The sequence below is a fragment of the Triplophysa dalaica genome, chromosome 23 (assembly GCF_015846415.1).
Source record: "Triplophysa dalaica isolate WHDGS20190420 chromosome 23, ASM1584641v1, whole genome shotgun sequence".
In the NCBI taxonomy this organism is placed as follows: Eukaryota; Metazoa; Chordata; class Actinopteri; order Cypriniformes; family Nemacheilidae; genus Triplophysa; species Triplophysa dalaica.
This window is the reverse complement of record NC_079564.1, coordinates 12,801,355-12,923,250: the sequence shown is the minus strand read 5'-3', so window position 1 is coordinate 12,923,250 and position 121,896 is coordinate 12,801,355. Positions and strand designations below refer to the sequence as shown.

The window sequence follows — 121,896 nt, the reverse complement described above, 5'->3', positions numbered from 1 at the left end:
TAAAATAAAAATATTCTGTCATTTATTCGGTTGATTTCTGTCATTTATTCTGTTTCCATTAGTTTTCTGTATGCTTTAAAATGCATGATTTTATGTCTTTATGCTCAAGACATCAAATCAAATATTTTTGATCAGCAAACACGGACGTATTCCAAAGTTTATTGTAAAGTTATGTACTCATAAATAAACAATCTTTAATTATTATCCACTGACTGCCATGAATTCCTGTGTGTCCAAAGGTCTCAGACACAAATGTGTGGCCGGCTGAACTCTAGTAAATAAACTTTGACCTTTAAGATCTTTCCTTCTGCGTAAGAGCTTCTGACAACAGCTGTTTAAACAATCAAACGGCTGTCTATCTTTAAAAAAACTTCATGCAGCCACAAACAATGGTGACATTAGTCATAACACAACCTTCCCATAAGGATCCCTTTTATAAAGCCTCTTATGTACTGTCTGCAACCACAGGATTCGAGTCTGCATTTGAATCACTACATAGCATGATAAATTTAACTTGAGAGAAAGAGACTTGGGGAAAAACGGTTGGCAAGATTCCCAGACAAAATGCCCTTTTTTGTCCAGACTTTATAGCTCCTTATGTGTAACCTAGTATGTTGGAAAATGTCTAATGAATATGCAAAACAAATGATTAGAAGTGTCTAGACTGGTACAACACTGCACACCATAAGAAGAAGGGAAAATAAACATCAAAGGTGGAAACAGATGAGAGGAGGGGGAATGTAAGGGGTTAATCTCAGACTGGAGAAACCTGATGCTAATTAAGTCTTTGGAATGCCACATTCTGGCTGTGCTCTAAGACATAGTGAGCTGCCTAACTAGACTGTATTTTTAGGCATCAAAACATGTACTTTTGTAGATCATGCGTGCTGGCAAACAATTTTAGACACACAACGTTTTTGGGCAATATAGGTGCCTTCCGCATTTCTGGTCATCAAGGGCATGTGCGTAATTTTTCATGTTCATAAACATCATGTTACATAAAATTGTATGAGTTGTTACGGGTATTTTACACATCTGAAGAAATATTGCACACTGTGCTGTTGGAGTTTCTGGAGATGCCATCAGTACTTCTGGAAATCATAATCAAATATTTGGGATCATGCATATATTTTGTGGTATTGTAGGAGTATCCTTCATTTTTTGTCATAATTGGGGTATATGGACATTTTGGGGGTATTGTTTTGCGATTTGCAGCCATCATTCTATGCAAGTGCACATTTTTGGCGACAGAGACACACGTGCTTTTTGGGGCACTAAAATGTGTGTACTTTTAAGTAGGGTGCTCAATAGGTTTTGAGACACAGCCAATGACATCCTCCTTTAGAAGTGTTCTTTGGGTCTCACACTCACAGCAACACATGCTCCAGTGGAGTAGAGATGCTCACTTCCTGCTGTTTATATTCCATTGACATTCCTGAAGACAGCTGCAGGTAAAACAATCTCACAATTCATGTACATCAAAACGTTGTCATGTTTCATGTTTTGAGTGATAAGGACCAATTGATGATGGGCTTTCTATTACAAATAACGAGCGTTCTTTACAACTTTATACACTTTGTACTTTTGTAAAACCTGAAACGATTTTTATATATAAAATAGTAGGATGCGTAACTGTTTCCCCTCTTTATGTAGGTGAATAAATGAATAAACGATGCCATCACCAACAAGGACGCTGTTGCTGGTTTCTGTTTTCTGCGCGTTCAGCTCTGCGCGCTCAGTGGACACTGGAGACGCCAGACCCTGCTCTGGATCGCTCTGTCCTGCGGGCAGATCGTCCAGACCAGCGCGCCAATACAATCCGACGACACAGAGCAGATCAATAAATCAATATCATCCACACTCGAGCTCTCATTCTGAACAGCAGGCACCGCTTTCATCGCACCGCGGGCGGTCTGGAGAGCAGACGAGGGAAAACATCCAGACGCGCGTCGCTGGAGTTGTTGGTTCGGTGTGCGCCGATTGCGTCACCACTCAAAGACAGCAAGTTATTAACGACACCAGAGATTGTAAAGGAATTGAGTGCCGTCTACCTCTGAGGGTGCGACCGAAGCCACGCGTGTCCGGGACCAGCCAGCCTCCCCTCGTGCATGTGGCGGACAGAGCCGCACAGTTTCTGGGGGAATTTTCGGACATTGGATATCCTGCATCAGAGTTTGGAGCTCCTCTGGGAGTGCAGCTCACTTGTGACATCAAACCAGGTGAATTACAACAGTGGTTCCAGCTGTTCTGGACTTGAATCAGAGTATCTGGTTTCAAAACTGCTGTCACACTTCAGCAAACACTTAAGAGTAGGATATCATATTACCAGTAGTATTATTTATTTAAACATATAAAATAAAACCCTACAAAAATACAAGTTGTGTTTCTATTAATGATTCACACTAATTTCCCTGGTGTATGACATCACCACAATATTTTATTGGCATTTGTTTTACATCTGTAAATACAGTCTATCTGGAAGTATAAGCCAGATTGCACATTTTTCCTCATAAACAAGTAAAAGTGCTTGCATGAAACAACACAGGCGAAGTCTTTCCACAGCCCTTTAACACTCCAAGATGCACACCAAAGCGTGGGGAGTGTACACACACTATTATGCTTCATAAAACTCATAAGCCTACCTCATTTTCACATCAGTACTGGAATTTCCATACATCAAATAATAGAGAAACTTGACAGCTGGCCCGAGAACTATTATTGCAACAATGCACATCTGCTTTGGCTAGGGTTGTAGAGAACCGTTGGCAGTCAACTATCAAGACGATTCAGTTTACTTTGATCCATTTCCATACCACTGAAACAGTCCCACCATAGGAACTGAAGAAAATAACACTCGGTTTTAAAGATGAGATAAAATCACTTTTTGAGCATCACGTTTCAGACTGCTGTTTTGAATGTACAACTTCAAAGCATTAATGATTTAGATAATCATTTTTAAAGCTTACACAGCACACGCATGAGAGAAAAGATACCAAGTAATGTTCATTCAAAGGATTTTCCTAAATATCCATATTATTTTTAAAGTGGCCATGACTAAGACAGTTTCTGCATATCTCATGTTAATCTTGAGCACTTACAGAATAATATTGCACCCTTCAAATATCCGTAGAGTTTTTAGTTGGGTCACATTTATAAAAGACAGATACAGGTGTACGATTATTTCCCAAAACATACGACGCATACTGGGGGGGGGTGAACTAAAGAATGTGCACACACATTGCCAACAAAACACAGACATATGACTCAGTATCACTTACTGCACGCAGATCATGTCTGGCAGCTTTAAGTGCTTCAAACGATCTCCAAATCCAGCGTTATACACACTGTTAATGTAACATCCATCAATAAATTGCATTGAACAAACAAACACACCTCAACTTCTCTCACTATCGCAAGAGTAATGAAATGCAGGCCTACAGTGCATCCAATCTCGATGGTAAGCGGGTCTTCCTATTGCTAGTCGGTTGATGCATTGGTGGGCTATTTCTTTCGCCTTGCCGTGTTTTTCTGGGAGAGTTGCCCAATAAGGGACAAGGAAAAGTGTTTACGAGTTCCATGTTAAAATAAACTTTCCGAAACCTAGACGAACACTGAGTGAGTGTATTGAGCACAGAAATGCATGAAACACCGTTGCACATCCCCTTTAATGAGTATAATACTTATTATAATATTAACAAGATGTCAAAAATAAAATGTCCTAATCTGGAAGTGAAATCTATTTTCTATCTATTCTTTGGACATGTGATGTGTCACAATGAGGACCTGAAGGTTAACACCCACGGTTTTGATTGGCTACAGTTTTGCATATCAAAACGCTGCTGTGATGTACTTTGAAAAAATCTGTATACAATATGGCATACAATAATACTTAAAATCTATAGAATCAATATAAACTATTTAAAAATTCTTTTTAAAGCTAAAAATGATACAACCAACATACATGTTTCACATTTCTTTCTGATTACTGAACATTTTCCACACATCAGGCACATGTGCTCTGCTATCGGCACTTGAAACTTTAATTAAATGATAGCAACAGTCGTATTCAGTATTATCTGTAAGGTCTTACCGGCCCTATCTGAAACTAGAAACATGGTTGTATGAGTCTTGTACGCCTTGTTTCAGTACAGAACTTCTGTGTAATTCCTGTATAAATTGAGGCACTTTTGGAATGCTTCAAACCGCTTAGAAATTCCTTGCACACATTCTTGTCCAAAAAAACGATATTCTAATTATAAAAACGGAAATCTTAAGCTTAAATTTTCTTCTTTCTTCAACTGATTTTCTCTTTTACAGGAGAAAATGAGGTCCCGGCAGAGGATGCACTCATCTTACATCTACAGCTGACAAAGGGTCAAGAGAAGCTAGTGGAGACATTAAGAACTCAGCAGGTGGTTATCCGCGATCTGCAGAAGAGCCTGGTGGAACAGCAAGGGGCACTCCTCTCTCAACAGCGCGAGATTCTCGACCAGCAGCAGCGCATGTATGAACAGATGGATGTGGTGAAGGCTCAGTACGGTTTGCTTTCTGAAACCGTCAAACAAGTTTCTTTCCAAGGACTTCAGGGAGAACTCCAGAGCTATTTCGAAAGCCACCTGGCAGGGCTTCAAAACCAGGCACGGAGCCACCTGCAAAAACCCTACGCTGTGCATAAAAAGAATGTGGACGCTAAAGTGGTAAACGTGGTTGGTGATGCAGGAAACCCATTGCTGGGATGCCAAAATCCTTGTGGACCTGAGGAATATTGCGACTTTCAGAAGGATCCACCCCAGTGTGAAAGGTGCACCATGTGCCCCCCTGGGTTCTTCTTAGTGTCGCAGTGCTCCCCCACTGCTGACCAGATGTGCCAGGTGATGGGGCTTTAGTCGCATTATGCATGCAATACGTGATACATTTATAGATCAGGCAACATTATAGATGTTCTGTTTTTGCAATCAATTGAGTAACACATTTCTATCAACAGGACAGGGATGAATGCTTGGAATTACCAAGCCTTTGTGGAGAGCGGGTAAAATGTCTCAATACCCCAGGTAAGAAAAGTAAAAAAGATTTGATGCCACTCCAAAAGTTTGCTTCTTTCTGGATTTTTCAGGTTTCTCTTTCTTTTGTTGCTCAGGAGGGTTTCGTTGTTTGGGTGTGTCTGAGAGGGAGATTTCCGCAGGGTTGTGTGGTCATGACTACTTCTACAATCAGGAACTTCAGGAGTGCCAGGCTTGCTCGGACTGTGATGGAGAGCCTATTGCGAGTCCCTGCACTTTCATCAGGGATGCTGTTTGTGGGACCGTATCCGAAAACATGCTCTCACAGTCTTGGGCTGCTTCCATTGCCATTCCACCAACAAAATCAAAGGCTATGTCGATCTATCCAGGGATAGAACTTAATTTCCAAGGCAAAGAAGGAAACAACTTACTATACAACCATAATAATTATCTGAACTTCCAACAACATGGACTTCTCTGGACAGACTACAACTTTGCTCTGAAGCACAGTTGTAGGAACTTTCTCCAGGTTGGCATGCGGATGAACGGTAGTGAAGAGGAAGGCCATGATCTGAGCGGGGTTCGAATAGAGCAACCAGAGAGGAAGTTCTTCCAAGGTGTGGTTGTAAGTGCTGCCGTTGAAGTGGAGCCCAATCATACCCTGGCTCTTGTCTTGAAGAGTCCCAACCAGTATTGTAACCAGAGTAAAGATTTGCAAGTGTATGAGCTCGGAGGATCATCATTCAGTGTGCTCTGGCTGTCCCATGACACCGGTGCCGTTGCCATGACTGCTCAGATGTCCACGGCAGCCCACTATCACAGTAACTATCGCCCAACCTTTCGTATAGCCACTGTCTCTGACCCCTACATAGTGGCACTAACCTCTGACAACCGTGGGGTGCGTTTCATGGAGAGCGGGGTGGTAAAGTTTGTGCTCCAACAGGCCATCTATTCCATGGGTCACACCTGTGTTCGAGAGGGGTTCTCATTGATTGCTTACATCAACCAAAATGGAACCAATCAGGAGGTTATACGCTCTTTCAAGTCGGGTGTGAACTACAGAGACACCTCCATCACGCTTTCTGGGTGCACAATGGTACGCAATGGAGACTGGCTCAATTTTGAGATCTTGGCACCATCTCAGTGTAACGTCCGCTACTTTAGCGACAGCTCTGGGATTAGTATGCTGAGCTTGATGTGGATACCCTCTGCTGTCTCCTCTAGCCTAAGGGCCACTGTCTCCAGGACAGGCCTACCCTTGGGGGCAGTAAGAAATAAACCTCTTTTCTTCAGACAGATTAGTCCAAACACAGACCAGATGCAGCTTTCTGGTTCAAGTGAGCCATATGCCCAAAGAAACTTTGTGTTTTCTGAGGCGGGGGTGGCTAATGTGGCTATCAATCTGAAGCTGATCCACTCCTGTAGTGTAGTGAAGCTGACCCTTCACCGACAAGATAAAGGAGCTCAAGCCAAACCCTTGGCCCAGCAGGTTGGGGGACAAATGCCTGAAGGAAGTGAGTGGGCCAGCGTGGGGCTGAGAACTACCTTTGACGTTCAAAATGGCACTGCTGTCTATGTGTCGGTGGACTGTGTTCGTGGACGAATCAATCAAATCACCCATGAGGGCGACACCAACATATCTATTCTTTGGGTGGCATCGTAATACCAAATATGTCTTTAAAACAATCTAAGATCTAACTCTGCAAAGAGAAGAAACTGAATGTGTTAAAATAATGATCAAACAAACAAGAAAACAGAGGAGACAGATTCAGTTCATGGAATGCACAGGTCCTATTTAGATTGTGTTTATTGTTATACTGTATGAAGTAATGGGAATGGGTGTGTAATGTTTTGAAATGATCCAGTTACGATAAAAAATATAAATTTTCTTCTTGGCTGGAATAATGGAACTACAGCAATTTCATACAAGTACTTCTTGAGTACTTCAGCTGGTTGAGCAGTGACCAATATTACCCAGACGAGGGAATGTTTTCCATATCTGTTTGACTGTAAACAGTATTTACATGTTTGCGTGTACATGTGTGTGTTACATAAAAGAATGTGAGTTTTTCTGTATGTATTTTGGTGGCAATGTCATTTTTGTTTTTGCACTTTACTTAAGTAAAGTGTTGTACAGTAAATCAAATGTGTTTGTATCTTTTATATCAAAATTATTTGAATGATCTATGTGAAATACACAAGGGTAATTAATTAAACAGCATCTTTGCTTGTTTTATTAAAGGAAATTAAATAAAGAAATCCTTCTGTTAATCTTAATATTAAGTACAATTATGTATGAATACTGCTGACTGTAATATCCTCTTACTTAATAGTAACTTTCGTATAGTAATTTATACAGAAATTGCATATCCATAAGAAATGAAAATCACAGATCATATCTCTTTAATATCTCAATTATTCCTCCGTGACATCAATGAAATTAAATGGGGAGCAAATGAAAAGTCTTGCTTATGTCTCCTGTTTGTCAGATGTTTCTACTGCGAAAAAGAGCCAAGAACTCACTAATGTCTTCATTAGATTCAGAAGAGAGAGTCAATATTATTGAAGATCTCAACATGAACTAAAACATTTCTCATTCATTTTAGATTATTTAACCTCTACAATAATTTTCTCTTCATAGATTTGAACAATTTACTGAAACAACATAATGAAACAACTGAGAACTTCTGGGCTATAAAAGATCAACCACTGAGAATTAAAGTTTTGCTCTGGGATAGATCACATAAGCAACAATATTTGTCCATTAATGCTTAATATCTTTTCACCGTAAGTAGCATATGTCTTCTATTACTCTCAGTACAGTTGCCATGTGAACATACTGCCTTTGGATACCATGTGTAATTGTTTTTGTACGTGTCTGAACTAAACAAACATTAGACAACATTAATGTTACTCAGAATCTTCTGATTTGAACTCATGTATTTTGATGCATTGACTGGTAATTTACTTAACTAAATACTGTAGAAATTATGTAATTCTTTATAAAGCAAATAAAAGTTATCTATTTTGCCAGATAAGATAATAGTCTTTTGGTGATCCCTGTATGTGTAAAATCACATAATAATATATATGAAATCCAAATTATTGACGATCAACAGATGGACAAACAGACAGATTGACAGATGGCAAACAGCTCTTGACAACTTTCACACAAGATTAAAGATGTACATCTTTAATCAAAAAGTCTCACATTTACTGTATTTTTTTTATAAAGGTTTCAACATTCTGGAAAGTTTTTGATAGTGAATACAAATATGTGTCTGTCCAAACATGACTGATCGTGCTTAAATAACACTTGATGGATTGTCAGAAATAATATAATTTTTCGGTCTGCTCTGGAAATGAAATGTGTGGGGAGCTCTAGTCCAGATGTTTCATGTAATGAAGATCAAATGAGATCTCTGCTTTTAAGAAAATATCGATGGCTGAGGAAAAAGACAGAATGAGAAATGTTTTCATAAGCATAAGAACTATGATTTATAGTGAAATCACAGAAATATGATTTATAGTGAAATTCATTACAATAATTTTGTATCATATGGTTCATATCATATTGATTTTTGTAAAATATCAAATCTATGCCAACAGACTTTTAAAAGGAATCATAAAAAGAGACGTTGAAGAGCATGTTTTCTGTATAAAACTCTGTGGATTATAGATGCAAGCCAAAGAGGACCTTACCAGAAAACAAATCTCTTTTGACATCATGATGATTTTGAGATGTTTCATGTTTACACTGTGTTATCCTCTCCGTGCCAGTCAGCTAATTTTCTCAACAATTCACATAAACCAGAACAAACGAACCCTTCAAACAAATCATTTCTTTTACAAGAAATAAATGAAAGCTGACAGAGGCACTGCAGTAGGCTATAGCTCCAGCAAAAATCCAGAGTCATAAGTGTTTGGCACAAGTAAACATCATATTAAACTTCAAACACAGGATACAGTTTGTTTGGATGAGCTCACAAACAAACCTGCTGTGTCCAGGCTTGAAGTTTTTAGGAGATTAAGTCAAGTTGCTGTTTTATAATTATATATCGTCTGTGAAAGGAGTAGGACCAAAAAAATGTTTGCCCATCATTGCATTCGGTCCGAACGCAATGATAGGTCATGTGTACAGTATCATGCAGACATCATATTTCATCAGCACGGTCACATACAGTACGGTCACAGCGGGAAAATGACAGGTAAACAGCTGGAACCTAACTTTCCCCTTATTTATTGTGTGCAAAGGACTAACAAAAATAAAGACCATCTTAAAAATTGCCACGACTATAAACGTTTATCAGCAAAGAGGTGAAAGCAGAATTCCATTCTGGAACGCATCCCGGTCCCTGTCGGTTGGTTTTCTGGGGGTTTCCCGCTCGGTCTGCTCCCGATTGTGTTCCAGAGGTTTCACAGGAGATGGGTGTGAAGAACAGGAAAGTGTTGGTATGATTATAATAGGTGTTGCTTTTCCACGCTGGAAGCAGCTACAGGAGTCAAGATGATGCCATGGTAAGTTCTGGACCGTTAGGTTCATGTCATGATTCCATATTTATGGGTTTTGACTATGTTGCTTAGTTTGTGAACCTTATGTATTAGCTCAACGACATCGTTACAGAGCGTCTCATGGGAACTATGCTGCATCTTATCCCGTTTTAAAACTATTGTTTACGTTTCGATATTGTATTAACGTTATTTACTTTGTAATGTAACATGTTTTAACTAGTGAAAGAGACACGATTTTATTGGAGAGCTTCTGGTTTGAGCGTGTTCATGGGTTTTGCAGGAGGCATGGCTTTGGACGGTGATTGGCATGGTAGGTTGGATCACGATTTCAGTGTAAGCACGCTAAAGATTATGGTATAATGAAGAATACAAGAACAGGCGATGAACTAAACTGCGACATTGTCCAGCGCTGCATCACATTTTGCCTATTTATACTATGCACTAAAACTGTTTCTGTTATGGAAGAGTACATTTTAATGCATAGCAAAACAGTATGCACACAATGGACATATGTCTGGGACAGAATGTAAGAATATGTTTGGCCACCGCCACTCCGCTCCAGGCCACGCCCCCCCAGCGGTGACAAGACACCGACCAAGTCTATACTGTGATTTTGGACATACTAAGCCTAATTTGAATACTATTAAGGACAGATAGTATGCGAATTGGGACGCACCACAAGTTAAAAATGAGGTAATAAAAAGCTTTATATACCTGAGGAAAACCATTGTTATGGAGCACATTATCCAGCACATTGTTATAAAGACAAAGTGAGGATTCATGATCATAAGTGAGATTCTCATACAGTTATTGTACACGGTTTGCTTTGAATAACCTTCTGAGGCCTATTGTATGAAGCCAGATGAACAAACTCAGAGTTGAAGATTAAATTTTGAGTTGAGAAAACTATCCCAAGTTAATTTAGGTTACATGCAACGTGACACAACAAAAGACATAAGAGACGCATAAGGACCCGTTATCGTTTTCAATTTCGTCCACACTGGATGCAGCGCAGTGCGACGCAACAAACCCACTGAGAACAAGTAGATTTTCTCTCTCAAATCAATTTGAATCCTGAAACAATGATTATGAAACATAAAAGTGCTGATGCTTGCAGTGAACAGTGTTCAACATGAAAATGAGTAATCAACATAAACAAGCTGTTACGAATTCAAAACCATATATAGAAACCCAGCAATTGCTGTCTGTAAAAATATAACCCATTATTATAGACTCACAATAAATGAGAAAACTCGAATCCCTACAGATTTGCTGAATGTAAATGAGTTTTACATACTAGTATTAGAGTTTACAGTAATAAACAATATTTTTCCAGGAATAAAGGCGTCAAATATATAAGTCAAAGATAAAATAAAAATAGACTTGAATATATATTCATTTCTAATACTTAGATATTAACCCAATACTTCACAAGATCCTGACAGAAGATTTCACAAAGTAATTGCAATGTTGTCTTTATTGTCCCTGTGTGCAAACCGAGTTTACTCAGTCTAAAACCAAACTCACCTGGGTAGACACCGAAACTGGCTTCAGGCAACAGACCACTGGGCTGTGACTCAATAAGTTTGCACATGTGTTGTGAATAATGTTTTGCCAAGCCTTCTTACATTATTCTCAAAGCTGAGCTTCACTTTACACTCCAAGACTGTGCAACATGTATACAAAGTTTTATAATACGTCAATATCAATAAAAAAGTAAAGATGAATGCTGTTTGTAATGAACCCTAGATAGAGACAGTGAGAGAGAAACACAAACATAATGTCACTGTTCTCCCTCTCTGTCTCTCTCTCTCTCTTCATCTGTTTGTTCATTAGGCTGTTTACTGAGGCATGGTAATGAAGGCCAGCAGGTCAATACACACAAACAGAAAGAAATTCACAGTCTGTGGCTCATGAAAGCCTTTCAGTCTCACCACCAGAAAGCTTTTTTTCTCCCCGTCTGGCAGCGTTTTCTAATAAACTCCTGAAGATAAACTTACCATGTTTCCTATGAAGGACTATTAGGTGTCCAATCCCAACATTTCACCCTGTCTTTAGATTTTTATTAGAACACAGGCAAATGTCTGTGCAGTTCATTTAGTCTAAATTTAATAAGTTTGATATGCCAGTGCCACTGGGCATGACTCTGTGTTTCTTGGCATATCTCTGATGTCTTTCTCTCCGCTATCTCGGTTCTCTAGTTTGACATCAGTTGCTGTAATTTACATTGTAATAAGATTCAAGTATGGAAGGAAGGAGTCGGGAACCGGAAGACATTTAAACAAACATTTAATAAAGTAATAATAGCCGGCGGCCCCTCACGGACGACCGCCGGCGCAATAACATTAACATAAACATAAACATAAATACAAATACAAACACAAGTTCGGGCCCGGTCCTCTCTCTTCGACGGTCCGGTCGCTCGTTCCTTTTATGCTCCCATCTCCTACGTGATTCGAGCCCGGTGTGCGCACAGCTGGCGCTAATTCACAATTACTCACCGGACTCGAACCACGGTCTCGCCCCGCCTACTCTACTACATACCCCCATCACCCCTCACAGGCCGGGGGGTACCCCCGCGACTGTGCAAGCTCCCTCCCCCTCCCTCGGGGGGGGTGGGGGGTATGCAGCGACGAGACGAGACAACGGAGACGGGAGCCCTCGGAGCGACCGGAAAGAGAGAGGGGAGAGAGAAAAAAAAAAAAAATCCGGTTCCCCGACATGCTGCCGCTCGGTCCTCAACCAGCCGGAGTACTCTCCTTCGCGGTGCCTTGCGGTGGCCCTGGGGCTTCGGTGGACGGCTCGACCGTCCGCCCCCTGGCGGCCGGCGGTGGCTCCTCCTTTATCCGGGAGTCGGGGCGGGTTCCCCGTCCCCTGTTCCTCCCCCTTGGGCGGACGGACGCAGGCTCCGGCCTCTGGCAGGCGGTGGCTCACCCGGCACTTCCGCCCCCTGCTCCTCCCCCTCGGGGGACGGACACAGGCTCCGGCCTCTGGCGGACGGCGGCAACCCCCCGCTCCCACTTGGACGAAAGCCACCCCACCTCGACCCAGGGGCGCGGCAGCAAAGGTCGCCGTTCCACCGAAGTTTTGACGGTGGCCGCACTGTGCACTTCCGTTTCCCCAGAGCCACCGCTTCGGGCAGCCACTGGCGGACGCCCTTCGTCCGCGCTGCCCGAACTCTCCGGCACCGCGAGGCCACTCGGCGGCGAGGACTCTCCGACAGCATGTCTCTCCTTCCTCCCGGGTTCCGGCACCAATGTAATAAATCTCAATAAAAGGGAAGGAAGGAGTCGGGAACCGGAAGACATTTAAACAAACATTTAATAAAGTAATAATAGCCGGCGGCCCCTCACGGACGACCGCCGGCGCAATAACATTAACATAAACATAAATACAAATACAAACACAAGTTCGGGCCCGGTCCTCTCTCTTCGACGGTCCGGTCGCTCGTTCCTTTTATGCTCCCATCTCCTACGTGATTCGAGCCCGGTGTGCGCACAGCTGGCGCCAATTCACAATTACTCACCGGACTCGAACCACGGTCTCGCCCCGCCTACTCTACTACATACATGTATGTGATATCTGACCTCTTAAAAACACGGCCGGAGTTTTTACGTTTAAGAAGAACTCCAGGAGTGACAGGACATCAGATATACAGCTGAAGTGTGCAGTAGCTCCTCACTGCAGAACGCGACATCCAGGGGGAAAGATTGAATCCAGATCCAGTCTCCTCCCATTACATTGTGATTGGTCGAAAGATTACATGTTATTCTCGTTTTGTTGCTCTACCATTTATACATTGAGTCGCAACTTAAGTTATTCTTTTGACAGAAAACAAACTTACTGAAAACAAACGTTAGAGACCACGAGTTGAAACTTAGTTTTCAAATTGCGGCTACGTATATGAAGTGGATTTGAATCCAACCTCGCCCCCTGGATCTTGTGTTCTGCAGTGAGGACCGTCTTGAAGTGTGCAGTAGTCCATGGCGTTGAATCTTGTCTTGTGAAAAACCCAGCACAATACATCTGTTCTGAATTAACTGTCATGTACAACGCAACAAAACTGGTGTGTGACAGAAGCTTTAAAATAAAGTCAGTGATCTTCATTAGACCATTGTTCAACCCAATTCCCAAGTGTGTTGTTTTTGTCAGAAAGTCTAAAAAACCTGAGAGAATAGTTGCTGTTTGCATGCTTGTGAACTTTAATAATACCACATATAATGCTTCGTCTACTGGTCAAACAGACACACTTTGTTGTTTTGTAAAAGATCGAAACCAGAATTTACAGAATAACAATAATACATAAATGTATATTTATATATAAACAGGCTATAGACAGAAAGTCAGAAAAACTCTGTCACAAACATACACGACTGACGTGTTTTATCTGCAGTGACGATAAGAAATGGGTCTAAAAGATAAATGTGGTTTTCTATGTATAGCTGAGAGACAGATATCGTATGTCTATATAGGGAGCATTCGTGCCTTTGTAAAAACAGAGAACGTACTGAGACGTATAGGCTACTGGAGTCTTGTAAACATTGTGTCTGACAAGAAAGCAAGAAAGAGAAATTAATTCTATGTATGTAGAAACAGAGAGACAGGGTGGAATTATCTCATTGTTTTTAAAAGACAAAAGAGTATTTCTTTGAAGGTTTATTGACAATAATGCAAATCCAAGATATATGCTTATGCCGTCAAGATTCATTAGGGGTTACATTTACATTTAATCTACACTAGATGTGTTTTAAATAGTGATTTCAGAAAATCTGTGTTTTTATTCAATAACATGATTTCTGTCAAACACAGCTTAGCTTTAAAAGTACATTTGGTCAATACATATTTGTTACGTTCAAAGCTAAATGAGATATATTTGTTTATATTTTTTGCTATCATGTACATATTATTTTAATAAAAACAATTTTAATCTATAAAATGTAATTGTTTTCTGTCATTGTGAAAACTTTCCACAGTTATTTGTGTGCACTTTTAAGGGTACAGCGCCCCCTGTAGGCTCACATCAGTCACTGTTTTCTCATCCAGAGGAGGTTATCTCTGTCATTCCAGTGAGACTTCACAAGTCATTATCTGAAAAGTCTTACACTGTAAAGAAATACACAATTACATCTCCAATGACTCTGAAATCTAACTTGAGACATACATAGATGTAGATCTCGAAAGTAGATAGGATGGATTTTAAAATAACAACACTGCATTGAGCAGTTAAAACACTGTATGTAGCTAATAATAGTACAAAAGTGTTTCTGTGGAGACATGTGGAGTGCTTTAGAAACTGACAGCATTGACCTTCTGCCACTTCTGTTTGACTTTATGTAACTTTCCAACCTGATCTCATGGGAATTCGTGACAATTTTACAAGGTGGCTTATTCGTCACCTATATACGTTTTGAATCCTACAAAAACGCTTCTCTAGAAAAACGCCATACTGAAGCCCCGCCCCAAACCCTATCAAAGTAAATTGTACCAAAATGTATGAATGAGGTCGTTTAAATTCATACGAATATAGCCACATCGTAAACTTTTTATGTGTTGCCTAATTTCTTTAATTTTAATCTATCAACTGTAAGGCCTATAGAGAATCACATCTTTACATTTCTGACAATTTGGCTAAATTTTAATAACACTTTTACAGAAACACTTCCTGTTTAAATGTTTTAAACACACAAAAAAAAACTTGAAAAGAAAATACACACAACAGAAATGAGTTGAATCGAAATGTTAATTGAACATCTTCGTGACGTATCAGGAAGGGCTTCATTTTGTCAGATTTTACGTTTTACGGTAAATTTAGCACTCTTCTTTTGAGTTCAGCAGAAGAAAGAAAATCAAACAGGTTTGAAATGAGGGTAAGTAAGTGATGACAGACTTTTCATTTTTGGGTGAACAACCCCTTTAATAGTTTCCCACACAAACTATGTTTTGCCTCCGAAGATATTTATTATCTCACTGAAGTAATTTGAGTTGCTTTAATTATGAATGTAGCCTACTTTTAGAATGCACATAAAGAAATGGACAATAAACTTTCATCGTGTTCAGCTGAAGAAAGCAAGATATAACATAGACGATGCAGTGAAGAAACTTCTGAGAAACAGCTGAACGATTCTACAAAATCCAGACAGAAGTGATTGGCAGTAACATTTATTGTTATTTTCCCATGAAAGTAAAACACATTTCAAGAGAACATGATTTTTAAAGAGGTTCTGTTATTTGCCTCTCTCTCTCTCTATATATATATGTATAACTTTAACATACTAGTTTAAATATTTCATCTGAACGTCAGTTTCTCCGAGAATCACGTTTGTTATCGGGCGATAAAAACAACAAAATAATTCCACACAGTCGTGCTGTTACCCTGTTAAGTTGGGTTCATGAAATCACGTGAAGTGCTCATATGACAGACTGATGGATGTGGTCGGTAGTCGTGAAACAGCGGGAGCACACTGGCTTTAAACGTCTGAGAGCTGCTACAGGCCAAAGGTTCAGAGAAACGCAGAGAGAAAACAGCGCTATAGAGAGACGTCAAGACTTTAAATATATGCGTATACACGGGCATGCCAGAGTTCTACACGCGCTAATATTAGAAAGCTGCGGATAACAACGAAAGCGAAAGACAGAGAGAAAGATAGATAGAGAGATAGAGTCGCGAAAGCATACAACGTCTAGCCACACAGAACATGCTTGGCGGATAAATACGTCGGGTTATGCTAATACAGAGAGAGCAAGCTAGCAACAGAGTACTATATTTGAAGCTAAGCTATCCATATAGCCACTAGACAAACATCAGGTTACCCTAAATATATGTGGGATTGTATTTCACAAGCTTGAGAGGCAAGGCGTGCATGCACGTGCAAAGAGAGCGAATTGCTAGCAGCGGCGAAAAAGACGACACGATGGGCGTTTCAAGACTACCAAGTAGATGCAAATGCATTTGGCAGGAATATAACAGCTTAAAATACAAACAATTAGTGACGGAGCTTGCCGATTCTGAAGTGGGACAGAAATAAATCTCAAAGTGACCAAATCGGCATTGCTTTTCCGTTATGTACGTATACAGGTAGTAACGTAACGTCAGCACGTCTACAAAGAAATTACATTTCGACTCTCATCCTGAACGGATGTCAAAGCTGGGACACATTCGGACAACGCTCAGCCTCATAAAACACCTCACTAAGAACATCCATTGGACAGATTATCATACATAGAAGCTAAAGTGCACAAACTCCTCTTTCGGAGAACTAGACAATACTGGCAATTAATACTAAGGCAATACAGTTACAAACACACAAAAATACAAACTGGCACAGGATGTCAAGTTCGTCACTTGGGCACAAATACAACCAGCGTTGGTTCAGAAATGGCTTTGTAACCACCGAAACTGTGATAATAAGAATCATTTCTATATTAAAATGCATTTAAAGCCAGATCCATCATACGTGTATCATTGCAGTTACATAATCATCATATTCAACACTTACATCATGTATCTGACACACACGCACACACAAGCTAAATGTATATAGCTTTTAGGATTAAATATTTGTTTTTTTGAATAGAGAAAATAATATTATTTACCGCACAAATAGACTCTGCCTTATGTACAGTACATAAATGTATTCACATAGATATGTACTTGGTCAAAAACATCAAAAGTCTATTTACACACGATCAACAGGGCAGAACCCTAAATATGATAAATATGTGTATTTCTTCTTTGAATTTGTACTTGACGTTTTATTCAGATCTTAGCTCTGGTAATACCCTGAATACTCTATGATCTTTATAACAAAGCTAAATAAATTAATTGATAAATAGCTGAATGAATATAGTCAACACAACTATTTATGTAGGAAATTTTGGTGTATATATATATATATATTGTACATTTGCTGTTGCTTTAAGGGCAAAGTTTGAAAGTTGATTTATTTTTGGCATTTGACGTGATTATCAGCAAGCTGCAAGCACCGATATGGACATAAAAACCATTTGGACAATTAAAGACCCCATAAAATGGCATATGTTGACCTATTTCCTGTTGAAACAGGAAGTACATATTCGAAGGCTTGGACTAAAAGCCAATAGCCGTTGTTCCTATTCTAGAGACTAAAAATACTATACACCTCTCAAATCCACATAAACATATCCATATTTTCTTCAGTCAATGTTATCAATAAATAAATAGCATTCATTTTGATAAATTATCATTTTGTGTATGTACAAGCGAATTGTATGAACTTTTAGGAATATGATGGCCTGCGGTTGTTGTCCTCAAAGCTATGATGGTACATCCACACAGGGCGTCTGTTGACGTTACGTCACCGGCATTGCTATTGGCAGACGTTGAGAGTTTCTCAACTTTTCAAATACCAACACAGGTGTCAGCCAATCAGATCACCTTATGCCAAAAACCCTGTGAAGGCGCTAGCCAATTGCGTTCATGCAAGATCGGAGAACAACTCTTCAGACACACCGTGTGATTGCAGGGTAAGAGCCACAGAATACCAATTTTCTATAGGGTCTTTAATCTCTTCTCTAAATTTGATCATTTGACTTTTTTTCACATAGGGTTAAATATATTCTTAAATTGGATTTGTGCCATTAACATGTTTATATAAAATAAGTCTTCTCTAAAAGTGTTGGCCGTACTTCGTTTCTGAATTTTGTGTCTATTCTTTTTAAAGAATTAGTTTAATTTGTTTTAAACAATATGAGTTTGATAGAAACTTATTTTCATGATTTTGAATGTTGTCCACGCCAATAAAAAGTTCATGCATTGTCTGCGACTTCAAAAGTAAAAGTGCTTACGGTAAGATCTTTTTTCTCTTAAATACTATGTGAATATCATCATATATATCAATGTTATCTGGCACTTTGAATAACTAGAAATTTACAACCTGCACTGAATAGAAGCAAATACTCTTCATATACTCACTTAACACATATAAACAAAGTCATTTCAAAGACACTAAAATATACAGTAAAAGCTGACATAACACTTAAACAGGGCTTTGGACCGTGAAGCCCACAACAACACTACATTACGAATCTTTTCAACGTGTCATTTTTTTTATCATACTATCTTTGAGTGACTTTGTAGGAGAGGAATCAAATAGGTACCGTTACATTCACAACAAATCAAGATCCATCCAGGGACATGAGAATAAGGGGTTTTGGTTCCGTGAGTTTTTAAAGGTCCTGGCCCAGTCGCTCAATCTCTTCGATGAGGAAGTCAATATCTGCAAATGTAGCAGCTGGGTTGGAGATGACCATGCGGAAGAAGTTGACCTTGTCTCCTTGCGGCTGATAGCTCACCATGGTCGTTCCGTACTCCATCATTCTGGCTTTGATGACAGGGGCCACCTGCGTCAAAAAGAAATAAGTTTTTAGAATTGAGTTGTATGTTTTATAACAAAAAATCAACAATAAAAAATGAGGGATCATTTACGAAATCATTTGATTATTCATTCAATTAATATAGAGAAAATGTTTCCTTATGGGTGAAGTATAACTTCTTTCCAAGTGTGTGCGAGAGACAGCGTACAGTGCTTGTGACACAAATTTCGTCATCAGAATAATACGAGCGTTCTGTTCGCACACCACCGGATTTTTGTTGCCTCGCATTCAAGTCTGTGCAGGTGGCGCTTGCGCACCCCATTTCTTGCAGTAATTAGTATAACCACCAGGTGGTAACAGGTAGTAGTAGAAAACCTGACCTCTGTAAGCCCAGAGTGGTATTGCAATATGTCACAATGCGCATGCATCAATACCTGTGAGTATACATATGAGTCAAAAGCCATGGGTATACTTGACTTTCTGCGTCCGTTTCCGTTTCGCGCACAATCGCATCAGAATTCGACACATGCACAATTCAAATGACTACGTGTGCTCTACCAGACCGTCAGAATGCAGTGCTGAGTTTCGTCATTCACAGACCTACTGCAAATTAATGATAGAGGAAGTAATTCGCCATTGCAAACAATCCGAGCAAACAAGAAGAACAACATCCAAACAGTATGGAAAAAAGAATATGATTCCTAGCTTACTGTTCTTGGTTTCACAGTGTTGGTATCATTCTTCTACGACAACGGCACACTGCGCATATGTGTATTGACCCCTAGTGGACTAGTTTACTTTCTATACTTGCAGCTTTATACTTTGCAAGGCTGTGCGTTCAGCTGTACACATACTCTTGCGAACACAGAAGTATGCCACAGGCATTAGGCATGTCATCAAGAAAATATACAGCAAAAGCTATTTGTAGGATTTACTTATTTTTTTGTGTTATTTGTACTTTTTTGTTTTTTTTGTGTAAATTTTACCCCAAAAGAAGTTAAATTTACTTTAAAAAGGTGTAATTTCTTTACATAAAAATGTAAGTAAAACTTACTTAAAAAAACTGGTTGCAAAACTTGTGCAATCAAACACAAACAATTAAGTAAATCCTATAGTGTACTTTCTGTTGAGAACTTTGCTCCTAAATTTCTTTAAAAATACAATATTATGCTTACTAAAAATTAAAACGGATAGCATGCTGTGAGTAATATAAATATAAATAATATGTAATACAGTATAATTCTATATGTTAACCATAAATGCTGAATTTACTGCAGATGATTAATACTAAAAACCTCCAGGAAGAAAGTTTGTGAAACATGAATACAATTATCTCTCGTAAGAACAGTAACAAATGTGCCCTGAAGTCCTAAAACCTCAGGATCTGACCTTGGCTTACATTAAAGCAGAAGTAAACTGATTAGTTCGTAGTCAGTAGTAGTTTTTGGACCGAATGTGAGACTGTAATCCAAACAAAAGCCATACAGCCTCTCATCACAGGACAATTACATTCACTTCCCCCTGAAATCTATTGCAGGTGTCCAGCTATTATCAGCAGTGGACTGTATCCAGCACCTCCATAATCCATCCCATCTTTATTCAACAAGCCTTGATAAACTGGGACCCGTTCAGTGTTCATTCATGTACACAAAGACGAGCAAAACAGCTGCGGTGCTTTTTTCCCGACTGAACTGCACCATAAATGCTGAAAGCATGCGTGACTTTGCTAAGAGCCTTTGGAAAACACCATCAAACATCGTAAAGGAGAAATTAACATGGTATGCAGCTTTAGTTCCATGTAAATAATGACCGCTCTTATTTTAGGTACACGTGGAGCGAAGAACCGGTGGATAAATGCAATCGGTCTGGCCTAATTGCAGATTAGATTTTTGTTGGCATGAGTGTAACCTAATGACTGCCAGCCAATGAATGGACACCTGACAATGACAGACCCTCCCCCAACTCTGACAGGGGATGTAAATTTAATCACTATTATTAATATTTCAGAATAGTCCTTATTGTCCTTATTATATTTTTTTTCCTTATTGCACCTTTTATTATTTTTAACTTCGGTTGTTTATTAATGTTTTATTAATAAACTTTGATTGATTTAATGATTTAATAATTCAATCATTATTAGAGATGTTCCGATATATCGGCCAATAATCGGTCTCGGTCAATAAAAACAATGTTCAAAATATCAATCAAAAAGCTTTGTTGATAGAAAAAGTTAAGAAACATAATGTTTTGATGTTTATTACTAATATATGAATTAATAACATTCCGAAAGTGAAGAAATATGAATTAAATCTTCAGAATCGGTATGGGCAGATATCACTTTCGGCTATCGATATCTGTGGATCAATTTAGTATCGGTGCATATGTAGTAATAATGGAATCAACAGCCTAAAAAATATGTCCAAATATTTTTTTGTGAACACTGGAAGAACCATGTGACCTGATCAAATCCAATAAACATATTATCAAAGCTACAATTTCCCCTTTTTTGCTTATTATTACTTGTTTCAATATACATTGAGACAAAAATGTGTGTTTTCAATTAAAAAAAGGCAAAAGCTTAAAACAATGCCAACTGAATCAGCTGGGATCTTAGGAATGATACTTTCTTGAGTTCTCACCTTGTGCAGACGTTTCATTTTCTCCACTTTATCCTCCATGCAACGTACGCCTGGTGGAAGGTACCAGAAACACACGTTGGTATGCTGAGGCTGTGGAGACGAACAGAAGCTCAGAATAAATGAAGAATCGCTGCATGTCCGCACAATACACACATCTATCACTCAATTTAACGTATGCCTCACACAAGCATAAATAAAACACTCTGGGGAGTCCATTAAAGATGCGTGACGGGATATGTGATTAGGGGCCGTCTGGGGCCATAATGGGAATTTTTGTCGCTGTCAGTTTTGAAGCAGGCATGTAATCTATTCACTGAAAAGGCTTTGCTGTGAAGGGGTTCCAGAGGCTGAGCGAGAGGTTCATGCACACACTCTACAGTCCATTAGAAGCTCTCATCCTCATTGTGTGACTCCAGGGACCACGCTGGAGAAGAATGCCTCCGCACACCCGCACGCCCACCTGCCAAAGAGGCTTATTACACATTCAGCCTGTGGTACGAGCAGATGAAACACAGAGATCGCACCTCACTGTGTTCAACGTTAAAATCAAAAAGAGATTGCTGTACATAACATTGGGGCCTGAAATGTTAAATGTCATTCGATCGGACTGAAACGTTACAGGCTTCTGTGGCTCGAGCTGCACAAGGGTACATTGACAGTGGAGCCTCCAGCCAAATAATTTTGTCATCTTGGCACCAAGAACAATTTACATTTAAATGAGCCCCAGACGAGTGCTTAGTCATTTCAAGGGTGAAACATTTTGTGTAAGGTGGATCAGTCAATCGGCTTCTCCTTGGAAAAATTACTTTAACAATTATATCTTGACTAGGCCTACATTTAAATTCAGAAAGAAGGGTTTGTTTATAATGTACAGGACAGGACAAATGCAGGTTTGTTCTAAGACAAAATGGCTTCAAACTTAATCTTAACAAAAATATTTAATAGATACATTTAGAATAATTCCTCCAAAAAAATGTAATCCCAGTAATTGCATGTCTTTTCTGTGAATAATCACGATACATTGCTAAGTGTAAAATTCAATAATACATTCAAAAGAAGTGTATTGTGCACTTTTAATTTCACGTAGGCTACTGCTATCTGAACAAAAGTGCATTAAGATATGGTTTGCAAACGCTTTGAACAAATATGTGTTTTTTTTACAATAAAACATTTATTTTAGTAAAGTGTACTGTATTTAAAGCACATCTTTATCAACAAAATTATTGTATGTTACTTTTTTATTTATCTTAATAAGTAATAGGAGGAAAATACAATTTCTTTAATATGAGTGAGTGTTTTGAGCTCGTCCTTTGTTGTCATAAACAGAGATCTTTATTATGCTGCTGCCCCTTTAAGAGCGCTTCATGTAGAGATAAGGATATAACAATGGGTTCAGACCCAACATGAATTAGCGTTTTGCGCGAGTAAATTACATACAAAGTCAATGCTAAGACGCGTATAGACGCGAACTCGTATGACGCGAATCGGGCAGCGAGATTAACGCGTGTTCCGCGAAGGTTGAACATTTTGTCAGATCACGTCATTCGCGGGAAAATAAAGGACTTTTCCCGCGAGTAACAAAGAGCGTGGAACGCGATGGTTCGCGTCTGGTGTGAACCCGTCATAATATGCTGTGGACTTCCGTTTGGTTTTCCCAGCTGTTAACGTTAATAAAACGGCCTGCTTTTACATGGACGGTTGCTAATATGGGAATTTTTATGTAATATTGTGTCTATTTGTTTGTTTATGAGTAAGAAGACCTGAACTCCATTAAGTAGTGTGCGCTCTGACTCTATACTAAAGTTAGGCCTATGTTTAAATACAACAGACGGAAAACGATTTGTTATCGTTGCTGTTTTGCACCTTAACCGGGAATTTTTGGTATTCTGCAGACTATTGATTTCCTTCCGCTTTATTATCAATTGCATTAAATACGCATCTAACACCCACCCATATTACGTCTTTGTGGGGCGAAGGCACTGATAGATAAGCACATGGCTGATGGAGAGGGGGATTAAATGGAGTGGTTTGTTCTATCATCTCCCCCGTCTGGAAGAGATTTATATCGAAATGTCCATGTTCGGTACTTCTCCACATTAAATTCTGGTGTTTCTGGTACATGTGTGCTTCAGCAGTATAGGCCAAACCCAAATGCTCTCTTTGGTTGAAACGTGTGGTGACGCACATCCCAAGCCAGTACAGATCAACATCCCAGCCGTTCTGTGACCCATGGTTTGTCTGTACCTTTCACAGCCCGTGAGCTACGGATTTTCGACATAAAATAATAATATTAAACAGTAAAAAATAATTGTCGGTGTTAATTTATTATAGCGTTACCTTGCCCAGCCCTAAAATAAATATCTACAGAAACATCATTTTTTTATACATTTATATAATGCATTTAAATTGCAAACAAGCTACAACAAACCATTTAACTATGAAAACTTGCCTTTCCATCGAAGATCATCTGATATCCTTCTCTGTCCTTAATCTTGTTGTAGAGATATTCTGACAGCTCCAGGCATTTTTCAATCTGAGCTTCAAAACCAATAGTGCCCTTCAAAGAAGAAAGTCAAAGAAAAGCTGAGTTCCTTTAAACACGGGTTTATGTCCAGAGAGATACTTCATATACAGTATATAGTCAATGTAATTCCATAACCTCGGATGTCAAAATTGGTAATTTTCAGGAACTGGATGAAACACTGTACTTCTAAAGATAAACACTACGTTGTCAACGTTAACAAGCGCTTTTTAATATTTGCGAAATCCAGTCACAAATATAAAGGGTGAACATAATAATGACTCATGGCAAAACATTTAAATCAAGAAATATCGAGAGTAGCGATTTTATCTTTATTGTGTTTTTTTAAGGTCACCCTTTGAGACAAATAACAGAATGGATCCATATACTGTATAGAGTATATGAATGTATATCAAATATATGCAAATAAAATATAAAAAATTTCCCAAACTCTCCTTTTCAATGCACATTTTCTTTTCAAAAGCTTTTACTTGCTTATTTTATATCAATATAATCAATGGAGCCATAAAGAAATACGTTAAATACTCTTTAGTTAACAATAAAACTTAATTCAGATATTTCTCCTCATACCTTGGCTCTCCACATCAGCCAGAGTTTAAAGATGTCCACATGGCGTCCACACTGCAGGGCCTTGTCACCTGTGTCATAGGAGAGATCATAATGCTTGTCCTGCTGGAAGAGATAACAGGCCTGCATCTGGTTACAGCTCTGCATCAGACCCTAGAATAAAAAAACAAGAGCAAACCGAAGATTACAAAACAATCATTCCATAAATCAAGTACTGCTGCACTTTCGGATGATGGATGCCACGGACATCTGGAGAATTGACTTCATGCATCCCCTTAATCCCCCACTGAAATCATTTCAAAACCGGTTCAGTAAAGTGACATGAGCTCTGAAGAAGATGTTGTGAGTGTGTTGTGGCTTTTATGTTTGGACACACTTTGAGTCTTACCTCTTCTCGAACCAGCAGAGCAGAGCATTGCAAGGGCACAGCCATCATTTTATGAGGGTTCCAGGTCATGGAGTTAGCTCTTAAATGGACAACATGGATAACAAATCATTTAGAAACATTTCAACTTGCATTTGTTTTTTCTACACATGCATTTCTATCTTTGTTAAAACACTCAATATAAAAAAATATCAACAGTAAAAGCATAAATCAATAAATACTTAAATCTGTGGATTCCTACTTGATCCATACCTCTCAACTCCATTGAGCTTCCATCTGTGTTTACGGGACATCAGCAAACTTCCACCCCATGCTCCCTGTACAAACACAAAATTTTAAAGGGGTCATTAGGGGCGAATACGTCTTTGGTGTGTTATAAGGTGCCCATGCATATATTAGACCAACATTTATTTAAAAAGATGAAAGTGTAGGAACAAAATACGCATTCTTTCTAAAAGCGAATGCTCACCCAAACCTGCCTGAAATGCCTCGTGTAATCACACCCCAACAAATCTACATCAGTTTGTGGTATGATTTGACTATGAAAGCCCAAATGTATACGCAAGTAAGGTGGGCGTACCAGTCAGTACAATTGCTTTTGAACCTGATGTTCCAAATATGGTTCAGCTTTCCTGTTGCTCAGTGGTTAGAGCATTGCGTTAACAACGCAAGTTTGTGGGTTATTGCAAATACATATGTATAAATGTATAGGATAACGCAATGTAAGTCGCTTTGGATAAAAGCGTCTGCCAAATGCATAAATGTAAATGATAGGGGCGTTACATTTCCGTAACATGCTTGCTGTATTCGACCAATCACTGCGCACTGGTTAACTGGCCAATCATAGCACACCCTCACTTTTCCGAGCGATGAGTTTAGTAAATAATCTGCATGTTTCAGAGAGGCGGGGCAAAGAGGAGATACAAACATGCACGGTACATGGAAAATACAGTGTTTTCGAACCTTAAATCGTGTATAAACATTGAATTACATCTAAGACAAACAATAACATTCGTTTTAGCCGTTTAATATGACCCCTTAAACTTACATCATCTCACTCATTTTAAAAGCTAAATGTTTGTCATTGTCCAAGAAGTTTTAACCAGTCTTACTTTATATATATATATATATATATATATATATATATATATATATATATATATATATATATATTAATTAAGGGAATGAGGTAAAAGTTAAGAATGTTTTTTATTACATCAAAAAAATGATTTTAATCCAATACCAATTTGTAAGTGACTCTATGCCATAGAAAATACGCCATCTACAGTTTTGTAGGCACCTAACTCTGTATAATACCTACAGCATCTATACATTATGTCTTGTGCTGGAAAAATACTTGCTTTCTTTGCAGGCTATTTTTTGATACACTTCGTATTTCACAGAAAAAAGTGCAGGAGTTTGGATGATGTAGCTCTAGCTGCAGGTCATCTCATCTGTACCAGCGACGGATGGAAAATGTCTAAATGTGCTAGAGTGTTTCCAAACACAATACATTTGTTCGAGCTCCAGCATTCAGCCTTAATGTGTGTCTGTTGAAATGCTACAGGCTGTAAGTCACAGCGTATCCAGAAAAATGAGACAATAAGATATCGCTGTTCATTTTATGAACACAGTCTGACTAAAGGGAATTTTCTCTCATAGAAAACATTTATGACATGGGTGCTTATTTTAATATCCGTTTCATCCCAAACTGCAAATTAATAGATTTCTACCTTTGCTAAAAATGTGAAAAAAATCTATTTCAGTCAGACATAAATCATTTGAACTTTTCTGGACAGGCCCAATTCCTGTTTTCAGTGGTCACTGTCTTCATGTAGCAGGAAGTCATAAGACCCTCATTGAAAGGAATGAGATGATGTCACTGCCAGTTGTCGGTGGTGTGTAGGCTGTACACAACAAGGAGCTCTGGGTTGCTTCTGTGTGTTGCTATGCAGTTGTTGGGATGTTGTGACTGGTTGTCTGGTTGCGTTGCAAGCATGGCTGCCAAGTGGCGCAACTTCCTTTAACGGACCATGGTCTAAGTCAAATATATCAAGTCTATATATGACGTGGGTCAGTCCTTCTTCATAAATCTATTCTCATCTTCACCTGTTTATTCAGCTGACAGATAGAAACTGTAAGTTTGATCCCACACATCTCTTCTGAAAGCTACATGTTATCATTCACATCCGCAACATAAACGTTGTGGGATGAGTTCATATTAAATCCCTACACTCTCTGCCAACACTGACATCACTCTTTGATCACTCTTTGTCTGTGGTTCCCCCGGATGAGACATCCATGAAGTTCATTTAAGTCCAGAAGAACAGATCTACTCACATCCACATGCATCCAGATCTCATACTTCTTACAGATGTCTGCTATGGCGATGAGAGGATCAAAGGCACCATAAACCGTGGTGCCGGCTGTGGCGCTGACAAAGAACGGCACATCTCCCTGCGAGACAGAAATCAGCCGATCAGTCCCGTTTTACCACAGCGGCCAGAAATCAGAGGCTCAGATTATTCTTCAAGAGAAACACCTGGAGATACGGTCATTGACATTACCTTCTGCTTGGCTTCAACTATCCTCCTTTCAAGGTCAGACGGGATCATCTTACCCCTGCCAGAAAGAAGAGCAGTAAAGATGAAATCATATGGTTTAGTGATTATAACATGACTCAATGCTGCAGTGATGAAGCCATGCATCGGTAGTGATCATCCAGACTCACCTCTCATCAACTTTAATACAGATGACACTTTCTGTACCGATTCCAAGAGCGGCTGCTCCTTTCTTGATTGAGAAATGACTCTGAAAGATAATGACTCGTCAGTTGACACAACGCTTTAATTCATCTCTGCCACTGTCCATTACTTTTGTGTATGGCAAAGAATTATTTTAAATGTTTGGATGAAGCTCTTTCTGACTGTTGATCACAGACTTTTTAAAAATGTCTGAAATTTCCCTGTGAAGTGTTTTAACACTGAATGAATGTCAACACATTCATTGAAATGGGAGAAGTGTTGCACAGACATTTCAATATAGACTTCCAATAATCTTACACCCACACAACTTTATTTTAAGCAAAGTAGTATATCAGTAACTATACCAGTATTATTTATATTTCTATATAAAAAATCTGGGATTTTTTTGGACAAATGTAAAACTGGAAAATGTTATGATAGAATTTCTGGTAACACTTTCCTTGAAGCATGTATGTATAATGCATTATACATACATGCTTCATGGAAAGTGTTACCAAATTTCTTTATTCTTTGTAAAAGTAAAATTATTTTTATTTATTAAAGCAGTCAAGAAACATTCTAAAAACGATATTAAATCATGCTTGAATCATGAGATAAATCATGAGATTTTGCAAAAATGTTCTGAGGTCAAATCAGCTCGGGTATAAGCAGCAAAATCTGAATAAACAATAGTCTTTTTCGTGTTTTGCATTTTGTAATTTCAGTTCAATCAAATTTTAATAATGAAGGATTGTTTTCAATTTCTCAATACCCAGTGGTAATTTTCAACAATATTAGCAACACCTGTGATGTGAAGAGGTTAAATAGTCAAGGAGATTAACTTTTATGAAGAATGTTGATTTGGTGAAGTTTTAGCAGAACAGGTATAGACGGTTTCAGCGACAACAACATAAACAAATGTTATGTGGCCCAAACTTCACTTCCGGTAGACCTTTGCAAAGAGTCAATAACTGTTGAGTAGTTTAGAATTAATTCATAATAAAATATTAATATGAATTGAATAGAAAATAAATAGTCAAAACCAGACACAGGTTGGAAGCTAACTTCGGTCCAAAGTGTGCGTCGGATGAAACCTTCTACAACATTGCTCAACACCCAATGGAACAGTGCACTGTCTGTTTAAAGATATTTAAAACCATTTTTTTTGTTTGGAGAAATAACATTAGAAACAAATATAATTGTTGTCTTACAGTAAGGGTATAGAGCTATAAAATTAGTCTTGATATTTATGCATCACTATTTATTGATTTCTTATCGTGTTGGGAATCAAACTCATGACCTTGGCATTACTATCACTGCGCTCTACCAGTTGAGATACAGAAAGAGATAAAAGTGAGACGGATAAATAGACATACATGTTCAGATGTGAAGGCCACCAGCCTGGGAACAGATGACATTCCTTTCTCCTTCACCTCAGGAAACATCTTGTAGCGAGCCAGTAACATAGCATACATGTTGGAAATAGCACCACCTAGAGGATTATAAAGCAATTCAAGGCTGTGCACCAACCAGAACTGAGAATAGTGAAGCCCATTTAAATTCCAATGACATTCTGAAATTTGATGTGAAATACATTTTCAAATACTACTTAAATGTGAGATCAAATTTAAATGGGATCAAATAAAAAAGTAAGTCCGGACAATTCTTTCTGGTTTGTTGAACTAAACTGTGTGATTGCATTTTTTATTGCAAATGAATACATTTCCATTTCTAAATAAATTATATTTGCCCAACTCTGCTAAATGTAACACTCTTTATCTCTGTCCACCATGATTCAATGTGATATATGAATAAATTGTTATTGTCTCCATTTAAGCTGGTATTTAAAACATTATAGATCAAGCAATCAGAGCTTACAATTCGTGTGCTTGCATTTCTGCATCAGAACACAAGCCCATGGAGTACTGCAGAATAAGGAAGGTCATTGAGATTGACAGCTGCATACCTGGAGAGAATATTCCATCACCACGGCCATCCTGCCAGCCAATGATCTCTCTCATCTTCTTCAACGTAACATATTCCAACAGCACGAAGACTGGAGCCACCTCATAGGTGAACCTGTTTGCATGCCAGTCACATGACCCAGTTACACAAGCCAGAACAAAGTCACGACAACCTTTCGACAATTTTCACAAGTGACATTTCAGAGAATTTTGCAACAGTTTGCAGATTAAATGGTTGGTTTAAGACAATGGCAGAATTTTGTATATTAATATTTTAGGATAATAGATTAGAATGTATTAAACCAGGTCTGTAAACACTCCTTATTTGTAGCCTACGTTTTTTTTCCCAAAATAAGCATTTCAAAGATATAACATTGTTATTATCATTTAATCATTATGTAATACTATTAAACAGTCAAAATAAAATCCCAGAGTAAAATTACTTTTTGTTTTTGCCTGAATAAAGTAATTTTAAATTATTTTCTCTTTTTCTTTCTGTTAATGGCCCTGAGCACCATAAAAGAGGCTGTCAGGATAGATTGAATTTTATTTTATTCTTTTCGACATATAAGGTAAAGCCCTCATAGCAAAGATCAGGCCAAAACCATGTTAATCGAGGTAGAGTAAACGAAAATGATCACAATTTGCTTTGTGTTACCATATAAAGGGACAGACACTCACATATTGGTGTTGGCAGTGGATGTTAGCCAGTCTGCAGCCAGACCAACCATGTCTAATCCAGTGGAAAGCTGATTGAAATACCTGGGGTGCGCTAGACACAAAAATGAGAAATATATATATACACACGTTATTCATTCATGTGGAAAGACATTCATGCCCTCACTAATAGTCCGCTATTAATATACACACATTGCTTAATGTAAGACAGTTTAGGTCACGTAGATCCATCAATAAACGTGGATTTTTAAGGCAATGATCATAATTATTAATAGAACTGCATTAATATATAATTGCTTCTCAAGTTTATTCGGCGAAAAAACCCTGGAGATGTTAGCACGTCTTTTTTAACACATCATTTTCTGATTTGACTTGCCTTCAGGCACAAATAAACATTGACGCTTCTGTTTCTGTCCTCCATAGGGGGGAAGAGAACATCAAATGTCCTTCAATACAATTCAACACATCTTAAAAAATAAGCTATTTAACGTGAGACATATATTAAAATTTCAAACAGCAGACATAAATGCTTTACAGAAAAAAAATCATGTTCGCACATTCGTGATCATTTCAAAATGACACTTACCGGTTTTAATGGCGTATTTTAATGTAGCTCGACAGCTGATGAGAATATCATCTAAAGTCTCGGGTTCGTCCGAAAGCTCCCAATTATTCCTTTGAAGCAATTCATTTGGATAGTGAAAATCAATCACTTTCGTTGACCTGTCAAAAGATTCCACTACATAAGCCAGCAAAATATCCACAACCTCCTGCAGAAAATTCATAGTCTTCGCGTCTCCGTCCAATGCAGGTAAAAGATCTGTAAAAAATAATAACACCGTTATACCATTACAATAACAAAATGAGTGAACGCGTCATTTAACCTTGAAAACAACGAAGGACAATCTCAAGTAATTCTAGAAGACTACGCTTTTATGCATCACATTGGATATTTTGCAATAACAACATGAATTCGTATCCCATTGCTTACGAAATATTATCCAGAAATAGCTTAAAAAATACACATAATAAAAAAAAAAAGTAATAGTGTTATTTGACGCAAATGCATCTGTATTTCATTATATATATTTTAGAATATTTGTGTATATTTCTAACTGTCATTTAATAGTGAACTAAAAATCGATAAATATTTTTGTACGAATAACAGATCTGAATGATCGAATCAACATATTTTTTTAACTGTTATTAACCATGTAATATAAATGCATTTTAATGCTTTTAAGTGTGATTTCTGGCATAGATGAAGTGATATAGGTGATATGAGTTGTGGTGATTTACCTGTTGAATAGAGATCAGAGAAACATGCTGTGGCTTTTGGGCAGTTACATGGTTTATTACACCCACAGCTCTCGGCTGTAGACCCATCTTCAGATTTCACTGCTGCTTGAGCTGCCTTTTCAGCCTCGCCGACATTTAACAAAGCTTCCGAAAGAAATTATGAATACAGTTGAAATTGTCAAATTTGTTAAAATTTGTCCATTGTAAGAGTCTATTGTTTTGTTTCACATTTAATTCTTGCAATGTGCAGAGGCACAAGTAACCATCTTAAATTTAGGTTGCACGGTAAAAATAAACCTACCACATAATTTAGAGCCGATGCCTCCGGAGAATTTCGAGGCCGCCGCCTGACACCATGCTCTGGCTGAAATATTAAAGTAGGCTACGTGTGATTTTAATTCAACAAACTGCTCGATTCACCATTAAATAACTTCCAGTAATACGATCAATATTCTATCACGTGGCGTTGACATTAAAATGCTGACCTAAATTAGTAAAATAATATAATATGGCTTATAATAAAATATAATAGTATAAAAACAGCAAGTGCTCAACTCCTACAGCGCAGGTTAACGCTTTTCTGAAAAATACTGTTTCACTTACGGGTGTTGGGGCTTTGGCTGGGGCTTCCACCCGCATTTTCAGCACCAAACCAAAACCCTTGTGATGCCATCGCGAAGAGAGGGGATCAGAGGAGCGACAGAGCGACGCGAGCAGCAGCCATCCAGACGCGCGTCACGGGGGAACGGGAGCTGTCCGCAGCCGTGGTGCTGAATTCGGCACCCTGCGCTGAAAATCCAGCTGCGCAAACGATATTTTTACAATCACACCTCTCCAATTGCCTTTATCAATAAGATGTTCATCAAAGATACACGACAGCATACACAGAGAGTCTATAGGCAGTTTGTTCGCCGTGTGCGCAATGATTTGGAGCAGCCGGAGTCTGTCACTGACCTCACGGAGAAACACTGGCACTGATGGAGACACGGGCATCCAATGGTTCTCTGTCACATACCTCTGCCGCACATGCGAGTTGAGCGTGCGTAATACATCGCTAAGCAGTCACATTAAGCAATCCGTTGCGCATGCTTCTCCAACATGGAAACGTACAGCATTCATTAATATAAAAGCGTCTTTGGCGTAAGTACAATCCGTTTCACGTCACTAGAGAGATTCCGGCGTGATTCAGGTCATGACGAACTATTTTGCGTCGTTAATCGTGACTATACCCGCTAGTTTGTGCCCCTCCTGGCGCATCTCTCTGCTTTCTTTCTTTTTTTAAAGATTTTCTTAATTGCTTTACTCCAGCAGGAAACAGACTCCCTCCTCAGTAGGAGAGCAGCAGTCCAGGCTGGATGCTCCATGGACCATGACGTTCAGATCTGTGGTCCATATTTATTCCCCCATAATGCATCAAAACAGTTCTCATTGTTGAGGACATGTCTCCCGTTGTGACTTTAAAACTTGAAAGGAAATTCGAAATAAATACAAAAACAAAATTTCTGAATATATTTTTCTATTGCGAGGCGACCTTATAATCGCGCGCAACGGTACATACCTCACTCACTTTGGATATGGTTTATCATAAAGCGCAGGGAGGATATTTATTATTGTCGTAGGAGGCATGAAATTGTTTACACAAAAAATACCTTTTTAAATCAAGGCGTATTTGCAGGTCAAAATGACACCACATAAAGACTGACTAAAATGTTAACAAATAATAATAATACAAATAAAACACTCTTTTATTTTATGAATTGAAATAAAGGAGCAGTTTGGAAAATTGCTGACATTGTTTACAGTATATATATTCTGCTTCAATTTCCATATTCTAATCCTTGTTATCATTCTCGTAACACTTCAATGTTATAGTGCCACCGAAGCATAAACATTCAGAACAAAAATACCATGTACTAGTCTGTATCCACACCCAACACCAATCTATGACAAAGCAATAAATACAAAAACAATAAATTTAATGGCGTTTAAGTATATTGGAATTTAACAATAATAAATCATTATATTTCATAACCTTAATGTAGGTAGGATATAAGAACCACCATTATGTACAAGTATATTGTATCACAAATTGTCCAATTACATAATTTATCATAATATTTACAATAAAGAAAGACATAAACATATGATACATATATTTAAAGTGCAACTATGCAGGTAGTAAATTCAAAGTTAATATATTTATTTAAGTATAATTCACATCAGTGTACGCAATAAACATGCTCCTTTATGTGATTGAGAGTGTCAGACTGGGCAACTATTATGTTTCACATTTTTATGACATCATATTTTTGGTGTGCACAAATGACAGTTGATATATCAAAGCATGCAGGATTGTACAATTTAAAAAAGCTCAAACAAGACAGATGTTAAAGCATAAAATTAAGATTCACCAATTGATGTCTTTAAACACATAGACAGAATTTCATAAGCTATGATTTAATTAAGGACTACACATATGTCATGTTATAATATAATATATCTCTTTGGATCTATCCATTCAAACATCTACAATATTTAAAATTTTCATTCAGTCTTTGATTAATAAGTGTTAAGGTAAAAAAAGCTTTCATTGGTTTACTTATTCATACAAAGGCCAGTTTTTTTTGTAAACCATTCATATATCTTAAGAGGTAATGATAGACAAATATAAAATGTGTAATAAAATGCATGTTTTGCTCGGCCACCGGTAAAGTATGTACAGAATAGATAAGTTAAAAAGCACTGGGGGATTTCACATCTCTGTCCAGTGGTTTAGGTTTGTGTTAGGAGCTTTCGTCTTTGGGAGGTCTTCCTCAGTATCTTCCTGTAGTCATAGGGGTTGTCTTCACTTTGACTCTCTGTAGAGGGCATTCTAGAAAACGAGTGTCTGCAGAAAGAGAAAAAGCATGACATCACAAGGAAATGAAAACACAAGGACAAGCATATATTGTGCAGAAGACAAGAAAGGAGGAGTTTTATTTATTTCATCATATCTGGATCTGAAAAGTGTGGTCACATTTATCATGGCTGCCATATGGCGATATGAGGTCAGTGTTTTGAGGAGCACATTTGTTAAACATGTCGAATCTGATGTGATTTATTGTTTAACGTCGTCTTACCTCTTTGCTTTTGGATCCTTAGGTATATCAGGCACATCAGACAGTTGAATCTCAGAAGAACTCCTTTCCATGGATCCTCTCTGTTTGGTTGACCGGCGTCTGACACTGGGCAGAGAGCTTGGTGCTTTGCTGATGGACAAATCCTGATAGTACTGGTCATCATTGTCCAGCCTTTTGGGGCTGATGGTGAAAGAGAAAACAGAAATTTGTTACAGAGCTTTCCAAAGAAGTATACTTAAAGGAATAGCTTACTCAAAAATGAAAATGGCATCATTACACAGAACTGTCCCTCTAACAAATTAGTTGTAATGATTCTTTGTTCCAAACCCTGCTTGCCTTCAGCCAATGTTTATTTCTAATAATCATACATTTATTTTTTCACAACAGGCTGCTATTGAATGAGTCCATTATAGAGAGTTAAGTGATGCACATGGCTGTTCTGTTGGATGTAAGCATCGACCCGCAGGCTCCTCTCTAGTGATGGACTTGAATGGAAATTTGTTTTCAGTGGACTTTATTCACTGTCTCAGGGCCTATCGGCAGAGTTACACAATGAAAACAGCGATCTATGAAACCAATGATTTCAAAGGGCCTGCGGTCTGTCAATTATATCCCTCCACCCTGCTGGCTTACTGATGCACGATGCTTCTGTCTGTCTATCCGTCTGTTTTACTTTCCCTCTCTCTCTCTCTCTCTCTCTTTTTCTCTCTACAAGTCTGGATCGTATTTCACACCAAAAACTCAAATAAATGAGACACAAGACTTTGTTTCAATAACAACGTTTCCTCTTCAATTTCTCATCACTATAATGTGAAAAAAAGGTATAATCTTTAAATCTATGTATATATAATATGTACATTTGTATTGTAGGTGTATAAAGACCTCACATAAAGAAGTGTTATGTTTTTATTACCTTAGAATGAGCTATTTCTATCTACATACACCGCGGGTCCCCTTGCATGGAATTTGTCATGTTGTTTCTAGTGGCCCTAAATGGACAAACTGCTCTACAGAGCAATTCGTAAATATGTTATCTCCTTCGGCCAAGAATCGAAAACATGATGACATCTTTGTTCTGTGTCGGCCACCGCAGTGCTTCGAAACGAAGGACTGGATTGAGCCTAGGTGCCGCTAAATTACACACACTGGACCTTTAAGGACTATTTTGGTGACCAGGGCATGTTGTTGTTAGATTGAATCATGTGACAAATAGACAGCCCTGAGAAAGAAACACATGCTGCGTCCCAATTTGCCTATACACTATGCACTTAAAGTATGTACTGTTTTCGATATGGAAAAGTATACAATTTAGTGTGAAACAAAACATATGCACACACCGGAAACGGAAGTGGCCGTTATTGCCTAGACAACATTGTGGCCATTAATTGTCACACACATCAAAATACAGCTCTTCTTTCCATTTGTGTATTTACATGTACTTGTTTATTGTTTCATATGTAATGTTCACTCTATAGCTTTATTTATTAATTTAGTCACGCATCAGTTATTTGCCCCTTCCTCATGAGACCTCACTCTCTTCTCTAACAGTGTGGAGCCCAGAGATGTGTGTCCCACTGACCTTCTCAACATGAAACAACAAATATCTGCTGTATTTTTAAACCAACCTGAATATTCGGTACGTCACACATTCCCACACAATGTTGAGTTGTTTCAAACTATGGTTGGGTAACAACAATCCAGCATAGGTTAATCTATCATCCAGTGGTTGGTTTGTCCATATTTTACCCAGTTGAAACAACCTATCATTTATTTTGCAGTATAACTATTGACAAGATTTCAGTGAGGCAATCTTAGCAACAGTAGCCTGAAATACTAAAACTGCATTTTTGTTCAAATGAATAGATTTGAACATTATTGAGCAGTGATTGTTACAAACATTTCTTTTATCTGGAAAAGTGTACATTGAAATATCACACACAATGAGACCAGAAGTGTTTGATTGATTCTCTCTCTCTCTCTCTCTCTCTCTCCCTCATCTGTAATAAAGTATTGCTGCACTTCTGAGTGTCTCACAGCGGTTTGTCACTGATGTGCTGATGTCATCATCTGTCAGCTGCGCTCACGGCGGTCCAGATTCATGTTCACAGACATACACATGCTGTGAAACTGCTCATCTCTTATACTTACCCTAAACTCATGTTACAGTAATCGCTTATAATATGCTAGTGTCAGCATACACATATCTTTTAATATTATTTATAAATGTAATTCTAATATCTTATGCTTTCACTATATAATGCTCCAGACTACACATTATTTAACCTGTATAATTTAATTGGCTATTGGCTAGATGGATTTGATAGTGGCAGTTCAATTAACATTAAGCCATTAAACTTGTGCCTGGAGATAAGATTACCATTTTTCTACCTCACATAATTATGATCAGTCTGATGATCCTTAAACATTTGTCATATTTGTGGAAAATAAAACTTCAAGATTTGGCAGTGTTTGCCTTCATCTTTCCAATAGTGACGCCTTAGAGGACAGTTGCAGAAACTTTCATCAAAGTGTAAGTACTTCATTCCTCTCTGAAATGAGTTTCCCTTTTACTCCACGCAACCCTATTATTTTCTTCTTTAAACTGCTTGTAATGGACCGACCACTTATTTTCAATCAATTTCGATGCTTGAAATAAAAGTATCACGTTACATTATTTCTGTTAAAGATATACACTCACCTAAAGGATTATTAGGAACACCTGTTTGATTTCTCATTAATGCAATTATGTTAGTTGTGTAATGGTGTGGGGGATGTTTTCTTGGCACACTTTAGGCCCCTTAGTGCCAATTGGGCATCGTTTTAATGCCACGGCCTACCTGAGCATTGTTTCTGACCATGTCCATCCCTTTATGACCACCATGTACCCATCCTCTGATGGCTACTTCCAGCAGGATAATGCACCATGTCACAAAGCTCCAATCATTTCAAATTGGTTTCTTGAACATGACAATGAGTTCACTGTACTAAAATGGCCCCCACAGTCACCAGATCTCAACCCAATAGAGCATCTTTGGGATGTGGTGGAAAGGGAGCTTTGTGCATCCCACAAATCTCCATCAACTGCAAGATGCTATCCTATCAATATGGGCCAACATTTCTAAAGAATGCTTTCAGCATCTTGTTGAATCAATGCCACGTAGAATTAAGGCAGTTCTGAAGAGGAAAGGGGGTCAATCACAGTTTTAGTATGGTGTTCCTAATAATCCTTTAGGTGAGTGTACATCAGACACTTAATGGTTGCAAAAACCATTTCATGCTGACTTTAATGTGAATGTTTAGTATTCAAAAGTAATTTTGTTGTCAATCCAGCATAAAATGCTTATTCCTCATAAGGCTGAGTGAGCATTGTTGATGTGTATTTTCCATTTCTTATTCAAGATTTCCATACTGTATGTATTGCTTTGAGCATGCTTGGAATAGCATACTACTTGCAAAAAACATCTGTATTAAAAATATGATAATTGGAAAATGTAAAAGCAATTGCTGAATTAGACATTGTACTCAGGTTGAAGTCTGATAGAAACTACTGTGTACTATGGTATTTCATACTCCAGCAGTATACTGTGCAGCATGCGCTAAGATATTAGTCTATTGTAAGCAGTCATGTCTCTTTGACATAGAAAAAGACTAAATATTAATAATATCCTATAGTTCTGTTATTAAGATATGGGTCAGAGTTATTATAGTTTTGATTTTTGTTTTATTTAGTTTTATAAATATTTAAAATAAGCTTTCATTTTTAGATTGTATGCTATATGTTCATTTTAATTAAAGTTTTAGCAATGTTTTTATATGATTTAGTCTTTTTTTATTTATTTAAAAACATGTATGTTGCCATATACAATTGATTCATTTTAATTGTAGTTTTATTTAAATTTTGTTCATTATTATAATTTTAGTCCTTTTAACCATTATTTTTGAGGCAACATTTCAATATTTCCATTATTTTTCAGGTCAATATTGGATTTGATTTCAATGAACAGAAACATTTTCAAAGTTTAATTATAGTTAACTAAAATCACATTGATATGGGTAAGTGCAACGCTCAATATGGCAGCTCTAACAAAAGAAGTCCCGCCTCAACAAGAGCCAATCATCGGACTAATGATTACCTGGGGGAGGGGCTTTGTACTGAGTGTTGTACCAGATTAAATGCTCTTGCACAATTTTAACAACATTTTAATTGATATCTTAATTGTTGGTCGCATATATACTGTATATATATATGTACAGTACATATTTTGTACATTTGTACAAAATAAAATTTATTTTGAGAAATATGACCTTGACTGCTTTGATTTTCAGTAAAGAGACAGTTGGTCATTGAGCAACACTGCAGTGTTTGTTAAAAGGAAGCATTCTTTCCAAAGTCAATAGTGTGCTCACCTCTGTTTTCTTGGTCTCATCTTATCGTCCTGAACAGACCTCTAGAAAAGAGCCAGAATAAGAAAAGATCATTAGTGCTGAAGCTTGGATCACATTCAGAGAATGTGTGTGTCACAGATGAGCATGTGTGATGTGAACTCACGTGAATGAGTGTGTAGTATGTGGAGTCTTCTAATGTATTCAGGGTCTTGGGTTGCTGGCTTCTGCGAGACGTTCGTGGTTGTTTGGCATCTACTGGCGCTGTAAAACACACCCCACATATTAAAGGCAAAAATATCAGTGGTGAATTCTTACGCAAAATTCTTCCCTTCAGGGAAGCAAAAAGCTGCTTTGTGATTTCTGACCTTGAAACCGAACACTTATGAACCCTATAGAGATATTGTGTTAGATCTAGCACAAAGGTCCCCTGTGTAAAAGTAGAAAGAAAGAAAATATAACAAATAATCCCCAGGTGGGAGGACCATTGCTATAAACAGACGGACGGATTTCTTAATAGGATTAGCAGGACAAAACATCCAGCTGACCTCTGACCTATGTTCTTATCGAACAGACCGTGCCGCATGGTATAGCCCTGGGGCCTCTCTATTTGTAATTATCTGCTAACAATCAATCAGAATTGCCCTGTCAGTCACAGTATGTTCTGTAAACGTACATGGAAGTTAAAAAAAGTACAAAAGGCGTTAATCAGTTCGTTGCAATACGCTTGAGATTAGCATGCTGCTATGCTAACAACAAATTACTCAAATAAGCATATACAGGGCATTTTACAATCGGAAGTGAGCATCCCTATGCCCTATTCCCTTCTTAGGGCTGAGCCCTTAAAGTAACTCTTTGAAGGGTGTAGGACATTACTGTCTCTCGTGTATGCGTTTGAAACTCCTTTCACAAAGGAAATATCTGGCCAAATGTAACCTGACAATGCAGCATGTGCACTCTGAATCCAGCGCACGTTTTTTGTAAATAAACAACATTTTTTATATTTCATGTTAAATATATTGCAATTATGTTTTTTTTCACTCCACTTGGTATTAATAAAGGGAATATAAGATAAAGGAAACCAATAAACAAGTAGCTATTTTAACCATATTAAACATACTTTCCTATAAACTAAAGAATATCTTTTTACAATATTTAAACTATGTTAAATCATATGTATCACTGACAAAAATAGTATTAAACAAATACAAACTAAATTATTGTACATACATTTTTAGGTAACTTCAAAAACCATTGTGAGAACTTGTAATCCAAGATTATGTGATCACAAACGGAACTCACTTCCTTGAAGTGAGCATGGCATGTGCCCTTGGCTAATGGACTTCTGAAAGGGCCCTTCGCGAAGGATTTCAGGTGTTCACTTTCATTTGGAACGCCCCTACAAACAAGAAGGACCCTTCAAGGGCGCATGAATGCAGTTTGGAAAATGCCCATAGACTATTTTAATTAAATAAATAAAAATCTGTTGTTCGATCTTTATATCAATACTCTATTTGGGAACACTTTCCTTGAAGCATGTATGTATAATGCATATGTGTGTTGTGATGCATCATACAAATTTTTTAGCATGAATTTTGCTCTTGTATGCATTGTCTGTTTTGTTTTATTGTGATCAGTTGTTGAATGTCATGGTTTTAGGGTTTCATATATATTTATTTTTGTATTTTTGTTTTAATTGTGCTTTAGAAAAAAAAAAACTTGAAACTTGAAAACTATAAGTAGTTGTAAAGAATCATAACCAATTTAAAATATGTAGTGTAACAATGAATTGCTATGTGTTAGACTGTATTATCTGTTATAACAATTATCTATAAGACATTACAAAAAAAGTCAAAGTAAAAGCAGTAAAACTAAAATGCATTAAAAGGTGCATTACAATGCTTTTAAACTACTTTTATAATGCATTATACATACAGGCTGCAAGGAAAGTGTTCCTCTTTATTTTAATCCTAGAGTTTGTCCAAATGCATTCTGGGATTGCCTTTTCAGGAAAGGATACATTCAATGTTGGACCCACAACCAATACCTCTTAAAACTGAATACCTTTATTACCAAAGATGATTTTCTTAAATCTTAAGATCTAAAAGTACAAAAATTAGCTGTCTAAATAGCATCTGCTATTTGAGCAGTATTCAGCCTGTAAAACAGCCATTCATCAATGTCCAGCAGTAGCAGCAGACACGGGCTGGAGAGTTTGTCATATTTATTGAACATGTCTCTTTAAAGGTCATCAGTAACTCTTGATTGCTCAGAGGAATATTGCCAATTTGCAGCTCTTATATTAACTGGCTGTAATTGCTGGGGCACTTTCACATGCAATGTGATTAGCATTTAAAGACCTTTCATGTACACACAAATGTGATTGCCATTCAAAGGGCACTTCTGTGTGAAAACAATAGGAACTGATTCGGTTTTCCGTTATTTATTACAACTGTGTTGAGTTTAAAGACATGATGATAACAATAAATCTCATTTAAATTTATGACAGATGACCAAAGACGTCAGTAATTGCTTTGCTTATTGTTTCTTCTCTAAGATGTGGTCACACTTTAGGACCACGATTTCGGATATTCATCCTTTGTGTCAAATCATTAATAAAAATACTGTAGGGTACCAATGCACTAAAGTCATGGACCTTGCTTTTGAAAAAAAAAACTATCAGAAAAGAATAGCTGTCACATCCAGCACATCTCAAACCAACAACACAGAAAATATAATCACACCTGACAGATTAATCTTGTTTCATTCAGACACAAAGCACACGTGGGGAATAATAGAATTTTCAGAAATAGGAATGAAATAAAACGATCAAACATTCCCTGCTGTTTCTTGGGCTTTATCCCCCAAAGCAATTAGAAAAGTCATTAAAAAAACTTCAATGAAATGTGCTACTGTAGAACAACGCTTGGAGTTTTCTTGAATTTGCCTGTTTTGCAACTCAACATTCAATTTTTGATATGGTCAGTCAATGCAAGAGAAAATAAAACTTCAGCAACTGTTATAATTGACAGCTTGCAAGACTTCCGCTGGAGTTTAATAACGTTTTTACCTCTATCTTACCCTGAAGCGGACTAGTCTGTAAAAGCGATCTAAAAGTCACCACACTAAAGAGAGCAGAAAATATCAGCTACCATCAAAAAACATCCCAGATGTCTAAAGTACCTGTCCTTAACAAATAACACCAGTCTATACATTCAGTCTTTCTTTAACATGAAGGACCTTCTTCTCTCTTTAAGGTACTTTGGATAAAAGCACCTGCTGAATGCATGCATGTAAACATTTTTAAGCACGCTCCGTAAAAAGCACTCTTCACTGCATGTCTGAATGTTGAAAGTGCTTGTCTAATGAGACATGTAATAATGTACACCTGGTAGTTATTGCAAAATAAACCCTGAAAAGTTGTTTTGCAGAGATGAAAAACATTGGAATGTCACATCTGACCAATCAATAATAGCTAATAGCAGTACCACAGTACCACTCTGGTTTTGTTCTAGATAGGTTGTAAATGTAAAACATGGTAGAGGTTTACCTCCATAACATCCCATTAAAGCATTCACGCCTTCTCCCTTCACAAACATCCCATTTTTGCTGGGGTTGAGCTGGTGGGCGAGGATGATGTCATTCAACTTCTGCTCCAAATTAAGGTATTCCACCGAGCTCTTGGATACCTGCATGGGTTACAAAGATCAACAGGAATATACAACTGAATTTTGTGTCTGTAAAAATGTCCCAAAACTGTATGGGTTTCATTTTTTCCATGTAATTACAAAATGTATCATCATTTCTTAAACAGAAAGTTGTGGTCCTTGATTACGAGTCATGTTTGAAGTTGTCGTAAATAACTCTAGAAACATACATTAGTACTACTGTCAGCGTTGCTTGGCAACCACTCTGCTACTAAAGAGTGACAATGGCTGGCAGAATCATTTTTACAAATATTCTTTTTTTGTTGTGTGTGTTTACTCTTTAATACATGTTTTAGAAGGTAAGCCCTGTGAAGCCTTGGTTTACAGTGAATGTGTAGAAATAGTAAAATTGTGTAAAAATCACAATAAAATATTTCATGAAAAGTCATACAATGGCTTTGTGTGAGCAACAGAATAATACAGTAATACCAACTTTTCTTAACTTTAGAAATTTGGTTACCATAATAAGAGATGATAAATGAGAGATGATGAGGTGGAAATTACTTTTTTGATGTTATGATTGACTATAACAATTTTATTATGTTAACAGAGACTAGGGTAGGGGTTCTCAACCTTTAGAGTCCCAGGACCCCCATCGTATTCAACAGTATTTAAAGTCCCTCCTTCCACTCACATACAAATTCAACATTTCTAAAATATTAAAGCTTGACATTAAATGGAAAAACATGTATAAAAATGTCTATATAATAAAACAATATCTTTTTTTTAATGTATTTCAATGCCCACTTTGTCTAATTTAAAATAGTCATCTTGAGCTCCCCTTGCCCAGGGCCCCAATGTGGGTCACGGCCCCCTATTAGAGGGAAATTTCACCTCAAAATCAAAACTGTTTTTTACTCGACCGCATGATGTTTAACATGTTTTAAGAACCTCATGTGGGTGAGTTAAAAAAAACACAATATTGATTTTGAGGTTAACTTTTTCTTTAAGAATCACTGGTCTTATACAGGCTTGCCTTCTTAGTATGCTTATTTAAGGTATACTGTATCAGTCAGGTCGTAGCGGTTCAGAGTTTTTAAAATGAAATGAGATTTGCAAAATTGGCAATTTAAAGCAACTAGAATTTAAAACCGTCAGCAATTTCATATAAAACGTGTAAATGGTTTTGACAGAAAATTTACTCGTGTTTCATAAAAACGGCCAATTGTAGTGTACCATATCAACCTGATCTCAAGGAAATTCGTAACTATTTTACGAGGTGGCGATGTACAATAAGTAAAAAAAGCAATACTGAATTCCCGCCCCTAACATCATTGGTGCGAAAGCAAATCGTATAATAATATATGAATTAAATCGTACAAATTAATGCGAATTGGAAAACATTTGCCACATCATGAAATAGTTACATTTTTGCCGTGAGATTGTGTTGAACAATACGCAAGATGAAACAACACTGGTCCAGAAGCACTTGTGGTATATTTTTTTACCAAAAAAGTTTGTTAAATGATTTGATTCAGTTCTAAATTTTCTGTTTGTTGGAATTTTGTTTAAACGTTTATGAGGTGCTAAGAATCGGAAACAGGAAGTGCTCCTGGAGCAGCAGTTTTGACATCTTGCATGATCTACATTCTGAAAGTCAAACAGGATTATGTGAAAATGGCGATTGATGGCAGAAAAAAACTCCTTTTATTTATCTGAAAATGAATAAGAGTCGTCACCTGATTAAAGAACTGCTCGGCTTCATCTTCCTGTTGCTGTGCTGTGGACTTCAGGTTCTTTCTGTCTTTGTAACCTCTGAAATTGCTCTGGATTATAATAGCTGCTTGCTCCTCATCATACAGACCAGTCCGAACCTTCACCTCTGTATCTCCCTCCCCCAGTTCAACATCATTATCTGTAACGATTTCCTCCTCACCCCCTTCTTCTGCTGGATTCTGCTCTCCTCCCTCTCTCTCTACTTTAAGTCTCTTTCTTTCCTGATGACCTCTAAAGTTGCTCTGGAGAACAGTGGCTGCGTGTTCCTCATCCGCACTTGAAGGACCGGCAACAGTCTCACCTGACTCGAGTTCCTCTAAAGGAGGGGGAAGTTCCTCAATGGGAGTATCATGTTCTGAAGTGGCTGCTTTGGCCAAGTCCTCGTTTGCCTTTTTACTCGGCATTTTTCCTTCCTCCTGGAGACGTTTACGCTCTTTGTGGCCTCTGAAGTTGCTCTGAATGACCACGGCAGCTTTGGTCTCTTCCTGTCCCGAGGCTTCCTCGACTCTCTGTCCTGATATCTCTGTGAGCTGCATGAGTTCCTCTGGTGTCGGTGGATCTGGAATGGGCAGGTCCTCATCACCTAGAACACACGGAATATCCTTTTGTCCTCTAACAGGCAACGTACCTTCTTCTTGGAGTCGTTTACGCTCTTTGTGACCTCTGAAGTTGCTCTGGATAACTGTGGCTGCTTTAGTTTCCTGTTCAAAGTCTCCATTAGCTGTTTCTCCAGCAGATTCTGTCTCATCCTTCTTCTCCTGTTCCTCCTCTTTTTTATCTGGATCTTCTCCAGAATTATTTTCTTCTGCTGGGGTGGACGAGGAAGCGGAGAGCTCATCCTCAGTCGAGGTCTTATTTTGTTCTAGGTGCTCTTTGTATTTCTTTCTCTCTCTGTAGCCTCTGTAATTGCTCTGAAGGACAACAGCAGCCTTTCCCTCAGCATCATCTGTTTCCACTACTTCTTCTTTCTGCGACTCCTCTGAAACTGGATCCGACTCTGGTGGGACCTCCGCTGGTTCCTCTGCATTCTCTGCCTTCTCTTTCTGCATGGCTTCCCTTTGTAAATTAAAGCAGTTGTGTATGTAAGGTAAAATCCAAAGCTAGCCGTGCGGTAAAGGGTTTAAATGCACGATGTGGAAGAGCGGAGGGTGGTTGCCAGCACAAAGTGCACTAAAATCCTTTAACGCACAGTTAGCTGTGGATTATCCCGCTTATACCCTGATTATTTGCCAAGGTACATTTTTATTGATGTCTACAGTGCAATTTTAGACCAAACAGGTGAAAATGACAGTTAATTTCAAATGTAATCAAACTGACTAGACTCCGCGTGCGTTAGAGGGTTTTATTTCACACCTTCAAGCGAATCAGAATTGAGTATTCACTCAGTCCATGGTATAATTTTTTATAATTAACCTATTTCATATTGCATTAATATCTGCTTCAGGGGATTCATTGGAAAATAAAGAGGAAGCCCTTTGACTTTCACTTGTGTTTACACCAATGGATCTTGAATAGACAGTTCCTCCAAACATAAATTGTATCACTATTAACTCGCCATCTTGTCACGTCAAGCCTGCATGAGTTTCTTTCTTCATCAGAACACAAAAGAAGAGGATTTAAAGAATGTTGATAAACTCCATTGACTTCTATTGAATGAACACAAAACCACTGAGGCATTTCAAAAAATATCTTTAGAAGAGACTTTTAGAGGTCTTGAGTGACATGAAGGTGAATATATTATGACTGTTTCTATGATCTCTTTAATAATAGCAAAACTTATTTCATCTCATTCAAAGATTTGTGGAATAAGAATAGTTCCTACTTTTTTCTTTGGAAGCTTTTCCTTTCTCTGTGTCCTCTGTAATGGGCCTGGATCTTCGCTGCAGCTTTGTTCTTCTCTTCTCGTAACGCCTTGTATTGCTGCCTTGCCAAATATCCTCTGCACACTGCATGGAGAACACATCTGAATCTGTGCTCTTCAAAACTAAAATACATTCATCTATCATGGCAGCCCAGTCATATTTAGCATTAGTGCTTCTGAACTGGTTTTTGGTCCTCAGAAGGGTCTCGCTGGATGACCAGCTTCACCAGATATGTTCTTCTGCTTATCAGGATAGCTTGAATGGAGACATTGAGTCTCTGACTCTTAGTATTTTAACATCTGGTGAACTTGTCAATGTGACATAAGCTCACCTGACTGCAATAACACAACACTTTGTGTTCTTTTCTCCATGATCTTCTGATATCGTCTGAATGCCAGCCGGCCACGTACATACGCCTGAACCAGAATGATTCGGTCCGTGGTTTGTCTCACCATCCGATTCAGTTGCTCCACATGATAGTATTTAAGAAATACCTGAGAATATACACAAACAAACACCTGTTAGAATTCTAGCCAATGAATAGTGACAAGCTTTATTAGGCATCTGTGCTAGAGTTGGATGTTTCTTTTGCCACCTTCCAAGGCTTGTCTGTTGTTCAAATATTTAAGAATATCTGGGAAAAATTTGTATTTGTACATATTTTACCCTTTTCCCTTAACAGGTAACCCTAACTTACAGTCTGCAAAAATATCAAAATATTATTTTATTAACTACTCAATGCTAATCCAAGCAAAGAGTTAAATGACTTATTTTTCCCAAACTACGATTCTCCTTCAGATGTACCATTACTGTAGTACCATTACAATTACGTTTTTTTCTTAGCAATTGTATTCGGTCACCAAGAAGACAACAGTGTCAGCAGATCTAATTAACTAAATCATTTCCAATCAAATATATCTAAATAAAAATATACTAAATACATAATTTAAGATGTGAAAATGACTGTCTGGAGAAATTATAGAAATGACAAAAGTCTCTGCCGTTTTTTGTTTTTATAAAAAATAAACACCCACCAATGAATGATTCTCACCTTAGTTTTGCCCAGAACCCAGTTCTCTAGTTCAACTTTCTGCAAAATGGCAGCACATGTCTCTGGACTGACTACTGGCTCTTCAGTAGCTCTAAACGCTAAAATGGAATACCTGAAAAATATACATGATGATAAATAAATGTGCACTCTTCACTTTGAAAACTCAGGCAACCTTTTCAGAAATTCAACAAATAGGAATACACTTTTTTCCCGCCAGTGCTTGTGCCGGAGAACCTAAAATAGGCCTTTTCAACCAAGGAAACACAGTTCTATTCCAGAAAATCTGGCATCACATCAGCCCCCTGTAGTCTTGAACCAAGTACCATTATATGATAATCTTGTCACCTCAGAAAGTTTTCAAAACATTTCATGTAAGACTGGCTAGACAGAGACAGCAACTAAATTGCTCCCATTATAATCAACAAAGCCATCTGCAGTTAGAGTGCACAGTGTTATGTATTGTGACGCCATGTAATGTGGCAGTGCAAATGTGTTCCGTTTCTAAGGTTTTGAGAATCTCACGGCGGCTAATGGCACATCTTTGACATTTCCTCAAAATTGACAAATTCTGACCTCTCAATGAAGTTGTTGAAGGGAATGCGATGGGAGTACCCCTGTCTGCGTATCTTGGCCATCTCTAGAATCCCAGTGTAGCGTAGCTGGATCAAAACCTTCTCCCGGTCAAACTTTTGAGCTTGCCGATCATTATTGGGTTTTATGCAACGCACAAAGTGAGGCTGGCCAGCCACCATCTTTGACAACAGATCCATAAGTGAGTACTGCAAGAAAACAGTCAAAAGAAGCATTGAGATATATTTTCTAGATGAAATCAATGTCTTCTCGGGGTTTTGTGTCACAGTCTTACTCTGAAGTATGAAGCTACAGTTTGTGTCTTCATGTTGGTCGATTCTCTGGGGTGGTGTGAGGTCTCTGTGCTCTCCGCCTTTAAAAACACACAACATTTAGCATAAAGAAAACACACAGCCGAGGACACACAGAAAAAAGTAAAAGTTAAACAATTTTTTTACCTAAAGTTGCGTTTCCCTTGTTTTTTGTAATTTGATGTTTTTTTTACTGCATTTATATACACTCACCTAAAGGATTATTAGGAACACCATGCTAATACTGTGTTTGACCCCCTTTCCTCTTCAGAACTGCCTTAATTCTACGTGGCATTGATTCATCAAGGTGCTGAAAGCATTCTTTAGAAACGTTGGCCCATATTGATAGGATAGCATCTTGCAGTTGATGGAGATTTGTGGGATGCACAAAGCTCCCTTTCCACCACATCCCAAAGATGCTCTATTGGGTTGAGATCTGGTGACTGTGGGGGCCATTTTAGTACAGTGAACTCATTTTCTTGTTCAAGAAACCAATTTGAAATGATTGGAGCTTTGTGACATGGTGCATTATCCTGCCGGAAGTAGCCATCATAGGTAGGGGAACATGGTGGTCATAAAGGGATGGACATGGTCAGAAAAAATGCTCAGGTAGGCTGTGGCAGTTAAATGATGCCCAATTGGCACTAAGGGGCCTAAAGTGTGCCAAGAAAACAACCCCCACACCATTACACCACCACCATAATTGCATTAATGAGAAATTTAACAGGTGTTCCTAATAATCCCTGAGTGTATATATATATATGATGTATGTGGAAAATGTAATAAGGCTAATTCTGGAAAACCACAACTTTACTTCTAACGTCTGCTATTAAAAATGACTTTTTACATTATTGATTAAAATGTAATGACTCAGCTTGAGGTTTCATCAGATTATATAACTTTTGCATTCTTGTCATATAATAGCTCTGCGTATTTAACACCAAAATTTAAGCCACAGTTCGCTGAAAAGTATCCCAGTACATTGTAGGTCTTAAATCATATTTGTTCATTTAAACGCTAGCAATTAAATAAACAATATCAACATTTTTAGGTGAAATATTTCTTTATATAACATAAAACATTTAAAGACATGCTTATATGTGTTCACAATGGGTGAAATCTTTCATCTGAAATGTTCTAAAGGCGACGTGTTTTACTATGCAAATGAATGTTAATGTATGCAGGTCTTCATCAAAAACATCATTTCAATATGTGTAGACTCGCATTCATTTCAGGGTACCACCTGAATTACTCTTCAAGCAGATCATGTGTTCTCTTAATAATTCTCTAAGGAATATTGAACTTAATGCCAAGACACATTAAACCTGGAACACAAGTGCACAAACACATAAATGCGATTCTTCTTAATTGGACAGAGACACTTAATTTGAATGCGAGTGATATGAACTAATCAAGCTTTTTATCTTTCAATCTATAAATGCATTAGCTACAGGACAGATGGATGGGTAATGCCACATGAGGAGGAAATATGTGTGCCATTTGTGTCCAGTGTGTCTTCATGAACTCCTATTAACTGATATATTCAAAATGTTCATTTTTTCTTTAAATGTTTTAAATAGAAACAAAACAATTTAAACATTTTACTGGAATAACAGTGACGTGTGTGTGTAGAGGGGGGTGTATATGCATAGATATATATCTATAAGTAGATCTTTCTAGTGCCAAAGAAGATGTTTGAAGAACGTTGATAATCAAACAACACTGGCCCACATTGACTTCCATCGTATGAACAAAAAACAGCTATTTTGTGTGAATCACTTTTGAAAGAGTCATATTCAGGATTTCAGGGTAAATAAATAAACATTTACATTTTACATTTAATCATGTAGCAGACGCTTTTATCCAAAGCGACCTACAGATGGGGTAACGGTGGAAGCAATTGGGACAGCATAAGGAAAACAAAAAGCATAAGTTCAATCAAAAAGACCTGTCTCATACACAAAAGCCTACTACAGAGATAAGTTAGCCTTTTTTTTGAAGAGTAGAAATAGAAGTCAGAACTGATCGGTCAGGTGTTGACGGAAGAGATGCGTTTTCAGACGATCTGTACCGAATCTGTAGCCATCATGTCTCTAGGACATGACATTAGAAATGAACTTATGATGTCTGTGAATGCTCAACATTAAATAATTTCAAACAATAATGGCACCATTTCCTCAATTGAGCTATACAGAAAACTGATTACAGTCGGTTGGCATGAGGGACATTTTCTCTAACAGGGCCCGTCTACTGTTCAGCACAAATACTACATGCACAAATTCATTACCTCACTGAACGATACAGTAGTGAGCAACGTAAGAATCTCCAGCTTTAGAGAGACATAGACATGTCATTCATGAGAAAGAGATGAAGAGAAATGAGAAGAAAAATAGTGGGAAGAAAGATTAGTACCCTTGGAATAGCCTGGGTTTTAGTTTTAGGAAACAGGTCAGGTTTTCTTCATTATTCTTTACTTATTACATTTAGGGGGTCATATATTGCAAATAAGTGTTTTTCTGTGTCTTTGTGTGTTATAAGCTGCCCATGCATGTATTAGACACGTAAAATTGCCAAAATGAAAGTATCGGAACAAAAGATTCATTCTATCTAAAAGCGAATGCTTATCAAGGCCTGCCTGAAACGCCTCGTGTAACCACACCCCCAAAAATCTATGTCAGTTCATGGTATGAATTGACTAAGACCGCCCAAATGTATACGCAAGTAAGGTGGGTGTACCTATCAGTACAACTGATTTGGAACCGAATGTTCCAAATATGGTAAGAGGCGTTACATTTCCGTCACATGCTTGCAGTATTCGACCAATCACTACGCACTGGTTAACTGGCCAATCATAGCACACCTCTCTTTTCTGAGCGATGAGCTTTGTAAAACTCTTCACGTTTCAGAGAGGCGGGGCAAACATGCACGGTATGTGGAAAATACAGCGTTTCTTAACCTTAAATCATGTATACAGATTGCATTAAATAAAAAACAAACAATAATATTTGTACGACCCCTTTAACACAGGACGTTTAGAATCAACACTTAATACTTTATAATCTATGAGCATAGCCAATCATAGCAAGTCTCAAAGACAGACGTGAGAAAGGGAAGTTAAGATACCTTAGCAAAGTTCATGGTGCGCTGTGATGATTTTGTGCCCATACGAGCAGTTCCAGCAGCCTTGCCTTTGGTGTGGGCCAGGTTACCTGTAGAGAGAGGGAGAGCAAGATAACAGCGATAACAACAGACATCAGAAAAATAAACAATCACATGTTCTTCAAGGTAACCTATGCTTCAGGTGAACTATGTCAAGGACATTGAGATAAAGGTTTCCCTCCAAACTGACAAAGTGGTGAAACTGTGACACATAAATGAGCTTCACAATACACCGACTGCTGACAAAAGACTATTGTTGTGAATAAAGTCTTGGTTAGAAATCTCAGTGGACTCCCTGTAATCAATCAGCAGTGGATCTCAGTGGATATAATCAGTTGTGTCACTCAAACGCTCTTCATTCAACATGATGATGTAGATGTGGACGCAAGATTTGATCGCACTTTCAATGTATAATATAAAAATATTGGTTCAGACCTTTGCAGTTAAAGTTTAATATTTCAGGATGTCCACACTGCTTTGCATTTTTTATGAATAATTTAGCATATTAATTTGTAACGCTAGCACACATGCCCCATTAATGTCCATTTAAAGTGCATTGCTGAATACACAATTTCCAATTTTCTCAAATAAATTTGGAATAAACAAACAGCACGTCACAGCATGTAGCACATGCATTTGTTCAAAGTGACTTTTTATATAATATATCACTTCATGCATCCTTACCCAGAAACATAAAGTTCTCAAAAAATACAAAAACTACTGTTTAGAAAATTATCAGAAATAAGTTTAGATACACATGAAGGTTTTTAATTGAATTTATACTTTACCATACCTGTTTTCGTTAGAGGATGGGTAACCAATTTACTGATCAGTTCATTCTCTGAGGATCTCAGCAGCAGAACAATATCAGCCGGCAGAGCATCTCTGTTTTTAGCTAGAAACCCACTGGCATTATAGATCACCTGGTCATGGGACATTTACAACGTACATTATATCCATTATCATCTTTTCAGGTAAGCTTTGCATATTTACATTTGATAAATCTATTTGTGCTGTACGTTTGGCCTAAATACGTCACATTTCTACCTTGCCTGCATAGTGATTGATTCCAAAGCCCAGATCAACCCTCTTTGGTCTCCAGAAGTGTTTAAATTTCAAGTTGTCGTCAAATTTCTCTGAAATGAACAAAATATAATTCAATTCATTTCCGTTCATCCACTTTTTTGGACACCAGGTGAATAAAACTGAAGCTGTAGTTCAATTTGTAGGACTTGCCAACAAGCGTCTGATCGGTTGCCTGAGGAAAGCGGCTCTCTTCATCCAGTAGAGATAACATGCCCATGGGCTTCTGAAGAAACAGATCCAGCAAAGGCCGGTTGTCTTCATACTCGATCACTCGAGCATCCACATCTTCATTTAGATACTCGTCCTGCAAAATCGTTAAACGTTTTAGACAACTTACAGACTTGTACGTTTAAATTCGGGTCAAACGGAAACGGAGGAATAATATATTTCATGCATTTGGAAATATTAATGATCAAGTATCATTGTTGCTACTTGTGTTACTGTAGCTCAACTGGTAAAGCATTGTGATAGTGGCACATGGATATGATTCTCAGGTAGTCAAAAGATTAATTGCGATTAATCGTATCCAGAATAAAAAATGTGTTTACATCATATATGTCTATGTACTGAGCATATTAAGTCTGTGTTTATAAATACAAAAACATACAAATGTTTATATATTTAGGAAATATTTACGTTTTTATTTATATTTACCAATAATTGAAATTATATCTAAATGTTTATCAATTTTTAGGTTTTTCTTAAATATGTGCATGGATGTGTGTGTTAATAAATACAATATTATTATGCACAGTACACATATATATATTATGTAAACACAAACTTTTATTGTGGATGCGATTAATCGCGATTAATCTTTGATAGCCCTAATTAAAATATAAAGTTTGAATGCTAAATTTGGATAAATGACAATTTTTTCCCCAAAATCATATTTTGTATTAACTTACAATGTTTTTATTGTGTTTTATTGTGTAAGTTAGCTGTATTTTTTAAGTTATTATGGCTTAAATCAAAACAAACCAACTGTGGTTTGATATTAATTGGAATGGTCAATAAAAAAACATGATTTTTGAAAAATGTTAAAAACGTAATAATCTCATTTTGGAACCAAACTCTTCAAATGTACCTCTATAGACTGAGAGAGGGGACGTCACCATCTAAAGCTGTTTTGACTTGAGTCATTAAACAAAAAACTTGCACAGGAACACCCTAGTATCAGCGTAGAAATGCCTTAGAAACCAACTGGGACACCATAGCAACCACATAATCTTACAGTATAAGGATAATGCTCCAGGAGTAAAGTGTCTCGCATTATCAAATTATAGTGGGCAATCTACATAAAGTAATAAATTGTGGAAAGGGATTTTGCATACAAATTTTGCAGTCATCAGCAACAAAAAAAACATGTGGATCTATTTCGACATTAGCAGTGTTGCCATAGAAACGAACAATTTCTGATTGTGAAAAGCTCAGAGTAGAATCTTTGGCATGTAATTATTTGATCCAACATAAATGCCGCAATTATATCCCAGATATATTTTCCTTTCACAACAGCATTATAAGAAAATTCACTTATATTTTCGACAATGTTATGCTTTTGCACTTCATTTTCTTTTTTAGTCTCGTTTTACATAAATACGTTCGTTTCATCGGATGTACGCGCCCGGAGCGCCTGTCCCCCACTTAACTTCCGGTTTGGGTGTTCATACTAATTTTATTATTAGTTTACTATGTAATAATTGTATTAAATTAAAGATTTGCTGAATTTTATCGTATGTTAATTTTATTAAATAAAAAATTTGTTGAATGGGTCCTGTAGTTTTCATAGATTGAAACAAACCCTATGGTACATTGACATATAGCGGTTGTGCTCGGTGTCGCAGTCTAAATTTAAAATATTGAAGAGAAGTTTAGCCAAGTAACAGTTCTTCTCGGTTTCTTTTGATTATCTGAAATAATCTACAGGCAGTTTATTGTTTTTGTACCGGAAGTTCAGTAGGTGTCAAAAAAGTGCACTTGCGCAGCAATGTTTGTTTATGTTGTTAAGATGAAACCGTCTATAGTGATGTGTTCTTTGACCTTTACGCATGATGCTGTTGTTGTTTTTCACCTGAGCTTCTCCTTAAGAGAACTACTTCCCTACATCTGTCCACCTAAACATCTAAAATTAAAGTCTCCGGCAACTTTGCTAGTTGATGCCCGGAGCTCTGTGACCCCCTAACTCAGAGCGACTGACTGTGAAGAGCTACACAATGAGTCACACTCCTTTGAGCAGACCCTCAACCCGGTTAGCAGATGTCTGAACCGTTCCTTCTCTAGTTCATAAATTATAATACACACTCTAGTCTATATTATTCACTTCACACACACACACGCACACACACAGAGGCATGTCCAAGAAATGTAATCTCTGGTGGAGTATTTAGACTAGGGTAAAGTCATCCAACGAACAGGGAACAACCTCATTTATGGGACAGTAAAACCACTGCTGACACAAGAGCCTCAGGGGAAGTAAAAACAAGCACAATTCAAAGCAACACAGGAGATCAGAGCAAACACACTCCCTAGTGTTTACTAAAGCCTGCATACTTCTGAGTGCACAAATAAGGACATTGAGATGCATAACACTTCACCCAAAAATAAAATTACTGTCATGAATTATTCACTCTTATGTTGATCAAAACCTGTACATGACTTTTTTGTATGGAACACATATTTTGTGTCCATAAAATGGAAGTAAATAGTGTCAATGTTGTTTGGTAACCATACTCCAAAATATCTTCTTTTGTGTTTTGCAGAAGTAGGAAAGTCATGCAGGTTTGAAGTTATTGTCACAGCGCAAAAATGCTTAATTGATTTACAATATTGCTTTCTCTACAGACATGTACAAAGGTAGCCATCTCACACTTAGACAGAATGTTCATTCGGCTTACGGACACAAAAGCAAAGTCAGCACGCCCTGACGTAACCCTCGTTTCCAATGATTTATGAAGGCACTAATATGGGTTAGTCTCGAACGTTTAGAGACACCAAATCACTTTTCCCCTCAAGGCTACAGTCAGCCCAGTCAGTCTGGGGAATTGCCACGCTTGTCTGGGTAAAACGAAAACGGTGACTATTCAACCCCCCTCCATCCCCCAAAACACTCACAACCCTGTGAAATGATAAATGATGAGGTGTTATCACCATTTAGATGGAAATAAGGTTACACTGCGCAGTAGAAATAAAAAATCTCGAAATGCTCCCAAAGGCACACAAAAGCTCTTAAAGGAGACGACTTTATCAGAGACGGCATGTACCTGCTCCCAGGCGAAGATGTGCTGGTTGAAGTAAAACTGGATCTGTTCGTTGGCTATGTTGATGCAGAGCTGCTCGAAAGAGTTTCGTTTAAAATTCTCGAAGCCAAAGATGTCCAGGATACCGATGTTAAGACCCTTCTCTTCATCGCTGCATAAGAATTAATAGACAGAATGAGGTCAGACAGTCTTTTGTCATCCTTTGCTTTGTCATTCAAAAGTTTCTCTTACCCTGATGGGTCGTCTGGTTTTAGTAGAGAGTTAATGCGGTTGACAATCCAGCTAAACAGACGCCCGTAGAGGGCTTTGCTCATGGCGTCCCGCACCTCGATGGCCTTCTCCACTGTATTTGACCTGACGATGGTTTCACCTCTCATAACCACACAATGAGACGTCAGGGCTTCCTGTAGCTCATCCGCACGGATACACAGCAGTGATGCAGCTGAGAACACACAGAAAAACATTACAAAACCATGCTAATAAACTACGCATTGTATATTTACAGGGTTGCATATGATCTCTTATATCGGTCTTGAAAAACTGAACATGCTAATATTGTGCTAACTCACCGCTCTCTAGTACTGCCATGTTGGAAATGTTGCTCTTGTCCGTCTGATGCTCAGAGGCGACTGAGGTGAACTCGACATCACCTGTGTTCAGGATCCCGGCTAAGAGACTGTAGACGCTGCCGAGCTCCTAATAAAATCATGATGAACAAATAAACAAGCGAATACATCGTATAAATAACATGATAAATTACACTACATCATATCACTTCTCATCATATTTGTTTAAGAGTCCAAGCCTACAGTAACAACCTTAATAATTCGACATGACAACTAGTGACACATGGACACATCTGTCTATTGGAGTTTATGGCTTGATGGCAGAATTCGATGCTGTGTAATGTCACGGAACTCAAAGCTCTCACAGGAGTCGGAATACTGCCCTCTTTCTAGACAAATAGAAATTACATATGTGGCCAATTTTTTATTCAAATTTTAACTAAAAACTGATTTTTGAGATTTTCATGTGAACCATATTAGAGCAGGTGACGCTCTCCTCACATGCTATTGACAATTTCCACAAATGCATGTTTCCAACTTAAAGCCTGCACTTGAACGACTTTATAAACATGATGTTTAACATACATTTCAATTTTAGACATTTTTTCCAAATTATGCTTCCTTGTTAGCGTTTGCTGTTTTATATCATTAACTATTTATACGTCGTACACAGAATGTACAGTACAGTCCTGACACCGGCACAAAAAATCCAGAATATTCATATTAAAGGTCGAATGTGTTGACAGAAATGCTATATAATATACATAACCATGTCTTCAGTAGGTGTATAAAGACCTTACATAATGAAGCGTTATGTTTTTATTATGTGAGAATGAGCTATTTCTATCTACATACACTGCGGGTCTCCTTACAAGGAATCCGCCATGTTGTTTCTACAGTAGCCCTAAACGGACAACATCTCTTCGCAAATACATGATGTCCTTCAGCATAGAAGCAAAACTGTGACAACATCTTAGTTCTGTGTCTTTCACTGTAGTGCTTTGAAAGGGAGGGGTGGAGTGAGTCTTTGGTTGCAATTCACAGCCTCACCACTAGATGCCACTAAACTCAATACACCTGACCTTTAACTGTGTGCATGTCTCTAGGACACTCGGATTTGTTTGAGAGATGGAATGCACTGTTGATAATGGCCTGCTTTTGATGGTTTTGTGATAGTATCGAGACTGTGGGACATGTTCTTTCACTTTGAGCTGATGTTAAAGAATGATGTGACTTTCCAGGCACTGATAATGCATCCCAGCATGCATCGATGATTGGTCACATGTTAATTGTGGAGACTGATGGCGTAAGAGCAGTGGGTCAGAGCTTCTACATGGAGGGTCCACACAGGCCATCGACAATGTTAAGAGAAGTCAACCTGAACGGACAGGCCGGGCTTTCTCACGGTCAGAGAGCACCCGCACCAGTATTCTTCATGCTTCATTATTTGTTAATCTAAGAACATTTGAGGCCTTTTGCCAAAACAAACGAGATTTGTAAATTAGTGTTATCATTAGGATTGCCAACCTCAGCAAAACGGACTTTAAAGTCATATGGGTTGGAGTATTTGTTGCTAGTTATAAAAGTCAGTGCTAATACAGTTTAATAACACACATTAGGGACTTCAAGCAACACACGAGGATGGAACGGCTACGCAGACTGGAAATAGGCAGTTAAACCGTAGCCACGAACGCGCAAATCAGTTTAAGCGAATCGAATGTCTTGGTCAACTATCCTGAAGTGTTATTTCCAACAGTAGACATACCTATTAACAAACGGAAAATCGCTAGCATTAGCTTGCATTTAAATCGAGACCACAGATAACATCAAATACTACGTCTAGAATGATATACTGATAAAATATAGCATCACATGCCATTAAACATAACCTTTATATGCCTAATTTGTCACGTGGTAACCAATACGTCAAACACTCTGTTCTCCCGTTGTAGACGGTTACAGTACAACACCACGGAGTAGCGCTGTCACGCATGTGCAACACAATGACAGAACACCGTTGCCGTTCCATCCGTCCCTATTATCTCTTTAATGCAATTTATGCAACTAGATAGTCTAAATAAAACCAGAGCTTATGTCTTGACTGCTAACCCTATTGTGAAGCGGGAGATCTTGTTTTTTTATATTATGAACGTGTGGGATTGCTGTGTACCTCTAGAGTAAAGCCGATGACTTTGAAACATTGTTCCACCGTCTCAAACTGCTCTTTATAGAAGCCGTTCCCCACAATGTCAGGCACTAATTTAACATTCTCATTGTGGAGATACCTGGAATTGAGGAAAACAAAGAGGAGAAAAGAGAATGGCTGAAATAAGGTTGCCAGGGCCAGACAGCGATAAAGACAGCAGGCTGTTATCAGCTCATGAACTTACTTTGGAGTTTTGCTGTCCGATAGTTTGTAGTGAGCAAGTTTCTTTCTCTCTGCCAGTCCAGCATAGATATAGTAAAAGATATGGAAGTTACGCTCTCCCCTAAAGAAGGCATACATTAAATAAAAATTGATGCGTAACAAGATTGTTTTCTCATTTCAATATGTTATATGCATTTGCAACATGGGTTTGGACCCATGTTGGGTCCAAACCCAACTAACCCAACTACATAAATAAATACAAAATATTTTATGCATTTAGGAATAAAGGACAAATCCCATGTATTTGGAGCAATTACTGTTCATTTATGGTCAGACTAAATTAAAATAAAATAAAGCAGTTATCTGTATCCTAGAATGAAAGTAAATATTTTCCTTCCATTCCTTCTGTTTTTTTATCAGGCTTAACCATGTTTCCAAATGAATTCTTAAGAAAAAGCTAGAACAAATGCTTCAATTTACGGAGAGTTTTATAGTCTAATCTATAAATTCAACTAATCATGAATTTAATTTAAGCCTATTGTAGAGTACTAAAATGAGTTCAATTTATACAAGTTTTGTGAAAATTATACCCAGGGAATTATCTTCTCCTGGTGTAACATAACGGAAACACAGTCTGCAAAGTCTTAAGACAGACAGAAAGACCATCATAAGCCATCCACATTAGTTGATGAAATTGCACAGGTGTGTGTGGACTCTTACACAGCTTGGTTTGTGACTCTGGACTTCTCCAGGAGGTATTCAGACATCTGTGCTCCCACCACGGTCCCTCCAGAGGTGAACTTCATCTCCAGATACTTCCCAAAGCGACTGGAGTTATCATTGATCACAGTGCAGGCGTTTCCAAAAGCCTCCACCAGACTGTTGACCAACAAAATCTTCTCCTGCAGAGTCCGATTGTTAGCCTGAAAATTTAATGATTTAAAACATGATTGTAAACTGAGTGATAATACAGTGCCTCTGTAATGGCAAATGAAGAATTAAAAGCTTTCCATGCATTTGTTTTTTAATGTTATAGTTTCGTACTGAAACATAAAGTAAGAATGTACCTTTCCAAGAACGGTCTGCTGTTGGACTAACAAGTGGGCACTCTCTGTTTTCCCAGATCCACTTTCTCCACTGATGACAATACACTGCACACAGAGGAACGGACATGGTTTAGGCAACCACAATACACAATCATGACTGGCACACACCTGCAGATTTCGGAAGAATGTACTGTACTTTACCTGATCAGCATTATAAGACACCATAGACTGATATGCGATGTCTGCGACCGCATAAATGTGAGGAGGGTTTGACGCTCTTTTAGCTCCAACGTAAATCGTTGAATGCTGTCACAGAACAAAAGTGTCAGGTCCTGAATTTTAAATGTTTCAATCAAAATAGGATATGATCAAATGTTTTGTGTAAATGTGTTTGCTAGGGTGTTCCTGCTGGTTCCGAGGGCATTGTTTTGTGGTTTCTTATTTATTTAGAATGGTTGTTTGTGTTCATTAACGGCTATAAGAGCTCTATCGGTCACCCACCTCCATCCCCAGCTCCACTTGTCTAGATCTGCTAAAGGGGGCAACATTGAGCCTAACATTGCAGAAGTAAACTTGCTCTAAAACTGCAGCAGTGTAAGCAGATGTAGTTTTAGCAAATGGTTCATTATGATTATTAATATGCTAAAATGTCTCCAGAGAGATGTCATCACTTGAAACTAATAATGATGCTTGCTTTTGCAAACTGTGCTTATTAACGTTTCTTCATGTTGATAAATCACTAAAAGTTGGAACAGGCATGGAATAAATAAACAGTTATTGAGATTATTTATGTGAAATGTCAGTATTGTGCAAATAGTTCTATTAATTTAGATTAGGCCGAGAGATTATGACAGAAAGAAAAATGCGATGAAATGCATAAAGTCTCACTGCTTAAACTACAATAACACAAAACGGATAGAAACAATCTTGCACAAGAGGCAAAGGAAAGAGAGAGAAAACAAGAGATGTGCCAGTAAATGGAATGTAGCAGACGATGACATGATGGCAGCTATAATGAAATCATGTAAACACATAAACACACCTCGGGGGTGTAAAGCTCCGTTTTGTGGAAGGGATTAATCCCTATAAGGATGTCTCCAACGTAGGTGTAGATTTCGTCCTTCGCATAACGCCTTTGGAGTTGATCAGTGACTGTGTTCTAACAGAGACACAATTACACATCACAGATGGCCCTTCCATCAAACCACTGCACAATGCTACACAATGACCGTTATATATCACACAGGAGCTTCCATTTTCATGCACGACCAACCCCAGACAAGGGGAGATGGGTCATTATATGCAGTACTACATTCATGGGTCTGTACATTTTGATACTACACACATTTTCGCCATTTGTTCCAAATATGGCCATACCACACAGTTTACAAGTCTACTGCTGATAAGAACACAGGCATAAACCAAGCTCATCCCGTCTACAATGGGACCATTATGGATAAGAAAATCCATCTAATGTCAATACGACCCCTTGCTGCATTGATAGATCACCTTAAATGTGTGTTCTATACAAACTGTTTTATCATTCACTAATCTGTCTATGTATACATCTGAGCGCTAAAAAAATGAAACTGCTAGGATGAGTTATGGTCACTTGATAATTTCTCTGAAAAATCTCTGATAAAGGGCTTGAAAATTTCCTGGCTCTTCTAAGTGCACAGTTGGCACTTTTTACAAACCAGAACAAAACAAAAAAACATTTGATTTGAATAAGCAGTTACCACATAAGACATTAAAAACACAAACCACCAACAACCCTTCCATAAAATGATTTTTGCCTGTATTTACCTACTTGTTCATACAGTGACGGCTGTCATTATTTTTACATAATTTGTTAACATAACTGGTCCCCACTTATTCTCTGTGTGTATATGTCATAAACAAAGAAAGAAACATAATTTGAAACTTTCCACAGCAAGGCAAGTGTACAGCCTCATACAATTTTTTCAAATTCTTCGCATAATGTTAGTGTAGATTGCATTTGTCAAGCTCAACTAGTCAACCCTGTTATTAAGGATTATAAAAAAATTAAATGTTCATCATCAACGTAATGTTCTATAGATACATATAAACCAAACATTTGCGCACTACCAAACTAGCTACTACGGAGTGATAGCTTTTTTAGGTTTAATTTTCAACCCCGTTACCCATTTTGGTAGGCAATTTATTTATATTTTAGTAGTACAAACTTCATGTATATAATAAGCTTACACTAAGTTAGAGCTTAATTTAGGCTAAATTGTCTACACTGTTACTGTAGGATGATCAAAACTTAATGTTTATCATCAACAGAATGTTTTAAAGATACCAACATTTGTAGCTAACTAACTGACTACTACTGAGTGATAGCTTCTTTTAGGCTAAATATTCAACCCTGTTACCATAGCGTCACTAGGCCCTTTTTAGGTGGGCTTTAGCCACCCTAAAATTCTATCTTAGCCCCCCCCTTAAATTAATTATTAATAATTATTAATCGTAATTATGTAATCTGTACAGGAATTCGAGACCGCTTTAGTCCATTTTAAAACTCTTAATATGGAAACGGCGGCAGGCTAAGTTATTTATGTCATAAGCACAAGTTGTGTGCATTAACATGACATCTGCATCTTTGCCATGCTTTATAAATGCAGTTAACATAATATGATGTGGGAGCGATACAAGACCCTTTCCCATCCACTGTAAAAAGTTTTACCCTCGTCACACTGTTAACTAACGTTAGTAAACGTTACCTCCAGCAAAATGTAAGCACTTCACACGAATGAAGCATACTTTAGAAAACGATCATCATGATATTGTAGCGCACATACATGTGTAATTCATTATGAAGTGCTGTTTTATTTTTCTGCATTTAGTTATAGAGAGCTGACGGTAGATTTGAGAGCCCCGGAAAGACAACGGGCAGATAGTATTAGATCAGATTGATGCAGCTATGTTATTCATTGTTCTGAGTACCAAGTAAACAAAAGTGTACCTGAAGCTCTTTGTTGTTTTTCTGACGCTTCAGTATTTATTTTTATTATTAATTTAAAACATATTGTGGATGTGATCGATAAACACGCAGTCATGCACAGGAGTGACAGCTCTCGTTCTAATCAGAATGAAGGACATGGAAAAATCATATCAAGTCATTCCTTCTACTATAGAATGACTCAGCAGTAGATTGTGACATTTATTAAATTAACCAAGATATTGAGTACCCCCTGCCAAGTTATTCCAAGTCTACCCATACTAGTAGGCGATATATTTATATTTTAGTAGCACAAACTTCATGTATGTAATTAGATATTGCTGAGTGAAAGCTTCGTTTAGGCTAAATCGTCCACCCTGTTATTGTAAGATGATCAAAAACGACATATTTATCATAAAAAAATGTTTACTATGAAATAAACGTTTGAGGATAAATACATAACAACATTTGCAGCTGCCAAACTAGTTAGCTACTACTGAGGGAGAGCTTCATTTAGGTTTAATCTTCAACCCTGTTAACCATTGTGGTAGGCATTTTAATAGTATAAACTTTATGTGTGTAATTGCTATGTAAATGTAATTCTTATCATTAGATAATAATATAATCAAACACAATAAAAATAGTTTAACATTACGCACCTGCCTTTAAAGAAATTAATTTCAAGCCCTGTTTTGTACTCTGTTTGCGAAAAATGTTGGAGACATATTAATTAATATAACCAGTGTGTGTATTCTCGTACTTCATCTAGAGACTCTAGGGTTGCGAGATCATCCACGTCGTCACACGTTTGACTTTGAGACGTCATGTGGCTGCCTTTTTTGGTGTGAATACGCTCATGCCTGTAACAAACAACACATTATAGTCTTGACAACATTGAAACACAACCTTGAAAGCTAAAACCGATTAGCTTAAAATTACATCAAAATCAATATATAATACCTCTAACTATTTTGGAACGTTTATTGATAAATGCATTAAAGATAATGAGGATATAAAAACCAATAGTTGCTGTATATAAAAAATACTTCACTCAATTTAAAAGATCCAATCCAAGGTTATTCTATTCAACAGCTCTGATCCAATATCTAGGGATCTGCCTACATAAAAAACAATTTAAGGCATCACAGGAGCAGTTAGAATGTGAAGGCTGTCACAAAAGTGTGTGATACCAGCTCGTGATTTTCTGATCCCTCATCCCTGGTATTCTAATTTAGTGACGTTAGTAACCAACTTTTCTCACTACACACTGTTGTATTAGTTGTATATATATAATAGTTTGTATTGTGATGTACAATATCATGTGATAGCAAGTTTACGTTAAAGAATCTGCCATAAAGCCATGTTGTGCAAAAATGCAAGAGCACACCATTAGGTCACATAATGAGGACATACAATTTGAAGGGGAAGTTTCTACACATGTTCAAATAGCCGCTACTGCTACATATAACTTGATGCTTCATATCACAGCCAATATCTCATACCTGGAATTACTGTCATGGCTTTCAGTCTTTCCATGATGGCTTAAATGACAAAACATAAAATATATAAAAACTAAACCTAAACAATCTAAACCCAACATGAGATGCTGCGTCACTTGGGTCTCCCAACTCATAACCAAATATACACTTTTGTTTGGTGTAGCTTCATTAAAAAAATTAGAGCCATCTTCAAATGTTAAAGATCCTCAAGTTTTTCATCCTTTAAGTTTTATATCTCCTCTGCTAGACTTTTGCAATTCACTTTACCTAAAAAACAAACATTGTTTTACACAATTCCTATTTTTTACAATTTAGTAAATTGAGGTGAACCAAGCAATTTGCGATCCTTTTACAAATTTGTTTTTAACAAGAGACACTACTGTTTGAAAGCATATTGGTAGCTGTAGTAGAGTAGGCGAGGCGACACCGTGGTTCGAGTCTGGTGAGTAATTGTGAAAGAGCGCCAGCTGTGCGCACACCGGGCTCGAATCACGTAGGAGATAGGGAGCATCTAAAAGGAACTAGCGACCGGACCGTCGAGGAGAGAGGACCGGGCCCGAACTTGTGTTATGGTTGTATTTGTATTTATGTTAATGTTATGTTCGTCGGCGGTCGTCCGTGAGGGGCCGCCGGCTGTTATATTACTTTATTAAATGTTTAAAATGTCTTCCGGTTCCCGACTCCTTCCTTCCCTTTTATGGAGATATATTACAGTAGCAATGTAGATTTGACACTGACACCTGTAAGTTGTACTTCTTTTCGATTTTAGATATCAAAGATGTATGACAATACTATTTTAAGAAGTTCTTGAATGAACTTAACCAAATTAAGGAAAACTTTTCCACAAAATTTAATTACATTTTTTTGAAAGATTCATTATAATCTTGTTGTATGAACTTAATTTTTTTAGTAGTCTTGATTAAATTAATTTCTGTCTTACCTACACTAAAATAATATGTTCAACATTTTTTATTTTATTTATTTGTAACATTAATTAGACATTTTCTTATTTAACTTCAATAAGCAAATACTGAATTAATAAAACTCAACAAAAATGCAAATAAAGGATTGTAACCATGAGCTTACCAAAGGCATCGCTTTTCTGAACAATGGTAACTATTTTATGTTAACAGATCACAATTCCTTTATGTTGTCTCAAACATATTGTAAACATAAACATAAAAAAATTACGTTGTCACCAAATTTTCCAAAAGTTGCGTTGATAAATGTTAAATTTGCGTTGGTAAAATGTTGATTTAACTTAAGCTAATTAAGTAAATTGAACAAGCAGAAAAAATATTTTTTTGAGTGTGCTCTATACCATTTTTAAGAATAAAACACCCTAGTCACTTGTTACCCCTTTTTTGCACGCTTGATCTCATATGATGACAAAATTTCAAGCATATTTCTTAATTTCTTTCATTAGGGTTAAAACAGTTCTTGGAAAGAATGAAGAATTGCACATTTGAATTGCAAAAATAACAAACATATTCAAACAAGTCACGGTCCAAGTAAAAAATTCCACCCTTTGTGCAAAGTAAAATACAGACTCACAAAACACAAGGGTTGATTCAACAGTCTCTGACTCTTCCTGCGATACCTTATTTTTTCGATAACGCCTATTTGTTGGTTGAGGTCGATCAGTTCCATCAGCTGCTTCTGCAGCGTCTTCTCTCGTCCCACAATCTGTGTGATGAAGACATGCTGAAGAAGGTCAAACACATTGGGCCTCAGCTCAAAATCCTTTATCAGACACCTGGAGGGGCACAATCGAAATCATGTTCACAGATGATAAGGACTAGATTAACGAAAAAAAAAGATTGTTGTAAAGATTAATTCAATTACAAACACTGTTGTGGCAAAGCAGCGGGAGGCTAATTAAAGTTATGAGACGCTCGTGAGCAGCTCTTTATGAGAGCAATTAACCTATGTGCCAACATCAATGCAGAAGGAAAAGTTAAAGTTTTGTTAAGAGAAAAACTATTTGTGTTCTCTGAAAACATGCACATACTACAAACAAACATGGTTTACTTACTTGCATATAAAATCATTAAATTCAGTAGTCCAGAGCTCAGGTTGATGTAGGGTGGGTGGAGGGTTTCTGTAAAGGGTAAAGAGAGACAAATAGAAAGAGATTTGTGTGAAATGAAAAATGAAGTTAGCTGCTCAATGTGAATCAATTGCATTCATTTCAAAGGGAAGCACATTTCTTTCTTGATGTGATTATAAGATCACTGACTAAAACTGCCCGAAGTTAAGATGTGAATGAACGGTCACTATAACACCATGTCTACACCGGATGCGACCGTTGCGACATGACTAAAGAGATTAGAAACACATTATCATTTAAAATTTTGTACACAGTGGATGCGGCATGGCGCCTGTCGCGTCTGGTGTAGACACGGTGTCAGATTTAAAGAAAAATGTCCAATGTTTTTATATAACTATAGAATGTTTTCTAAATTCACTCCATCCAGGGTGTATCCTGCCTTGATGCCCGATGACTCCTGAGATAGGCACAGGCTCCCCGTGACCCGAGGTAGTTCGGATAAGCGGTAGAAAATGGAATGGAATGAAATGTTTTCTAAATTCAGTTTTCAGAAAATGTATCAATATATAAAAAATATGAAGATTTCAGCCAGTTTTTGAAATAGGTAACCTGATGGGTAAGGTAGAAGTTAATTCAACTTGATTTTAACTGAGTTTAACTTTACCAAGTCTTATGCTGGGTTCACACCAAACGCGTTCCTCACTTTTTATTACTCACGGGAGAAGTTCATTATTTCTACTTGAGGGGCGCGAGCTGACAAATATTTTCCACTCAATCAAACTCAAGTCAATCGCGCCGCACGATTTGCATCATTCGCATCGCCTGCCGCGAGTTCGCGTCAATTCGCTTCTTTGCATTGACTTTGTATGTAATTTACTATCTCTTATATCACGTTTGGTGTGAACCTCCCACATGTACATATCTTTATTATATATTTTTAAACAAAATACGTTCTTATGTTGTTAATGATGGCTTTTCATAATTTTTGTCAGACTGAAAGCTCATATCTCAAAAATGTTATTAATTATTGGAATTTTATTAACTATTAAACTTTTTATAGGTTAACTATTTGCAAAACCCGTCAAATACGAAGGGTGACCAATAGCAATGATTTATGACAAAATCTGGTTTCATTCCGACAGTGACAAAATGTTTTAAACATTTTGACAGCAGTTCTCTCTGTGACAACATGCTCCACTACTATGTCCCCATGTTTAAATAAATTGTCCAGGAACACCAGGGGTGGAAATGTTCAATAGTCCTTTTGAAGCTATGGATTGTTGAAAGAATAAGTAAAACACAAATCATCATTTTAAAAGGGTGATATGGCGTGAATACATATTTTTCTGTGTCTTTTGTATGTTATAAGTTGCCCATGCATGTATTAGACATGTAACATTTCCAAAAACGAAAGTGTCGGAACAAAATATGCATTCTATCTAAAAGTGAATACTCACCCAGACCTGCCTGAAACGCATTGTGTAACCACACCCCCACAAATCTATGTCAGTTCGTGGAACGATTTGACTAAGACCGTCCAAATGTATACGCAAGTAAGGTGGCCGCACCTGTCAGTACAATTGCTTTGGAACCTGATGGTCCAAATATGTTGAGAGGCGTTACATCTCTGTTACACTTAAATCTTGTATACACATTGAGTTACAACAAAACAAACGATTGTATTCATTTTAGCCGTGTCATATGACTCCTTTAAAATCATCTGGAAATAAATGTGTGACCAAAAGCCCAAATCTACTACAATAAAGAATTCATCTTTTTTTCACTGATAGATTGGTTGCACAAGTAAAACAGCATTTTAGCATTTTCTAAAAGCTTTTATTACGAAGGCTGGCAAAAAGCTTTTCCCTATACATGTAGATAAGTAAGCAGATAGACACTTAACTGACTCACCAAGGACCTGACAAGCGTTCCCGCTGGGGAACAATTGAGCTAATTAGGTGTCATTTTGTGTCCTGGTGAAGGGGGCTATTAACAGAGGGGCTGAGGAGGTGTACTCCAGCCCAACGGCTACCGCATCAGGACCGAACCTCTTTCTACTCCCCTGACAGCGATTAATTACCCTAATGGGGGGGCATACATCTTAGCTTATCACACGCTATGCCCCACACAAACAGAGGGTGTCAGGTGCTGAAATTCGAAACGGCCTGCAGAAACGCTTGGACTATTAAAATGCATCCTTATCAGAAGGATAAAAACACAGTAGAATAAAACAACAGATTGCAGCTGAGAACAACAAGAAGGGGGAGTGAAAACACAGAAGAACAGAGTAATGCTGAATGTATTGCAGTCGCATCACTATCACCAGTAAAAGCATCAAAGAATAAATAATTTATGTTTTGCTATAAACTAGATTATTAACGTAACTAAATAACAGTTTCTAAAAAAATGCGACACAGGTGGTCAATTTTACATAGACTACTTTTGGCTTCTTTTGTGGGCATTTTTAGCATATGGACGAACCTAAAAGGTTGCTATGTGGTTTCTGGGGGGTTGCTTTCTTGCCCAAGTGAAATAAGCTGATTCTTAACCATTTAAAATATTATCCATTTATTTTTTTATCCATCTATTTATTTATTTGCTGTCTTCAATGTTTTTGTACATTCACATTGGCTTTATAGATCAATACAGCATATAATTATCAATTTGGCTAGTTATAAATTATTCTAACCAATGTGAGTTAATCTAAAAAGAAAATGTTTTTCAAGTTAAGTCATTTGATTTACCCTTACAATGCCACTGATTATTAAATAAACACATCTGGAGATGTTTAGGTGGAACATACCATTAAAGTATTTCCATCAATTCACATCCATGTCTCCATTTGTGACATTTACACACTGGAGGTTTCTCATTGGATGTGCTTATGTTTGTTAATTTTGGCTTTCAGCCCTTGTCCTCTGGCTAAATGTGTATATTCCTGTCTTGTTTGTGGTTTTGTGTGGTGATGTCAGAAGAACTGAGCATAGACATGCTCCTCCCAGGGCTTCAGGCTGCGTCTGGTTTAATCTGGGTCACACAAATGTGACACTGCAGCTCTTCTGGCACTGGCCTGGTGATGTTTGCTGGACATGCACCAGCTCTCCACCAACCAGACCTCTCTCTCTCTCTCTCTCTCTCTCTCAACAGACAACATGCTGTCCGAATAACATAAATGTAATCCAAAAAACTACAATGAATGCAACAAATTGGGGATCTAAGATGTGAATTCATTTATAACCTATATTTTTTATTAATTTAACCCATATATTTTTATCAAGTGTATCTAAGTATTTAAAGCATATTAAATGAAATATAAATGTTTAAATCAACACTTGCAAAATGTGACACATTACTGACTGAAAATGACTGTTCAATGGAAAATTCAGGGCTGCAGGCAACTGTGGCCTAGAGACAAACAAACTAGAGACATTTATTAAAGGGAAAGTCACGGTTAAAAAAGCAACTGACCACCATTTCTCCACATCGTCTTCAATTGTATTAACACAAAACCACTGAAACATTTTTGAAAATATATTTTGTTTGTGTTCCACCGAAGAAAGAGTAACATACAGTTTATAAACCACATGAGAGTGAATAAATCATGAATTTTCCTTTATGTCCCTATATGATAAAGTTTCATCATATATCCTGTAAATCCTAAACAATAAATCTAATTTGAAGTCCTAAATATAAATCCTCAATACAGATCCAAATATGTTATCTCAATGTAAATCTTGAGTTGAACATTTAAAGAACATGTAAATGAGTGATTATAATGGGTGTGTCACGTCACATTGCTCACTCTTAGAGTTAGCTGAGGAATAATGTGTGTCGAATAAGAAAGAAATCCACGAGAAACACAAGGAAAGACAGCCTGCAGTGTGTACATGATCAGTCAGAAACATTACTACATCCCTCTGTGATTTCTGACAGTCCCCCCCACCACCTCACAACCGAACTGCTATAACAGCACAACGCTCAATGTGTGTGTGTAAGGATGCATTCAAACCCAAAAGTGCTGCACCATCAAGATGACAGCAGTGAAAGCATTTTGCATTGTGAGCTTGAAACCGGTAAACCATCAAATCTCACCTTCAGATAGAACATTATGGCACATAATAGAATAATACATTTTCTGGCCACTTTCTGTTATCCATAAAGATGAGTGTTTCATGTACTTCATAGAGGGGATGTACGTTCTTAAGACTTCTATGCAAGTACGCTAGCTTCTGACAGCTTCAAGGCTCAAGATTGCAGTGTCATCCATCTTCATGCTAAAATCACAAATGGCTTCATATACTGGCTGACACTGAATACAAGAAGCAGCTGTAACACGACAATCTGAGGTCTGGCTATGAGAGAAATGCACGACATAAGTGAGAAAATATGAGATTAAGGCCAAAGATAATAATATTAACAAGATGCGTCATTGCTGTTGAAATGAATGGGGAGGAACGCAACGCTTAAAATGGCTGCCCGGGGGAATCTTTGCGTATGTGTAGAATCTAAAGCTACATGAAGAAGAATATTTTTGAGCGCAATTTGATCACAGGAAACAAACGTTTTGGGAAAGTTTACGTAATTTTGTTTTTAAATATGTCGTTTTGTTGGGATTTTAGCCGGCGATTGTAGAAATATCAGTATTCCCATTCACGTCTTGTTTGAATTACGTAATAACTGCCCCGGAGGCAGTAAGACGGCCGCCAAGTGGCACGACTTCCCTAAACAGACTTTGTAAAGGCTCTGTCACCTTGGAATTTTGAAGAGAGCTCTCATTGGATGAAGGTCAGCGAGGGGCGGGTCTCCATCACCCAGCTCTATAGCTGTGATACCCAGAGACCAAACATCACAGCGCTCATCATACGTGGAGTCCAGCTGCTGTTCACAAGCAATCACCTGTTCAAACAAACAAACAAAATGACTTTAGTACTACTTACCCTACTTGTTAACCCAATATATTGATGACTATCCCCACAATTCTGACGCAACTATGTTTTCTACTATAGTTAGTTTCTTTAAGTGAGATTCTTTCACTGTGCGTGTGTGCAAGTGTGTTTGCATGTGTGCGTCTATGTCGATGTGTGTAAGTATGTATGCATATTGTGTGTGTGGAGCATTTGTATGTTTGTCTTTTGTGTTTTCACCTTTTACTTGTTTTACAGGTGTATGACTTTAGTTGTTTTACTTGTAGTCAATGTGTCTCATGTACAGCTGCTTTGTAACAATGAAAATTGTAAAAAGCACTATATAAATAAAGTTGAGTTGAGTTGAGATTGATTTTTAATATTTTGTAACAGCGCTAGTGGGTCTACGTTTCACTCTTTGTATTACTCATTTGTATCACTTGTAATAAGCCGAGTGGGCAACAGAACTGATGGTTTGGTTAAATATATTGGCAAACCCAAACGTCGCAGTAAATTACCCAGAAAATAATTATCAACCATATTGTCATGAACCGTCATTTGACCCAACCTAACCATTTTGTGTGTGTGAGATATTGCTTGTCAAATATATTTACAAGAATTAAAAAATAAAGTACAGGTTTAATAAGTATAATAAAAAGATTGAATCTGTATATTATAACGTATATATTACACATCTATTAATTCATCTGTATCTACAAATACATATTAATAAATGATGTAAATAAACACTATATTGTAAATCACAAAGACAATAATACATAGAAGTAATATAATAAATATTAAATAATAAAAAAACACATTTCAATGTATACAGCAAGGCAGACACTTTAATCCAAAGAAAATTACAGTACATTTAAGCGAATATGTCTACCACATTGCTTTTCCAGTCAATCTACAGAAACGTATATTAAAAAACACTATCAAACATTGGCCCTTCAGTCTTCAGCCCTTACTGATGTTGAACACATAATATATTACCTTATAAGATAGATAAAATGCCAAGATCTGAAGTTTTACCTGAAGCTTAAATACACAAATAAATCATCCAGCGTCTTTAGTGATGAAGAACAGCGACGAATCCAAAATATTCCGATCTGATGTTTAGGATGGTAAAAAGCTCACTATTGCTAAATCTCAGCTTGTGTTTTTATTGTTTTGACACCTTCAACAAATTGAGAAAAGTAAGCCTCTACCCATGAGTCATATGAAAATGTTCCCTTTTGACACTCAAACCAAATTCAGAGCTTTAAGTCCTAGTCCCTTGCCTCATATGTAAATCTTATGGAAAACAAAGAACAACGTCTGCAGTCCACAAAACCACCAGAATGGTTTCTAAACAATGTCCCAAATGGTCTCACCTCAGGGGCCATCCAGAATGGCGTCCCGACCGAAGTGTTTCTCCTGAGACGGGTGTTCGTCAGCTGAGCTGACACCCCTAAAGAGACAGAAAAAGCAACACAAAACAAATAAACTTTCAGGCTGTTCTTCACGATGCTTCTGTGGATGTTTGTCGGTTCGCTGGTGTGTTTGGATTGTCTGCCGGCCTTAAATGAACCGACTGTAGACTGGCTTGTACCCAATTGGCAATGGGAACACAATTTGAATAGAGAACAAACAACGAAACAACAGGAAAAAGTACTGTACGTTATATCTGTCATAATAATTGTAACTCCGAAATGACCTTTTATGACAAGAAAAGGCTTAAGGTAGACAGGGTGTAGGTGTTCATTTAAATTCAGAGAAAGTTTCTTTTTTTAAGTAACCGAAACATTTTTTGATACCCCATTGGGTCACAAATTTTATATGCACATGTTAATTCCCACTAGAACAATTGGGCATAATTAAGGAAATATGTAATTTCACCAGTCATATGGTCAAGTGCACAAGTTTGTGTATTTGGACAGAGACATTGGCAGTGTTTCTCTTTCTGTATGACTGCTATTTTCTAGTGTACAGTCATGGCCAAAAGCATTGGCAGTGACATAAAGTTTGTGTTCTGCAAAGTTTGCTGCTTCAGTGTTTGTAGATCCACAAGTTGATGTGCTGAAAAACTATTGGTACGCATATCATAGGTTTTAAAGGCATTTATTTGCATAGAATGAATATTTACTGTGTTGGTTGGGTCTTGTTTTTTCAAACCTCTGCAATTCGTTCTGGCATGCTGGATATTAAAGCTTCTGTCCCAAATCCTGACTGATGGCAAACCTTTATCGGTGCTCTGAGATGATGGCAATTTTTGGCCTTCTGCTTGTCCACTTGCCTTTTAAGGAATGACCACATGTTCTTTATATGGGATTTTTTTCTTCAATTATTTAAAATGCATCTGATCACTCTGCATAATAATCTATAAACAATGTGAATGATCACCACAACAGCTTAAGCAGAATTTTAGGAAAAAAACAAAACTATGTCACTTTTGGCCATGACTGTAGTTTAGTCTAGTTGTAGTCTTGTCAAGGTGAATGCATACCTTGACTCTAGGGGTCAAACAACTAAAAATGAAGTCAAGAATCATGATTCTGGAGTCAGACCTTTGTTTGTTTAGTTTGTTAGTTTTTCTTAGTTTGTTTCAGCATACTACCATCTCAAAAACATTGAAAGAATACACGTGCTTCTCAGTGCATGTGTATTCATAAACTTTTGCTTTGAGCAACAAACAATAACAATGGCGTCAACTTCACTTTATCAGTTAAAAACATGCGGATCCATCAAAGTGTAACGGAGGTCTGCTAGTGCATGTGCAATCGTCAATCTTTGTCACATTTTATTTCCTACTATGGCGAGTGAAATGACACACTCACAACAATCTTAAAATGGCTTTAACACCGGCAGTCTGCCTTGAAACGTAAACCTTTTAGAAAGGTTTCATGATAATGAGTTTAACCATAAAGACTACTTATATCTGCTAACTGTTTATGAGGCAAAATGCTTACAATTAGCTGAACATATACATTATATGAACACATAGTTTAATAACCATAGATAACTCCTTTTTTCAAATAATTTAATAATTAAAAACTCATGCTTTTTATTGTCTCATCATTTTATTTATTTGTGTTTATTGTGTTTTATTATATTTGTTAGCTGTATTTTTAAAAGTCAGATTTACTTAATGGAATGCACAATAAAACTTGAATTTTGAAAAGTTATCTGTTTTGGTAAATTAACTCTTCACTTGTTGAATTGGTAATTTAGTGTATATTTTATCATCTTAATTTGAATGCGGCAATAATATTTTTTTTATATTTTATTTGAATATATTACATTTTTATTTTAAGATCTTAGTTAAATATGTCACCATGGAACCTTATTCTATAATATTTCTATGATTAAATGACTGACAGAGACCAATCCACTTTCAGCCAATCACTGTGGTCATAGTCAGTAAACTTGCTGACATCATCCATAGAAACGAGGTCAACCCCGCCCTTTTTCTTATTTCAAGATTTTTTTCTTTTATCGTTGTGATTATTTTTATATGATTATTTGAAATGTTTATGTAAAACACTTTGAATTACCACGGTGCATGAAATGCGCTAAAAAAAACTTGCCTGACCTTGTCTAGTGACCCCACCCTGGTTGTTTGCACCTGTGTCTTGTTTTCTTTGATTAGTCTGCTTATAAAAACACCTGCATGTCTTACACCGTGTCTACACCACACCAGCTCCAGTGAAGACAAAATTAAAAATTATTATGTGTTCTTATGTGTTATAATGCGTCCTGTCGTGTCCTGTCGTGTCCTGTTGTGTCCTGTCGTGTCCTGTCGTGTCCTGTCGTGTCCTGTTGTGTCCTGTCGTGTCCTGTCGCATCTGCTGTTTCCTGTGTTTTGTTGTGGATTATTGTCGTGTGTTTCGTTACAAATATCACTTTAAACATAACATTGCAACAGGGTTTAGTTTAAACCAGGACTAGGTTTTAGATAAATTAGGACATTTAAGTAGTTTTTACAAACATGCCAAAATAACACGAATTTAATAAAAGTGAAACGTGACCCTGGACCACAAAACCAGTCATAAGGGTCAGTTTTTTAATAAATACACTTTCTATTGATGTATGGCTTGTTAGGATAGGCCGAGATACAACTATTTGAAAATCTGTAATCTGAGGGTGCAAAAAATCGAAATATTGAGAAATTCACTTTAAAGTTGAAAATCATAGGCGCTCTGGCAGACTGTTGCTAAGAAGAAACATGTTTGTTTTAATGCTTTCTATGGGCTTACCGTAATGGCGTTGTGTAGAGATGATGAATCCAAAACTGAAATTTTAAGCTTTACATAGATACCGACCTTGAGTGGGTAACTCCCAAAGAGCGGGCAGCAGCGAGTGAAGTTTGTAGTTTTTTGTTCACGATTTTGCGGCATCCACTCACAAAGATAAAGTTTTGATATATTTACAGTAGGAAATCTTTCCTTATTATCCTAATGATTTTGGGCATTGAAGAAAATCTATGATTTTGACCCAAACAATGTTGGCTATTGCTACACATATACCTGTGCTAGTTGTGACTGTTTTTGTGTTACAAAATGTGTAACAAAGCACTACTATATTACATTCTTTATCATAAGGACTGTTTCTCCTTAAAAAAGACTTTTTTTGAAAAGAAATGGTTCTTATAAACTTGAGTGAGTGGTTTCTAGAGTATTGGCGCTAATCAGAAGGGCTCTTTGTAGTGATAAAGAGTCCATTAGACTATTAGAATCCTTTTACTTTGGTTCTTTAGAGAACCAAACTGACATGACAGCTATTTGTTAAAATGATTGTTTTGTGAATTCGCCTGTCAGTCATCCATTGGTTGGCCAAACAGATCTAAACTCACTTCTGTCGATTGGGCCCAGTTTGCTACAGTATACCAGACTGGTTGGAAATCCACCTACAGTATAACTGATTTACTTATAGTCTATTCCTATTTGACTTGGATGAAACAATTACACACACTGAAACGACATCTGTAATATTTTTGTTTGTGTTGGAAACCGATTGATGTTGTATGTTGTGAGATTAGCGATTAGAGCAACACCCAGTTTCATTTAATTCTTTGCAAAATTACCTTCCTTCTATTTCTGATCGGATTAAAGCTCTTGAGTGATGGTAGACATAATAACAGCAGATTTGTTGTATTACTCACAACCGCACTAAATAACCATTACACCAGAAATAAATAAACAAACCATGGATTGATATATGCTGTGAGCTAAAAATGGACGACAGACAATAAATGTACGGAAGGACAATAGATCCATACAGACACCAGACTACAACTCTCCTACGGCTGTTCTCTTTCTGCTACATTAGATTTGCACAGGACCCCGGGGCCAGCCGTAATAATCATCAGAGATAACACAGCCAATTAGAATATTCATGACAAAAGCAGCAAAGCGCCCTCCTTCAATTGTTCCTTCTCTCGCTCGTCTTGTCTAATAACGCAGGCTGTTTTTGTAAAGATGAGTCAGTGTGGGGGTTTTATCTGCTCAGTATAGCGTGAGCCCCTTCAGACGGATAACGCATTAGCCCTGCATGACTTTGAGCGTTCTTAAAAGTAGGCACGCGGAGCCCCTGCATACAGAGGAGGCACATCAGCCACCCACTCGTCGTGGCTCGGTTCCTGACAGCAGGAGACAGATATCGCCCTCAGGACATCTCCGGCCAAACACACAGGAATTCTCTGGATTGTTTTGGGGAAAAATTAGGTTGACGGCCAAACCAAGAAATACATTTGACACCAATATCCATATTCTGGAGAATCAATACATTAGAGAACAATAAACTGGTGAAAACATACAGGTTTTTTTACAGCATTATTTTATATATATTTTTAGATTATATATAATAAAATAAATGGTTCCAGTCATTTATGCTGGTAAAGGAACATAAAATTATTTAATTATTTGCGTGATCGTGTAGGCATGGGTATGCAGTATTTTACTTCTATAAATTCTATATGTTTTTTTTATTATTTGTGTGGATTATAAAATATCTGACAAGTTCAGCTTTGACCCCTATGTTGTTGTATAAGAACTGGTTCTTCCTTTCATTTAAATAGTCAATGGCCCGTAGCCTGTACCTGATGTCATATGGAAATTCTCATTCTAAAGGGCATGTCTTGGATGCAAACAATCCTCTGTCATACCAGATAATGTCCTCGATTTGTCCTTTTTTCCAAAAAAAAAGACTTTTCATTAAAAGTGTGAATCTTTAACCTTTATTAGCATTAAGTTCATATTCAAAGGTAATTGACATGAACTACAGGGGACAAAAGTCACATGATTATTTCATTTGGCTTTAAATCTCTATGAACTTTTTAAACTGTCCTGCTACAATATAATGCCACATTTCCATTTTGCATGTGTGTGGCTCCACTAATCTGACATTGTGAACGCCACTGCTTATGGAAATGTTTCTGGTTAAATTATGCAGATTTGACAAGCATATATTTAGCAGGTGCAGGATTACAGAGAGAAAGACAGAAAGCAAGAAACGCTAAGAAATTGTCAGCTTTCAAAACCAAATATCATTCATAGTAAGGTTGCATTAAGTAGATGGCTTTTAAATATCTTAGCAGATTTGATGTTGAGCTCTCAGTTGTGTTTCATTCAAGTGTCAACTTAGTCTTAGAGGTTTCTGCTTAAATTGCTTCGGTAAAATAATAATAGAAAAAAATGAGACAATTGTTTAAATCCATGAAGAGTATGGGGGTGTAAAATGAATGTAGAATTTAGAGGTAAAATCATCTGGATTTGGTTCAATTTGATTAGAAGTGTTGAAGTTCATATTGAAATCTTCAATTATATTTACGTGTAGGCTTGGCAAATCTGAGCTCACTTTGTGAAATTTTCCATTTGCTCTCCGTTTATATCTATGAGAAATAACTGAGTTATCAAAAGGATTCCATCTGTGATTTTTCTTTCTTATGTGTCACGGCTGTATGGGCACATGTATGTTTTTAAGATGCTGTGTCAAAGGGTTAGTGTCCGTTTTAAAAAGCCAAACCATCAGATGAATCAATGGGTAAGAAATCATTTTTACATACTCTGTGCGCAAGCAATTTAAGTGCTGAAATGAGCAACAGTTTGTCTTGGGTAGGCTACTAATAGCAAGTTAGCTTTGTTTGTTTTTGTATTATTAGCTGTTGTGTAAGATTGTTGTTTATGCGTGAGCAGGGTGCATGGCATTATGCAAATATACAGTCGGCTGACAGGCCGGTAGGACTTCCTATCACTGTAAAGACGAACATTTTATGGTCCTGAGACGTTCACAAAACATAGTATAGTATATTATGTTGTTAATATTTAGACCATATGAATAGTTAACAAACGTTCTGTTTAATAACGTTGTGTTCACTCGTATCCTGTGTAAACGGCCCTAAGTAGGGCATACAAACCTTTGTTTGTAATCTGAAATTCTATTGGTCAGATTTCTGTGATGTCACTACAGAGTCCTTGACAGAACTCTGACAGAAATCCTTTTCTGCTGACAGGAACTTTGCTAGTCGTGAGTTTCTTGCATGACTCATCACTCCATCTCTCTCCCTCTTTTTTCTCTCCACAGGGTCCGCCCCACCTCTCCCTCCCTCCATATGCCCAGCCCCCAGCCCTCCCTAAAATGAGCAGGGTGTCCCGTTATCTAGCGCGTCCCTCTGATGCAGGCGACTAATTATGGGCTTTATTTGCTTCTGTTCCGGGCTGATACCTCCATGAGGGGGGATTTGGTGGTCGGGGGGGTGCAACTATCTCCTATCTGGGCTAAACGTGGCCCAGAGAACAACGGAGCAAGAGATTACATTAGAGTGGATTTTAGGCTGAAAAGTAATAGAGAAGGGGGTGTAGGGAACGTGTGAAGCTTGGCTAATGCCGTTTGGCGTCACAAAAGCGGTCTATCAGCGAATAGCATTTAGCGGATTTCTAAAGGTTTTAAGGCTCTAAAGGCTCTCATATTATGCTATTTTGGCAGAGGGTCTTAAAAATGCCCCACTTACAGCCTGAGTGAAAAGCCTACCCATCGGCAGGAATAGCCATGTCAATATTCCTAAAAAACAGTAAAACCATAGTTACCACAAACTGGTACAATGGTAACCACAAGCTATTTTAACATGCTGTTTAAGAGCTTCATTTGTTTAAGAGAGGCTAAAGCAAATCATCAGTGACTAAAAGGAGACAGGGGCTAAATGGAAGTGTGTTAGGCCTCCATCATCATTCTGCATAAATGCATTCTGCTTTCGATAAGAAAAATAAGTGCTATTCAATTAGCACCCAAACACTCACACTGTAATGGCTTTGACCCGTGTGTTGCTCAAGCTATCGGTCTCTGACACGCACACATACACACACGTTTAGGCAGCAAGGCTTTTTGTCAATGCCAGCAGGACCAATAAAAGAACAACTTCCTTACCAAAGTCGACCAGCTTGATGCTTCCTCCGGTGGTGAGTAGGATGTTGTTGCCTTTGACATCTCGGTGAATGGTTTTATTGATGTGTAAATGCTGGAGACCCTTTTAGAGAGCAGAGCACACACGTTAAAGACCCCTGCGGCAAACGAAAAGGCTAGCTGAAAGGAAATATTTGTTTATGTTGAGGAACAGCACTGCTTCTGGTTTCTGAGGCTTACCATGAGAGCTTCATGCAGGATGAAGGCGATGATGGGCTCATCCACTCGATCGCCTCTCTTCAGCATGCCTTTAGCCAGATCTGTTACAGACCCTCCGTTGCACAGCTGCAAATACATCAACATATTAGCCATGGTTAATAAATAAACACGAAAAGAAATATTCAATAGACATGTTTATATTTTAACCAATCCTTAGAATGGGGAGAAAGTGTAATTTTAGTCACTGTGAACGTGGCTGTTGGTTCCAGTCGGGTTGGTGAGAGTATTTGAGAAACTGCTGATCCACTGTGATTTTAATGGACAACTTTGTGTAGGGTTCGTAGAGAATGGGATGAAAATGGCATAATCCTCTTGGATGTAATATCCAAAGTGTAAAAAATCAACTAGAACATTTTCTGTTTAAAATATGCCTTACAATAATGATAAACCAAATCGCGACATGTCACTTGAATTTAAATGATATGTTAAAGGCAAAAGGCCAAAAAAAAAATATCCTCTATGGATACAATTATATGAAACTGACTTATAAAATGAAGTTGAAAGAGTTATACGAAATGCAGCTAGATTTTAAAGTTCTGTCGAAGATCAATTTAAATTCAAATTATTTATAAAGTTAATTTTATTTAACTTAATAATTTAGAGCAGTTTTTAAGATGAAATAGGTGGCATGTTTTACAGTGTTAAAAGCACAGATCTTTTTTATTTATTTAACTAAAACCTGTTTTAAGTGATATACTCAATTTCTCGGTTTAGGCCTGCAAAAATATGTCTATATGTTTAAATAATTGAGGTATGTGTGTGATCTGGACCACAACATATTTCTGAAACTCTCTTATCTATATAAGAAATTCATTAATTCATCTAGAACGTCATTGCAGTCTCTGTGGCTCTACAACAAAAATATCCTGAAAAACTCACAGAGGCTTGATTGTGTGTTCTGAATGCTTGGGTGTAGTCAACGGGCACAAAGGTGAAAATAGTTCTTTTATCGTAGACAAGCCCTCCTGAAATTATATAAAATTGTCTCGCTTGTTGCCAAGGCAACAACAATACCCCCTTATTTAGAGCCATTTAATCGACAAAAGGCAAACACGACTGTCTTGGACCCACTGCTATTGTAATGGGACAAAATGTTTGTATGAATGCTTTGACAAACAATATCCCATAATCCTTTATGTTCAAGAGAAAGACTGAGTTGTGCCCCACATTTCAAGTCAAACCAACGAAATAAAAAAAAGCAAACCGGGGCTGACATTACTAATGCAACCAATTGCAAATCCTTTGATCCTTGAACCTGCTTCTCCACAAAACGGCGACACTTCAAAGAGAACATCAATGAGTCACTTCACTTCATGTCGTGAGAGGGCATTTACATTTTAAAACACGTCTATTTCCTAGAACCTTCCCGTCGAAGAGTTGCCTTGAGTGGATGGTTGCCCTATTGTACACTAAGCTGAAGTTGAGCGTAATTGTTAATAACATTTTAAAACTAGTTACATTTTCGAAGGAAAATGTGAGAGGCGATTGATACAAAAATGTAAATCACTTTTTAGGGAGGTGACCAACAGATCGCTTAAAGCATAATTCACTAATCATTGATTCACCCTCATGTCATTACAAACCTGCATGATTTTCTTTTTCTCCGCAGTAAACAAAAGATATTGATAACAGAAGAAAGATTCATGTACTATGTGAATTTTTGAAAAAAAATGAAGGTGAATAGATGATGACAGATTTTTTATTTTTGAATAAGTTATCACTTCAAGTGAATCTGGGTTTCATTTTTAGATGATTTGTTCCTTTAAGGAGCCACAAACTATCTTTCAGTGTCATGAAACAAACACTTATGTTTAAACAATTACATTCAGTTTAGGTCACAATATGCAGTCTGTCCTTGTAACTGTATATACTATTTGTATTATTTCATGTAAATTATTCTGGATGTCTATACTGTGGATATTAAGTCCTGTAAACCATCTTCTTTTTCTAACGTTCTCTGGTCATTTGTCAAAGTAAGGGGTCATTTGTCATTGGCTTAACAGGAAAGATGAAATGGGAATATATCAAAGGTATGTTTTGTGGAAGTGACGTATTGTCACAGGTTCAGGGTCTTTCATGAAATCTCATTATTATTGCGCCCACAGGGGCCTTTCGCATTGTAGCATTGTGCCTTCATGTTTGCCTGTCGAATTAATGAAGCTAACTGCCATTTCTTATGAGTTTGAGTGTTGATGCAGGGCTTACACCACTTATTTGTGACCATTTTGTTAATATTGCCCTTAAGTCAACATGAAACCAAAATTGACATAATTCTAATATGACACATCCACTTTTCACAATCCAATATCTTATGGTTGTTTAGTTTGAGGGGTCATATGACTCGTTTGTTTTAGATGTAATGCAATTTGTATACACGATTAAAGGTTTAAAAATGCTGTGTTTTCCACATACTGCGCATGTTTGTATCTCCTCTTTGCTCCACCTCTCTTAAATGTGCAGATTTTTACAATGATCATCAATCTGAGAAGATAGGTTTGTTTTGATTGGTCAGTTAACCAGTGTGTGGCGATTGGTCGAATACTGCAAGTGTGTGTCGTAAATGTAACGCCTCTTACCATATTCGGACCATCAGGTTCAAAAGCAATTGTACTGACAGGTACATCCACCTTACTTGGGTACACATTTGGGTGGTCTTAGTCAAGTCATACCACAAAATGACGTGGATGTGTGGGAGTGTGGTTACACAAGGCGTTTCAGGCAGGTCTGGGTGAGCATTCGCTTTTAGATAGAATACATCTTTTGTTCCAACATTTTGATTTTTGCAATTTTTTACGTGTCTAATACATGCATAGGCAACTTATAACACACAAAGACACAGAAAAACACGCGCAATACGACCCCTTTAAGGTTATAGGGATTGTCATCACATTTCATCATCTATACACTGTCATGTGGTTGAAAATCTGTAAATGAAGATATTTTGAGAAATGTGGTTTTGTGTCCACACAACGGAAGTCAATGGGGTTTTAAAATAGCATTTAATGATGTCAATGGCGTAGCACTAACAACATTGAAATCACAGACATCAGAGCTTCAGACATTAACAGCTTCTTCTCTGAGCACAGGTGTGTTGCGCTGTTTTGAGTGAGGTGCAGCTGGACATGTGAGATTATCTTCTCCGTTGAGAGTAACACTGCAGGTACAACGCAAGGTAATGTGAATGATGATAATTCATGAACAGATCAAGTTGAGGTTAGCACTGAAAATGTAAAGAACAGTGAGGCAAATTCTTTTGAGAGTGTAGGGAATCATGAAGAGTTTACTATTGATAATATAAAAAATATGATGTTGATAACATTTACATTTTGCAGACGCTTTTCTCCAAAGCGACTTACATTGCTTTATCCTATACATTTTACATAGGTATTTGCAATCCCCTGGGATTGAACCCTGTTAACGCAATGCTCTTACCACTGAGCTACAGGAAAGTCTACGGGGAATGTCTACAGGGCGAACGGACGGTTGAAACCCACGTTGAAGTGTCTGGAATAACTGATGTTTTGGAGATGGAAGGTCAAATAAGTAAGAATGACAAAGTGGTGGAGGAACTAAACAAAACTCAACAAGAATACTTTGCTAAAAGGTTAAGTCTATTTTAGGAAAAGGTAATAAAATTGTGTGTGGATGGAATGAATGAGGCTGATGATGTGGATGGTGTTTTGTCTGACTTTTCAGATCTATCAGAGGATACCCAAGTATGTTGTGATCAGGTTTATTCGTTGGGTGAGAAAAATATTGTTTTGGATAAACTTTTGGAAAAGTCATTGAGTAGAAGAATGCAGTTTAGATTAAAAAAGATTCTCACAAAGACCAGAAAGGTGAAAGCCGTAGCCAGCCAGAAATCAATAAACTTTGCAGAATGAAATGCACATTTAGGGTGTTTTTAAAAAGTATTTCTTTTGGTCTCTTTCTTTTTTCTCTCTTTATCAGTTAATGTATATTTTGACAGTAAGATCAAAAATATTAATTTCAGCTTCAGCTTTAAATATTAATGGAGGGAGAGATAGGAGCAATAGAGCAATGGTTTCAGAATATATTAATCTTTAAGAAATAAATGTTATGATTTTACAAGAAACACATAGAGATTGTCAAAATGAAACAGATTGGTACTGGTACAGATTTTTATTAATGTATATTCTCCCAATATAGGTGCGTAATGACTTGAGCTTTTTTGAAAATTAAAGAGTGAAAAAAGAAAATATGATGAAGGTAGTGTGTGCATAATTATGGGAGGATATTGGAACTGTACTAATTGTGTACAGAATAGGAATTGGAAAGAACCTCATTTACAATATAGTTATATGCTTTTGAAGATTACTCAAGAGTTAGATTTGATTGATGTGTGGAGAAATAGGAATCAAGCAGTAAAACAATATACATGGGTTAAAATATTAGAAATATTAGAAAGGTTGGAGAAAGATATTAACAAAGTTGAATATCTGATAGACTTGAATGACTCTGAAGTAAGAAATGATATCACAAAAAAAATTACTTTAAAAACACTTCTTGAAGAAATAGTTAAAGGTGCTTTAATTTGAGCAAGAATATCTTCATGAAGGACATGGATGCTTCAACAACCTATTTTTTAAATCTGGAACAGAATGTGATAAAACAGAAAAATCTGTGTCACCTTCAGACAGATAATGGCACATTAGATTAGATTAGATTAGATTCAACTTTATTGTCATTACACATATACAGGTACAGTGTAACGAAATGTAGTTTAGGTCTAACCAGAAGTGCAATTAGCAAGTGCAGATATACAGTGTGAATAAATACAGAATACAATATTAGGAAAATAATTTACGTTGGGCATGTACTATGAAAATATGACAATCGGTATGTACTATGAACAATATATACAGAAGGCTATATACTGTGAACATTAATGTACAGGAGGTTATGAACAGATAACAATATAGACTATACAATAGTGCAAGTGACTTGAGTGTGCATTAGTTACAGACATTAGCTATTAAAGTTACAGTGCAGTAGATGAGTTAATGTGGTTATTAAAGGTACGGTGCAATACATGAGTAGATGCAGATATACAGTTACAGTGCAGTAGATGAGTTAATGCAGTTATTAAAGTTACAGTGCAGTAGATGAGTTAATGTGGTTATTAAAGGTACGGTGCAATACATGAGTAGATGCAGATATACAGTCACAGTGCAGTAGATGAGTTAATGCAGTTATTGAAGTTATAGTGCAATAGATGAGTAGATGCAGTTTGTTATGCGATAGATGCAATAATGCAATAGATGAGTTACAGTGCAGTAATTAACCTCAGATAATTGTAATAGATTTCTATGCAAAACTCTTTGGATCTGCTGACAGTGTTTAAGGAGTATGGATCAAATTTTAGAAGGGCTACCTAGTTAGGAACTGAGGACAGAAAAGCACTGGATAAACTGTAAAGCAGTTGTCTTCTGGGCATGCCCCTGGAATAGATGGTTTATCTGCTGAATTTTATACATCATTTTGGAATGTAATAGATGAAGACTTTTATAATGTAATTGTGAATGTTTTAAAGATGGTGTTTTACCCAACAGTTAGCGGGCTGTATTATCACTCCTGCCATTAAATGGTGAATCAGGGTTGCTGAAAAATTGGCGACCTGTCTCTTTAATGTGTCAATATTATAAAATATTGTCTAAATGTTTAGCGGATAGTTTGAAAAACGATTAAGTAAAGTGGTGGAAAATTAACTAACAAACTGTGTACAATAATGGATAATTTATTTCTTGTAAAAGATCTGACGGACCTTTCTTTAAGTCATGATTATCTTTATAATGCTTTGAAGATATTTGGGTTTGGGGAAACATTCATTTCATGGATAAAGTTACTGTATAGAGGAGCTGCAGTTATGCTTAAAATAGGAGGGGGTTTAAGTTACCAGTACCTGTTAAGAGGGGAATTAGGCACGGTTGTCCTCTAGGGACAATTGTGAAGTTTAGTTATTGAACCCTCATTTAGTAAGCTGAGACATCATATGTAAGGATTTCCTATTCTTGGAGATTTTAATGGGTCAAGTGTGTCTGTTTCAGCATACGCCGATGATTCATCACTGTATTCATCACTGGGCAATAGGATGTTCAAACACTGTATAACTGTTCAGGTTTAAATGAAGCAGCCTCCTCAGCTAGATAAAACTGGGCGAAGAGTGAGGGACTTATTATAGGTTCCTGGGAAAAGGGTGGGCCACCTTAAATTCCAGGAGGAATATAGTGGGGCAAAGAAGGACTTAAATTTCTTGGAGTGTTTCTTGGTTGAAAAAGGTATCAACAAAAAAATTGGAGTATTTGTTGGAAAAGTTGTTAGTCAAGTACAAACTTGACTGTTGTTGATATAAACTAAACTTTTCTCTTCAAGAAGTTTGATAAATTGTCTAGTGAGAGCTGGACTGACAAAAATAGAGAATCTTAGAGACTCTAAAGGATGGAAAACGGCTATGTCACTTCAGTGCAATACTGGAATTCGATCTTTATGTTTCATGGAGCAGGTGTTAGAGGTGGTGCAGAATGCATTCCCTGTTGCCTGCAGGGAGGTGCTTGGACTCTAGTCAACTCAGGAGTGTGGGAGATTGTATCAGTTTCCATAAATTAGTGTGTCTATTCTATTGAGAAACGTACAGTAGACCTGCAGTGGAGGCTCATTCATGGTGCTATAGCTACAAACAGGCACATGGCGCACCTGAATCCAGCAGTGGGAAAGGAATGTCCTTTGGTATGGAAGTTGTTTGACCATTTATTTTTTAAATGTTCAAGGTTAAGTCATTTATTTATTGTTTTGAATGATTGTTTAGAGAGTCTTTGTGATACGTTTTACATTGGAGATTTTATTTATGGTATTATATTATATTAATTTATGAATGTTTGTTAAACTTTTTGTTGGGTGTGGCTAAAATGGCAATATGGAAGACTCGGAAAAATAAGACATTGGGTAAAGCTTCATTTGATGCAGAATGTGTTTTAATGGAGGTTGCCAGAATTAAAAATTGAATATGAGTATTTGAAAATGGTAAATAACTTATTCATGTTTTTAGAAATTTGGTGTGTGGGAGGCATTTTGTGTGAAATATTAAAAAATTAAATGTTGGTTTGAAATACTTAAGGTGTGTAAAAATGTTTTGCTGTCTGTTCAATTTACTTAACTTGCTTAAGTTAAAGCAACACAACTTTTGGAAAATATGGTTACAACATGATTGTTTTATGTTTAGTCATATAACTGAATCCATTCATGTTGGGACAACATAAGGAGTTGTGTTGTGTTAACATAAAATAGTTATAATAGGGCAGAGGACTTATATTTCCCAGCATGCTTTGCATACACTGCATTTTGAGAGCTATTTTCTTAAATAAGTGTTTTATATCGTGCATTTTTCAGTAAAAATAAACACTTGTTAGTGTTTAATGTTCATTTATCTTAAAAGTTTTAAAGAGTTAGTTATATTTTTGAGTTTGGTGGTTACCCTTGTTCAGAAAAGTGTTGCCTTTGGTTAGGTTGGCAGTCTTTAGAGATTACAGAGTTTGTACAAGTTATTCTTGTTGGAAAAAAAAGTTAATGTACATGCCTTTGATATTGAAAAGTAAAGGTAGTCTTTAGAGATTACACAAGTTATTCTTGTTGGAAAATGTTGTAAAAGTTATTGAATAAATTCATTGAATAAACAGGAACTGAATGAAACTGTAGAATTTATTTTGGTTGAACGTAAAAATATAAATTTTAGGATAACTGAAGTTAATTAACTCAATAGTTTAAAACAAAACCAAGCCTGTTAAATTGATTCAACTAAACAACATTGCTTTAACCTTAAGCAATTAACTTACATTTACTGAAATAAAAAATGTTATTTAATTTCAATGTAATCCAGTTACGTGCAACCAGTTGACATAAAAAAGTTAAGTTAGTCCAACATATTATTTTTTTGAGTGTATGGTAACATGTCTTTTGCTGTTAATATGGTTAGTTAAGAACCAAAAGGACAATGTTTTAATAAAGTTGTGTTTAAGCCTCCAGCTCGCTCTAGCTCTCTCGCTCTCTTTCTCTTTGTGAGTGAGAGAGATCTTTTAAGATGAGTGTGAAGCCGCTCTCATGACGTCCCAGCATCATGGGCCCAAAATCGCCTGGCATCATTAGATTTCACTGTGACACAGGCAGACAGAGAGAGCGAGATATTTATCTTACAGAGTGCAACTTGAGTGTGTGCTTAACACTTTTCTTCAAACAGGTGGATGTTGTGCCTAATGTGTGTGTGTTAAATACAGATTTAACCTTAATAAATAATTTAGACATCATCTTTACTGGATGGTGATTTTAAGATTTGCATCAAATGTGAACATTATACAGTAATGGCCATCTGCATATCAATTTGGTAAATGTCAATTGTAAACATATCATATTTACGTTTTCGTTATCCTTAATGTTATTAGTGTCATCATATGATAATTCATCACATTCAGCTAAAGGCTCTTTCTGCGATCTGTCTTTAACTCCAGCTGCCAAACTGGAACACGTCTTTCCAATATCCAACACTTTGATTTGTAACTAACACATACAGAAAAGTTCTACTGCAAGGTAGCGTAACAAATCTAGCACAAAATATTATTACAAAAATGATTTTAAATATTAGATTTAATTGGAACTTTTATTGTGCGACAATGAAATTAAATCAACAACAGTGAGTGTGTCCCCACACCTTTCTATCTCCTAGAAAGAGTGCCTCCTTTGTCTCGGCAACCTTATCATTTACACTGAAATAATGAGCTAGGTGTCTGCCTTCTGTCTCAGTTTAATGAAAAAGCCCAGACAAACAATGGCATTTTAAACCTTATTGTGAATAAATGATGGGCACCTGCTGGACACATTAAAAGTGGTTGGAAAGGGCCTTGTTTCAAAGGAAAGCTACCAGGTCTGTCATTTAATGATGGGAAACCCAAAGCTAGCAATCTGACTATATTAAGGTAAATGCGTAAGATTACACAGCATGACACAAAACACAGTGCATTCTTTAATCTGTTGTAAAGGACACATGGAAAGACCAGGGGTCTTATGTACAAAGACTTGCGTTGAATTCATACTAAAACATTGCGTAAGGACAAAGCTGTAAATGTACATTCTCATGTTAATTTCACTGTTATTACATCCGACAGTGAGTATGAAACCGGTAGTAAGCAACTTTTTTGTGCATACGCCGCATTGATACATGAGGCCCCAGGTTAAAACAATACGATAAAATAAGAATGACCCATTAACTGAGTTAACCCATTTGTTTCATCCGAAATGCTTCATGTTCTTCTCAGAAAACTTTTTTTGGTGTAAGCTGTTTATAAACTGGTTTAATCCTTGCTATCAGAACATGAAATAGGTCCTGTGCATCAACCAGACGTTACCAGATTTTGTACAGGATTATGATCTGTGATCTGATTATGACCCGTTTTATAATCACTGCAAAAGTATTTGTGTATAATGCCAGGTCTAAAATATATTTTCTTATTGATTTTGTCAGCATTAACTTACACCCCATTCAGCCCGCCAGAAACTAGCAGTGGCACAGCGACGCGATCTCCTTCATTTCAATGGAGACCTGGCGACTTATCCAGCGACGGGAGTCAAGCGACAAAAGTTGAGAATTGTTCAACTTTATGCAAATGATGAGCAACTTTTGCGAGCGCCTACTAATAGGAGTAAAGTAAATGAGCTCACGTCATCCGTCTCTTCTCAGTTACTGGAGGGTTCATTCAAAATGTTACTAGAAGAATCAAACGATGCCTTCAAACGATCTCAAAGCAAGAGGTAAGCAACACACAACGATACAAGTCTCTGGCTGTCTGAATGGGGCTTAGTCTTTCCTTGTTCCAAACTATTTCGCTTTATCTTTTTCTGTGCAAGTAAACATTTAGCAGAATGTCCAAGTGGCTCTTGCTCCAACATGTCCACCAACCCATATGACTGTACGTGTATCACTCTTAAAGGGACGGTTCACCCAAAAATGCGAATTCTGTCATCATTTCCTCAACCTTACATTTTTCCAGACCTGTATGATTGCCTTTGTTTTGATGAACACAGAGAAAGATATCTGGAAGAATGTCAGTGTAACGAGCAAGGCGGGACGGGACAAAAGGCGTGAGGGAACTACGCGGGGCTGGTGACACGAGTGATAATCAGTGTCATATGTGCGTTGCACCGATCATGCAACTCTCACGGAGGAGACCGGACGCATAAGAGGAGGAGCGACAGGAGTGTACGAAGAGAGAGGACCAGGCTCGGACACGGTTGTGTTAAGTTTCATTTAAGTTTGGGCGGCCGGCAGTCGACCGTGAGGTTGCTTGTCGGCCCTATACTTTTGTTTTGTATTGTTTGCTTATTTTGTTAAAGTTGTTAAATATTCGCCGGTTCCTGCCTCCTTCCCTCCCAACTTTGAACTGTATAACAGTCAGTAACCAAACAGATGTCATCCCCATTTACTGCCATAGTAGTGAAAATAAATACTATGCGAGTCAATGGGGGGTGAGATCTGCTCTGTTACTGCCGTTCTTCCAAATATTTTAATCTGTGTTTGGCAGAACAACTAAATTTACAAAGGTTTGAAACAATCTGAGGGTGAGTAAAAGATGACAGAATGTTCATTTTTGGGTGAATTGTCCCTTTAAATATGACCCATGGGAGTGATTTATTAAATTAGCACAACTATCGGAAGCAGGCATTTTTTTTCAACTACACTTACATTAATGTGAACAGTTCGATGCCAGATAACACACTAATAAAATGTAAACCTTGCAATGTTAGTTTCATATCCAATGCATATTTAACAAAAGGTGATCTATTTAATCATGCTTTGAGCGAATAGAACCTTGGAGCCTTTGACTGTTTGTAATAGCAGAGATCAAAACTAAAATCAGCTTTAATAAAACTTCATACATGGCTTGAACTATGTACAAATACAGATGCATTGTTTGATGTTATCCATCTTATCCATCTGCAATTCTCAATGATCAACACAATAAACTGACTTCAAAGCAATGCAGTCTCTCAAAGCTACGTAGTCCTCATAACTAACCGCACATCCAAAAAGACATGTGCTCTATATTAAATTAATGAAATCCTTGAATAAAAGCAGCATGACAGATGTAGTGTTTTTTACTGAAGAATAATAATAATGGCTTGTCACTATAGTCCTCCTATCCCAGTCATTAGAGATCCGGCGGACCCCACAAGCCGACTTCCAAAAAACTGAATAGAGATCATTTCCGATATCTTTGAAGTTTAATATGACAGAGCGGAGTCGGGCCCTAATATGGCGAGGAAACGGCGAGTGCAGATGAAAGACTGCAGTTCTCTTCATATCCATAATTAGAAGGCACAAAGAGAAGCAGAACAAGCAGCAGGCCTGATGAGCAGCCAGTGAAGTGGAGGACGCAATTTGTGCGAATCCTTCTCGATAATCAGGGGGTCACGCAAAGTGGAGGAGCCGTCTTTCTGGATGTTACTGAAATACAGAAAATTACAGTTCAGGTGGGGGGACGACTGTAACCATGGCAATTTAACCCCCCATTTCCTGCTGACAGCTTGAAAGCTGGACTGTGATTCAGGCTGAGGATTAGCTCCATATTTGGATCGCTGAGTGTGGATTTTGCATCGGGAGTTTGCATACAGAAATGCAAAGCTCTTTAGGGAAAAAAGGGCAAGAAAAAGATGGTTCACATAAATGCCGTGGAAGGAGCTCTGTTGTAATGTAAGGAAATGTATTTTATAGTCTATATTTAAAACTGAACAAGGTTTCAGAAAGAGAAGAAAATCATACATTCACATTTTAAACAAAAAATAAATTTATATTTCAAATGAAATATGCAAACCTTGGAACGTGGAATCTACCGGATGTTATTCAGTACAGTGGCCACAAAAGTATTAAGGACTTGTGGACCTCATTGACAGTAAAAGCTGTTTGTAAATACATTTACTGTAGATTATGTTAGGCTTAAGTAATCATGCATTTATAACCATCACATTCCTCTGTTTTTTTACATATTTGAGACATGCGGTTAAAATGTGTAGGATAGCTTATAAACATACATTTTTTATAAAAAAATCTACTTTTAAGGATACAGTTAGTTAGCCTACGTTTGTTTAATATCATGGTTTTGGTGAGTTACTAAACACTGTTAAACTTGATTTGTTGTTTCAACTTAAAAAATAAGTTGCCTTAAAACTGTACGTTAATTCATTGCAAAAATATTAGTAATTACTTGCAAACTTTTAGGCAGTAAAGGAATTTTTTAAAATAAAAAACAAATTATTTTTAGAGTGTAGGAATATTTGTATGTTATTAAAAGGACCTAGTTAGTCCAAAATAATTGAATCATTCACTAGTATTTAACATCTTTTAGCATGTTTGCATAGAAATGTTTTCCTGGCATATTATCAGACGATTTCTTCAGGTCTCACTCCAAGATGCATTTTTAACAACACAAATTTCTATTTGCAGCTTTTTCTTCTTCTTCATTTTCTTAAAGTCATGCATTTCAAAAACTTAATTAAACACAATTGTAATTGTGGATTACTTTATAAATCCAATGGTTGGGAAACTTCCTTCTTACGTTCAAAAGACAACTCATGCATCAAGGGGATGAAGAATGTAGAAGCTTCTTTTTTGGCGACTATGGACGTGGAATCACTGTACACAAATATAGATCATGAAGAAGGCCTGAAGCACTGGCAGAAATAAGGTCCTCTATTGAGAAAACTCCGGCCGAATGGACATTGAAAAAATATCTGTTTCAAGATCCAACCTATATATAAAAAATATTATAAGGTTAACAGATTATTATTTTAATAAGGTCTGGCACAGAGGTAGATTTGTTGGCTTTCCATTCATATTTAAATACCACTAATGCCTAGTTGAAGCTTAATTTGGATTTTTCCTTGACTAAGTTTAATTTTCTGGATCTATGAATATTAAAAGATAATGAAAATTACATACAACTATTTAATGAAAAGACACCAAGAGAATTTATAGAAATAAACATCACGACAATGTTAGTACATTGAAAATTGTTGGTAGAGAGCATGTTACGAGATCTATAAGAGGAGGAGCTATAAAAAGGTTAAAACATAGAGAGTCCGTTTGGATCTATACATTGAAGGCAATGACATATCCAGGTTTAAATGGATAATTAGATTTTTCACCTTTTTGTAACCCCCCTATCTCCTTGTTCTTTATTGTTTGTAATTTAAATTATATTAGTTATATATTACTTAAATACTTGATCAGGTGACTATGTCATGTGACTAGATGATTGTTTAAAGGGACTTGGCTTGTGTTGTGCTTGACTTTGACACCCTGATGAAGGCTTGTAAGACGCAATGCTTCAGTGCACGTGTGTAATGTGTTTTTTGATAAAGCCATGGGTTAATAAAGGCTTGTTAACTTTTATAACACTTTCGAGTGCCTTGGAGTGAAGTTCTTTTTTTGATGAATAAAGAAATCCCGTATCCAGTCAATTGTTCTCTTGGCACAAGTATAGTGCTAGTCTTCTCAGACTTCCATGTGGGACTTAAATAACTTTCTCTTATCCTCACATTTTTAGACTGATGTAAAGTGTCACACCAAAGAAACATCAGCCCTTCTCTCCAGGTCTATTACAATGAACAAAGCCTCGCCAAAGCAGAAAAGCCTCGCTCAACATCCCCAACGTAACATTATTGACACTGTGCAAACAAAATACACTAACAGACTAAATTAAAGAACTGACATTTGACCAGGAGATTTCTGAGGCTCTCCGAGGACCGCTTAACATTTTCAGTAATGTCTATTTGTGCAGTGATCATTAGACCATGATGATAAATATTAAAGATGTTCAGGACACATTGTTATACCTCCCGAAACAGCATTAGATCTTACAAGAATTCTGCTCAGCGCATGATAAGCTCCACTGCTTTTTTGAACATAACCTTTGTAATCTGTGTCTACAGCGGGAAGGGCATTAAAAGGATGAGAAATAAAGGGCAAAAACTGAATTCTTTTAACATTTTGAAAACTAAAAGCAATTTGGCAGTTTTTCACGATTGCTAAAACACAATTCATGAAGCAATTCACTATTTTCTCATAACTATAAACTCATTCTCAGAACAATAAATCAACTTGTACAAACCCCATCATTTTGCAAAGGTTAAACCATGTTTTCATTCAAAACACTAGCACATTAAAAAAATTTTTTTTTATATAAGTGTTATTTGTATGGGTCTGACAGTAACGCAATTTCAATCCTCTATATGTATGACCTGTACATGTAACAGAATTGACAATAAAGCAGACTTTGACTTTTGGACTAATGAACTGAAGAGTTAAGATGTCATCTCAAATAGCACACATTTATCCATCAGTAAACATTCAGTAGCAAAACTGATGACACACCTCTCAGTATCTCAGGATAGAAGATATCAATAGGAGCACATGTACTTGTGCATCCTACAATCATCTGGACTGTATACTACTTATTGTAAACAAACATTATAATTACAGTACACACTTTATATGAGAAACTAGAAAATGCACAATGTTTACTATTCTGTATCCAGTTAACTGTGTACACCCTCAAATTTGTGATTGTCAAGTTTATTTTTAGCATTTTTACATGTTCTGTATTTTTGCAGAATTTAGAGACGACTACTTACAAAAACATATTTTGTCAGAAGACCAAGACATTGTATCCTGTAACAAAATTGGGCAAAAGGTGCATAGGATGCCATGTTTATTTAGGTATTTCTGCAATTGTATTCTGTATTGTGTTGCATACCCAGTTTATATTGTTTTTTGAACTTGTCTTGTCTACACTGAAAATCTTTGCTGTAGTTTTTGGAGCAGGTTTGCCAGTAACTTACTGTAGATTGAATTACTACTCAATATACTTTCCAATTAGTACTGTTTTCAATTACTTTAATGAAAATTAAAACACTTAGACTTTTGAGATTTAAAATGAGCAAGAAGAGACTGCTTTGCATTAGCAAAGCAATACTGCAAAAGCATTTTCTATTGTTTTCTGTAAAAATATTTAAAACTTCTTAAATTAGGATACATTTACATAACAAGAAAATTGTCCCAAGATATTTAGTGTAGGCAAGTTTCTACTTATATCAAAATTGTACCTTAAATCTACATTTACTGGTTAGAAATAACATCAAAGTTTTTCAGTGTACATCATCTACTTTCCGTAAAGCTCATTTTACTCTTTCTATACTCTTTTAGGTTGTATATTGCAATAGACACTATGCTACCAAATGACTATATTCTTGAATCCCAATAAGAGGTTATAGTAACAGTGTTTTGAATTGATCTCACCAGTGTCTAAGACTAGGTTGTAGTATGAGTGTTTCTGAGGGCTTGTGAGTGGAGAGCTTCATTTTGACCGAAAAATATGAAGTTGAGGGAATTGACCCTTCGCAAAACCTTGCCTCCCTTTTTTCCTGTTGCTATGTCCGACAAGCTTTCTGTTTCAGCCATGCACTCCCAATGTAAATGTGAAATAGTGAGACATTTCTGGAAAATTGACTACAAAAACAATGTTTTACTTTCTAATACAAATTCAAGGAACCATTCCTCAAAGCAATGGTTTACTTGATGTGTCAATCCTAATATTCCTTGAAGCCAAGTAGCTGTCTAACAAAAGAAAGTTGTTCAAATATAAAACAGTGATGATAATTATACATCATAGACAAGAACAAGAGCAAGATCAAATTAAGGAGGTGTACAACATACATTGCTTTTCTGTACTGGCACAATGTAATTACCACTTTAACCACAGTACATCAGTGAATTGCGCACAATGTATAGGCTTGCAATGCATACTGCTCACTACAGTAATTACCACTTAGACACTTAACTAACACGTATTACTCATCAATGTGTAAATTTAGGGTATAACTCAAAGTGACCTCTGCTGTTCAAACAACATGTGTACTGGACGCTCTTGACCATGACAGCAGAATACAGAAAAATCCATTCTGGTTTCAACACGTAATACATAAAGATTTAGCCAATAAGACGCGGAAGCAGGCTCAACCCACATCTACTTGAAAAACTGTGTCCACCACTCCTGCTGAGATAAGCCTCTTATGTAATACACATACATACCCATTTTGACAGTGCACAGCTTTAGGCTGTGAAACACAAATGCTTAAGAACAGGCCAAGGAACATATATTGCATATAGTGTCCCTGTAGCTCAACCAGTAGACCAAGTTTGTGGTTTTCATTTTCAGAGCACACACATCTGCCCAATACATAGCTAAATGTAAATTGCTTTGTTTGGATTTGATTTTACAATAACAATGATTTGTGAACACATTAACATGTGCATGTAATCCTGCTGCTAGTATATTAGCATACTGACTAAACATTTTAAAAGCGCTTCAATTATGTCACAAAGCCCATGTACACTCTAAAAAATGCTGGGTTATTTGTTTAAACCAATAGCTGGGTTGAGCCTGTTGGGTCATTTTGTTGGGTTATTTTCTTAGTGTTGGGTCATTTTTTGAGTAACACAAACACTGGGTTACCAGTCGGGTCCAATTGAGTGACAGTTGAGAGAGTAAACCTCTCCCACTCCTCGACGCCTCAGACAAACTCTACCTTTGCGGGCATTTTGATCCACCTCATCTCGGAAAGCTGTTATTCAGAGAATGTTTTACAAGTTTTTAATGTATAGAACTGTTACTGTACATCAAAAAATGCAAAAGTATGCAAAATTTGGCTGTTGGCATTAGGTTTGAAAAGTAACGTTACAATCTAGCTTCGTTAGTTTTGGATAGCTAGTCTGTAACGTTATGCCCACGCTGTTCTAATTTACAGCTTTTTAATAATTTAAACTTCCTTTTTGGTCAACATTTCCCTTTGTAATTTCTGAGTCGTGTGAGTCACTTAGTTCAGTAACTTACGCAACTTGATATTAATTTAAGGTCGACACGAGAGAGCGTCGTGTCAAAAAGCAAACATCCAGCTCATTTTCTTTTATAAATACCACTAATGTTCGGTGACGGAACATAGTTTTAAGAGTCTTTTAGACGAGAATGTAGTTGTTAAAAACTCAAATACGTGATTTATATATAAACATAACGCCTCTTTGAGAATTTGTTAAGACGAGTCAGAGGTGTGAGCTTCCAGCTATCAGCGGTCGTGGCTCCGCTGAGAGCAGCTCTACCTCGGCCATTGCTTCGGGAATAGCCGCTGGCTCTTATAACGTTAGAAGTTAACCATGAGATATTATTAATTTTGCGTATATGAAACGAACAATTGTTGGTCTTTTTATTGTTCTACGTATTCCTGAGTGTGTCGAATTAGTTAAGAGTTGTGTTAGCGTTTATACTATTATTTTTTTTAAAACTGTATTTCACTTTCTGTACTAGATCCCACTCTTCTTAGTTCAGTTGTATCAACAAGGGTTTAGTAAAATAAAAATAAATGGTTCAATATATTGGCAAGAAATACCTTCTCGGAGTGTTTTTGTCACATCCATGATGCTGGAATTGCCGTAAAGAATTTTACTTGTGCAACTTTGTTAATTGTATTTTGTAAACAGTTATGAGTTTCGAAGTGGAAAGTTGTCGAACTATTTATATTTTGTTGTGCGACTGTACGTATATGTTAAAATCTAAACTTATGTTATTTATTGATGTTTATTTTATTTTGATATGTACTGTATAAACATAAATTGCATCGAAGTGTTTTATATGCCGTTTTTTGTTCATTGAGCATTAAAATATTGCAAGTTTTTATGAATTCCTTTTGTCTTGCATTTCGATCCTTAATAAAACTTCAACTTTTGATTCTTACTAGTGCCTCAAGTAATTCCTGTGATTTTATTATTATTATTTCAAAACATTTTGGGTTTGTTTTAAACCAGCAATGTAATAGTTGATGAAAATAAAACAACCCAGCATGTTGGGTCAAAGATTTAACCAAAATGGCTGGGTTAAAATAACCCAACGCTGATTTTGTCCATATTTGACCCAATGTTGGGTTATCTAAATAGCCCAAATTGGGTTGTTTTAACCCAGCCTTGTATACAAAACCCAAAGACACAGAACATAAAAGTGCAATACCTCCAGTACAAGCCAAAGCTGATCGCCAATTTTGAGATCTTTTTTGAAGAACATCCCAAAGAACTTGACAACATTGGGATGGTCCGAGAGAGCTTTGAGGATGTTGTACTCGGCTTCAATCTCCTCATCGATGTCCTGATGGAAACACATGAATTACAGTTACGACAAATAAATACTGAATTTGAAGGATTAAATAGATCCACAACACTTTACAGCAAGGATCTGTTAATGCATTAGTTAACATGTACTAACAATGAACAAAATATTTTTACACCATTAACATTTTTTGATTATGTCAAGTTTTCCCAAATCAGATTATTTTATCCAAAAGGATATTTTGTATAAAGTGTGGGCTGATCTTTCCAAATAATCAAATAATAAATTATTTAACTGCACCAGTTAAATAAAACAATGTGCTATATTCCAGGTCTTTTGCAGCCATATTGAGACTAATTTTTAAAACATTTTGTAATCCTTTGGTAAAAAAAGAAATAAAAAAAAGAACTCTTACCAATTCAATTTATTCAGTTCAAATGGCATAGAGTAAGTAGACCATAAGATGTAAACATTAGCAAAGCCGCACTGCAGTGCACAACACATTAGAATAGATTTAAAATATCATTTGGCTTCTTATTTGTGCTGAATGTGAACAGGAAATGTGTTGCTTGCAGATTGAACATTAAGGAAAGGCAACTTCTGAGTGCAGAGTTTCAATAAACAGGGCACATATCTATTGAAGTATCACTGTGGTGTTTTTGAAAGAGCTCTATATTTCTATTACTGGCATGAATTCATCATTTCCTGTGTTTGGATAGTAGTGAAAATAAATATTTGTGCATATTTGAGGTACTATGACCACGGCAGCTGCGGCCTAATAAATTATGTCAAGATTTATTTGTTCTAGATGAGTCCTTTTAAATATACTGGCAACCAAAGGCCATTGACATACTTCCAAACCTCCTTTCAAGACCTTGAAAGGGTGAGTTGGAGAAACTCTGATGTAGTAATTGAACACAAATTGCACATTTTCCAAAAAGCCATTTCATCGTGATTAGTCCGGGTATGTGCTCTGAGGGGGGTTTTATATTTGCCAAATCACTAAAAGGAAGAGAACAGAAGAGTGTATGAATGGGGAGAGAGAGAGACGGTAGAATAGATGTTCTGTTGCATTATGAGCGGCTGTTCTCAGTGTTCTGTACATTGTCTGCAGGCCTCTCAAAGGCATAAACACACTCATGGGTACACAAATACATGCACACAGGTGAACACAAATGTGAACTGATCTCTGAAGCTGTAGGGACAATCCTCACCCAACCTCAATTTTTGACAATCTGACCTTGGCCTTGCAAAACAGGGTAACTTTTGTGTCATGACACAGTGTTCACCAAAACAGTGCCCTTGAACAACTCTCTTAGTCTTGTTCTTCTTCTTATGAAAGTTGTTTGCTTTATCTGTCACACTATAAGGGCTCTTGCTGGCCTTAATGAGTATCTTATCACTTACAGAGTATATAAGCTATGTTCCGTTTGTTCTTGGTTGTTGGGTCTTATGTTGTGTTGTGTGTTTGGGAGTTGGGATATATATTACATTCTGGATTATTCTTCTACCCTTCATCACTGTCGTGCGTGCTTTCATCATCCCCAGCCAATGTGACATTATGAGACTATGTGACAATGAGATTATTCTGAGTCTTGCCTTTTTTAAACAATTAAAAAATACACATCTTTGTCTAAACATTAGATTGATTCTATATTATTCAATTGTCTAAAACTACTTTATTACTACTCTATTATGCATATATTACTATACCACATCCATTACTTGACAAAAGGAAATGCATTTTTCCAATGCTTATTGATTTTTTATAGGATTTATCAAATAGCTAAAAAAGGTATATAAAAGTGACATGGGATGGTTACATGTGTACTTACATGGATTGGATCCAGTATTTTGACGGCGGCTTTGCTGCCATTGGCCTTGTTAAGAACTTTATAAACCTTCCCATAAGTCCCTTTGCCAATTGTTTCAATGATCTCCCAGGTGTCAGATGGATCTGGAAAGCTGTCAAAGACGATGGATTTCCCAGAGTGAGGAAACATTTTCCCAAGGGATCTCCTGAGGACAAAGAGCACATATTGTGTTTCTATAGCTGGAAGTGCTGTTAAAGCTACTGTTCTATCACTATACTAAACTTTTAGTCCATCAAACAACATGTGTAGACAACATACTTTTACACAAACAGTTAATAGGAAGATAAGCTAAAGTTACTTATTTAAATACTTTCATACATTACCATAAATGAAGAAATTAGCATGAAATGATACATAAATGTGCAGTGTAATAGGCTAGCGACACACACGCGATACATTATTTAATTTTAGTGATACATATCATCATGTAGTTCCTAAACAGCTCCATTACCTGACCAGTGTACCAGATAAGAAACATGTAGTATTAAGAAGCACTTTTAAAAATTAAGGATTCTCTCAGCACAGCATTCACCTCTCACCGGCCCTACATTTGTTCCTCATTTCAGAAGCTGTAACGTCAAGATAGTCATCGCAATATGGAAGAAAACAACCTCTTAACTTCCTTTTCATGCTCACTTTAAACTAATTTGCCAACTAGGACGTGCTCCTGAATGTATGCAGGTGGTATAGCAAAATAAACTGCAAGTAATCCAGGGGTGTCTTTAACACCCTTGCTCTACACTCACCCAATCATTCAACTTTGTTAATATAGCATCACTAAAAACAACTATTGTTGACGAAGGTGCTGTACATTAACTGAAAACTCAAAAAATACATAATACACAGCTAAAAACATAAAACAAATAATCACAGTTAAAAGCCACAGAAAAAGAAGAGTTTTCCATTTTACTTTAAAATCCTGTAGTGTGAACGTAGTTCTAATAAAAACAGGGAAGCTATTCTAAAGTTTTGGTGCATCGACCTCAAAGGCTCTGTCTCCTCTTGATTTTAGTTTAGCACTAGGAAGGTTTAACAGCCCCTGGTGGGCTGACTTCAGAGACTTTCCAGGTCTATGAACAGATAATAGGTCAGGGATATATAATGTACAGGAGCTAGACAAATCAAAGCTTTGAAGACCAGAAGCAAAATGTGAAACCAATTCTATAACGAACGATCTTAAGCCTTGAGTAACATTCTCACTCTCACTCATGCCGGTAAGAAGCCTAGCTGCTGCATTTTGACCCCTTTGTAATAGGTTAAGGGATCCCTGATTATTGCCAACAAAAAGGGAATTACAATAATCAAGCCTTGTTGTGATAGAAGCATGGATTACCCATTCAAAATTAATCACAGAAAGAAATGGTTTGACTTTGACTATAACTCGAAACTAAAAGAAACTAGACTTGACTACCGTGCTCATTCATTTGTCATATTATAGATCACAATCAAAAATTTTGATGTCATCTGCATAACAGAGAAAGGAGATGTCATACTTTTTTTAAGTGAGCCTAGGGGGAGCATATCAAAATAAAAGAAAATGGGGCAAGTATAGATCCCTGAGGGATTCCACATGTAAGAGGAGCAGCCTCCAGAGTAAATTCACCTATGGTGACAGTATGATTAAAACCATTTGAGAACACACCCCTGAATTCAAACCCAATGCTCCAAATTTAATAATATGTAATGAAGTACCTTTCCCCACTTACTTACTGTTAAAAATAGTATGTGTGGGTGAAGTATGTATGCATACATTACAGTTTGTTCATAAAGATAAGTCACACACTTTTTAAAGTACATATTACAGTAACAACTAGAATTACATTTGGTAAACTGATTCAGTTGCACCTAAAAGGAGCGGACTGCTTTTTGCCTTTATCTTTTTTAATTCAGGGGTTCTTAAGCTCCCATGGCATCATGAGATAGAACAATGTCCATATAATGCATACTGAGAAATCTCGGCAGAAGCAGTAGACCATCCAGATCATTTATTGCCCACTGTTTTAGGACACACTATTCATATACATAACATCATTTTCAAGTAGTATGGAGGTAGGCGATTATTGATGGTAAATAATAGCAGTGATTGTACTGTATAGTAGTGAGTAGACCTATGTACCTACTTTAAAGTCAATGTTTGTTTGATATAAATCCCGTTCCAGGACCAACAGTGCTTATATCTACTCTTACCTGATTAAATAGGCAGTGCCATTGCATTATATGTCCTTTACTATGAGGATCCTTTGGATTTTCTATAAAGGTTTATTGAAATGGCCAAGAGAGCCCAAAAGCAAATTATTTTTACTGTGATGGTATGCAGTTGTCGGGATGACGTTAATGGGAGATAGTTGCTTCCAAATAAGTTTGATGCCAAAATATAACTTGTGCCCGTCAACTAATGCAAGTCTCTCAGGATTTCTTTTGTACGTTGCTTAGCAAAGCAATAGCACACTTAAATTTGAGAACATCAGTCGGTGTGTTTCTTTAAAATGATTTTTAGTCATAATATTCAATAATAACCCATTGTGCCCAAAGGGTAAGCCTCAGTTGTTCATATGTGATCAGCAGTTAAAAAGTGCTCACAAAACCTCTGCACCCTGCGGTTAAAGTTCTCCATAAGCGTCTCATATTGTTGTGATGGAGAACAAGAAGTAGGCATCTTTAATGTGAGTGAATTACAGAAGCCTGCTAGAAGTAGTTTTTATGACCTCCTTTTTGTTCTCAGGATGTGACAAACCATGTGAGCTAGCATACTGCTTGAGCTGCCATACACACTGATGTGCCATTTACAAAACTGGCACAGGTTTCAATTTTAGTTTTGTCACAAATGTCGCTTAAAGCATTCTGTTATTAATGCTTAGCCCAGCTCTTGTGTTTACTTAGCCAAATAGAATTAGCTCAATATGGAAAAAGCGCAACAAAATCTTTTAAAAAAGTATTTTAACTACATATAAATTGAGGTTAAGCAATTCTAAAGCTCTGTACCTACTATTAGTAATGACTTATTGGATCTGCAGATCTACTTACCATCTGTGACATTACATAATGAAAGTTCGACCCCTCAGCCAAGATGAAAACTGACTAGTCCGACATTTCACTCACATTCTTTTCTTACATGTCTGATGAGAAGTTTGTTGCACAAGTCCACATTGAACAGTCCGTGGCAGTCGTGGTGTGGGAACATGTAGATGAGGTAACCACAGCTAAAGCTAATCTCAGCAAACCATGCCTGGCACCAGAAACAATGCTAATCTGCAGCAGATATGTTGAGATTAAAAAGAATTAGTCAAGGCTACGCCCTGAGCCTTTCCTTATTTAGATGCTCATTGATACAGATGCCAAAGTTAGTTAGAGTAACTATGAACGTGACGCTGGGGGACTACCTCCTTAAGAGATAAGATTTAAGGTTATCTGCTAATCAGCCTAGATGTAGAAAAATCGGTAAATGCACAAAAATTCCTTTAAAACTAACATATCAGGCCAGTGTTATATTATATTTTAACAAATAAATCTGTAAGTGTCTCACATTAAAGATGGGAACCAGATCGGGAGACCATCGTTTCTCCATTCAACTTTTCACTGAGGTTGTTGCAATTCTGGGATTGGATATATAGTATCCAAAACTTAAATTTAAAATAAAATTAGATTTTTTAAGGACAACACTCCAACCATTTTAAACTGCTTGAAACAATCTTGGTCGAAAACAAACTCATGATGCCATAACATGATGTAAATAAGCAGCTCAGATAACAATGTACAGTATCTGTTTTTATATGGTTTGTGTTTAGTATTTTGGATTAAATAAACCATCCCATCTACCAAAAGCCTTAAAGAACTGGCAAGGCAAGGCAAGGTATCCACAGGGTCGGGTACGTAGTTTGTTTTCCACAATACAAACTTGCAAAGGCACAGGTACATACAACGAACGAGCATAGCGTAATAGACACGAGGATATTTTATAGGGAGACAGACAAAGGATAATTAACAAGGGAACAGGTGTAGGTAATGAAACACTCAGGGAAAGTTAACAAGGAAACTAGATGGCCGTAACAGAAACAAGGACTAGAGAGAGAGTATAGAAGGCCGAAGGCTCAAAATCTCTCTCTCCACATAAAACCTAAGGCTTTGCCATGAATTGGCCATAAGACCAAGAGTAGACATGAAATGATGAGGCAGACTCATGTTAAAGAACATTAAGGACCAGTTTCACAGACAAGGCTTAAATCTAGTCCCAGATTAAAATGAATGTGCAACCTATTTTAACTGAACATAACTTGCCCAAAAATGTCTTTAAATAAATCTGTGCCATTGTTTTGTTTTGAGATGCAAACCAGTAATGTTTTCTTCTAAGGCATTTTTATAAAACCAACTGAGGCAGAGTCCTGGTTTAAGGTAAGCCGTGTCCGTGAAACCAAGCCTATCAGTCATTACTTAAATTAAGCTAAGTGATTAGCCTTTTAAACATTGAGGCCACAAAGCACTTCACAGAACTTTTGTGTAGCCGAGGACCCCAGAAACCTCCAGATGTGTTTAATAATAAATTAAGCTTCTATGCATTACAAAAGTCTATGACACGAAGACACCGGCGTAACTGAAAGATCCATCTACCCCACATTACCACTCACAAACTCCAAGGCACTGGATGCAAGCGCAGGTAACACAACCCCACCTGTGGTGCATAAAGGATATGAGGTGCAGTATGCATTTACCCTTTAAGGCTTTGTTATTATTACTATTTTAGTGTGTAAGTCATCCCAGGTTGACAGAGCTACACTGTAGTTGATTTTTACATGTCACTTAAATATAAATTATATTAAACGAGTAGTTCACATTCAAAAGGAAAATTCTGTCATCTTTCTTCTGCAGAACACCAAAGAAGATATTTTGAAAAATGTGGGTAACAGAATAGCGCACACGACCATTCACTTCTATCGTAACCAATGCAAGTGAATGGGTGGCTTTTAACAACATTCTTCAAAATATCTTCTTTTGTGTTCTGCGGAAGAAAGAAGGTCATACAGGTTTGAAATGAAAAGAGGGTGAGTAAATGATGAAAGACTTTTCCTTTTGAAGGTGAACTACTCCTTTAAACTGAATTACAGGATACGATGACGTTTAAATTGGTTAAAATTGATATATTACTTGATTTTTAAGTCAGTTTAATATCATTTAAATGCAAGTAACTTGTAAAGACGTTCTGATATAATGAAGCAGTTAAAATAGGTGACATTTTTCTGCAGTCTACAGACATGAACAATACCTTAAATCAAGCTTCTATTTGAAGAAACGTGTGTTATTGGTCAGCACGTGACCAATCAGAACCTCTTGGCAATGCCCTGGCAACTTCCCAGACACGACTGATGCAGTGGCACACAACACTCTTATTTCCTACAGTATGTTGTGTGCAAAGAGCTGGCGCACATACTGAAGATTTGTATATTAAAGTACTGTTGCCATTACTGGTGTTTCAGAATAGATTCAGTCCTGCTATAACTGCATCATTATATGGTACACACTTTACCTGTTTTGGGCGGATGTCATCCCTGCTGGCTTTACGTCCAGAAAGCAATTTCATCAAAGTATTCAGCGCTCCCAAACATTTTCAGTTAACACGTTTTGCACTACGGCGAGGCTTGTCTCCTTATGTCACCTTTAAAGAACAAAAGTGCAAGCAACTTGAGGAGCACAAAGAAACAGGAGCCAAGACCGCCGGTGAAGGAAAGGAGACCTGAGATCATTTATGAGGCTGCGAGCAGGTTGGGGTTACAGCGTCAACTTTGTGAGGGCAAAGAAAACAGAAGATAGACAGATGTTACAATGACAACAAACGATTCTTAAAACTTTCTAATTAAAATTCTGTCATCACTTAATCATGTCATTCAAAACCTGTATGCTACTCTTTCTTCTATGGAACACAAATTAAGATATTATGAGGAATGTCTCTGTGGTTTTGTGTTCTTTGGCTACCAACGTTTTTCAAAATATCTTCTTTTGTGTTCTGCAGAAGAATGAAAGTCGTACAGGTTTGAAATTACATAAAGTTGAGTAAATGATGAATTTTTTTATTTTAAACTGCCCCTCCGTGTGAAACTGCTGGAACATGTGAGGTGAGATTACAGATTTAGTCCTCATTTACTTTTATTGTATGAATGAACACATGACAGAAATATTCATGTTTGGGAAACTTCCCCCAAGCACTGTAGCATTAAATGAAACAGCGCCAACTCAAAATAAAATCTTTGTTTTGTGATTTTGTAAACCTTTTTAACAATCACCATCATATATCCCAGGAAGTCTCTCCTGTCATTTTTTCTCACAATGTAGTAGAACATGTACCCTGATTTAACCATCAAAACCACTATCAACAACCAGTCACTCATAAACATGTAAGTTACTAACCTGCCATTTGACTTGACGTATTACAGTAGAGGCAAATTAGAACCTCATCCCTATGATGTTTCATTGTGGCTACACGTATCACAGCACATATACACTATCAAACTGCAGACACACACATCTCAAACCGCACCTGGAAGTAAGCAAATCACCAAATTTGGTTATCTTACCCAGCCCTTAGCCCTTACTGACTTGCTGTCATCCAAAACATTAAAAGCGACACAAGAAATACATTCATCATCATTCAAATATCACAAACCCTCTTTTACAGAAAAAGGATATGCTCTAAAATGTCAATATTGGGAAAACATACCATGTTTTTTTTCTATTTCCTAATAGGCGCAATGTTTTTAACTGTACTTAGTACCCAGTAGTAACCAAGGAAAACCACAAGCTCCAAAATGTCAAATCCAAGACAACCACATGCGACTAACATGCAAGTGAACTTATACTTCGCAAATACCTCTGCATACTCGGGTATCAATCAGTCAAATCCTCCTGTTGTAGAGGAAGGAAACTCTGCTGTTTACCTACAGTCGGATTACTGTATCTCTCTGTTTAATGTATTATTCATCGACAAAAAGTAACACAATATTGGGCAATATGGCCGCATGCTTGGCTCCGTTCTTTAATGGTGTCCTGATGTTGTTGCAGTGCGGAGATGAGTCGTCAATGGAATCATTCAATATTAGTGCTGATGACAGATGGCTAAACAGGCAAATGTTTGGACACCGCTACTGTAACATGGGAGGAGAGAGGAGTTCTGAAGGGATAGAAACACGGCTCGGCTTCATTAAGGTTCATCATGAGTTTTCTGTGTTATGAGTTAACTTATAATGAGTCTAACACTAGAACAGATGCTTCTGGGATTGCTACATCAAAGTAGGCAATGAAGCAAAGATTTCATGTCTTTTATCTATATTTGAAAGACATGTAGAGACTTTTCCTTTGGCTATGACAATACAATTATCTAGTGGGAAGGGGTTAAAGGAAAAGTTCACCTGAAAATGAATGATGACACACCATTATAAATACAGGTCACAAGGTCTTTCAATGGCAAAACTAAGAAGAACCAGATTATGGTTAATTTATTAATTAATTTATTATAATTGATAATTGATTAATTTATATATTTATATGTTCGGTTAAACAATTTCAGTAAAACTGCTTTAATAAACTGTAAAAACGACTATATAAATAAACTTTAATTCAAATTTAAGGTTAGTTTGCTTTAGAATTAACGTATAAGAAAAGAAGTTGAGTTTTGTCAAACATAGCCAGACTGCACAAGGTCTGAACTCCATTCATTGACCAAGGACCACCCAAGAGGATTTCTGACTGACATGTAAAACAACCAATCACAGTTTGACTTCATTTCCAGGTGGGCCGTAAACAATGGAACACACACGATCGCTGAATAATTCAATCAATCTGAATGACTCCATACTTTCAATTTTGTGTGCATTAGACTTCCAGCCAATGACCCTTGTTCAGTTTAGTTTATTTAGTTCATTTGCACACTTTACAGTGCTTGTGACCAAATACAGAGTTGAGGACAGTTGCATACAGACGACCCAAACATACAGATACGTATGTACGCGTGTATATAAATGTAAATTATATTATTGCGTAGCGGACAACGAGAGTAGTAACAATGCAGATTAAGGATCAAAGAACAATGACAGTCTATACAGTACAGTCAATACTACCAAACTGGAAGTGGGTTATTTGCTGAGATACTATAATGTCCTGATTTATAGATTTGTCATAATGAGAGCCATTAATCCTTTCTGCTCTTCCCTACATCAATCACAACCGATTTACTTTGCTTCATAAACTTCCATTCTCTGTTTGCTTGACTGGATGTCCAGTAAGTTACATCATTCAACCCCCATTAATCCTGCCATTATTGGACAAACTCAGACAGCCTTCTTATACTGTCAATCAATTTCAGAAGCCTTTCACGGTCGACTGGTGGCTGCTGTCCAAACTTTATTTGTGTGTTTATCTGTGTGGCCTGCAGAGATGGTGTGTTGTACCTGAAAAGCTGCAGAAAGCTGAGACATTCATGGCTGCCTCTCTTCTCTGTTTTGTCAGGTTATTAGAAAGCTCCTGCGGCGGCCATTAAGTCCCTCCCTTCCCCACGGTTCAGTTTTCACGACAAAGGAGACACCAGATGCCACGCTGCTTACTTGCACGATGTATTCCAAGACTCCTTTCGTACTCATTTCTCAACACTTCTTGTGTCTTTCTTCCTCGTTTCTCTCTGTCTTTAGCATTTTCTCTACAATGACTAACACAGGCAAACATCATCATTGGAATCAGTGAGGAGAAGCCAGTACTGATATTTCAGCCTCCAGAAAGAGGGCCATCAATTACGGCTGATGGGAGGATCATAGGCAATCAATAACTCTGTGTATGAAGTCGTCCACGTCCCGGCCCATGAGGATCCCCCTTGTCATGCATCACCCTGACACCTCTCACCCTCCTTCGGTTGTCTCTGGCCTCTGACGGCCTTCATTTCTAAACGGGGCCAATTTGATCGGCCTACTTAAATGGTGTTCCCTCAACTGGATCTCAAAGGCTTGAGTTACCACAGCTAAAGTGCCTCATTTGCTGCACTGTTGGATTACAAATGGTGCGGGCCATCCCCCGTGCGGGGACACAGAAGAGTCCAAAATGACCCCATGATTAGTGTGGGCATTGAGCCCATAACCTACTTGGACTGTGTCTCATTCACTCTCCCCCATATCTATTCCCAATGCAGACAATGAAGCAGACAGACAGATTGCATGTTCTGGACTCCACATCAAAACATATACTGGTACACCCTCTTAAATGTACAATTTTAGGGTTTTGCAGGTGATTGGCAGAACATTTCATGTATTTGATATGGTGTTGTAAGCCGTTTTTTTAACGGTGTGTCTGTGGGTACAGATGGTCCGCCTTGTTTACATTTGACATTTATGCATTTGGCAGACGCATTTATCCAAAGCGACTTCCATTGCTTTAGACTATAGATTTTTTTCAGACTATGTGCGATCCCTGGGTTTGAACCCATGACTTGGCATTGCAAACGCCACGCTCTAACCACTGAGCCTTGTTGGGGTTCTAATCCAGCTCTTTTACCTTTTTCTATCACATTACAGATCATAAAGGCATTTGTTTTCAATAAAATGTATTAAAGACTTCAAATTCATTTTTATTCATAAAGTTTAGTGGAAGGTTAGGGGTAGGTTTGGGCTTTAATATCTCAAAAAATTGCCGTCATTTTAATATTTTTTATGAATATAACGATTTACAGTTATTATTGCATTATGTTTAATGCACAACAATTCTGAGGTGAAAATACTAATGTCACCTGCCACTATTTCTTAGTACCAATAGCATCTTACTACTATTTCTACTTAATCCAAAGAAAATACAGCTTTTTTCAGGTTATTGTAAAAAGCATATCGCTAAGGAATGCTGCTATTCTAACATAGTGTAAACAGACCCTTCTGTTATTTACAATTAGTGCAAATAGCCGCTGCCTTATTTTAAATAGCTGTGGCTGCTTTGTGCACACAGGCATTTTTTCACACAGAGAAGCAAACGTCTGGTAAACTGAACATGTTATATGTATGGAAAGTATGTCATGATTATTTACAGTATTTATTTGGAGTATTTGCATATAAAAACAGTATATTTGTAGTCCGACTCTCTCAGTAAATTACTAGGTTAGTTTGAGTAGGTTAGTTGTGTATAGGTTTATTCTTGTCTGTATTTATGAAGAACTGTGATCCTGTGAGGCACGACATTTCGTTCCACTGTACTGTATCTCCCCACATGTAGGGGAATGAGAATAAAGCTCAACCTGAACTTGAACTTCATTTCACAGCCTTGCTTTTTTATAACAATGTTTTTGTAGACCTAAAAATAATGCAATGCAAATGTTTTTAGTTTAAAATGGTGTAAACAACAAAGCCACCCCTATGCGTTTGGCTTCATGTCCTTTATTCAAAGAAAAATCTAAATGTTTAGTCTTACACTTCGGCATATATCATTTTATTTCTGTGATGCTAGAAATTATACAGCTTGTTGAGGAACAGAGGGATATTACTTTTCTGTTCAATCAAGCAATTACATCCCTGACAGATAAAAAATATGAGCAAAATAATATTTTTCTTTTTTTATTGGATATTAAGGAAAGAGCAGTCCGAATGACATTTCATCTTTACAGAAGAGCCAAAACAAAGCAAATACACCATAGTTTCATCTGACTTTGTGTATTGATTTCAATCTTTTATAATAAAGATGTTCCACACACGGATGACTATGCTAAAGCAACAGTATTTAAACATTTGTTCAGAAGAAAACCCCAATTTTTTTTTTATAAAAAATGTCAATTGCACCTTTTTGGCACCAATATTTCAGCCATTTTGAATCATCTGGCTTTGCTCCACAATACAGTTACGCCCTTTTGGCACCAACTGGCTTAGTGTGTTCAATGATAAGTCTTTTGGCTTCTACTGAATATCACAAAAGTGATTTCACAAGATAAAACTTGTGTCAGTTTGGCAGTAAAAATAGCTCATCGGAGTCATTTCAGCCAAAATGTAACTTACGCCCCTCTGGTTCTCACCCCTCACCCCTTGAATGAATTTATTTTTTTGAATTTATTTATTTGAAAAAATCTTTAAAAATGTTTAAAATCAACATTGAAAAAAGAATACAATATGGAGTTTTGATGAGTAAATTAACCTTGGCTGGCCCATCAGTGCTGGGGGATTTGATGAATTTGACATGCGTGTCCCCCTGAGGCAAAGCCATTTGAATCAACACCTGCCTCCGTACAGCCCTGATTCAAGTATGTATGGAAACAATCATGACGGTTGTGTAAATACACCAAACCTTCAGCAGTGATCCACTGATTGTGGAATGAAACAAATGAACAGACGAATATACAGAGACAGATGTGTCTACCGTTGAAGCTAATACTGTACACAACCAAGACATGTTGGACGGATCACCTGTTTTACTCATTATTCTTGATACTATGACCGAAAATATAACTCTTTCTTCTCCTAAACACTAAACACAGTTGCTCCTCTGCGCCTAAAGAAAATTAAAGATAGTTGTCCAACACAGTGGTATGATGAACGCACGCACGCTCTTAGAGGAGTATTCGTTTTCAAAATAAGTTTTCATGATAATTTACTCACCCCCATGTCATTAAAGATATTTATATATTTTTTTCTTTAGTCGAAAATAAATTAAGGTTTTTGATGAAAACATCGAAGGTCAAAATGACAGTTTTAAAGGGCTTTAAATGATACCAGACGATGAATAAGGGTCTCATCTAGTTTGGTTCTTTTAAAAAAAAATTATATGCTTTATAAACATATACAAACAAGTCGAGCATTTTTGTTTATAAAGCATATACTTTTTTTCATGTCCGCTAGATAAGACCTTCATTCATTGTCTGGTATCGTTTAAAGTCCTTTGAAGCTGCACTGAAAATGTAATTTTGACCTTCAACCATTTGAAGCCCATTGAAGTCCACTATATGGAGAAAAATCCTGGAATGTTTTCATCACACACCTTAATTTATTTTTGAATAATATAATACATCAATGCATCCACATCTTTGATGACATGGGGGTGAGTAAATTATCATTAACATTTCTTTTGAAAGTGAACTACTCCTTTAAAAGGGGGCGCTTTTTCGTGCATTTTGACTTCATTTAAATATTAAAGGTGCTGGCTTCTTATGCTTAACATGATCAACTTGTCAAAAAACGAGTTGGACGTATAACGTAAATATGAGCACACTACCCCCATCTTACTCTCTCTGCTTTGGTTGCCTGTATGTTTAAGAATAGAGTTTAAGATTCCACTCCACAGTTCAGTAAGATGTTTAAGGTCTTCTAGCCAGAAACTGTTAAAGGGTTTGTAGATAAGAATGGGAGAACGGGCTTTTGCCATAGCCTGTCCCAAATTGTGGTATAGCTTTACACTTTCTAGTAGAGGAATTTTTACAGAATCGCTTTTAAAGCAAAACTAAAAACCCACATTTTAGAAAAGGGTTATAATATTGGAGTCGTTTTGGAGCTTGTTCATTCTATGTATTTTAATGACTCTGTCTCATGTTGTTTGTGTTTTTATTTATATCTATTTGAATTTTTTATGTATTGTACAGCACAATGGTCAACGACCGTTGTTTTATTGTGCTTTATAAATCAACTAAACTAAAAATTATTAGTATATATTTCTGTGCTCGATACACTCCCCCAAGGTTCGTAAAGGTTTTTTCGTACATGAAGAACCGTTACGTAACAACTTTTCTTAGTCCCTTAATGGCCAATTGTACTGAAAAAGCATGGGAAGGCGAAGAAAAAGCCTGCCCACGCATCAACCGACGAATGATAGGAAGACCTGCTGAACATCAAGATTGGCTGCGCTGCATCAAGATTGGCTGCACTGTGGGCCTGCAGCTCGTTACTCTTGCGATAGTGAGATAAGTTCAGGTGTGTTTGTTTGTTCACAGCCTTTCAATGATCGATGTATATAAATGGTGGATATAATGCTGATTTTGCAGATCGTTAGATAGATGGACCAATCGCTAAAAGATGCCAGACATGAACCGCATACTGTAAGTAAAACGTCTTGGTTACGTATGTAACCTCAGTTCCCTGATGGAGGGAACGAGACGTTGTGTCGAGAACGACAGATGGGGTTCGCCCTTGAGAACCAATCTACTCTGACTACTATAGAAAAGGCCAATGAAATTTGGCGAATGAAATTTGCATGCCGGGCTCCGCCCCCGGATATCCGGTATAAAAGGAAGCCGGCGTGCAGCATTCATTTACCTCTTGTTCTGAAGAGCCTGAGAGCCTCTCACGACTGCAGCAGAATACGATACGTGTTTGTGGCATAAGGGACACAACGTCTCGTTCCCTCCATTAGGGAACTGAGGTTACATACGTAACCAAGACGTTCCCTTTCTGTCGGTCTCTCGACGTTGTGTCGAGAACGACAGATGGGGTTATCTATGGAAAACGCCCCAAAGCTGTATCGCGTCACAATCTCAGTGAAGCGACTGTAACAAGCCTGGGCGTGTCAGCTCGAAGCTTTCGTGAAACTTGTAACCTTCCAGTGTGGTGGTCGGGGGATTCCAGAGCTTTCCGGAGAAAGATGGGAACAGCGCTGACCGGTAACCTATCACGGACGGGGCCTTAGCTCTCTACAGGCGAGAGGCCGTCCGGCTCGGTTTACAACTCTTAATCAGAGAAGCGCTGCAGAGGCCATCTGGTGACCAGGTCGTGTTGCCCTAGAAACTTTCCATCAACTGAGTCGTGATGAGTGGCGATAGCGACTACATACACTTTCAGTGTGGAGGGGAGATGTTAGTCTCCAGTCTCGTAAGAAGGACAACACAATCCTGATCGAGCACCTCAGTGGGTCTTTCTCACTGAGAAAGACACCAGGACGAGAAGAGGCACCGTCTAGAGGCGTATAACCGCCTAGTAGATGGGGCCCTAGCCTGGGTAATGGTCTCTGCCGTAGAGGGAGAGTAGCCATCTCAAGATCTTCTCGTCCCGTCTAGAGACCAGACATGGGTGTTCCAGAGGTCTGATCTGGGATGCCAGAACGTGTCCTTCCCCTGAGAGAGCAGGTCCTCTCTCAGGGGAATGGTTCAGGGGGAGTCGCTGTCCAGAGCATCAACTCTGAAGCCAAGTGTGGTTAAACCAGTGGTGTAACCAATAACACTTGGTGCTCCTCTTACCTGACCTTGCACAGTATCTGTGTAAAGAGGCTCCTGGGGGGGGGAAGTGTGCTTCCGCCCGTCAGCTGAGCGCCAGGGCATCCGTGCCGAGGGGGGGCCTCGGTCAGGGAGTACCAAAGCAGACAATGGGTGGTGTCGCGGGAGGCAAAGAGGTCTATCTGTGCCTATCCGAACAGCCCCCAAATGAGCTTGACCGGGGATGGAGTCGCCACTCTCCGCAAGGCGTATACTGACGAGAGAGCGAGTCGGCTGTCTTGTTCAGTTTGCCTGGGATGTGTGTGGCCCGCAGGGAGCGGATCACCTGCTAACTCCACAGGAGGAGGCGTCAGGCAAGTTGTGTTAGCTGCCGTGAGCGTACGCCACCCTGGCGATGTACGGTACGGCTGTCATGCTGTCCAGGAGGACCAACACGTGCTGTCCCTGCACTAGAGGCCGGAGCCTTCTCAGTGCAAGCCACACAGCCCACAACTCTAGGCAATTGCATGCCAGCACAGACGGGGGCCCGTCCAGCGCCCCTCTACTGCGTGCCCGTTGCACACTGCACCCCACCCCTGCAGCGAGGCGACCGTCATCACCACGACGTGCCTCGTAACCTGCCCGAGGGGAACCCCGCCCGGAGGAAGGTCATTGAAGACCAAGGGGTTAGGGTGCGTCGGCAGCAGGGCGACATCACCACCCGCCTGCTGTCGGTGTGCCACACTGTCCTCGGAACTCGACTCTGTAGTCAGTGTTGAAACGGTCTCATGTGCATCAACCCGAGGAGTATACCCCCGCGGAGAATGCCATGTGTCCCAGGAGCCTCCAGTTCAACACTGACTAAGCGCGTGCTGCGGACAGCTGCGCTGTCATGGTGCAGAGTTTAGTTCCATACCGAGAAAGAGGATGCTCTGCACTGGGGAGAGTTTGCTCTCTTCTCGGTTGACCTGAAATCCCAATCGATCTAGATGCCGGAGCACCAGGTCCCTCTGTGTACACAACAGATCTCGCGAGTGTGCCAAGATAAGCCAGTCTTCGAGATAGTTTAGTACCCGCAGGAACAGACCGAAAGGGAGGACTCTGTCCTGATATGCCCGCCCCTCGAACGCGAACCGTGGAACGGGGCGGTGTCGAGAGGATCGAGACATTAGAGTAAGCGTCCTTCAGGTCGATTGCCACAAACCAATCCTGACACCTGATAGATGTCATGATGCGCCTCTGCGTGAACATCTGAATGGCAGCTTGTGAAGGTGCTTGTTCAGGGTACGCAGACCGGTGGGGCGCAACCCCCGTCTTTCTTGGGAATGATGAAGTGCGGGTCGTGACCCACTGAAAATCTTGGTTTTAAGGACGAACTCAATGCCTGTTTCGCCAGAAGGGTGGTGACCTCTACCCGAAGTACGGAGGCGTCCCTGCCTCTGACAGAGGGAGAGATGATGCCTTGAAACTTGGGAGAGTCTCTGGCGAACTGGATCGAGTAACCAAGACGGACCGCCCGCATTGGTCAGCGAGACAGTGTGGGCAGCTCTCAAGCTCCCAGGGACTGTGACAGGGTGACCAAGGGAACGGTCTGCTTCATCATTCCCACGGGGGTGGTTCGTCGGCTGGCGGAGCTAACCATCTGTCACGGGGTCCCCGGAGGGAAGGTTGGCTCCGCCTTTTTACCTGCCTGGCGGGACAACGGCACGCACTGTCGGTTTGAGAGTGGTGACGGCTGTCGTATGTATACGACCTCACACCTCGCCAACGTGGACACAACGTCGAGAGACCGACAGAAAGGGAACTAAGTCATATGTCTGTGTTTGGTTGGTAATTTGGTTGGTAATCCTAATGTAAACAACACAAACTTATATTGAATCAACAGTCATCCAGTGGTAATGATGAATCCTCATGGAAGGGTAATATCTTAAAATACTGTACAGGAAAGCCCTAAAACTCCTAGATCTGCCTACTTTTCATCAATAGAAGAAGAAAATCAGCTCAACCTTAGTTTTTGTTTAACACAGTGGCTAAATTAACAAAAAATAAATTATCACCGGTAAAATGTATCATATCAGAGAAAGATTACAACCAAGCAACAAGTGGTGACAAAACTGATCAGACTATAAATATCAGACCCCTTATAGATCAACTACAATTATGGTCTACAATAGGTCAGGATGAATTGTCTAAGATCATTAGATCATCTAAATCAACAACATGCATGTTATATCCTATACCAACTAGTTTATTGGAAGAGATATTACTTGAAATTATAGATCCTCTGCTTATTATTACTAACTCATCTCTGATGTAATGGCTGTAATGAGGCCCCCGAATCTACCTTTCATTTCTAAAGTACTTGAAAAGGTTGTTTCACATCTATGTTCCTTCCTCCAAAGGAATGACATCTGTGAAGAATTAAAGTCAGGATTAAGAGCACATCACAGATTACTCTGATCAGAGTAACAAATGATTTACTTTTGGCATCTGATCGTGGCTGCATCTTGTTACTTGTGCTATTAGAACTTAGTGCCACTTTTTCAATTCAGTTCAATTCAAGTTTATTTATATAGCGCTTTTCACAATGTGCATTGTTCCAAAGCAGCTTTACAGGGGCAAACAGGAAAAACAGAAAAGGTAAAACACAGCACAGTGCATGGTGTTTATAGAACAAGCAAAATCATCTAATAAATAATATCTAATAATATCTAATAAATAAATAAATAAATGCAGTCTCCCGATGAAAAAGCCAACACTGCCCTGCTGTGGCAAGGAACCCAAACTCCAATGATTGATTAATGGAGAAAAAACCTTGGGAGAAACCAGGCCCAGCCGGGAGGGCCAGATCCCCTCTGACATGTCATCGCTGCACTCAGTGACCCCGACCAAAAGCCACCGAGCAAATATCCACGAGGAAGAGGGAGAGCCCACCATCTGCAACCCAGAAGTGCAACCCAGAAGTCCCCCTCACCAAAAACCGTCATTTTCAACCCGGTCCCACTCCACGATCGACACCAGAAAACAGAGGAACAACCAGGGAAAATAGCTCAGTCTTAGGGCCTCTGCTCTTCGCACTGGACATGCTATCTCTAGGACAGTCATCCTCAATCCGGAGCTTTGCTTCGTTTCATCTGGAACGCGAGATATAACCCAATAAACCTAATAAATCATTTGACTATTTTTGTTGTTAAAATTGAGCCGTGCGTCTTTACAACGGAGAATCAAAGGAACATTTATGTAAGTGATCTATTGCTGCTATATACTCTAATCTCTTTATTTAGCGCCAAATGCATTTCGTTTCAACCCTTTCTGCTGCACGCGCGTTGCTTCTTTCAACAGGAGAACTGGATCCCATGGCTGGATCTGGTTTCGCCCAAGGTTTTTTGGGTTCCTCGCCACTGTTTGCACACTGGCTGCGCTCGTTTTGCTTGCTGGTTGGCTGCTGCTTTAGAATTTGTATTTGTAAATATTATCTTAGATGTAACATTTTCCTGGAATTATTATTTATATATATATAGTATATAGGAATTGATAGTCTGCATAATATATAACCTGTGTTTCTCTTCTTTTATCTTCTGTCTCTGTGTGTATGTGTGTGTGTGTGCATGCCTGCGTGCGTGTCTGTGTGTTTGTGTGTTTGGTGTGCGTTAGTTTGTGTGTGTCAGTGCGTTAATGATATTTTATGTATTGCTTATAGTTAACATACTTTCATGTACAGCTGCTTTGTAACAATGAAAGTTGTAAAAAAAAACGCTATATAAATAAAAGTTAAGTTGAGATGAATTGAGAATATAAACAGACACAGACACTTTACAGTAGGCATTATTGACCATGCCTTTTCCTCTCATTATAATCTCATTGTCATGTGTCGGAATGGAAATGGCAAGCATGACATTTCACACAGCAACCAAATAATGTTATGAATGAAACGCATGCCTGAATCATCAGCTCTCAGTTTAATCGAGATTTATATTCTTCAGCTCAATTTAATAACAGATGTCCAGTTGTATTTCAGCTTATCTTTATAACCTGCTTTGACGGTTGACTTTGATAACATCGCACATCCAATTGCTTCCAATGCACAACTAACCTGGCCAAATCTTTACAATCAAATGATGGAAAGATATAGGCTGGTTTATAGTTCTGCTGTATAGTGGACTGATTGAACATGGGCTAGTGTTGATGTTTAGTATTCAGTTGATGGTATTGGCTTGATTTCTCTCTAACAGCTCTGCACAGTCAATCATTTCATTGTGTCCTTTATTAATGGGGCAGATTGGGAAACAATGCAAGTGCAGTTGTGTCACCTTTTCCAAGGTCGTAATAAACACGATTGTTATTTTTTGTGGACTCACTTTCTTTGAGAAAAGCATTTCTTCATGCACAATTTGAGTTATGCTAGAATTTTTTTTATTGTTATTCTCAAAAACTGGAATAACAAAAATTTTACTTTGGGAATGCGGGGGTGCTTTTATTAAATGGGTTCACATATATGCTGAGCGGTTCTGTTTTTTACGTCATTTTCAATCCTATTTTACATACACTTTTTAAAACAAAAGTGCTTCATGATGCCATTGAAGAACCGTTTTTGACTAAATGGTTCCATGAAGAACCTTTAACACCCGAAGAACCGTTGTCAAATTTTTCTTTGTGGTGAAAAATGGTTCTTTAGATTGTAAAATGGTAAGAAAGAGGTTGTTCTTTAACAAACCTTTGACTGAATAGTTTTTTGGCATCACTGTGCAGAACCTTTTAAGCACCTTTGTTTTTACGAGTGTATACATACTATCGAGATGCACATAAAAAATGGAATCAAAGTTATTTTTTATAAATAAAACTATTTTGAACCATGACATGAAAAGATTTTAAAGATAATCAAAGAAGTAACCCTAAACTTCTAAACGTAGTGTATATGTCGGGTATAAAGCAAAATACTCCGTTCATTCAGTGTGTGCATGGATAAAGGTTTGTAGGATGCACATTTTGGATGATGACAATAATTGCTTTGCATTGAATACAGCTGCAGAGAGGCTGGTCTGGTGTTCATGGCTCACTAACAGTCTTTAAAAAAGGAAAAACATGAAAAAACAACACTACAATTAGCATTTCATTCTCCCCTAGCCATTTCAATCATTCTTAAGTCTTATAATTAACCTCTCAAGGTCCTAAAATCACACAAAATGACTGATATGGAATGTTCACGTAATGTGGATGGAAAGAAATATAAACTCTTGTCAAATGAGAGTGCGGTTCTGTTCCAGCTGTACTAGAAAATAACAAATACTTTGTACAAATACAACAAAGTTAATAGTTGTCAGTATAGTTATCATTTGACAACAGTTTAAATAACACACATCAGAGGAGAATACATGGCAGAAACAGCAGAGTGAATAAAACAGACTGTATATTTACTTCATAAAAAAATAAATGTTTGCTTTTGTCTCCTACTTCGCAAATGTGACCCCAGAAACTTAAAAGTTTTAAAAGAGATCTCAACAATGTCTGAAAATGTGCTCAGGTTTGACATTCTGTTGAGAGTTTCAGCATCTGCTTTCAAAAGTAAGACACCGATTTATCTATTTACTGTTAAATTCTTCCTAGAACTGAGCGGGGCTATCCACCATTATTTTTTTTTTCTTGTCTCTTACTGTAGGCCAACTTTTGTCTTTCAAATTTGACCTACTGTTCTAACGTGTATCAGCTATCAAAACACTCTTCTGTTCTGATTGACATTAATACATGTTAAGGTAAACAATGGTGATGAGGATGATCACAGTTTAAACAAAAGCAAATGAACATGGAATGAACAATGTTTGACGTTTTAATGATGGATTCCTGGAAATGAAAAAGAGTTTTAGTCTTACCACAAGTGAATGCAGCTGTCTCCAGACATGGTCGGAAAGTTCTGGTTCTCTTTACTGTGCGATTGTGATGTGTGAGGCTGTTTATACAATTATGTCATTGAAACTGAAGTGGCTTTGGTGGGTGAAAGCTTCTTAGCCCACACACTAGACCAGATAATCATCATAATAGCCATCATTCAAATCAACTCCATCATAAAATGTCAGATCGGTGGGTTTACTGTAGAGAGAATGGTCACCTGTTGGCCGCCAGATCTGGTATAATCGTAAACCTGTTTACTGTTGTTGAACTATACAGGAGTGTTAGCTTTAGAATGAGTGGATGGATGGATTGAAAGATTGATGGATGGAAGGAAGGAAGGAAGGAAGGAAGGAAAGAAGGATGGATGGATGGAAAGATTGATGTATGGAAGTAAGGAATGAAAGAAGGATGGATGGAACGATTGATGGATGGATTGAACGATTGATGGATGGATGGAACGATTGATGGATGGAACGATTGATGGATGGATGGAACGATTGATGGATGGATGGAAAGATTTATGTATGGAAGGAAAGAATGAAAGAAGGATGGATGGAAAGATTGATGGATGGATGGAAAGATTTATGTATGGAAGGAAAGAATGAAAGAAGGATGGATGGAACGATTGATGGATGGATGGATTGAACGATTGACGGCTGAATGGATGGATGGATGGATGGATGGATGGATGGATGGGTGGGTGGGTGGATGGATGGATAGATGATAGATAGATAGATAGATAGATAGATAGATAGATAGATAGATAGATAGATAGATAGATAGATAGATAGATAGATAGATAGATAGATAGATAGATAGATAGATAGATAGATAGATGGCTTATAAATAGTGTGGGAGAACTTTGTGAAAAATGTTGCCATTGTCACACGGTGAGACATGAGCTGCATGCGTTTCTGCTGGAGCGCCACTAAAGCTTTTCACTATTGTGAGGGGGAACTGAAGCATGACTCCCCCCGGCTGCTGCTGCTGCCACTGCTCGAGATAATAGCAGATGTGCAGCTTTAAAAGATCGTCACTCACCCAATCTCACCACCACCTCATCACATCACACTATATCCCTTTCAGATTATCGTGTTCCATTAAATTTCTTTCTCCTTTTTGAAATTTCTAACAGATTTTAATGATCACTGACCTCATTTTTCTAAGTTGATGCTACATTTATCATAGCACTTAGCGTGCGTGCATGTGTGGGTCTTCCCTGCACTTTAAAATCTTTTATTTAAAAAATGTTAAATGACAGCTATAAATGAAACCAAAAAAAATTTACAGAAAAAGGCTACAAATGTGCATATCACAGTCTGGTCTATTTCCATGCTTGTTCTTCCGGTTTTCCCCTTTACCCATCATCCTTCACGCTCCCACACCTGCCCCCACACCTACCAGTGATCCCTCATTACCTGGACACTATAACATTGTGTACATTTTTTTATTAAATTATAATGGGTTCTTACGTGTTATTCTCTTTTGTCTCATTGTGCCGCACCGGGTCTGATGTAGGAACTCACGTTGTTTGCCTCAATGTTGTCCTGTCTCTGTGTAGCTTACTGTGTTATTATTACCCTGAGTATTGTATTCTCGTGTGTGTTTATTAAACTTACCTTGATGGAACTTACTCGTCAGTGGTCTGTGGCATTCCCTGACAACATGTTGATGTAAATTATGTGAAAAACATGTACACTCCTTAAAACATAAATGTTATTTTTATTACCACACAGTAAAAAGGTGTAATTTTAAAGAATTTGACAGTAAAATCAATTATTTTTTACAGCTTTTTCACGTATTGTTGAAATACAGAAAAAAACCTGTGAAAATACAGACATAATGTG

The 121,896-nt window shown here is 37.6% G+C and overlaps 3 protein-coding genes across 3 annotated transcripts; 1 reads left to right on the top strand and 2 right to left on the bottom strand.

Annotated features, from left to right (window-relative positions):
• Positions 1-1,372: 1,372 nt before the first annotated feature.
• Positions 1,373-7,384, top strand: nell3 (NELL (neural EGFL like) family member 3). The gene is made up of 5 exons (XM_056738421.1): positions 1,373-1,451; positions 1,654-2,219; positions 4,318-4,871; positions 4,985-5,051; positions 5,138-7,384. The coding sequence occupies exons 2-5, from the start codon at positions 1,673-1,675 to the stop codon at positions 6,661-6,663; spliced, it is 2,694 nt and encodes an 897-aa protein (XP_056594399.1). The 5' UTR covers positions 1,373-1,451; positions 1,654-1,672; the 3' UTR covers positions 6,664-7,384.
• Positions 7,385-15,655: 8,271 nt separating this feature from the next.
• gad2 (glutamate decarboxylase 2) lies at positions 15,656-32,963 on the bottom strand. Its single transcript, XM_056738413.1, has 16 exons — positions 32,285-32,963; positions 31,983-32,045; positions 31,682-31,825; positions 30,969-31,202; positions 30,386-30,476; positions 29,707-29,819; positions 29,117-29,232; positions 27,728-27,807; positions 27,564-27,618; positions 27,337-27,453; positions 25,249-25,313; positions 25,000-25,078; positions 24,615-24,764; positions 23,952-24,059; positions 21,503-21,592; positions 15,656-18,890 (listed from the first exon to the last, which is right to left on the bottom strand). The coding sequence occupies exons 1-16, from the start codon at positions 32,352-32,354 to the stop codon at positions 18,717-18,719; spliced, it is 1,749 nt and encodes a 582-aa protein (XP_056594391.1). The 5' UTR covers positions 32,355-32,963; the 3' UTR covers positions 15,656-18,716.
• Positions 32,964-33,726: 763 nt separating this feature from the next.
• Positions 33,727-105,648, bottom strand: myo3a (myosin IIIA). Its single transcript, XM_056738337.1, has 34 exons — positions 105,566-105,648; positions 100,009-100,192; positions 98,078-98,212; positions 79,923-80,027; positions 79,707-79,806; positions 72,680-72,756; positions 71,147-71,292; positions 66,382-66,447; positions 65,947-66,102; positions 63,608-63,707; positions 60,925-61,041; positions 60,084-60,188; positions 59,904-59,987; positions 59,557-59,759; positions 58,859-58,957; positions 58,639-58,753; positions 56,472-56,598; positions 56,134-56,344; positions 55,906-56,053; positions 52,796-52,949; positions 52,607-52,695; positions 52,353-52,482; positions 51,524-51,609; positions 48,385-48,462; positions 48,093-48,298; positions 47,520-47,631; positions 46,800-46,962; positions 46,429-46,552; positions 44,570-45,662; positions 42,734-42,872; positions 39,350-39,447; positions 39,208-39,248; positions 34,801-34,980; positions 33,727-34,568 (listed from the first exon to the last, which is right to left on the bottom strand). Exons 1-34 carry the CDS (start codon positions 105,583-105,585, stop codon positions 34,454-34,456), a joined length of 5,106 nt encoding a protein of 1,701 aa, XP_056594315.1. The 5' UTR covers positions 105,586-105,648; the 3' UTR covers positions 33,727-34,453.
• Between the last annotated feature and the right edge of the window lie 16,248 nt (positions 105,649-121,896).

What these genes read in the sequence shown, in the direction of transcription:
- nell3 (XM_056738421.1), top strand. Translation starts at nt 1,673, where the DNA reads ATGCCATCACCAACAAGGACGCTGTTGCTGGTTTCTGTTTTCTGCGCG. An exon ending in CTGCTGACCAGATGTGCCAG is followed by an intron (nt 4,872 to 4,984) that starts GTGATGGGGCTT and finishes TTCTATCAACAG; the next exon opens with GACAGGGATGAATGCTTGGA. An exon ending in AAAATGTCTCAATACCCCAG is followed by an intron (nt 5,052 to 5,137) that starts GTAAGAAAAGTA and finishes TTTGTTGCTCAG; the next exon opens with GAGGGTTTCGTTGTTTGGGT.
- gad2 (XM_056738413.1), bottom strand. Translation starts at nt 32,354, where the DNA reads ATGGCATCACAAGGGTTTTGGTTTGGTGCTGAAAATGCGGGTGGAAGC. An exon ending in CTCTGATCTCTATTCAACAG is followed by an intron (nt 31,203 to 31,681) that starts GTAAATCACCAC and finishes TATTTTTTACAG; the next exon opens with ATCTTTTACCTGCATTGGAC. An exon ending in CTCTGCTGGTTCGAGAAGAG is followed by an intron (nt 24,765 to 24,999) that starts GTAAGACTCAAA and finishes TTTTTATTCTAG; the next exon opens with GGTCTGATGCAGAGCTGTAA.
- myo3a (XM_056738337.1), bottom strand. Translation starts at nt 105,585, where the DNA reads ATGACATCCGCCCAAAACAG. An exon ending in ATGACATCCGCCCAAAACAG is followed by an intron (nt 100,193 to 105,565) that starts GTAAAGTGTGTA and finishes CTTTGTCCTCAG; the next exon opens with GAGATCCCTTGGGAAAATGT. An exon ending in TTCAACAACTTCATTGAGAG is followed by an intron (nt 47,632 to 48,092) that starts GTCAGAATTTGT and finishes TATATTTTTCAG; the next exon opens with GTATTCCATTTTAGCGTTTA.